Source organism: Schistocerca americana, chromosome 9, assembly GCF_021461395.2.
Source record: "Schistocerca americana isolate TAMUIC-IGC-003095 chromosome 9, iqSchAmer2.1, whole genome shotgun sequence".
In the NCBI taxonomy this organism is placed as follows: Eukaryota; Metazoa; Arthropoda; class Insecta; order Orthoptera; family Acrididae; genus Schistocerca; species Schistocerca americana.
This window is the reverse complement of record NC_060127.1, coordinates 9,506,735-9,628,630: the sequence shown is the minus strand read 5'-3', so window position 1 is coordinate 9,628,630 and position 121,896 is coordinate 9,506,735. Positions and strand designations below refer to the sequence as shown.

Here is a 121,896-nt window from a genome sequence, read left to right as displayed (position 1 = left end):
GGTGCATTGTGCTGCCACCTACTGCTAAGTACTCCATATCAGTGATCTCAGTAGTCATTAGACATCATGAGAGAGCAGAATGGGGCACTCCACAGAACTCGCGGACTTCGAATGTGGTCATGTGATTGGGTGTCACTTGTGTCATACGTCTGTATGCAAAATTTCTACACCCCTAAACATCCCTAGGTCCACTGTTTCTGACATGATAGTGAAGTGGAAATGTGAAGGGACACGTACAGCATAAAAGCGTATAGGCCGACCTCATCTGTAGACTGACAGAGACTGCTGACAGCTGAAGAGGGCCGTACTGTGTAATAGGCAGACATATATCCAGACCATCGTACAGGAATTCCAAACTGCATCAGGATCCACTACAAGTACAATGACAGTTAGGCGGGAGGTGAGAAAACTTGGATTTCATGAGTGAGTGGCCACACATCACGCCGGTAAATGCCAAACGATGCCTCACTTTGTGTAAGGAGTGCAAAGATTGGATGATTGCACAGTGGAAAAATGTTGTGTGGAGTGACGAATCATGGTACACAAAGTGGATCCAATGATAGGGTGTGTGTATGGCGAATGCCCGGTGAACGTCATCTGCCAGCGTATGTAGTGCAAACAGTAAAATTCGGAGGCAGTGGCCTTATGGTGTGGTCGTATTTTTAATGGAGTAGGCTTGCACCCCTTGTTGTTTTGCATGCCACTATCACAGCACAGGCCTACATTAATGTTTTAAGTACCTTCTTGCTTCCCATGGTTGAAGAGCAATTCGGGGATGGCGTTGCACCTTTCGACACAATCGAACACTTGTTCATAGGCCGGCCGGTGTGGCCATGCGGTTCTAGGCGCTTCAGTCTGGAACCGCGTGACCGCTACGGTCGCAGGTTCGAATCTTGTCTCAGGCATGGATGTGTGTGATGTCCTTAGGTTAGTTAGGTTTAATTAGTTCTAAGTTCTAGGCGACTGATGACCTCAGAAGTTAAGTCGCATAGTGCTCAGAGCCAACTTGTTCATAATGCATGGCCTGTGGCGGAATGGTTACATGACAGTAACGTCCCTGTAATGCAATGGCCTGCACAGAGTCCTAACCTGAATCCTATGAGCACCTTTGGGATGTTTTGGAAGGCCGACTTTGTGCCAGCCTCACCTACCGACATCGATACCTCTCCTCAGTGCAGCACTCTGTGAAGAATGAGCTGTCATTCCCCAAGAAACCTTCCAGCACCTGATTGAACGTACACCTGCGAAAGTGGAAGCTGTCATCAAGGCTAAGGATGGGCCGACACCATATTGAATTCCAGCATTATCGATGAAGGGCACCGTGATCTTGTAAGTCACTTTCAGCCAGACGTCCAGGTACTTTTGATCACATAGTGTAGGTACCGGTGTAATGGCTTATTGTTAAATGAAAAATTTATATTCATCGATAATACTGTTCAGTCTCCAGAAATGAAAAAGTATTTTCTATTGACTGTTTCAGTTTTTTATACCAAATTTTAATCCATGTTGCATTTTCATGCTCTGTTTTAAGAAAAACTGGCTTTCCCCACATTTCAGTGTTTATTAAGTCATATCTCCTGAGTTGATTTTATAATTTTGCATTTACATTCAGTGGTATATGTGGATACTGTCAGCAAACTGTTGTAATTATCAATGACAATGTAGTAAGCAATAATCTTATTTCCTATCGTTATTTTCCATTGGTGTGTCAGTGAGAAAAGGTTTCGCAAAGCTTTGAAATTATGTTGTAAGTTACCAAGTGCTCCCATTCTCAAATACTCGATGAATATAATGCAGGTAATTTGTGAACTGTCACTTAATGCTGCCTGAAAGCTATAGGTACAGTTTCTAAATTTAATATGTAACTTACTGTGTTAAACCTGTAATGTAAGTTTGTACCTCTTAATGAGTAGAGTATGACAGTATTTTTAACTTTTAAATTTGGCCAATAATTATATGAAACACTGAAAATCAAATTTTTGTTTCTCCTTGAAGCTGTTAGATAGGCAATCTGCAACTGGCGGTTGCTGACTATTAACACAGGTAATTCCGCCTTATGAGTTACAAGGTTGCAGTTGCAGCTGTCAAATAAGAGGCTATATGCTACTGGTACTTCAGTAGCAGAGTTGGGATGAGTTATCAGTGTACATCCCCATTCCATGAAGATATGAATGAAAGCCCACTTGATTTTAATAGCAGATGGTATCTCATAAGAGTTATCTCACTGTTTATGTAATGTCATAAAGGACAAGTAACAGATAAGGTAATTATGTAGATAATGACTATAAGTAGTGAAGTACTGAGTTATGCTGTGCAGTCTGCAGGCATTACACTAGTATTACTGCTTACTAAACCAGGAACAGCAAGATGACTAACAGGATGGAATACTTAACTTTCTTCAATGGACAGAAGATGCCCATTCTAGGGCTTGGAACAGCACAGGTAACATTTTATTACATGTCTACAGCTGGATTCTTGTAATCTCCCAAGCACTTTGTGTCCTTTTCATTATTTACTGAAAAGTCGGAAACTTCTCGATCTGGAATTAGTGGGAATACAGATGGAGAATCTACCAAGAAATTTTTAAGAGATAAGATATTTGTTTTTGTTTATTCAGCAGTCATTTGCTGTAATAGTATTGATATATATTGCATAATTAATATATATGGTATCTTTACTTGCAGGTCTCATTGTGACTATATAATTTGATTCATTGTTATCAAACACTGGAAAATATAGAATGGAATAATGATAATGTTACGAAACGAATAGATTGCTACTCACCATACAGCAGCGATGCTGAGTCACAGATAGGCACAACAGAAAGATTGTCAAAGGAGTAAGGTTTCGGCCAAAAAGGTCTCCTGTTTGTGTGTGTGTGTGTGTGTGTGTGTGAGAGAGAGAGAGAGAGAGAGAGAGAGAGAGAGAGAGAGAGAGAGAGAAGGCCGAAAGCTTACTTGTTTGACGGTCTTTTTTGTGGTGGAAGTGAAAAGGAGATGATATAGCAGCATAGCTCAGGAAAATCTGGAGCTATTCCAACAGAATTTTATATATACATGACTCATTATTTGTGTAAAAATGCTATGGGTGTAGTATACACCTGCCACCCTTACGGGAGGGTGTGGGAGTGAAAAGCCATGATATGTAAAAATATTTGATAACAACGGATATTACGGATATTGTTATTGAATACGCAGTTTTCAGAGTTGGGGTAGAGATGAGAGGGGGGTGACATGTAAAGGTGTTCAAACTTAATGTGCTGATGTTCCTTTCCTGTTTTTAGTTGGCTTAGAATATGTCAAAAGTGTGAAAAGCAATGGACTTCTTACTTGAGTCGTTCAAAGTGTCAGCCAGGTCATGAGAATCGGTACTGCAGTGAGCCAATAATTTTGTGATTGTATATAGACAAGGGCTAAGCTATGAGCAAAATGATAATTATTTAATGGTAAAGCAGAGATTTAAAAACCAAATTTAAAACTGCAAAACATTTTCATGGGTGACTGTGGAATCTACCTGCAAGGCATAGTTTAATAACTGCAGATTAAAACTAAAAGTATTGCTAAAAGGTAGGTAATTAAGGAGATGGGGCCTGGAAAAATTGGTGAAACCAGAGATTGGAGAGAACTGAGAATTTCCAAGCAAGCATTAAACAATGTTTGACTGAAACAGGGGAAAGGAATAAAATAGAAAATGAATGGACAGTTTTGAGAGATGATATAGTAAAGGCTTCAGATGATCAAATAGACAAAAGGAATGTTTGCTGATGATATTGTAGTGTACTAGAAAGCATTGTCATTGTGTGACTGTAGGGGGATACAGGATGACTTGGACAGAATTTCTATTTGGTGTGATGAACGGAAGCTTGTTTTAAATGTACAAAACGTAAGCTAATGCAGATGAGGAGGAAAAACAATTGTGTAACGTTGGAATATTCTACTGATTGTGTGCTGCTCGATACAGTCACAACCATGAAACGTCTGGGCATAACACTGAAAAATGACATGAAATGGAATGAGCACATAAGTACAGCACTAGGGAAGATTTATGGTGGACTTTGGTTTATTAGGAGAATTTTAGGAAAGTGTAGCTTATTTTTAAATGAATTGTCATATAGAACAATAGTGTGATGCATTTTTGAGTATTGCTTGCGTGTTTGAGCTCCTCATCAAGTCAGATTTAAGGAAGACTTCAAACCACTTTTGAGGCGTGGTACGGTTCACTACTAGCAAGTTCAATCAACATGTGAGTATTATGTATATGCTTTGTGAACTCAAATGGGATCCACTGAAAGGAAAATAGCATTTATTTCACAAAACACTATTGAGGAAATTTATAGAGAACTGGCATTTGCTGCAGACTGCAGAACGATTCTACTGCCACCAATGTGCATCTCGTGTAGGGACCTTGAATATATGATAAGAGAAATTAGAACTTGTACAGAGGCGTATAGGCAGTTGTTTCCCTTTTCTCTCTTTGCGAACGGAATAGGAAAGGAAGTCATTAGTGGTGGTACAAGGTACCCTCTGCCATGTGCTGTATGGTGGTTTTCTAAGTATGTATTTATGTACATGAAGGCCCAGCATAACATACAGCTGCTGTTCCTGGATGTGCTAGTCAAATGGAGACTGACTGGCACACTAGGATGTAACATTTACCATAAACTGATGGATACAGATCTATATTTACATGGCCCCAGCTGTCATGCACCTGACTATGAGAAGGCTGCCTCACTACTCTAGTACTTGGGGCTCTTGAATTCTGTGACCAAGAGAGTTTAGCAGCAGAGTTGGAGCACCTACAGAGAGTTTTCCGGAAGAACGGTTACAACCACTTACAGAGAAAGCAGAGAAACTTGCTCCCGTGGCACTTATTGCTTGCTTATGCCAGTGACATATCAGTAAAATTGGAAGAATATTTTGAAAATATATAGCAGACCGTGTGTTTTGCCCACTGCCCACGACAAAAGCCTTGTTGGGGTATGTTAAAGCCATCTCAGGACTCTGGAAACCGGATGTATGTATGTAGTTCACACCATCTGGACTGTACAAGAAAGGCTGTGAAATACAGGCATCACACAGATATGAAACAACTGACAGTCAGCATTGTATCTCCAAAGGATAAAGCATGAATTATGACAGCACTAAGTTTGTAAAACAGGCCAAAATATTCTGAAATTGTATTTTGAAAGACCCTCTAGAGGCCCAGCTATGTAATGAGCTGATAAATAAAGACTGTAGTTTTCAACTCCACCTCCAATGACCTCACTGTTGATGTATGTTAAATATCAATAGTATTTTATGTTTCTAACTATGTAAGAGTTAGTACCCAGCCTCTATTGTGCTCAAAACACAACAGTCTGTGGGGAGATTCATTTATGGCATGCCAACTGAAGGGCTGAGATCACACCACATGGATGTGCCGCCTCTGTACTGGCAGTGTCCCAATCACCTCGTTGGTAGCACAGAGACCGAGGACCGTGTTTTGTGTCCCAGTAGCACAGCCCCCCCTCCAACTCGCCATTGGAGCCATGACCAGCTGCAGTTTGACTGTGGGAGGGAGGGGTATACAAGATGGTTCCCAGTTGAAGATAACCAGTAATCGGGACCACCTGAGAACCGTAATAATCAGTTTACTGATATATTACACCATTTGAATTGTGTCGCCCAGTTAATACCCAAGTAAACCTCAAAAAAATCAGTTTCGATTCCAAATGTGGGAACTCGTGAGACACTACTAACCCTATGACATATATTACAAGATAGACTAAGTAAAGAGAAAAACTATTTTTACTGCATTTGTAGATGTAGATAAAGTTTTGATAATGTTGACTTGAATATGCTCTCTGAAATTCCAAAGGCAGTAGGGGCAAAATACTGTGAGCAAAGTGTTATTTACAACTTGCACAGAAACCAGTCAGCGGCCATAAGAGTCAAACATGCATGAAAGGGGAGCAGCGGTTAAGATGTAAGACACGGTTGTAGACTGTAACTGATATTATTCAACATGCACATTGAGCATGTGGTAAAGGAAACAAAAGTAAAATTTGGAAAGGGAATTAAATTTCAAGGAAAGATTTGTCAGTTTTGACAGACTAAAAGCTATCATTGCAAATATATGGAAAAGTGGAGTCATAACAGCAGATTGGAAAACTGCTTTGATTCACCCTCTACACAAAAAGGCCAACTAGACCAGTCCCAACAACTATCGAGGCATTTCATTCCTACCAGTCGCTTCCAAAGTGCTCTCACATACTCTTCTCACCAGATTAGAACAACAGACAGAACATATGATCGGTGAATATCGAGCAAGCTTCTGCCCACATCGATCCTGCGCAGAACAGATCTGGAACCTGAAGCTGATACTGTGACACCGTCAGTCGAACCGCACACTAGTCAGCTTCGTAGATTTCAAGAAAGCATACGACTCAATTCATCACACCAGTGCACTTCGTGAATATGGTGTAGATAACAAAACTATTTCATTAATTGAGCAGACTTTAACAGACACAACCTCAAAAGGAAAATTCATGGAAGAAATTTCTGAACCTTTTCAAATTAGGACAGGAGTGAGACAGGGTGATAGGTCGTCCCCACTCCTCTTTAACCTCATACTGGACAAGATTATCAAGACATGGGAGAAAGAAATACCTGGAATAAATATGGGAACAAAGGACAAATGAATCAACATAAAGTGCCTTGCTTTTGCTGATAACCTAACAATAATTACGCGGACTCGTGAGGAAGCCAAACATGCCATCGAGAAACTTCATGAGGTTGCATCAAAACCAGACTCCAAATTTCTTACAAGAAAACACAATTCATGGACTCCAAAAGTTCAAATCTGAAACCACTTTCAACAAAATATGGTGGCATCAAAAAAGTTAAGTACTTCAGTTATTTGGGTGAAATGATTAGCAACACTGGCAACAAAAAAGTAGCTCACAAAACACGAGCAGAAAAATTACATGAAGCTTATACAATGACCTGGAACACATACAATAAGAAATCACTATCCACCCAAGCCAAACTTCACCACTATCATACAGTCACTCTTCCAGAAGCACTTTATGCAACTGAAACATCATCATTAACCATCAGCATCAAGGATATTGAGAAAATGGAAAGGCAAATACTCAGGAAAATATTTGGACTCAAGATTCAAGATGGTATCTGGATGCGCAAAAGCTTTGAAGAACTGTACTCAAGGACTGAATGTTTCATGTCAGTTGCACAGAATAGACAACTGAAATTCTATGGACATTTAGCAAGAATGGATGCTTCTAGAATGACCAAGAAAATCTTTCTTATCATCAATGCAACTCGCCAAACCAGGGCACGCTGGCTAACAGAAACCCAAAATGACACAGAACTCAGTATTGACCCACTAAAAACCACACAGACTGTGTATAGACAGAAAATCAACTCTCATAAGTTCACAACTAAAAACCAGATGGAAAAGAATCTGAAATGGAAAAACACATGGACACAAGAAAGAAGACAGGCCCATAATGAAAGGAAGAGGTGGTTTTGGCAAGAAAAGAAGAACAAGAAAGCTAAGAAGACCAGTGCTAACTAATGGTTGTGCGTGCTCCTTAGAGGGCAAAATGAATAAATAATAATAATAATATTTCAAGGAAAAGGATCAAAAGCTTCAAGGTTTGATGATGACACTGTAACTCTGTCGTAGACAGCAAAGTACTTAGAGAATCAGATGAATAGAATGGGGAATGCCTTGAATATCAACAAAAGTAAAACAGTGGTAGTGGAATGTAGTTCAATTAAATCAAGTGATGCTGAGGGACTTAGGTTAGGGAATGAGGGACTGGCAGTAGTAGAAATTGTTGTAATTTGGAAAGTAGACTAACCGTCCACGGCAGAAATAACAAGGATGTAAATTGCAGACTAAAAACAGAAAGAAAAGTGTAAATGCCCAATATTGGTTTTAGTGTTAGGAAGTCTTTCCTGAAGGTATTTGTCTGGAGTGTAGTCATGTATGGAAGTGAAACACGGGTGACAAGCAGTTCAGATAAGAAGAGAATAGATGCCTTTGAAATGGGGTGCTACAGAAGAATACTGAACGTTGGATGGGTAAATCGTAACTAATGAGGAGGTACTGAATAGAATTGGGGAGGAAAGAAATTTGTGGTATAACTTGTCTAAAAGTTGGGATAGTTGATAGGACTCATTCAGAAACATCAAGGGAGTGCCAGTTTAGTACTAGAGGGAAGTATAGGGGGTAAAAATGTAGAAGGAAACCAATGCTGAAACACAGTAAGCATGTTGAAATGGATGTGTGTTACAGTAGGTATGGAGAGAGGAAAAAGCTTGCAAAGGATAGAGTAGCATGGGGTGCTGTGACAAACCAGTCTTGGGACTGAAAACCACACCAACAACATTAACCTCATGTACAAATTTTTGATCACCCTGAAAAAGTACTACATTTTTACTTCTTCCCTTGACAAAAGATGATGTGTTTCTAAACAATGAGCATTTATGTCCCCATAGAGCCGACTTATTCCAGATAAGTAATGGGTACATAAACTGTACATGGAGTGACCAAAACTTGTGCAACTGGGCAAAGATTAAATATTTAAGGACAATAAATGTCGGCCCAAGAGCAAATTTTTCTGCCCCTGTCAGTTGTCTACACAATTGTGTTTTCTTCTCGATGCCTTTGGCATGAACTTAAGAAAAAGAACTGGGGTTTGTGAATACTTAATTTTTTTAGCAAGGAAGACAGAGAGAGAGAGAGAGAGAGAGAGAGAGAGAGAGAGAGAGAGAGAGAGAGAGAGAGCATTTAATGCCATCAATTTGTTTGAGAAATAAATTCATCCTCTCTGGTTTTTTAATGGAGTTTATTTTTGCCACATTACCTGCCTATTAATTTTAAGAAATGTGATTCAATATTGCACAACTGTAGCAGTAATCTCCCTACTTGACAGAGTTTGCAATATATTCCAGCAGTTGATTACTTATACTTCTAATAATGTTATCATGAAGATGCTGGAGTACCATATAAGAGCTATCAGATTATCTAGACTAAAATACCAAAGATACCTATTGGCTGACTGTTAAGTAGCTGGGTTCATTGTAAACATGCCTCTATTCTTGCAGATGTAGATAATGGTCATTATCTGATAATGATGAGTGTGGTCTTGTACATATTAAGATAAGGATAGAAGATGAAAAGCAGCACTCTAGAATAACTAAAACAGCAGCCTTCCTGTTAGTTTCACTGTATTGCACGTAGTACATGTAAGCAAAGATATTATGTAGCGGTATTATACTAGTTCACTGTGGATACTGTGTATGAAGTGTAAAATTTCTTGGGTTCAGCTAGATAACAAATTAAAAGGAGTCAACATATGGCTGAACTTATTGAGAAGCACAGTTCAGCCTGTTAGAAACACCTCTCATTTTGTTGACCTAAAGGCAAGAATGTTGGCTTAGTTTGCATATTTTTAGTCCTTGTTGTCTTATGGAATTACCCTCTGAGGCACTGCACATAAAGTAAATAAAGTGCCTGTTCAACATTCTTGATATGCATATTGAAAAGTAATGCCTCCAAATTTTTGTGTAAAAAGTCTTAAAGATTTTTAAATAAAACAAACTTTATTAACACTTCTTTATTCTTCATGTATATTTATTTCTCAAAAAAGTCGCACTAGTGACTAACACATTTCACCCAACAAGAGATCAATTTGTTGACACGATCACTGTAGAATGTTTGATTTTGGAGCCACTATCTCTACTTGCACCATTTCATCACTATCAAAATGAAGTCCTCAAAACAGTTTCTTAAGTTTTGGAAACAGACAAAAATGTGATGGGCCCAAGTCAGGACTGTACGGAGGATGACTGATGATTGTGAACGTAAGGTGTTGGATTGGTGCATATGTCACAGTGCTTGCATGTGGTCCGGCATTGTCATGATAAAGGAGAGAGTGCTCCATGTCTCACAAACTCTTAAAATTAATGCTTTCAGTTTCCTGAAATTCTTGCAATTCATGGATATAGTTACACTTCATGCCACCATGTTACGTGCTACAATTTGGAGCCCCCTAGCAGCAAAGTGTTTCAGCTTGTGTCAGCAAAGCAGGAAAGTTGATTGAGTAATATGCCTGACACGTACTGCCTCAACCAATATTGAGCAAAGAATAAGAAATTCAGAGCCATTACTTTTCAGAAAGGTGTAACGAGTGAAAGTTCAGAACATGTTAGATATTCGTGTGTGTGTGTGTGTGTGTGTGTGTGTGTGTGTGTATGTATTAATAGTTTGGGGCTTATGAGTTGGTTCATTGTGAACATAATATGGCAATATTATGAAAATGATAGAGTGCTACTCACTATATAGCGGAGATGTTAAGTCACAGATAGGCACAACAAAAAGACTGTCAGACAACTAAGCTTTTGACCAAAAAGGCCTGCATTCTAGGATGCGCGCACCCCCCCCCCCCCCCCCCCCCCACACACACACACACACAAACACACGATCTCTCTCTCTCTCTCTCTCTCTCTCTCTCTCTCTCTCTCTCTCTCTCTCTCTTTCTCTCTCTCGACCACTGTGTCTGGTGTGTTTTGTCTAGTTCGAAAAAGCTTACTTGTTTGGCAGTCTTTCTGTTGTTGCTATCTGTGATGTAACATTCCCACTATATAGGGAGTACGAATCTATCCTTTTCATAATATTGTCATTATTCCATCCTGAACATACTACAAAATAAAGAAAAATCCCCAAGTTTACAGTGAGATTGGAAAAAGGAAATAAAACTTCTTCCAGCCAAAACAACAAACAACAATTTGCCTTTTACATACTGTCAGAAGTAAATAAATATGATAACAATCAGAAGCAAACAAAAAAAATCAATAGAAAGCCAATGAAAGCATTATGGTCCTTAAAGCAAAAATGTATGAGATTCACTGGAAGTTTTGTCATTGATGTTCTCGTTATTGATGTTCTCATTGTTGATGTTCTCATTACTGATTTTGAAAAGTATTAAAGCATTTTAATTGGCTTCAGTTTAGCCTCCCACATTAAACTGCTTATTTGTTGCGCAATAAAAATGTAGCTCTTGTGATGAAGTGATTCTCAGCTCAATAGGTAAAAATGTTTTCGCAAAAGAGATGTGCCTGAAGGAATTAATATTGGATATGGGAACGGTAGAAAAATAAAGCAGTTAGAAAATAAGAAAAAAATTATATTAGAACATTTAAAGACTGATATATCACCTGTAATTAAAGAATGTTTTCCTATACGAAACTAATTACAAATAATTCACTAAAATAACTTTAGAAAATGTTAACTTGTAGTTTCAGATGTATGTCATATTTATGTTGATATTTTCAGATTACTCTGTCCATCTGTGTGTATTGGAATAAAATAAATGCCAATGCCTGCGACATGATACAATTGGTCTTTATTCAGTTGCACATAAATGGACATAATCCAAAACTAACAAACTTACTTTTATAAAATTAATTTACTTTTTCAGTAAACAGGATTGTTAGCTACAAACAAATTATCATTTTACTGTTTATGTTACAGGCACTGGGAGATGATGTAGAGAAGGCAATAGACAAAGCTCTAGAGATTGGGTACAGACACATAGATACAGCCCAGAGGTATAACAATGAAGCTCAAATTGGGAGGGCATTGAAGAAATGGCTTGATTCTGGAAAAATCAAGAGAGAAGATCTTTTTATTGTGACAAAGGTAACAAGTTTTCACTTTTGCTGTACTATAGACTTGGGAAACATTGTGTCAAGTTGCAAAAAGAAGCTTATTAAACTCAAAATAAGCAAGAAAAAAATAAAAGGCCATGAAAACAGTAAAAATGTGATATGTTTCTTAGAAGCACTGTAAGATCAAAGTGGAATGTTCTAGTTTGCTTTGTTTGATAGATTAATGAACCATAAAACAGCTAATATTAAGCTTAGTGGCAGTAAGTGGACATCAACATCACCGGATTATCAGTAAAAAGTATATGACTCAAGACATTTGTACTACAGATAAAGAATGTAAGCTTCTTAATCACATTACTTGAAATTAAAATTTTGAGCTATTGTCTCACTGACAAGTAAATATGAAAGCTGAGCTCAAGCATGCAATGTGGTTGATGTGTAAAGAAAATAGCTGGAATCAACTAGGTAAGGGGTATCAAGTGCCAGTATCAACAGCACACATTATGAAAAACTAGAAAACGTTAGCTTATCAAAAGCTACAGCTGACTATTTTTTTCATTGTTATGAAAGAGAGTGATAGATGTCTGAATATACAAGATGGATATTGGTTCTTTGCATGCTCACATTAACTCCACAATTGAACATGAACCTAGCACAAACAAAGAAAATCCAGATGTTTCAAACTGTAGTCTTAGATCTACAAGTGAGAAAGCGAAGAACAGTGAGCGAGCACAAGTGAAGGATTCCTGTAGATTGAGATGTCTGGCATTTTTGAAATGCACCGGCATAAACGTAAAGTGAGAGAGGGAAACCATCACTGTGAACTAAGTCTTAAGACAAAGGAACTGAACACAAAATCATCAAACGATTGGGAAAAATTGAAAAGTGAATTTAAAGTAAATTAAATCAGAGAAAATGAACACGAAAAGTAAATGCGGGTCTACAAGAAAAATTATGCTGCATGAATCTTCTAATATTGAAGATGGTGAAGCTCTCTTACAAGACAAATCTAGCTGTGAAAGAAAAACATAAAAATTATGACTGTAAAAGAAGTGTAATTAAATTATTATATGCCTGTGGTGTTTATAGGACAGAACATCAAAGTCCTATATCAGGGGCAAGTCGATGAGACAGAAGAAAAAAACAACAAAATTAAATTCATGTGACCAAGTCTGTTTTTTACACAGATCGAAAAAAAGTTTTGCATTACCCCGGTTCCCAGAACTTCTGAAGATAGACATTGATTGTGGATAATGTATCGCAGACACAGTACCTTTGACTGTTCAGAGATGTCATTAAACCCACCCAAAGATGTAAACAACCATGCATGAGCAGTGCCTCTTAGACGGAGAGGGTCCGACAGCCGATCAGTTCCAGTCATTCCACCAGGAAGGTGGTACACAGCTCATGTTGTCTGTAGTTCGACCATGCCTAGACGGTCAATACCGGGGTTCAACCGCTTCTGCATTGTTACTTTGTGCCAAAAGGGCTCTCAACAAGGGAAGTGTCCAGGTGTCTCGGAGTGAACCAAAGCAATGTTCTTCGGACATGGAGGAGATATAGAGACAGGAACTGTCAATGACATGCCTCACTCAGACCGCCCAAGGGCTACTACTGCAGTGGATGACTGCTACCTGTCGATTATGGCTCAGAGGAACCCTGACAGAAATGACACCATGTTGAATAATGCTTTTCGTGCAGACACAGGACATTGTGTTAAGATTCAAACTGTATGCATCAAGCTGCATGATGCGTAACTTCACTCTTTGCAACCACGACACCATGCAGCACGGTACACATGGGCCCAACAACATGCCAAATGGACTGCTCAGGATTGGCATCACATTCTCTTCACTGATAAGTGTCGCATATGCCTTCAACCAGACAATCGTCAGAGATTTGTTTGGAGGTAGCCTGGTCAGCTGAACGCCTTAGACACACTGTCTAGCGATTGCAGCAAGGTGTAGGTTCCCTGCTGTTTTGGGGTGGCATTATGTGGGGCCGACATCCATTGCTGGTGATCATGGAAGGTGCTGTAATGGCTGCACTATACGTGAATGCCATTATCTGACCGATAGTGCAAACATATCGGCAGCATATTGGCAAGGCATTCATTTCCATGGATGACAATTTGCACCCCCATCATGCACATCATGTGAATGACTTTCTTCAAGGTAACAACATCGCTTGACTAGAGTGACCAGTATGTTCTCCAGACATGAACCCTATCGAACATGCCTGTGATAGATTGAAAAGGGCTGTTTATGGAAGACGTGACCCTCCAACCACTCTGAGGGATCTACGCCGAATCTCCATTGAGGAGTGGGACAATCTGGACCATCAGTGCCTTGATGAGCTTGTGGATAGTATGCCATGAAGAATACAGGCATGCATCAATGCAAGAGAGTGTGTTACTGGGTATTAGAGGTACCAGTGTGTACAGCAATCTGGACCACTACCTCTGAAGGTCTCACTGTATGGTGGTACAACATGCAATGTGTGGTTTTCATGAGCAATAAAAAGGGCGGAAATGATGTTAATGTTGATAGCTATTCCAGTTTTCTGTACAGGTTCCGGAACTCTTGGAACTGAGGTGATGCAAAACCTTTTTTGATGTGTGTATTTTCTATGATTCTGTACAAGTAATTTTGCAACATTTGTATCCACAAATATATTAGAGGCCTATTCATCACAATTGCCTCATTACTGAGCATCATGACCCAATGAACAAAGTGTCTCCATCCTAGACAGTTACCAGCTTCTCTTAGAGCCTGCTGAAAAGCTAGACCACAGATCTTCTTGATTTGATGAATCCACGTGTTTGCTGCTCTTCCTCTTAACCTCTTGCCCTCTATTGTCCACTCAAGGAGTATTTTCTCTAGGTTTCCTCCATCTCTTCTCACATTATGGCCAAAGAACTGGAATTTTTTTTGTTTGATGTGAGAAGAAAGGCATGTGGATATACTGAGTTGCTAAATAATGGACATATTTCTTCTTATTTCAGTCCATTTTATGCACATCATCCTGCGCCAGGACCAAAGCTCAAATGCATTGAGGTGGTGTTTGTCTCTGTCTTTAAAGGTCCATGTCTCATAACCATAAAAGAGGATGGAAAACAAAAGTGTTTCAACAAGCCACACATTTGTGGTGTCTGTTATTGCTCTGTTCTGCCAGATTTTGTTGAGTTACTTCATAGCCACAGTGAGATCCGTCTTCTTATCTCATCTTCACAGCATCCTGTGTCACAGATGGTTGACTCAAGATAGATGAAAAATGCACAACTTCCAGTTAAGGTCCAATCCATGTGATAGATTAATGTCTTTTACTTTTGTTACTAGCTCAGCAGGTTCATCACCACTGCTGGCTAAAAGTACGGTGTCATCAGCAAACAGGGGGTTGTTAGTAGTTTTGCTGCCAATTGAGATCCCTTTAGTCCAACAATCAAGAGCATTCCCAATTACATGTTCTACATAGATATTGCACAGTTGGCAGAATGTAACACAACCCTGTCTGACACCTGATACATTGAAGAAATCAGATGTGCCATGAGGTGATTACTATATAGACTTCTGATCAGTGCTATCAAGTGTGTTGGGGCACCAAACTCTGCAATTACATGCCACAACTTTTCCCGTACAACACAGTCAAAGGTTTTCCTGTAGTGAAGGAAGCACATAAAGACAGGAACACAGAACTCTCACAATTTATTAATTATTTGTTGTGCATTGAGAAGCTGTTCACGAATTCCTTTTCCTTCCACAAAACCTGCTTGTTCTGTGGATATGCGAGGCTGCATGCAGGGCTTCAAATGCTGAGTCAAGACATAGAGAAAAATTTTGCTTGTGTGGGATGCAAGAGCAATGATTCAAGAATTGGAACAGTTCCTGATTGACCTTTTCTTGTGTCTGGGAAGAAGAGAGACTTCAGCCATTCTTGTGGGTGCTCCCCGGTTTTCCGTATTCTTGTACACATTGTATGCAGTGCTTCGATACCATCCTGTCCCATTTCCTTGGCCATCTTACCACATGCATCTACACCTACACATATTCTCTGCAAACCACTGTAAGGTACATGGCAGAGGTTACAGCTTGTTGTACCAGTTATTAGAGTTTGTTCCTGTTCCATTCACATATGGAGCATGGGAAAAATGATTCTTTGAAAGCCTCTGTGCATGCAGTATTATTCTAAGCTTATTCTCACAATTCCTATGTGAGTGATATGTTGTGTTGTTGTTGTGGTCTTCAGTCCTGAGACTGGTTTGATGCAGCTCTCCATGCTACTCTGTCCTGTGCAAGCTTCTTCATCTCCCAGTACTTACTGCAACCTACATCCTTCTGAATCTGCTTAGTGTATTCATCTCTTGCTCTCCCTCTACGATTCTACATATCACTGTAGAAAAAAATCGTGGAGTGATATGCAGAGGATTGTAATGTATACCTAGAATCTCCATTTAAAGCCAGTTCTTGAAACTTCGTTAATACACTTTCTCGGGATAGTTGACATCTGTCTTAAAGAGCCTTCCAGTTCAGCTCCTTCAGTATCTTTATGACATTCTCCCATGGAATAAACAAACCTGTTACCATTCCTGGTGACTTTCTCTGTGTACATTTGATATCCCTGTTAGTCCTATTTGGTATGGGTCACACAGACTTGAGCAGTATTCTAGAACTGGTCACAGGAGTGATTTGTAAGCACTCTCCATTGTAGACAGATTGCACTTCCCCAGTATTCTACCAATAAACCAAAGTCTACCACCTGCTTTACTCGTGACTGAACCCACATGGTCATTCCGTTTCATATTTCTACAGAGTATTATACCCAGGTGTATTTTGGTCAATTCCAACAGGGAATTACTGATATTATAGTCATAGGATACCATGTTTTTTCATTTTGTGAAATGCAAAATTTTACATTTCTGAATATTTGAAACAAGTTGCCAATCTTTGCACAACTTTGAAATCTTATCAGGATCTGACTTAATATTTATGCATCTTCTTTTAGATAGTATTTCATTATTGGTAACTGCATCAGCTACATAAAGTTTCGGGTTACTATTAATACTGTCTGCAAGATCATTAATACACAACATTAACAGCAAGGGTCCCAACACAGTTCCGTGGTGTACACCCGAAGTTACTTCTACATCTGACAATGACTCTCCATCCGAGGTATCGTGTTCTGTTCTCCCTACCAAAAAGTCCTCAATCCAGTCACAAATTTCTCTTCATACCCCATATGATTGAACTTTTGACAATAAGCATGATGTGGTACTGAGTCAAATGGCTTTTGGAAATCAAGAGATACTGCATGTACCTGGCTGCCTTCGACAATAAGCATATGTGTGGTACTGAGTCAAATGTTTTTCAGAAATCAGTAAACACTTCATCCACACAGTTGCCTCGACCCAAAGGTTTCAATATGTCACGTGAGAAAAGTGCGAGTCGGGTTTCACACGATCGATGTTTTTGAAATCGATGCAGGATGGCATTGAGGAGGTCATTCTTTTCAAGATACCTCATTATGTTTGAGCTCAGAACATGTTCTAAGAGTCTGCAATAAATTGATGTCAGGGGTATTGGGCAATAGTTTTGTGGGTCACTTTTACCGTCCTTCTTGCAGACTGCTGCAGTCTGTGCCTTTTTCGAAGAATTGGACACGGTTTTTTGTTCGAGGGATCTATGACAGCTTATAGTGAGAAGAGGGACTAACTCAGCTGCAAATTCAGTGTAGAATCTGACAGGGACTCCTTCAGGGCCTGGAGCTGTGTTCAGTTTTAATGATTTTAGCTGTTTCTCAACGCTAGTGACACTAATACTTATTTCATTAATCTTTTCACTGGTATGAGGATTAAATTGGGGCAATTATGCTTTTTAAAGGAACATTTTAAAATGGAGTTCAGCGTTTTAGCTTTTGCTTTACTACACTCAGTTTCAGTTCCTGTCTCATTCGCTACGGACTGGACACTAACTTTGGTGCCACTAACAGCCTTTACATATGACCAGAATTTCTTTGGGCTCTGTGGGAGGTCATTTGACAATATTCTGCTGCAGCAGTCATTGAAGGCATCACACACTGCTCCCTTGATGGCCAAATGCATTTCATTCAGCATCTCTTTACCTGTAGCCTTATGCTCTGTTTTACACCTACTATGCACTAATCTCTGTTTCTCTAGAAGTTTCCTTGCAGTGACTGTATACCATGTAGTTTCCCTCCCATTGTGGACTGTTCTACTATGTACACATCAATCCAGTGCATGATCAACTATTCTCTTAAACTTGAGCTAGAGTTCTTCTATGTGCTCCTGACCTGTGCTGAAAGTTTCAAGGTCCTCATTCAGAAAATATATTACTGATTTTTTTATCTACACACATCAAAAAAAAGTTTTGCATCACCCCAGTTCCCAGAACTGCTGGATATTGTATCACAGACACAGTCCCTTTGACTGTTCGCAGATGTCACTAAACCTGCCCAACGCTGTAAACAACCATGCACCTAATAGACAAAGGTGGTCCGACAGCCGATCAGTTCCAGTCCTTCCACCAGGAAGGAGGTACATGGCTCATATTGTCTGTAGTTCAACCATGCCTAGACGGTCAATACTGTGGTTTGATCATGTCTGCATTGTTACTTTGTGCCAGGAAGGGCTCTCAACAAGGGAAGTGTTCAGGTGTCTCAGAGTGAACCGAAGTGATGTTGTTTGGACATGGAGGAGATACAGAGAGACAGGAGCTGTCGATGACATGCCTCGCTAAGGCCACCTGAGGGCTACTACTGCAGTTCCATTACCTATTGATTATGGCTCGGAGGAACCTTGACAGCAACGCCACCTTGTCGAATAATGCTTTTCGTGCAGTCACCGTACGTCATGTTATGGCTCAAACTGTGCGCAATAAGCTGCACGTTGCGCAACTTCACTCCCAGTGTCTGTGGCGAGGTCCGTCTTTGCAACCGTGACACCGTGCAGTGCGGTACAGATGGGCCCGACAACATGCCGAACAGACCGCTGAGGATTGGCATCGAGTACTCTTCATTGATGACTGTCGCATATGCCTTCAGCCAGACAATCATTGGAGACGTGTTTGGAGGCAACCTGGTCAGGCTGAACGCCTTAGACACACTGTCCAGTGACTGCAGCAAGGTAGAGGTTCCTGCTGTTTTCGGGTGGCATTATGTGGGGCCAACATACGTTGCTGGTGGTCATGGAAGGCACCGTAATGGCTGTACGATATGTGAATGCTGTCCTCCGACTGATAGTGCAACTGTATCAGCAGGATATTAGCAAGGCATTCGTCTTCGTGGATGACAATTCACATCCCCATTGTGCACACCTTGGGAATTACTTCCCTCAGGATAACAACATTGCTCAATTATAGTGGCCAGCATGTTCTCCAGACATGAGCCCTATCGAACATGCCTGGGATAGATTAAAAAGGGCTGTTTATGGATGACGTGAGCCACCAACCACTCTGAGGGATCTACGCCGAATCGCCATTGAGGAGTGGGACAATCTGGTCCAATAGTTCCTTGATGACCTTGGGAATAGTATGCCATGATGAATACAGGCAAGCATCAATGCAAGACAATATGCTGCTGGGTGTTAGAGGTACAAGTTTGTACAGCAATCTGGACCACCACCCTTGAAGGTCTCGCTGTATGGTGGTAAACATGCAATATGTGATTTTCATGAGCAATGAAAAGGGTGGAAATAATGTTTATGTTGAGCTCTATTCCAATTTGCTGTACAGGTTCTAGAACTCGTGGAACTGTGGTGATTTAAATTTTTTATTGTATGTGTTCAGTTTACTGAAAATTTATATCTTTCTGCTTGTTTTAGTCACCTTTGTACTTTGGTATCCATTGTTGCCACAACTGCATCATGGCCACTGATACCAGTTTCGATGTGGACATCCTCAAAGAGGTCAGATCTATTTGTTGGAATTAGATCCAGTATGTTTCCTAGCTATCTGTTCTAGATATCTTTCAGAAAAGCCATTTAGTACTGTACCACATTATCTTGTATCATTTCCACCTCTAAAAAACTGTAATTTTCCCAATTAATGGTTGGAGGATTAAAGTCTCCACCAATGATTACAGTATGATTGGGAAACTTAACTTACATGTGAACTGAGGTTTTTTCTAAAGTTTCCAGTAACATCAGGAGACAAGTATGGTGGGTGATAAAAGGATCTAATTATCATTTTATGTCCTCACCTGACACTGAGTCTTGCCCAAACAACCTCACATGCAGCTTCAATTTCTATCTCAGTGGATTTGAGTTTCTTGTCTACTACAACAAATATACCACCTGCAGTTCCCATTTGTGTATCGTTTCAATATACACTTAAATTTTCCCCAAAAAGTTCACTGCTATCAATTTCAGGTTTCAACCAGCTTTCTGTACCTAGTATTATGTGAGCTTCACTGCTTTTCATGAGTAGTTCAAACTCTGGCACTTGCAAATGCTTCGGCAGTTTACCATTAGGATTTTAGTACTCTTACCTGTGGGAGGCACTTCTTTGAATCCCTCACTGATACTTCTGGATTTCCTGCAGATGTTGTTATCTGGATGGGATGGAAAGTTGCCTAATCTAAAAGGCTCTTGTGTGCTCCCCACACACAGTCAGCTACCTGAGTAGCAGCCTCTGATGTGTAGTGCACGCCTGATCCATTTAGGGGTACCGTACAGTTCTCAAGTCCAGCAAGTCACAGCCCAACTTGTCACATAACCTTTAAAACCTCTGATCCAATCCTGATACTCGACTCGGAATCAAAGGGACATGATGAGTTCTGGGGACAGTGGTTCAGATTGTGAGCTTTGTTGAAACTCCATGTCTTCTTAACCTTCTCTGCCAAGTCCTGGAATGACCCAAGTATGACCCTGGGGCCCAGATGGCAGGCATCATTTGTTACAACATATGCTCCAATCTGCAGTTGGTTGCACCCAGTTTTTCCCTGTTGCTTGCTGCCATTTCCCTAAGAGGTACCATCATTCGCCATATTTTTGAACTGCCAATGATTAATAGACTCCCAGCCTTTTGGTGTTTGCCTTCTCTTCACATACTTTCCCCAAATCAGGTGAAGTGAGTACATTTTGTTGTGATACATTGTGAAGGGTAATAGAGGTGATCTACAAAGCTAGCATCCAGTATCCTTGAAATCAGTTTGTCATAGAATCTTAGTACATATTCTGACCTCAAACACAATGAGGCATCTCGAAGAGAATGACCTCCTCCATGGCAACCAGCATGGATTACAAAAACATTGATCATGTGAAACATAACTTGCACTTTTATCACATGATGCACTGAAAGCTTTGGCTGAAGGCAATCTGGCAGATGCAGTACCTTTTGTTTTCTGAAAAGCATTTGACTCAATATCACATCTACACGTACTATGGAAAGTACAATCATATGGGGTATGAACTGAAGTTTGGGACTGGATTGAGGACTTTTTGGTAGGGAGGGTGCAGCATGTTATCTTGCATTGTCATTGTCAAACGTAGAAGTAGCCTCCAGCATGCCTCAGGGAAGTGTCTTGGGACGCTTGCTGTTCATATTGTATGTTAATGACCTTGCAACAATATTAATAGTAACATCAGGCTTTTTGCAGATGATGCAGTTGTCTGTAATGAAGTACTATCTGAAAGAAGCTGAATAAATATTTGGTCAGATCTTGATACGATTTTAAAGTGGTTTAAAGTGTGACAACTTGCTTTAAATGTTCAGAAATGTAAAACTGCACACTTCACAAGATGAAAAAACACAGTGTCTTACAGGGACTGTATTATCAAAGAGTCACTGCTGGAATCAGCCAACTCAAACAAATACCAGGGGTAATACTTTGTAGGGACATGAAATGGAAAGATAACATAGGCTCAGTCATGCATAAAGCATGTGGTAGACTTTGGTTCAATGGTAGAATACCGGGGAAGTGTAATCAGTCTATAAAGGAGATTGCTTACAAATCACTCATGTGACTGGTTCTGGAATATTGCGTAAGTCTGTGGGACCTGTATCAAATATGACTAATGGGGAATACTGAACGTATACAGAGAAGGGCAGCATGAATGGTCACAGGCTTGTTTAATCTGTGGCAGAGTGTCACAGAGATACTTATTTAACTGAAATGACAGACTCTTGAAGACAGACGTAAATTGTCTCAAGAAAGTCTATTAACAAAGTTTCAAGAACTGGCTTTAAATGATTACTCTAGGGATATACTACAACCCCCTATCTATCACTCACACAGGGATTGTGGGGATAATATAGGAATAATTACTTCACATACAGAGGCACTCACACAACCATTCTTCCCGTGCTTCCTATGTGAATGGAATGGGTTGAAACCCTAATAACTGGTACAATGAGACATATGGTCTGCCATGCACCTCACCATGGTTTGCAGAGTATACTTGTAGATGCAGTAATACAGCAAGGATAATACTTTTACAGTTTCATGTGGTCATTGTATAGCCATTATACGTATAACAGAGAATGCAAAAAAATATGTATTTAAGGAGTGGGAGAGTAGCAAGTCGGCAGCTATTCCTACCTTGTTGCACTTCGGCTGCTGTCCAGAAAATACTTCCAGATGGTGTGATGGAGTACCTGTAAGCAAAACAAGATGTCTTTGTGAGCATTCCTACTTTAGCAACCATAGAAACTTCTTTCATTTTCCAGAACTACTTATAAAAGAACTTTCTTCTCTCTCAGCTGCCATCGACAGGAAACCGTGCAGAATGTGTGGAGAAGCACCTGAAGCAGTCACTGCATGACCTGCAGCTGGACTATGTCGACTTGTACCTTGTGCACCAACCAACTGGTTACCAGGACGTGGACCCAAAGGATAACGGAGGCAAAATGTTGCTCGATGTGAACACAGACCATGTCAGCCTATGGAAGGTTAGTGTGTAAGCTGGTGTAAAAGGCGTCAAACGTTTTCACGGATATTCTGTAGACAGATGATTAACAGGAATGTTTGTTTTATTTTGGCTGTAACAATATGACTTCCTTAAAATACCTGATTATATAACTACAGACACCTAACAGTCTCATGGGTGGTAATTTAGCTCCTAAAACAGGTATCATATGTTGATTGAGAGTTGCTTAAAATGTCTATATGTAACAAGAGAATCATAACCAAATAGTCTGGTAATCTGATCTTTGATAACTCTCAGTTTACTTAGGAATCATGCAGAATAACACATATGTTGCCCTGTTTCTGTGACTGCTGTAATTTGTTGTGCTTCAGATGCTCCTTTTTTATAGACCATATTACAAATCTGTATAAACTTCACTATTTGCGTTCATCAGATATGATATTTAAGCATATGGTTTACTAGCCACCTCTCAAATTGCTAGTTGCAGCGATAGGCATTGTGAAATGATGATAATGATGATGACAACAATTCCAAAAAAAACTGTCTTGTAAAGCTATCCATTGTTTAATCCTCTTTCTGAGCTTATCATCTCTCATAATAGAGGGCTGGTGACTCAGTTTTTCAGGCTAGCGGATGGGAAATTGCAGTACAGAGAGTGGAAACCAACATTGTCGCTCGTTGCTATGGTCCTAGCTGATAGTTTGCATAGTGTTACCAACTCTGTGTATATATAGTGTGTGTAGTGACTGGGAGTGAGATTTGAGTGAACAGTGTACTGCCAGACTTTTACGCAGCTAAATAACTTCTCTGCAAAACAGCATCATACACTAGGGAGAAACCAAACATGGTGCAACTATTTTCAGTGGGCGCTGATGACCACGCTGTTTAGCGCCCGAAAACCTCAAACCACACACACACACACACACACACACACAACTATTTTCAGCAGACCATCCTTGTATTCGAGAGGGTGAAGGCCCAAATCTCATCCAGCTATCCTGATTTAGGTTTTCTACAGTTTACCTAGATAACGTCAGGCAAATGCCATGATGGTTCCTACTATAAGGCTGTGGCCAAATTCCTGTTCCACCTGTGTGAAACTAGGCACCTGTAACTATGTAAATGCCTGTATGTATGAATTTTGTTATTTTCATTGTTCTTAGACTAATGTTAGTTCAATCAAGATCTTGTCCCATAGTTATGAACAAATGTGTTTGTGGAGTAATTATCAGAGTTAATACAGATGTGTACAACTGGTTGGTAAATGTACTCATATGGTTTGGTTAAAATCTCCAATGCTTTAAACTGATCTTTACAATGAGCTCAATTGCTGTTTTTGGTTATTGTTCTTATGGTCCTGTTCTGTAGTTTGAAAATTGTGTTCATACTTCATGTATTTGACCCTCATAAAAGAATTACATTGCTAATAATTGAGTGCATGCATATGAATAGTATGTAATTAAAAGACACTGTCTGTTACACACTAATGGCAGGACTCCAAGGGCATAACATGCTGATGACATTTGGCTGAAAGCATCATTAAGTGTCCACAACACTTGAACTGGTAACAACAATGTAAGGAAAAGATAGATTGGTACTTACCGTAAAGATGATACAGTAAGCTGCAAACAGGCACTCAACAAAGCACACCTCACGCAAACGTGACCGTCATCTCCAGGAGCTCAGACCAGACTGCAGTGTATGCAGATGCCATAAACATTTAATTTAGTCTCATAATTTTCACTCTTGAAACTCAAATAATGGCATTTGTTTTCTTAATGTTCGGTTTAACTCTATTGCCGGTAGGCGATGGAGGCGCAGGTAGATGCGGGTCGGGCCCGATCTATCGGACTGTCCAACTTCAACGCGAGGCAGGTAAAGCGCGTGTGGCAGTCGGCACGCATCAGGCCAGCCAACCTGCAGGTGGAACTGCACGTCTACTTCCAGCAGGCCGAGCTGCGTGCGTTCTGCCGGGCCCTTGACGTCACCGTCTGTGCCTACATCCCACTGGGGGGGCCACACCGACAGCCTCCCAGCCACAATGCAAATGCTGCAGATGCTAACAAGTATGTACCTATTTCTTTTTTTTTAACATATTTTATGACAATATCACATGATCCTTTTGTAACACCTTAACCAGTTTCAACAACTGTCTTCTTTAGGATGTGGAGACATTAAAAGAGCAGGCAAAGACCATTATATGCAGGGACAGTTTGAGAACATTTTTCTACATGAGTGACTCGTCTGCAATCCTTTGTGACCATTATCATTGAAGGTAAACTCTTCCAGGTTTTTAGGCTACATCACAATTCTTCTGTACTACCGATGTTTTGGCCTCTCTGCTGGGATCTTTTTCAGGACCTTGTCTTTGAGGTCAGCTGGCTGTGAACATCACAAGATTCCAGTAGAGAGCTAATCGTGTAATGCGGCCTAACAACCTGGAAGATTTAAACTTCAAGTGACATATTATTTGATGCCCCCTTTCCCCTCCCCCTTACATGAGACATAGGTTGCCTTCCCTTGGGCTTTTGGTAAGACTTTAAGCTAAATCTCGATAATGGAAATAGTTTGTTTTCCGCTTAAAGTATATTCTACATAGACAATCTTTTGTAACATAAATAAGTTTCTTAATCTTATTCCAGTGCTGTATATTAAAAGAAGAAACAATTTCCATTTGAGGCAACATATGAGATTTTTAAAAGTTTTTAGTGGAAGCAAAAGAAAGTAGATCTATTGCATTGTTTAACAGAATAAAAATGTGCTACATCTTAAACAGAGTGGAAACAATAAAAATATAAAATTTATGTTTTTGTCTGTTTAACAGTGGAACTTTACAAATTCTGCACTTTACAAATTGTTTCACTTTCTGTTGGAAAAAGTGGCAAAGAAGTACAAAAATTATCACACAAAGGAATTACAGATATTGGCAACAGACACCATATTGATCCAGCAGCCGCTGTGAATTAAGACACAAAGGAATTGCAGACATAAGCTGTGAGTTCGCATTGACTGAAATCAATGGGAAAAGTTGAAAACTTGTGCCGGACCAGGATTCGATCTGGGTCTCCTGTTACTCTAGCTCGTCTCCTGTCAGACAAGTCCAAAAGAGCAGACACACACTATATATACACACACTAAAGAGGCAAAGAAACTGGTACATCTGCCTAATATCATGTAAGACCCTCGCGAGCACACAGAAGTGCCACAATACGATGTGGCATGGACTCGACTAATGTCTGAAGTAGTACTGGAACTGACACCATGACTCCTGCAGGGCTGTCCATAAATCTGTAAGAGTATGAGCGGGTGGAGATCTCTTCTGAACAGCATGTGCCAAGTCATCCGAGATATGCTCAATAATGTTCATTTCTGGGGAGTGGCCAGTGGAAGTGTTTAAACATAGGAGGGTGTTCCTGGAGTCATTCTGTAGCAATTCTTGACATGTGGAGTGTCACATTGTCCTGCTGGAATTGCCCAATTGTCAGAATGCACAATGGACATGAACAGATGCAGGTGATCAGACAGGATGCTGACTGTAACTCCAACTGACATGCCCAACACTATCACAGAGACTCCACCAGCTTGAACAGTCCCCTGCTGACATGCAGAGACCACGGATTCATGACATTGTCTCTATACCCGTACACGTCCATCTGCTCGATGCAATTTGAAATGAGACTTGTTTGACCAGTCATCAACAGTCCAGTGTTGGTATCGAGGAGTCCAGGCGAGTCGTAAAGCTTTGTGTTGTGCAGTCATCAAGGGTATGCGAGTGGGCCTTCGGCTCCAAAAGTCCATATTGATACTGTTCATTGAGTAGTTCACATGCTGACAATTGTTGATGGCCCAGCATTGAAATCTGCAGCAATCTGCAGAAGGGTTGCACTTCTGTCACGTCGGACAATTATTTTCAGTCATCGTTGGTCCCGTTCTCGCAGGATCTTTTTCTGGCAGCAGTGATGTGAGAGATTTGATGTTTTGCCAGATTCCTAATTTTCAATGTAGACTCGTGAAATGGTTATACATGAAAATCCCCACATAATCGCTACCTCGGAGATGCTGTGTCCCATCGCTCGTGCGCTGACTGTAACACCACGTTCAAACTCACTTAAATCTTGATAATCTGCAGTCACAGCAGCAGTAACTGATCTAACAACAGCGCCAGACATTCGTTGTCTTACATATGCTTTGCCGATCACAGTGCCGTATTCTGCCTGTTTACGTATCTCTGTATTTGAATATGCGTGCCTGTACCAGTTTATTTAGCGCTTCAGCGTATAAAAAAAGGTGGAACAGCCACTGATCTCTTCAGTGCAGAAGCACACCAGGTCAAACTCTTATGTGAATGGAAAATGGCGCAAGTAATGAGAACAATGGGCAAGGGGCACCTACAGTCGTTGTTGTTGTTGTTGTTGTTGTTGTGGTCTTCAGTCCTGAGACTGGTTTGATGCAGCTCTCCATGCTACTCTATCCTGTGCAAGCTTTTTCATCTCCCAGTACCTACTGCAACCTACATCCTTCTGAATCTGCTTAGTGTATTCATCTCTTGGTCTCCCCCTACGATTTTTACCCTCCACGCTGCCGTCCAATACTAAATTGGTGATCCCTTGATGCCTCAGAACATGTCCTACCAACCGATCCCTTCTTCTGGTCAAGTTGTGCCACAAACTTCTCTTCTCCCCAATCTTATTCAATACTTCCTCATTAGTTATGTGATCTACCCATCTAATCTTCAGCATTCTTCTGTAGCACCACATTTCGAAAGCTTCTATTCTCTTCTTGTCCAAACTATTTATCGTCCATGTTTCACTTCCATACATGGCTACACTCCATACGAATACTTTCAGAAATGACTTCCTGACACTTAAATCAATACTGGATGTTAACAAATTTCTCTTCTTCAGAAACGCTTTCCTTGCCATTGCCAGCCTACATTTAATATCCTCTCTACTTCGACCATCATCAGTTATTTTGCTCCCCAAACAGGAAAACTCCTTTACTACTTTAAGTGCCTCATTTCCTAATCTAATTCCCTCAGCATCACCCGACTTAATTAGACTACATTCCATTATCCTTGTTTTGCTTTTGTTGATGTTCATCTTATATCCTCCTTTCAAGACACTGTCCATTCCGTAAAACTGCTCTTCCAAGTCCTTTGCTGTCTCTGACAGAATTACAATGTCATCGGCGAACCTCAAAGTTTTTATTTCTTCTCCATGAATTTTAATACCTACTCTGAATTTTTCTTTTGTTTCCTTTACTGCTCGCTCAATATACAGATTGAATAACATCGGGGAGAGGCTACAACCCTGTCTTACTCCCTTCCCAACCACTGCTTCCCTTTCATGTCCCTCGACTCTTGGTAACTGCCATCTGGTTTCTGTACAAATTGTAAATAGCCTTTCGCTCCCTGTATTTTACCCCTTCCACCTTTAGAATTTGAAAGAGAGTATTCCAGTCAACATTGTCAAAAGCTTTCTCTAAGTCTACAAATGCTAGAAACGTAGGTTTGCCTTTCCTTAATCTTTCTTCTAAGATAAGTCGTAAGGTCAGTACTGCCTCGCGTGTTCCAGTGTTTCTACGGAATCCAAACTGATCTTCCCCGAGGTTGGCTTCTACTAGTTTTTCCATTCGTCTGTAAAGAATTCGTGTTAGTATTTTGCAGCTGTGACTTATTAAGCTGATAGTTCGGTAATTTTCACATCTGTCAACACCTGCTTTCTTTGGGATTGGAATTATTATATTCTTCTTGAAGTCTGAGGGTATTTCGCCTGTTTCATACATCTTGCTCACCAGATGGTAGAGTTTTGTCAGGACTGGCTCTCCCACAGTCGTAGTGCACTGATAAGTTGAGAATTTGGGTCTGACGGGAGGTGTGCTAGGGTAGTCTGTGCAGTTGCAATGGCCACTGTGTCTGGATGGCTCAGTGGTCAGAACATCTGCTAGTAAGCAGGAGACCCAGGTTAGAATTATGGTCCACCACAAATTTTCAACTTTCCCCATTGATTCCAATCAATGCCCACTCTCATCCGTCTGTAACTCCTTTGTGTGTTAATTTGTAGTGGCTGCTGGATCAGTGCGGTGTCTATTCTTGCAGATGTGTCCGAAAGACAGACACCACACATACACAAAAATTATCATCTAATTTTGTAATGACATGTTAAGCAGCAGACACTTTTTTACTGTGTAAGTTCTGTGTTACATGTGAAGAAACACACCAGTAAGATGTTAACTTGACAAAATCTGCAGTGAAAGTAGTTGAAAATTGTTAAATGTGACCAAAAGTGCTATGTGTGCAAGTGAAAAGGAAAACACGAATTTGCGTGTGACACAGAAGAGAAATAACCTCTTAATGAATTCTATGTGGACGACATATGGAATGTGTCCTTTAATATGTATTTGTGTACAGTAAATTGCATAACATGCTGAGGTAGTATAGCATTACTTGTTAAGGTACGCCACAGGTGAAATTTGAACCCAGTTACATGGGGACTTGATCAAAAAGTTTACATTTCATGTGCTTTTCTATCGACTACGTCACGATTTTGCACTGAAGTCATGAAAAATAAAATAACACACTTGATTGATCACATAGTCTCCAACAACAGTAGGCCTGTATATTTTTTCCTAACTCTGTACTAGGATTAGGTGACATAAAAAATAGAATTTAACATTATAGAGAGTTGCAACAACTCCTGAAACCCTCAGAAGAAAATCTGTATAACATATGGGGAAGGACTGGTGATATACAGTAGGTACATAAAGAAACCAATAGCAAATAATAAGAATGGAGGACCAAGGGAGAAGCTCTTCTAAGGAGTGTAGTCTTTCTCCTCTACAGTTCCATATACAATTGTATAACTGTTAGTTTACTCATCTTGAGTTGTAAGGATTAATCTGTAATAATTACTTGAGAGAAGGTGAACTTCTTAGCCAAAATTGAATGTAAATAACATTTATTGTCGAATGCTGGTTTCGGTAAGCAAGGTTACCATATACATGTCTGTGAATACATTCATACATTGTGAAATTATACAGAGATAAAATTAAGTACACAAAGCAGATGCATTGTAATAGCAAAACCATATTACAACATATCTCAGTAAAAGGTTATTACAAGACTTAAATACCAGCTGTACAAGTACTCTTTCTGAAACGTTGCCAGGTATGTGAGGGATGAGATGAATGAGCATCGTCAAGTTGAGGTTAAAGTAACAGTGTACAGAGTAATACATCCCATACCACACCCTACTGTGTGCTTCACTGCAGACAGTGCACCACTAGACTGGTAGCTGGATTCCTGATACATGTCAATAACAGACTCCTGAACACCTTTTTTAAAATTATTGTAAAATAGTTTTTAAAACAGAAGCTAAAAATTACTCCTATTACATTTACTTGCATAAGTGCACCTATATAGAAGCTGCTTTACAACTAGGTGCAATTTCCACAAACTGATATACAATAAATTGCTATATGACAGTATTCTGTAATTTATAAAAATCTGCAGACATAATTGTAAAATTATTAAAGTTACAGGCAGGCTTCCACTGTGTTATTTTAATACCAGTCTATGCTGCAGATGAAAACCCAAGTAATTAACACATATGCAAATAGTAAAATAATTACAGTGATAGTGTATAACACAGTTAATTCACACAGTAACAACAGTTAGATGATGTTACCATGCATAGCAGAGTCACAGTCTGTGGCAACATTGTGTTCCAGAGATCTACTACTTAAAATGTATGGACTCATGACAATGATATTAATGGAAAGGCTAAAGTCAATGAGTTAATGTCACATTACACCAATATAAAAACATAAAAGACTTGAGGCAATGATAAGATTACATTCATGTGTGAGATGCATAATGCCCCACTAAATGGTTGTTTACTATATTATGTTAAGAGTATATTCCAATGCGCTGTATTTATCTTTATTGCCTGAAATTCCTATCATCATTCATTGTTCAGAGGAGAATGCAATGTCTGAATGATTTTGAGTGTGGAAGGATATGTGGCCTGATGTTTTCATACGTAAGGGTACCACTGTACCTTATTAGAGCAAGTTATCTTCGTAGGCCAACAAATGACCTGAAATCAGTAGCAGTGGAAACACGTCACTAAACTGCAAAGGTCACAGCCTGTAGAGATCAGCTGGACAGAAGCTACCACTGGGGGTTAAACAGCTCTCTGTGCAAAATTGACAATGAATGAAAGCATTCGCACATCTGAAGATGGTAACCATGTGTACTGAAACTGGTAATCAACAGTCAGGTTGTCTACAAGTGATCTTGGCTAAGAAGTTCACCTTTTCTCAAGTAATTACATTGTCACTTAGTACGGCTTGTACAGATTATCTTGTAATATCTATGCACAAATGGACAATAACTTACTAGTGTGTGTGTGTGTGTGTGTGTGTGTGTGTGTGTGTGTGTGTGTGTGTGTGTGTGTGATGTCTTTTTATATCTTTTTCACTTTCAAGATAGTTTTTTCCTTTGTGTATCAATTTGCCTAATTATAATTACTAAAGGAATCTATTCTGCATGTTGTGTTTAAAGTGCCTTCTTTTTCATTTGAATAATGAACTTTATTCACTGGAATTGTGATAACTTGATTACAATCTGCCTAAAAGGGTATAGGCCCAGTTAAAAGTGTTCATTAACTGGTGTAATTTTTTTTCTTTATATAGATTCAAGTCTCTGATGAGAGTTCAGTCAAAGTGGGCTTTTCACTTGACTAGTGGAATTGTAAAAGAATGTTCAAACAAAGTTTTTCAGTTTCCAGAAATTTGATCGAGGAAATCTTCAGTTTTCAAAACATCAAGTGGAGATTACCTTATACGCTGAGGCCTTGCTTGATGTTGTTTGCAGAAGTAGAGTAAAACCAGTTAAAGGTGTAGACACACAGAGCATGAGGGATGACCTTCATGCAAAAGCAATGCTTTCCATCTTGTCTGGTATGGAATTTGACAGCTGCAAACTATTGTGTCATGAGCTATAGCAAATAGTACTAGGCGCATTTGAAAAGTCCGTGCAAAGTCTGAGAGATGGCACCACCGGCATATATTGAGGTCATGTTTATTTAGTGGCATCTTTGGAAAGAATGCACACCAAATTCCAGCCATATTGGTCTATCTCTTTGTGTTTGGCATTTGTGTGAGTCAAGGAAGTCAAGTGATTGTCAGAAAACGGACAAAAAAAAAATTTCATGTGGTGATTAAACATTACTTTATGAAAGGCAAAATGCCTCAGGAGACTGAAGAGAAACTTGATAAACATTACAGCGACTCTGCACCTTCGATTAGAACACTTTATAAATGGTTTCAAAATTTTCGGAATGGCCAGATGGGCACAAGTGATGCTGAACGTTCTGAATGCCCTGTAGAGGTTATGACTCCAGAAATCATTGATAAAATCCATGATATGGTGATGGTTGACAGAAGAGTTAAGGTGTGTGAGATTGATAGTGCTGTGAGTGTATTGAATGAATGGGTACATAATATTTTGCATAAACATTTGGACTTGAGAAAGCTATCCGCAAGATGGGTTTTGCGATTGCTTATGCTTGACCAAAAACGGAATCGTGTGAAGTGTTGCAAGGATGGTTTGCAGCTGTTCAGGAAGAATACACAGGATTTGAAGTGTCGTTTCATCACTGTGGATGAAACATGGATACATTACTATACTCCTGAGACCAAACAACAATCTAAACAATGGGTTACCAAGGGATAATCTGCACCAAAAAAGGCGAAGACCATTCCTTCGGCCAGAAAGGTTATGGCGACTGTCTTTTGGGATTTGCAAGGGATAATCCTCATTGACTATCTGAAAAGGGTAAAACTATTACAGGTGAATAATATTCATCGTTATTGGACCATTTGAAAACCAAGCTGCAAGAAAAACGCCGGCGATTGGACCCCAAAAAAGTCCTTCTCCATCACGACAATGCACCAGCACACACCTCAGCAGTTGTGGTCGCAAAATTAATGGAAATAGGATTCCAACCCATTTCACATCCCCCCCTATTCTCCAGACTTGGCTCCCTTGGATTTCTATTTGTTCCCCAATTTGAAGAAATGGCTGGCGGGACAAAGGTTTTATTCAAACGAGGAGTTGATTGCAGCAACTTATAGCACTAATTTGCAGACTTGAACAATTCCTGTTATTCAGAAGGTATCAACAGATTAGAACAGCATTGGATGAAGTATAGGAGTTTAAAAGGGGAGTATGTCAAAAAATAAAAAAGATTTACCCCAAACATGTAAGTAGTTTTTATTTTTGCACGGACTTTTCAAACTCCCCTCATATATGGAACTGTCTTAGGGTAATTCAAAGATAGCAATCTGAAATAAATAATGTTACATTGAAACAACAGTAATTCAATTATAAAACATTGTACTGTGATACTGTTGCACAATACATAAGTGGAGTTGAAGCATTAGCACAGTCTGTTGTAGCACAGTCTGTTGCAGACTAGACTGCCAGAGTCTTACGTGGAGTGCTAGCAAAATGTGGTTCATTTGTTACTGCTTGGGACTCCTGTGAGCAAAGTAAGCACACTTGAGATAATTTAACAGCAAGATTACAGAGAGAAGTGTGACATCTGTCACATGTTAAAGAAACAGCAAATGTTTTTGCTGCTGTTAAAGTTAATCACAAAAAGGATAAAAGTCAGTGTTTGCAAAGCAATTTAAGCAAAAACACTGTAAATGAGAAGATTGCTAAGTGCTTTTATTGTTATAAGAAAGATCATTTTAAGTCTGACTGCAAAAAAAGACTGTTTAAGTCAATAAACTAAACCTCAAGCTCTCAGTGCAGAAATTAGTAAGATTTTGGCAACCTCTACTAATTGTGATAATATTCGGTGTGCTAATAGTAAACTACACTCTGCCTGAACAGGCCATGAAGGCCCAATGGAGTGCTGCATCAAAATACATGACTTCCTAGAAGGAATGTGTTTCAACATTTAAAACAATAGGGAAGTTTGAAATTCACACCCAGACAGGAGATAATTCAGTGGCCTGTGCTGAAGGTATTGGATCAGTTAAGTTAAATGCAGTAGTAGTCTGTGTATGGGAACTCTGTACAATAGAGGATGCATTATATGTACCTAGTTTGAAGAAAAATCATTTTTCGGTGGAAACAGCAGATAGTAAAAGTTTAAAAATCATAGTTAATGACAAAATTGGGGTATGTAGTGAGAGATGCAGCAATTGGTATAAAGGCTGAAAATCAGCATTACAGAATCTTGTTTTCAATAGAAAGTGCTGAAAAGGCAAATTGTAAACTGTCTAAATTAGCTCTGTTACAGCATAAGAGGTTGGGACATGTAAACTTTCAATCATCTGAAGAAAATGGCTAACTATGGTTTGAGTCCAAATCTAAAATAATCGCCGGAAGTAAATTCTTTTGTGAAACCTGTCAGTATGGTAAACTGCATAGGAGGGGATTCAAATCAAATTTGCTAATGAATGCTTGTAGTCCAGAAGAATTTTTTCGTGCTGATATATGTGAAAAGATTCCAGATGTTGCTTCAGAGGTCTTAGTGTTTCAATAGCTGGTGGAGAGGGAAGACTGTGAAACTAAAGAATTGTTCATCTGCCAGGAGGGCTGTATTAGTCACCTCATAGAAAAGTTCAACACGAGCAACAGTAAGCCTGATGCAAAGCCTGCTGATCACAGTTTTCAGTTGCTCTTGGGACAGTGCCCAGCTGGTGAAGACAAGAAATCCATGGAAAATGTTCCATTTTGCGAGGCTGTAAGTGGTTTCATGTTTGCTGCCACAGTGATAACACGTGCTATAAATTTTTCTATCAGTCAGGTAAGTCAGGTTTTCAACAACTCTGTATCAGAGCATTGGACTGTTGTTAAACACCTACAAATAGAACTTCATCTACATCTACATCTACATCTACATGACTACTCTGCAATTCACATTTAAGTGCTTGGCAGAGGGTTCATCGAACCACAATCATACTATCTCTCTACCGTTCCACTCCTGAACAGCGCACGGGAAAAACGAACACCTAAACCTTTCTGTTTGAGCTCTGATTTCTCTTATTTTATTTTGATGATCATTCCTACCTATGTAGGTTGAGCTCAACAAAATATTTTCGCATTCGGAAGAGAAAGTTGGCGACTGAAATTTCGTAAATAGATCTCATCGCGACGAAAAACGTCTTTGCTTTAATGACTTCCATCCCAACTCGCGTATCATATCTGCCACACTCTCTCCCCTATTAAGTGATAATACAAAATGAGCTGCCCTTTTTTGCACCCTTTCGATGTCCTCCGTCAGTCCCACCAGGTAAGGATCCCACACCGCGTAGCAATATTCTAACAGAGGACGAATGAGTGTAGTGTAGGGCTGTCTCTCTAGTGGACTTGTTGCATCTTCTAAGTGTCCTGCCAATGAAATGCAACCTTTGGCTCACCTTCCCCACAATATAATCTATGTGGTCTTTCCAACTGAAGTTGTTCGTAATTTTAACACCCAGGTACTTAGTTGAATTGACAGCCTTGAGAATTGTACTATTTATCGAGTAATCGAATTCTAATGGATTTCTTTTGGAACTCATGTGGATCACCTCACACTTTTCATTATTTAGCGTCAATTGCCACCTGCCACACCATACAGCAATCTTTTCTAAATCGCTTTGCAACTGATACTGGTCTTCAGATGACCTTACTAGACGGTAAATTACAGCATCATCTGCGAACAACCTAAGAGAACTGCTCAGATTGTCACCCAGGTAATTTATATAGATCAGGAACAGCAGAGGTCCTAGGACGCTTCCCTGGGGAACACCTGATATAACTTCAGTTTTACTTGATGATTTGCCGTCTGTTACTACGAACTGCGACCTTCCTGACAGGAAATCACGAATCCAGTCGCACAACTGAGACGATACCCCATAGGCCTGCAGCTTGATTAGAAGTCGCTTGTGAGGAACGGTGTCAAAAGCTTTCCGGAAATCTAGAAATACGGAATCAACCTGAGATCCCCTGTCGATAGTGGCCATTACTTCGTGCGAATAAAGAGCTAGCTGCGTTGCACAAGAATGATGTTTTCTGAAACCATGCTGATTACTTATCAATAGATTGTTCCCTTCGAGGTGATTAATAATGTTTGAATACAGTATATGCTCCAAAACCCTACTGCAAACCGACGTCAATGATATAGGTCTGTAGTTCGATGGTGGTACATGAAGGTACATGAGACAAAGGTATTAAATACAGTGGGAGTAGTCTTAAACCTAATGTACACTCAGATCCTGATATTAGTACTCGTCATTCAACAACAGGTTGTGTCAGTATATTAATCAGTAGACCAGTTACCTGGACATTGGCAGACAAAAATGTGTTGCCAGATTAACAATGGAATTGGAGTATGTTGCAGCATCTGATGGAGCTGTTGTAATAATTTGGCTTTGCACATTCTTGCAGCAGCTCAGTGTCAACATGAAACAACCAGCATAACTCTTTGTGGTCAACCAGGGTGCATTGCAATTGTTAAAAAATAATGAATGTCACAAAAGGACTAAACACATAGATAAAGGCTCATTATGCCTGTGAAGAGATAAATGATGGTTCTATTCTTGTATCCTATGTCAAGTCAGAATATAAGGTGGAGCATTATTGTGATGCAATTTGCACAAGTGGTTTTGCCACAACTCTAGACATTTTCTTTGGAATGTTACACACAGGTGGCGCAAAACTTCCAGATAGTATTCCTTATTGACTGTACGGGCATACGACAGGAACTCATGATGCACTATCCCACTGTAATCGAAGGAAACAGTGAGGAGAACCTTCACATGTGATCAGACTTGTCAAATTTTTCTTTTGGTCTTGGCTTTTCAGGCAGTTTTTGGGACGATTGGGCCTCGGTTTCGATATCATACCCAAACACCCTCTTTCGTCACCTGTGAGCACCTTCTTTAGAAGTTCTAGATTGTTGTCAGCTTCATTTATCAACGCTTGAACAATGTTTATATGATGTTGTTTTTGATCACAATTCAACAATTTTGGAACACACTTTGCTGTTACATATTTCTTGTCCCAAACATCTGAAAAAATTGTTTGAGCCAAAGGATACACTGACATCATCAACAACCTCTCTGATGATGATTCAGCAATTTTTCAGAACTATTTTCATTACTTCTTCCACATTGTCATCAGTAATTGATATGCTAGGGCATCCAGGGCAGTCATCATCCTCAATGTCTACTCAGTCCTCTTTGAAATGTTTATGCCACTTGTAAACTCTTACTTTACTCATAGTAGCAATACGAGAGAAGGAAAGTTGCTACTCACCATATAGCGGAGATGCTGAGCCGCGATAGGCACAATAAAAAGATTCACACAATCATAGCTTTCGGCCATTAAGGCCTTTGTCAGCAGTACACACATACACACACCCACTCACCCACTCACAACTTGCACACACATCTGGAGTCCCAGAGAGCTGAAACTACACTGCGAGCAGCAGCACCAGTGCATGATGGGAGTGGCAACTGGGTGGGGGTAAGAAGGAGGCTGGGGTGGGGAGGGGGAGGGATAGTATGGTGGGAGTGGCAGACAGTGAAGTGTTTCAATTTAGACAGAGGGTAGGAGAGAAGGTGCGGAGGGGGGAGGGGGTAAGTAGCGGAAAGGAGAGGGGGGAAAAAAATTAAAAGACTAGGTGTGGCGGTGAAATGATGGCTGTGTAGTGCTGGAATGGGAACAGGCAGGGGGATGGATGGGTGAGGACAGTGACTAACGAAGGTTGAGGCCAGGAGGGTTACGGGAACGGAGGCTGTATTTCAGGGAAAGTCCCCACCTGCGCAATTCAGAATAGCTGGTGTTGGTGGGAAGGATCCATATGGCACAGGCTGTGAAGTAGTCATTGAAATGAGGGGTACCATGTTTGGCAGTGTGTTCAGCTACAGGGTGGTCCACTTGTTTTTTGGCCACAGTTTGTCGGTGGCCGTTCATGCGGACAGACAGCTTGTTGGTTGGCATGCCTACATAGAATGCAGCACAGTGGTTGCAGCTTAGCTTGTAGATCACACGACTGGTTTCACAGGGAGCCCTGTCTTTCATGTGATAGGTAATGTTAGTGATCGGACTGGAGTAGGTTGTGCCTATCCGCTATATGGTGAGTAGCAACTTTCCTTCTCTCGTATTGTTACATTCCATCCTGGATTTTCCATTGTTTGATTTACTCATAGTAGATTCACCAAAAGCCACAATCAACATTTTGAATGCAGTGTTGCACTTCATTTCTTTCTTCAAGCAAAATTTAATGCAAATTCTTTGCTGCTCAATCTTTTATGAAAGTAAAAATTCGCCAAGCACTCGAAAACACGTCTAATCTTTTTTTTTTTTTTTTTTTTTTTTTTTTTTTTTTTTTTTTTTTTTTTTTTTTTTTTAATCGGTTGTATGAAACCTGTGAAAATAAAAAGTTCCCAGTTCCCATTATTTTTGATCACACCTTGTATAGTTCAGGAGATTTTATGTTTTATACACAGGAGTTTGATTCTTTAAAGAATTGATGGTGCGGGTTTATTGGTGCACCCTAATTGATCTTAGCTTATTCTTGTCCCCTGTTTGACATATACAATATAACTACCACACCACCTCCACTGAATATCAGTTCTCCAAATTTACCTAGCAGAGTTTCGTGAGAACCACATCACCTTTCCTCCAGAGATTTCCATTTAAGATACCTGAGCAGCTTTGTATAGGCTATATCCATCTGCTATGATTCTGGCTGCACATCTCTGATTTCTTCTGATGTCTGTTGCCATACCTATTTGATAAGGATACATAATACTGGAACAGCAGTCTAGAATTGGTCATACTAATATCTTGTATGAATTTTTCCTGTGTAATTACTCCACACTCCCATAACCCTTCCACCAATACTGGTTCTCCCTTTTGCCATCCCCACTAAAACTTTTCTGTCAGTCCAATTTCATATAACTTTTTGTATTACTCCTGAATGTTTAAATGATGTTTCGTGCTCCAGACACGTATCACTCATCTTGTAATTCAGTGGTGTCGGGTTCATTCTTTTTGTCATGGTCACTTTCTGCTTTTCCTCCACATTTACAGAGAGCAACATTTCTTACTTACTCATTTACAGTTGGAGACAAAAGCTTGACTAGCATTAAGCAGTACAGTTATGATTTATTGTTAATGCAGCATACAGACAAAGTTTCTACGATGTCTTTGTCTCATGTTGACTAATTCCACATCACTGAAGGTTCACCTTTGTGATATGATCTACAGAACACAATGGATGGATGAATGAATGAATGAATGGGTCAATTAATCAAGCAACCAAATAAAATTTTGTCTAAGTTTATCAGTGTTTCCGTTGGTGTGTTCAGCTCACATCAGTCTAGAAATGTGTCCATTATTCAGGAACACACATTTTCAGTAACTTCCCAGAAAAATTGAAATTTTAGTTACCAACAAAGTACTAAGAGCTGCCTGAAGAATTTTTTGATGATAGTCTTGTTCTCCATTGATGAATTTGTTAGCAGAGCCGACTGGTTGCATTATTATTAACCACTGATAAGCGGAAACATTATTCCAAAAATAGAAAACAGTCGCTGTTGCAAGTGTTTTATTAATAATGACACATTTTGTGTGGTTAGCTCATTCCCAGATTATCTGTAATTAGATCAACAATCCTGTTACAGAACAATTTATTCATGATCAGTGGAATAGCTTAGCTAAAAGTGAGATGTAAAGTGATTCACTAGCCTTGAACAGCAGGGACAGCATTAGTCATATTTAAAAGCCATTGGTATGATTGAGTTAAAGCAAAGGCCACAATCATCAAATATGAATCACTAGCAGTTTACTGAAATAGTTATTTTCTGTGTCACTAGTAGTTAATCTATTTGCAATTTTTAAGAATATTATATTCAGTTCCATCTTTTTGATTGGCTCTGAGCAGCATTTACTTTATTTCAGTCCCTTTTTCCTATCAGCGCTGCCACTCTGCACTTTCACTAAATTTTGTCCTCGAGCCAGCCTACTGCGCCTACTGTGCAGGCCACTCACTTCAGCATTCACTTTGTCTAGAGCAGTGTCGCTAGCCTATTTGCTTACTGCATGTTACTGTGGTTTGGTGAGTTTCATTTTGATTCCTTATGCTGCATTCATGCATTTTACGCTTTTAGCCTGGAGGTTTTCACTTGCCATTTCAGGCTTTCCTTCATGTATATTTCATGACTGTGGCCTTCACTTTAATGCTACCACATCAGTGGCTTCCGAATACGACTAATTCGATCTCTGCTGTTTGAGGCAAAAGAAATACTTCACTTCTCACCTTTAATTTAGCTATCTCATTGATCGATTCTCGATAGGTTCGTGAGTAAAGTGTTATTAACAAGATTGGTATTACTAATGATAGATAATCTGAAGATGCACTAACTGGGCAAAATGCATCATTATTAATACTGCACTTGCAACAGGGACTGTTTTCTATTTTTGGATAATTGAATCACTCTTGCTGCATCAGGCCAAAATGGAGTGGAGTAATGTGTTAAACATCATTAACACTGACCACTGCAAGACTGAATGCTGTCAGGTGGTGTTGCAGGCAAGTGAGGTGGCACAGTGAGCAGAGACGATTGGGGAATCATTTTTGCCATGATACGGGCCGCAAATGGGGAGACCCGCTGACATAAGTGACTCTGACAGAGAGCAGGTTGTCGTGGCCTGCAACTGTGAACAAGCTTCTCAGAAATGGTATAGCCAGTCTTCTATTTGTATGCTGCTTTCATGAGCATCTAGGAAAGTGCTTCAGGATGGCGAAACGGTGATGAGGTGATGAGGTGCTGGACATTGAAGCTTCATCGCAGAATGTGGAGGTCCGAGGCTTGCCTCTCTGTACAGCAGGACAGGTGGCAATCTGATGACGGAGTACAATGCTGGTGCTTCAGAGCACCAAGCACTGAGTGGGCATAATTGAGCTGGTTCTTCACAGAAGACGACACACACGTGATCCCGTGTTGACTTGACGATATTGTCAGTTAGAATTGAACTGTGCACGGTGTGATCGAGACTAGACTGTGTACTGATGCAAACTGCATCAGTCCTCAACTGTCAAACATTTCTGCATTTAGTAAAAGTTGCAAGACCCCCAACTGATATTCCCTAGTTATTCATTAATTTGCAACTCTCTGAATTGGTAGTCCAACAACTTGAAGATAAACGTACAATTTATTCTTCTCTTAATGTGCGGTGGCTCTGATCTGGACCATGTGTAACATTTTACTGATAAAATAAGGCCATTACAAACATCATCACTTTAGTTGACATTATTATTCATTAGACATTCAGGATGTAAATATGTTTGGAGCCATGTACGGTGCACAAGTCTCTTTGCTGTGCTTGAGATTTCAGCCACAATTATACCACTCCAGTCACTGCACAGAGCCCTAAAGGAACACCTCAGACAGACAAACAGAACAGCAACAAAATGTGATCAAAAGTAATATTGTTATCAAATAAAGATAACTTTAATTTTTGAGATGATGATTTTACCTAACTTCCGACCAAATCCCCACTAATGCTGAATTTATCGTGCTTGTTATTTATAGACAGTTACAGTATGGGGGTTGAGAGTTAACCGACTACCTTTAACCACAATTATTACAGGTAAAACCACTGAAAATCTAATACCCTCTCATCTGCTGCCTCTTATACAATAAGGTGACAAAAGTCATGGGATAGTGATTTGCATATACACGGATGGCAGTAGTATCGTGTACACAAGGTATGAAACAGCAGTGCATTGGTGGAGCTGTCATTTGTAATCAGGTGATTCATGTGAAAAGCTTTCTGACACTATAATGGCCACATGACAGAAATTGACGGATTTTGGATGCAGAATGGTAGTGGAGCTAGATGCATGGGACATTCCATTTCAGAAATCATTAAGGAATTCAATATTCAGCATGAAGAGAGTGCCAAGAATACCAAATTTCAGGCATTACACAGTGCTTGATGGTCTTCAATTAATGACCAAGGGCAATGGCATTTTGTAGGGTTGTCAGTGCATGAAATAACTGCAGAAATCAATATGAGATGTACGATGAACGCATCTGTCAAAACAGTGCAGTGAAATTTGGTGTTAATGGGCTATGGCAGCAGTGCCTTTGCTAACAGCACAACATCAGCTGCACCACCTCTCCTGGGCTCGTGACCATATTGGTTAGACTTTAGATCACTGGGAAATGATGGCCTGGTCAGATGAGTCCCAATTTTGGTTGGTAAGAGCTGATGATAGGGTTTGAGTGTGGTGCAAACCCCACGAAGCTGTGGATCCAGGTTGTCAACAAGCTGGTGGCAGCTCCATAATGGTGTGAGCTGCATTTACATGGAATGGACAGTGTCCTCTGGTCCAAATGAACTGATCATTGATGAGAAATGGTTATGTTCGGCCACTTGGAGATCATTTGCATCCATTCTTGGACTTCATGTTCCCAAATGATAATGGAATCTTTATGGATGACAAAGTGTTACTGGTCCACAGTTGTTTTATGGGTGACTGCACCACAGTTGTTCACAATTAATTTGTGGAACATTCTGGATAATTCAAGTGAATGATTTGGCCACCCAGATTGCCCACCATGAATCTCATCACACATTTATGGGACATAATCGAGAGGTCAGTTCGTGCACATAATCCTGCTCTGACAACACTTCCCCAATTATGGATGGCTGCAGAGGCAGCATTGCTCTATATTTCTGTAGGGGACTTATTATGACTTGTCAAGTCTATGACGTGTCGAGTTGCTGCACTACATCAGGCAAAAGGAGATCCGACACAATATTAGGAGGTTTCTCTCGACTTTCATTGCCTCATTGTAAACAGACATGGATCAGAATCACTTGCACAAGTATGATAAATAGTGTAAAACTAACTTTGATCCTCCACTTAACAACTATTAGACTACTATCAAATGGGCGTATACATGCTTCGTTTACATCATCAACTTTTTACATATATTTTCATTCTTTGCTTATATTAGATTATCGAGATACGCATGGTTACACAATATTAATTATGTAATAATTTGGTTCAGGTTAAGTTACATGTTACTCTGGTTCATGTAAAGCTAGATTCATATTAACAACAAATAATTAAAGTAGACAGTAGGTCAAATTCTTTTCCAATGACCTCTCAGCACTAAAATTGTCCCTTTTTTCCCACCTTCAAACAGAATTACTATGAAAATTCTTGATTGTCTGGTAAGAGTTAGTTCAGGTATATCACACATCTGAATATCTCAGATAAACAGTCTACACTATAATAACCTATCAGTTCATATTTAATTTCTGTGGCTAATTCAATTTGTCAAACAATGGAAACTCCAGGTTGGAATGTCAACACTATTTGGAAAAGGATAGATTGTTACTCACCATGAAAGTGACACCTTGAGCTGCAGGTAGGCACAACAAAAAGACTCCGAGCTGCCGGAGATGGTGTCTGTGTATGTGTGAAATGTGCTTTCTTGTGTGAATGTGTTTTCTTTGCTGAAGAAGGCTTTGGCAAAAAGCTAAATGTGTAACAGTCTTTTTGCTGCGCCTGTCTGCAACTCAACATGTCATCTTTATATTGAGTGCAATCTATCCTTTACCTAATATGTCAATTACATTTTTTATATGCAGAAATTCATCTTAGCAAAAGTCAGTTAAAGTGATCATCTCCAGTGGTAGGAATCAGGAGACAAAGAATTCTAAATTTATTCAACAAATTGCATCAGATCTGCATGCTATTTGATAAGACAATTGTATGTCTTATCTGCAATGATGGTTAAAGCACCTCATGCTAATCCTATATAGGTAAGCAGGGGAAGATAGAAATCTCCCTGGATGTGTTTATCAAGTGAAACTTGCCATATAAAACTCAACATAATAACGTACAAACCCTAAAATAAAATTACACACAAATTTTGTTCTATTAGTATGTAATCCTAAAAATATTCTTTTGTTAGACCTTTACTAGTTTCAGAACAGTACTTAATGCCTAAACATTGTTTGGGCTGGATGTTGCTGCATTGTAACATAGCATTCAAAATGGAGAGACTCAGGAATGGTTGGGGCTCCATTTAGTGATATTGCTGACAACATTAATAATAATTCTGATAGACTATACTATCAGGGCCAATGACTACAAAACAGGTGTTCTTCACATTAAGGGATATCTTTGAGATTCCTTACCTTATCTTACAGTGCTAGCAACTACATACATTATTTCTCCATTGTGATTAAGAACATGTCACCATTTGTACCTGAATTCTGCATAATGCTAGTTAAGTACTATTTTTAATTTTTTTAAATTTTTTAAATTTAAATTTTTTAATTAGAATAGGGCGAAATGTGACCCACTCCCAAGTGCCCAATACTTTGGTAGAGCTTATATGGTATACATCTTATACCATAAATTTTGAAGAATGTGATTCTGGTTTTATGTTTCACTTTAATCTGTTAAGAATGATTGATGACTCTCCTACTTTGATGTCCTCTGTTATTATTCCTATTCCTGTATCTAAGTCCTGATCTGTCATGTTCTTGACCTTTGCTTTCTCTGTTTCTTGTATTTGTATTGTCTTCTTTCTTTCCACATGGTCCACTATTGTGGTGACTATGTGAGACATTGTGTTGGTTACAGTTATTGCTGTCACTAATTGTGTGTGACCTTTCTTATTGTCTGTCAATGGTGTGTATCTGTTACAAATGTTGTAATAAGCTGTTAACTTCACCCCAGTCTTTTCCAAAGAGTTTGTCTGTTACCTTTCATGGTAAGTGGCTGATAATTACTTCTCACAAATGTTCCTTCCGTATGAGATCTTCTAAGTATTTTGCTTTATTAATATATCCTTCAAAGAAATCTCTGTAACCCTTCCGAGAATAATTCTGGTATGGTTTGGAATAGACATAGTCTCTTTTGCACATTATCATTGCAGTTTTTGGTCTAAAAGTGATTTCAGAATCTTGATAAGTTTTTAAAATCTTCTGATTGTAATATCTCCCACTGCACCATGTCTCCAATCATACGGCTTATTAAAAATCTTATTTTGTCATAATCTGTCCATGTTTCTGATGACATACCTTTAAAAGATGTCAGAAATGAAACTGGGTGCTTATCCCCTATTGGTATACATTTTGGAAACTTTTTTTTTTGTCGTTTACTTAGTATAGCAGTACAGTCACTGCACTTACTATCTTACTTTTTGCCCATAAATCTTCAATATCTCCCCTTATTTCTTGTTTTGTATCCTCTGGATTTTAGTTATGTGATACCTTGTTTGTAATATTTATGTAATTGTCATTGTTATTAGTTATTGATCCTCTATCACCTTTGAGTGTGGTAACTGATGATGTGGATTTATTGTCAAAAGGGCCCTTAGGTTTTCATCTACTTTCTTATTTCATACTTCACATTATAACTTGGGCTTCTCCAGTCTAGATTCTATTTCATTAATAAATGGAGATAGCTCTTTGTCAGTCTTATTCATAAACTTTTGTAATATGTGTTAAGTTGCTAGTAATTCTCTCTCTAAAATTTCAATTCTTTGCATTAAATCATCTTGTTCAGACTTGATCTTATGTACTTAAATGTTTTATTTCACAGTCCAGCTTTTCTTCTATGATTCCTAGTCATTCATCTACTCCTGCAATGTGACTGAATCCTAGATTGACTTGTTTGTCTAAACTGTCCATTGTGCCAGTAAATTGTTAAGTGAAGTCATGTAGTTTGCTGTCCATGCCATATAATCTGTTCTCAACCTTTGTAAAATTATTGTTCATTTGCATGAATCTCTTATTCATTTGAGAAAATTGGCCTAATACCAATTGCATAAACCATTCTATGGTCATATTACCTTCTGTGCGAGCCATGTTACATAATCTATATGTAAATAAATCTGAAATCTAGAAGGGAGTACGGGTGTTACTGGGTACATATTGTTTGTGGGATCAAGTTTCACCTACATGGGGGATGCACATTGAAAAAGTCTGTAAGAAATTAAGCACTATGTGCTTTTTAATGAGAATATTAGAGGGATGCTGCAACGAAGATTCTCTGAAAACTGCGCATTATGCCTATATATACTCACAACTGAAATATGGAATTATTTTCTGGGGAAACTCTTTTCTTAGCCAAAAGCTCTTTAGCCTACAAAAAAGAATTATAAGAATAATGGAAGGTGTAAAATGGAACAAAACCTGTAGACTACTCTTTAAGAAGATAGAAATCCTCCCACATCCATGTATGTATATGTATGAGATAACCGTGTTTGTGAAAAAATGTTCAATGGAAAATCCCACTCTCTCCCAGAAAAATGAAAATATCCACTCCTGTAACACCACACAAAAAGGAGACACCACCATGAATAAGAAAGGAACCCTGTAGTATGAGAAAGTTATTTATTATAAACTTCCCCCACAAATTAAATCAATAAATGACCTGGTTCGAATCCTGCCTCGGGCATGGATGTGTGTGATGTTCTTATGTTAGTTAGGTTTAAGTAGTTCTAAGTTCTAGAGGACTGATGACCACAGATGTTAAGTCCCATAGTTCTCAGAGCCAATAAATGACCTGGCAAATTTCAAGTCAACTGCTAAGGCATATTTGACTCATCACTGCTTCTATAGCCTCCACGAGCTCCTTCAGAAAGTTCACTAACGATTTGTGTCTTTGCCTTAGTGACATATCATATAAATGTTACTAGAACTTTAATGATTTACCATGTAAATGTTGCTGTAATGCAAATGCTAATCTGCCAGTACAGTACGTGCTCTTTTTGCTTTAAAATATCTATTCTTTATTTTTGTACAATATTTTTTCTGTATATTGTAGCTGAGTGATCATTTAATGTAGAAATAACGAAATTAATGCAAATTTAATATATAGTTTGTTCCAAATTGAATTGTCCTACGTCAGAATGTACTATTTGTGTATATATGATTACCAGGACCAATAAAACTGTACTCTACTCTACTCTACTCTTGCTTTCAAATTAATTGTGGCTGAAATTTCTGTACCGACTTTCTGTAATTCCTTGTATGTATCACAAATGCCATACTGGTCAGAAATCACTGTACTTCACACTGTAGACTCTAAATAAAAGTGCACCCACTGAATTTAAGTTGCAGCAGGTGTGTACGTGTCACATCATGTTGTTGACTGCCACTGCCATTATGTAGTGCAGCTGGGGCAGTCTGTTGCTAGAGCTGCCGTCTCGTAGTAATGTGCCGATTACCGAACCCCACTGAGGTGCTCGAGTTGCTGGATGTGATCATTGAGCTTGCTTTCTCATTGATTCATTAATTCTGAAATGTGATTATGCATACAGTTATTGCTGTGTCATCCAAGCAAGGTACACACAGGGCAAAACCACCACAAGCGCAAAGATGCGAGCTGGTGCCAGTGCCGTAGAGACTTGCCACTCGCGCGAGTTCCACCAGAGCAACGGGCGGCGCTGAGGACAAAGATAATGACTGTGCCTCATCCAATTGCCAGCCGAGTACAATCCACAAATGACCGGACAACAATGGACAGAAACCTACTCGGAAGACAGGAGAGCAGCTCTCGTCCACTCGGTTACAGATCATCATCCAGGGCTGACTTAGGCAGGGAACGTCATTAGTGGACTCTTATCAGTGAACAGACAGTCGTTGTAAATTGCATTTACTATGTACTGTGAAGTTTACCTACTGTTATTTGCATTTAGGCATTGAGGGCCTTTTTTGTGTTATATTATAAGCAGTGTTGTACACCTCAATATCCAACAAGTCACAAAAATAAGTAAACCCTTTTAACTCGTATGTGTGCTTTGTTACTAATTTGTTGGAGTGTTGTAGGACCTTCATTCTCCTATCCTTTTACCTGACCCTGGGGCATAGCTGTGTGACAGTGGCAGGGAGAAATTGTCATAGTGGTGTACTGCACCAGAAGCCGTTTCACGAACTTGTAAACTCGGCCTACCGTAACAACTGTGGCAACTCGGCCTCCACAGCAGGAACGACAAGACCTTTACAAAACTGGTGACGAGGGTTACAAAAGTTACGAGTGTAGCTCAGTACTTTCCAAATCTTGATTGATTGAATCAATTCCAATTTATTCTCATACCACACAAAATATCAACTGTGTTGTTGATCAAACTGTAGAACCTCTTGTACTCCTCTAAAACCTATTGCCCGGAAAGACATATCACATTTTTCTGTACACAGGATTGATGGTTGTGTCCGATTATGCCATAACCTGGGTGAACAGCTGTTCGATATGTTGTATGCTCTGTGCCTTTTGTGGAGACCAGTGAGGGCAGTGTTACGTTACGGTGGACCTGTGGGGCCTGTGGTGGTAGTCCGAGGCACCAGGTCAGCTGTGGACTACGTGAACTTTGCTGAGGACCACCCCTTCATGCTCGACGTCTTCCTCGACAGTGATCAGATCTTCTTCCTGTCAGAATGCAAATATCTTGTTACATTGGTTTGAGGAGCACAATAGTGAACTCTGATTAATATCTCGGCTATGAAATTTGCCTGTTCTGAATCAAATGGAACACACACGCGACACTTTTGGGCATCGGCTCCATCTCTACAAAACACTGGCCCATAATTTAGAGGAATTGCATGACCTATGATAGACATTTTGTGCCACACACCACCACAAACCTACCAAAGATTTGTCAAATCCAAGAAATGCAAAATTGCTGGGGTATTGAATTCAAAAGCTGCACTAATTCACTAAGAAGCAGGCAGTCGTAATGCTACGGCTCATTATTGTAGGCTGTGTTGCATAAAATGAGTGTTTTGTAATACCTGACTTTAGTGCACTGCTGTAAACATTTTTTTAAATTTTTGTTTTAATGAGGCTTGGCCATAATAGCCTAAGGATTATCCTATAGCCTTTAGTATGTATACATTCTGATATTTGTGGTAAGTTTTTTAAAGTGTAAATGATAAAACTGTAAAAAATTGTGTCTCTTTCCACATTTTTGAGGACTACCTCACATATGTTCTATGGAAGGAACCTTAGCATATTAATTTCTTTTGTGATTGTGTGTAATAGAGGGAAACATTCCACATGGGAAAAATATATCTAAAAACAAAGATGATGTGACTTACCAAACGAAAGCGCTGGCAGGTCGATAGGCACACAAACAAAAACAAACATACACACAAAATTCTAGCTTTCACAACCAACGGTTGCTTCGTCAGGAAAGAGGGAAGGAGAGGGAAAGACGAAAGGATGTGGGTTTTAAGGGAGAGGGTAAGGAGTCATTCCAACCCCAGAAGCGGAAAGACTTACCTTAGGGGGAAATAAGGATGGGTATACACTCGCACACACACACACACACACACACACACACACACACACACACACACACACACATATCCATCCACACATATACAGACACAAGCAGACATATTCAAAGACAAAGAGTTTGGCCAGAGATTTCAGACAAGGCAGAAGTGCAGAGGCAAAGATGTTGTTGAATGACAGGTGAGGTATGAGTCCCGGGATTGGAATGACTCCTTACCCTCTCCCTTAAAACCCACATCCTTTCGTCTTTCTCTCTCCTTCCCTCTTTCCTGACGAAGCAACCGTTGGTTGTGAAAGCTAGAATTTTGTGTGTTTGTTTGTGTTTGTTTGTGTGCCTATCGACCTGCCAGCACTTTCATTTGGTAAGTCACATCATCTTTGTTTTTAGATATGTATATATATATTCTCTTACATGCTCCATGCCCTAGAGAATCTCTGCATTCCAGATCTCTGGAACTATCAGTATATATTGCCTGCTGTAATGTAAATCTAATCAAAGTGTGGTCCAATATCCACTGCAGAGAACCTTGATGAGCACACATCTATTTGTAGGATACTTAAATATGGATGGCCAGGCATATGGTGTTCTATGTACTGAGAGTGCAACTTCTTCACATACTATAAAATATATATATTTTTTTCAAATTTCAGATTGTCGAACCATATTCAACTAACTAACCCAGTAGTTTCACAAATCGCACAGAAGCACAGCAAGACAAATGCCCAAATACTGCTGCGGTACCTCATTCAACTCGGCGTGGCAGTAATACCAAAGAGCACCAACCCGGACCGTCTACAGCAGAACTTTGATGTAAGTGTGTGCAGGCTCTCCCTATTGGATATAAATTCAACAGTTTGTGCATAAACTAAACAACTGTCATTTTGTACGTCACCTAACTCTTACCAGTTCGGAGACCAGCCACCTGGAAGAATGTTGGGCCTAGAAAACTGATCTTTTCCCATTATTTAAAGCACTGCTGGCAGGTATCAAATTGGTGTATTTTCAAGATTGATACATTAAAAAAAGACCACCTTCATGATTTATTTTTTATGTCTACTTGAAGGTAAATTACAAATTTTAAAATAATTATAACAGAAAGTATAATTATCCTTCCAAGAAAAAGTGAGACGTGAGCTATTGAGCAATTTCTTCCACTTGAGCTCACAAAATTTCTTATTCATTCAACAGGCACGATGTATCTGTAGCAGATTTACAGCAAACTGTAAAACCTAATGAGCACACACATGAATTTAGGTCAATACAATCATAAAGATGACCTCGGTTTGAGGAAGGCCGGCGTGTACCAGATTCCGTGTCAATGTGGCAAGTCGTATATTGGTCAGACGATGCGTACCATCGAGGATCGATGCCATGAGCACCAGAGGCACACTCGACTGATGTATCCAAGCAAGTCGGCGGTCGCTGAACATTGTTTGTCGGAAAATCACGCCATGGAGTATGACCGCACGAGGATTCTGGTACAGACGTCGAGATACTGGGACAGCGTTGTTAGAGAGGCCATCGAAATTCGCACCAATGACGACCTCACAAAACGTGACTGTGGCTATAATCTTAGCAAGGCTTGGGAACCAGCGATTGGGTTTATCAAGAGTAAATCGAGCAAACGTATAGTTGTGACGACCATGGCGGACAGAGCCATCACACCGACGTCATCTCAGACGCCGTCGCAATCTGTTCCACCGCGCGACAGTGGCGCGGGGCGCAGACGGCGGAGGGAGCGTGCCGCGGGCGGAGGGTATTTAAATCGGCCGTCGCCGCGACCGAACCCAGTTCCCTCTGAGCAGCCATAGCGTACGGATCTCCGTGCCGGCACGTTCACAGGAGCTCAGTCCGTCAGTTCACCTGATGATGGCGACATGTTTGATCGCCGAAATATTGTGCCCGTTGGACACTATAGACCGGCAGCACACCCGTGGATATTTGACAATCATATTAGTTCAGCCATTCACGACAGCAGCTGTTGCATTTGCTGTTTTGTTTGCCCCCCCCCCCCCCCCCCCCCACTTAATAATTGTAGAAACTGACAATAGAAGGCAGCACCAGCCAGGAGACAGGTGGCAAGACATCTGTACATTGTTCTCATATACAATGAGTTTAGTTTCCGAGTGACAGATGGCTTTCATGGCGAGAAAATTGTGCCCTAACCTATACTCAGACCTGTCTTTCTAATGCCAAGTTGTGGCCTGGGCTATGCTTGGCCTTGGTATACAGTGTGTTAAGTGGGCATTGTGGAGACATTCGTCTATTGCCTACTTATAATTAGTGCTTTTGATGCATCGACATCTACATTCGTAGTCTGGAAACAATTGTCTAGTGCATTGTGGGGGGTTCTTCTGTTGTACCAGTTATTACAGTTTCTTCCTTTCCGCCATGTAATTAGCTGAAACTTGTCTTGAAGACCTCAATGTCAGGGATAGAGATAGGGCAGAAGAACATCTTCTGATGATCTATGAGGGTGGAGGGGGGGGGGGGGGAGGGGGAGATTAGATAGTGAAATTATGAATATCTCTTTTGCCTCGCGCCCCTCCCCACTGCTTTCCTGCCTGCTCCCAGTCTTCAGCACTTCTGAAGCTATTAAAGCCCTTGGCTCACGTTAGAACAGCAGAGGCCCAACATTAAATCTTCTTACAATTGTGATGGCTTATTAGGGTGATGGCCCTACAGTAATGTTTCGATTGTGTTGAGTTAAAGTTCTTTCCTGCATATGAACTCTAAAAGTTTTTTAATCACTCAGAAATACTAGTGTTTTGAAAGAATAAATAGCTTTCTCATCTTGTAATTATTTTCCCACATTCAGATAATATTGTTCAGCACATTAATCCTTAATTCAGTAATTACAGTACAATACTGTCACTGAAACATTGACAAACTACAAATCATAGCAAAAAATGACCATTACGCGTGTTGTATATTTACTTCAAGTAAATATTATTTGCAACAACCCTTACATTCCCTCATCGTCTTTGGAATGTTTTAATGCAAGTCAAATTCAGTGGTAAACAGAACAAAACCTTGGCCTGCTGCAATATAAATGGATCATGCTAACCAATAAAGAATATAAATGCAAGATTGACTGTACACAATTTAATTTCATATATCTGATTCAGCAGCAGTGGTGTCGCGATGCTCTACGGCTGCCATTGTGTTGTTGCCCAGTCATATTTTCTCATGCAGTTTATGCTAGGTACTTTTTTCTCCCCCTGCACTTTTTGATCCTGTGTGGCATCATTACAAAATTTCTTTATAGAACATATTCTTACATACATTAGCACATGACACAGCCCCTACTTGTAGATCACCAGGTGTCTCAGCAATATTCTTTAATTCATTCTCCTATCCTTAGTTATTTATACAAGGAGAAAATTATCTACAAACGTGCATCATAGGTGAACCTTTAAAGTCTCTTTAAAACTGACTCTAATGACTTGGTAAGCAGGCTCTGCACACTAGTGGGTGTCTAACCTCAACAGTCTATCAAGTCAGGTTTTTGGTTTTTCAGCACTTCTATCAGTCAAACAAACCCATAGGAATTGTACGGCTCTTCTTTATACATACTGAATATCCCCTTTTAGACAATTTGTTATGGATTCCACAAACTTAAGTAAGATTCTAAGACAGGAAGGGAGAGTGTTTTGTAAGCAGTCTCCTTTGTTGGTTTTTTCCAGTATCCTACCAATGAATTGATGAGTGCCACATGCTTTGCCCGTGACAGAGACTACGACATCACTCAATTTCATATCCCCACAAACTGTTAACTGTGGGTATGTGTGTGAGTTGGCACATTCCAATTGTGACTCACTGATGGTGTACTCAGAGGACGTAACTTGTCTGGCTTTTGTGAAGAGCATCGTTTTACATTTCTGTGCATTTAAAGCAAGTCACCAATATTTGCATTAGTTTGAGACCCTACCAAGGTCTGTGTGGATATTTGTGATGCTTTTTTCAGGCAGAGCTTTGTTACAGCTGACTGCAACAACTGTAGAAAGTCTGAGGTTACTTTTAATATTGCCCACCTGGCAACTGAACTCTAAGGGTCTCAACACACATTCCGGTTGCACAAGTCAAGTTACTTCTACTTCAGTGAAGGTGAACCTTCCAGGTTGCTGGGCTTCATCAGGTTCCTCTCCAATTTCTTCATACACAGTTGACATTTCAACCCAACACAGCTGGTTGTCAAACCGGAAATATCAGAAGATGCTAGAGAAGATCCCAGCAGAGGTGTCAAAATGTCAATCCCGCATGAACAAATTGAAGACAAGCAAGATGTGACCCAGCAACATAAATGATTTTACCTTTGATGGTGTAGAAATACACCAGACATGAATTATTTGAGGGAAACCATTTTGTTTATTCACATGGTACAAGAAACAAAGAAAAACTTACGCTTCCCACCCACCACCTCAAACTGTATGTCCAGGGACCAAAGTAGGTGGGAATGAAAATTTTGCAATAAATTAAAAGGAAACAAGCTAACGTAGATGAATTTAGGTCCCCTTAAAAGAAAACTGTATGAGGTACTGACACTGAAATGTTATTACTCAGTGGATGAATTGTGTAGGACGAACTGGAAATTTAAGCTGAATGCCATGTGTTATATATCCCAAAAAATATCATTATAGTGTCATTATTTATTTTAGTACTATTATTTAGTAGTGTAAAAATCATTGCAAGTGTATTATAAATTCTGTCTGCTATACTCAAACCAGATGGATTGCACATGTATGTCATGAGATGAATAAACCACAGTTCCACAATTAGACTTCACTTGTACAACAGGAAAGTATGTTGGGAGCCTTACTGCTTATGTTGTCTGTCAATAACTTGACAGACAATATGTACGATAGGAGAGAGAATTGTGCTTTGGAACACTTTTCAGACTTAACCTGAAGCCAGCCCTGTAAGAGAAGTTTGCTGCTTCGGCAGCTGGAGGCAGTGGTCATGTTTGTATGTGTTGTTGTTGTGGTCTTCAGTCCTGAGACTGTTTCGATGCAGCTCTCCATGCTACTCTATCCTGTGCAAGCTTCTTCATCTCCCAGTACCTACTGCAACCTACATCCTTCTGAATATGGTTAGTGTATTCATCTCTTGGTCTCCCTCTACGATTTTTACCCTCCACACTGCCCTCCAATACTAAATTCGTGATCCCTTGATGCCTCAGAACATGTCCTACCAACTGATCCCTTCTTCTAGTCAAGTTGTGCCACAAACTTCTCTTCTCCCCAATCCTATTCAATACCTCCTCATTAGTTATATGATCTACCCATCTAATCTTCAGCATTCTACTGTAGCACCACATTTCAAAAGCTTCTATTCTCTTCTTGTCCAAACTAGTTATCGTCCATGCTTCAATTCCATACATGGCTACACTCCATACAAATACTTTCAGAAACGACTTCCTGACACTTAAATCTATACTCGATGTTAACAAATTTCTCTCCTTCAGAAACACTTTCCTTGCCATTGCCAGTCTACATTTTATATCCTCTCTACTTCGACCATCATCAGTTATTTTGCTCCCCAAATAGCAAAATTCCTTTACTACTTTAAGTGTCTCATTTCCTAATCTAATTCCCTCAGCATCACCCGACTTAATTTGACTACATTCCATTATCCTCGTTTTGCTTTTGTTGATGTTCATCTTATACCCTCCTTTCATGACACTGTCCATTCTGTTCAACTGCTCTTCCAAGTCCTTTGCTGTCTCTGACAGAATTACAATGTCATCGGCGAACCTCAAAGTTTTTATTTCTTCTCCATGGATTTTAATACGTACTCCAAATTTCTCTTTTGTTTCCTTCACTGCTTGCTCAATATACAGATTGAATAACATCAGGGATAGGCTACAACCCTGTCTCACTCCCTTCCCAACCACTGCTTCCCTTTCATGCCCCTCAACTCTTATAACTGCCATCTGCTTTCTGTAAAAATTGTAAATAGCCTTTCGTTCCCTGTATTTTACCCCTGCCACCTTTAGAATTCGAAAGAGAGTATTCCAGTCAACATTGTCAAAAGCTTTCTTTAAGTCTACAAATGCCAGAAACGTAAGTTTGCCTTTCCTTAATGTAGCTTCTAAGATAAGTCGTAGGGTCGGTATTGCCTCCCGTGTCCCAATATTTCTGCGGAATCCAAACTGATCTTCCCCGAGATCGGCTTCTACCAGTTTTTCCATTCGTCTGTAAAAAATTCGCATTAGTATTTTGCATCTGTGACTTATTAAACTGATTGTTCGGTAATTTTCACATCTGTCAGCATCTGCTTTCTTTGGGATTGGATTTATTATATTCTTCTTGAAGTCTGAGGGTATTTCGCCTGTCTCATACATCTTGCTCACCAGATGGTAGAGTTTTGTCAGGACTGGCTCTCCCAAGGCCATCAGTAGTTCTAATGGAATGTTGTATACTCCTGGGGCCTTGTTTCGACTCAGGTCTTTCAGTGCTCTGTCAAACTCTTCACGCAGTATCGTATCTCCCATTTCATCTTCATCTACATCCTCTTCCATTTCCATAATATTGTCCTCGAGTACATTGCTCTTGTATAGACCCTCTATATACTCCTTCCACTTTTCTGCTTTCCCTTCTTTGCTTAGTACTGGGTTTCCATCTGAGCTCTTGATATTCATACAAGTGGTTCTCTTTTCTCGAAGGGTCTCTTTAATTTTCCTGTAGGCAGTATCTATCTTACCCCTAGTGAGATAAGCCTCTACATCCTTGCATTTGTCCTCTAGCCATCCCTGCTTAGCCATTTTGCACTTCCTGTCGATCTCATTTTTGAGATGTTTGTATTCCTTTTTGCCTGCTTCATTTACTGCATTTTTATATTTTCTCCTTTCATCAATTAAATTCAATATTTCTTGTGTTACCCAAGGATTTCTACTAGCCCTAGGCTTTTGTATGTGTATGTTGTCTTAATTCAGAGGAGGCTTTTTTGCTGAAAGCTTACTTGTTTAACAGTCTTTTAGTGTTGATGCACTTTAATCCCCGTACCACTGAAAAGACGAGCGAAATAAGAATTAGTGTCAGTGGTGTTGAGAAACAGCTGAAATTGATAAAAATGAACAAAGCTCTAGGGCCCAATGGAATTCCTATCAGATTCTATACTGAATCTGCAGCTGCGTTAGCCCCTCTTGTAACTATATTCTGTCATAGATCCCTCGAACAAAAAAGTGTGCCCAGTTCTTGGAAAAAAGCACAGGTTATATCCATCTAAAAGATTGGTAGTAGAAGTGATCCACAAAATTATCTTCCAATATCCTCACCATTGATTTGCTGTCGAATATTAGAACATATTTTGAGCCCAAAATAAAGAGATATCTTGAACAGAATGACCTCCTCCATGCCAGACAGCATGGAGTCAGAAAACATCAACCATGTGAAACCCGAGCCGCACTTTTCTCATGACGTACTGAAAGTTTTGGATCAAGGCAGTTAGGTAGATGCTGTATTTTTTGATTTCCGAAAAGCATTTGATGCAGTACCATGCTTATGTTTACTGTTAAAAGTACAATCATATGGGGTATCAACTGAAATTTGTGACTAGACTGAGGACTTTTTGGTATGAGGAGACAGCAAGTTATCTTGGATGGAGAATCATCATCAGATACAGAAGTAACTTTGGGTGTTCCCCAGGGAAATGTGTTGCGATCCTTGCTGTTTATGTTGCATGTTTATGACCTTGCAGACAATATTGATAGCAAAAGCAGGCTTTTCACATATGATGCAGTTATTTATAATGGAGCGCTGTCTGTAAGGAGCTGCATAAATATTCAGTCAGATCCTGATAAAATTTCAAAGTGGTGCACAGATTTGCAACTTGGTTTAAATGTTCAAAAATGTAAAATTGTGCACTTCACAAAATGAAAAAAAATGTAGTATCCTATGACCATAAAATCTGTGAATTACTGTTGGATTTGGCCAATTTATATAAATACCTGGGTGTAACACTTTGTACGGATATGAAATAGAATGACCAAATAGGCTAAGTTGTTGGTAAAGCAAATGGTAGAGTTTGGTTTACTGATAGCATACTGGGAAGTGCAGTCAGTCTACAAATGAGATTGTTTACAATTTACTTGTGCAATTCATTCTAGAATATTTCTCAAATGTGTGGGGTCCATAACAGATAGGACTAACAGGAGATACTGAATGTATAAAGAGAAGGGCAGCACAAATCTTTATAGTTTGTTTGATCTGTGGGAGAGTGTCACAGAGATACTGAAGAATCTGAACTGGCAGATCCTTGAAGATATATGTAAACAATTGTGAGAAAATCTGCTTAGAAAGTTCCAATAGCCAGCTTTGAATGTTTACATTTGGAATACACTACAACCCCCTACATATTGCTCACATAGAGATAACGAGGGTAAGATTAGAATAATTACAGCATGCACAGAGCTATTCAAACAGTGATTCTTCCCACGGTCCATAGGTGAATGGAACAGAAAGAAACCCTAATAACTGGTAGAGTGGGAAGTACCCTCTGGTGTGCGCTTCACAGTGGTTTACAGAGTATCGATGTAGATGTACGTGTACATGTAGATGTCTGCAACTCAACGTCTCCATTATATGGTGAGCAGTAGTCTATCCTTTTCATAATGCTGTCATTCTGTCCTGGATTTTCCATTGTTAGAAGTTTAATATACTTTGTTATTCTATTTAGTAATGATAGTATTCACTATATGTGTGGTACAGTATTTTCTTAAACTGCAAAAAGTACTCTGTAAAACCAAGATTTTTCCAAATGTGAAAAACAATCCAAGGTACAACATGATCATGTACCTAGGAACAAATATTTTGTTGTAATTCAAAAGTGTTGCAATTGAGAAAGTCTTGTCTACAAGGTATTTAATAGTCTCTATGTTATGTTATTGCTCCAATACACACCAATAAGCAGTAAGTGAGGTCAAATTAAGAAGTAGTATTATCAAAAAGCAGTTACACATTGAAAATATTTTGAAATGGAAGCCATTGGCAGCTAATACAAATTTATATTTTCAAGACAGAGAAACTCAGTTCAGTTGCTAATTTTGTATGTCCCATGGTAGAAGATGTTCTTCTGTTTCAAGATGCAAGATGCAGCATGGCTTATGAAGTATAGCTTAACCGTCCACACATTATGTATCTAGTATTAAAAATATACATAACTGTACTCATCTTGAAACTCTGTAACTGAGGAATTAACAGTACCCTTCAGATAGCTTTAATACATTAAGTGACACTTCAATATGTAGAACTCATCATATTTACAAATGCTGCATAGAACAGAACCTCATGTCTCACAATAAAAAAAACAGTAGAAAATGCTGGAAGCTGCTAATGGCAGTCTGTAGTCCTTCATGTGATGCTAAGATAAGTCTCTACACTGAAACACCAACTGTAAAATATCATGTGTTCCAGGTTACAGTATCATCAAGACACCTACGGTACGGCTATCTGTATTGCTGGAGCACACAAGCCTCCCCCCGCCAACGGCAATGTCCATGGTTCATGGGTGGGAGGATGGGGGGGGGGGGGGTTAAATGGGGGGGGGGGGGGATGTCACAACTTGATTAAAAGAAGTGAAGGATTGATATGATATCTCATTGGCCAACAAGAAAAAGTCAATTTGGTTATGGAACGAACTGTTGGAGGGGTAAAAAATGTAGAGGCAGACAAAGTTTGACTACATTAAGCAGTGTCAAACGGACTTAGGTTGTAATAGTTAAGCTGACATAGGCAAGCTTTCACAGGGTAGAGTAGCATGCAGGGTGCATCAAACCAGTTTTCAGACAGAACATAAAAACAACAGCAGCACCTTTATTCCATATTTCTTAGGCTAGTTTTTGTTCTTTCCCATCAACACTCACATGCTTTTTTATGGACCGACAAATAATACTAATATAATATATTATGTATAGATTATCTTTTTGTCAACTATGATTTGCAGACAGGCACAACAAAAAGACACTTACTCATTAGCTTTTGGCGAAAGCCTTCTTCAGTAAAGGAAATACACATACATTTATTAACACAGGCGAGCACACCTCATGCACACGTGACTGCCATCTCTGGCAACTTGGACCGGAATCCAACTGTCACATAAAAAGGAAGCAGTAATCTGGAGGGGGTGGGGAAAGGGGATGGGAATAGCAGAAGGGAGGGGGGGGGGGGTGAGGAATGCTGTCTGGCAGAGTGAGCAGGGACTTGACTGATAAGAGGTGCAGTGTGTTGGGAGGCTGTGGGGCAGAGAGGTGGGGAGGGCAGGAAAGATTGGTGGGTGCGATGGCAGAGGTTGGTATGTGAAAGAGGGTGAGGGGATGGGAATATGGAGGGGGGGGAGGCTGTTGGGTGAAGGCTTTGGACACAGTAGGTTGCCGTAGGTTGAGGCCAGGATAATTTCGGGAGTGGAGAATGTGTTGTGAGGACAACTCCCGTTTGCACAGTTCAGAAAAGCTGGTGGTGGAATGGAAATCGAGCATGTTATGTTCCGCTACAGGTTGCGCCACTTTGGCAATGTCTGTGCATCCTGGTGGACAGTGGGTCGGTAGTGGTACCGTCATAAAAGGCTGTACAGTGTCTGCAGCAGAGCTGGTATGTGACGAAGCTGCTTTCACGGGTGGCCTCACCTCTGATGTGATTGGATACACCTGTGACAGGACTGGAGTAGGAGGTGCTGTGTGGGTGGATTGGCAAGTCTCGCACCGGGGTCTTCCACAGGGATATGATCCTTGTGTTAAGCAGTTGGGAGTGGGAGTGCCATATGTATAGACTAGGATGCTGGTGAGGTTGGGTGGCCAATGGAATACCATTTAAGGAGTGGTGGGAAGGATCTCGGGTAGAACGTCCCTCATATTAGGGCACAATGGCAAGTAATGTCCTGGTGTACACCTTCACCAGCACACCGGTCCACACTAGGAAACACTGTGTGGCAGGCGCTGGACTAGGCGTGCCTATGATGAGAGAAGACCAATAAGTAAATGCAACCGGGCTACATGCTGGTAACGCATGTGCTTATATTAAAGTGCACCAATCACAAATAACATTGGCTTGATCATTCTACTGTTGTTTTACAATTGCGAGCCCATACCTATTTCTTCATCATTGTTTCAGCTAATGTAGTGATAAGTTCTGTTCTCATAATTAGAAGTGAGCAGCATTAATGAAAGTGATCCAGATTCTGAAGTATCAGCATAATCCCACAATGAGGCAGTTATCTATGAGGTAGTTAGTAATCAAATAAGCAATTGGCAGGGACCTGATGAAACTACACTATTTAATGCTTTGAATGGGTCATTAGTATGGGATGACACTCGTATGTGGCAACAGAGTGAAGTGAAAGTGTATTTTATTATTGTTTAGTTGAAATAAGTTTAAACTGTGAATTTTGCTCATACGTGTTTACCTGGGTCACATAAAGACAGCTATTCTTTACAAGTGTACAGAGTACATCATGCACCCACTTGTGTTACAAAAACCAGTCCATCTGTTTCTTGCAAAGGTATTTGTCTCAAGTACAGTAGCTTTATACGAAGTGGAACATTGTGATAAGCAGTTAAGCAATAAGAAAACAAAAGCTTTTGAAATGGGGCAATACAGTAGAAGGCTGAAGATTAGATGGGTGCATCAAACATCTAATGAGGACATACTGAATGAAATTGGGCATAAAGATATTTGTGTCACAACTTGACTACAAGAAGGGATCAGTTGATAGGATGAATCCTGAGGAGTCAAGAAACTGTCAGTCTTAAGACGAAAGTGCGGTAAGTAAAAATTGTAGAGGGAGACCGAGGACTCACTACAGTAAACAGGCTCAAGTGGATATAGGCTGCAGTCATTACGCAAAGATGGAGGGGCTAGACTAGGATGGACAGCTGCGTCAAACCAGGGTCCAGTTTGAAGAGTACAGCAGTGACACCCAAGTGAGGTGCTCAGTTGTCATTGTGCACCGTAGAGCAAGCATCTCAAAAACGGTGAAGCTTGTTGGCTGTTCATGTGCTACTGTCGTGAGCATCTGTGGAAAGCGGTTGAAGAATGCTGAAACCACACGTAGGCGACAAGAAGTTTCACGTCTGTACCTCGTCACAGAACGTAGGGATTGGAGACCTGCCCGCTCTCTAAAGCAGGACAGGTGGCAATCTGCTGCAGACCTAATGACAGAGTACAGTGCTGGCAGAGGCACAAGTGTTTCGGAGTACACTGTTCAGTGCACAGTGTTGAACATGGTATTGGGCAGCAGAGAGCCCATAAGTGTTCCCACGTTGACCCAACGACATCATCAGTTACGATTACAGAGGGCACGACATCATTGAGACTGGACTGTGGATCAGTGGAATTGAGTCGCTCGGTCAGTTGAATCCTGTTTTTTGTTAAAGCAGATTGATGGTCGTGTCCAGTCAAAGAGCTGCTTGAAACGTGCAGTTCACCACGGACACAGGCCAATGGGAGCACTATTGTGTTATGGGGGACATTCACCTGGACTTCTGTGGGAACCCAGGACCTGCATTAGTAATCGAAATCACTGTGACAGCTGTAGACTACGTGAACATTGTTAGGGACCAATTGAAACCCCTTATGCCTGATGTCTCGCTCAACAGTGATGGCATCTTCCAGCGGGATATCTGTCCGTGTCACACGGCCAGAATTGTGCTTCAATGGTTTTAGGAGCATGATAGTGAACTCGAGATGATGTCTTGGCCATCAAATTTGGCTTTTCTGAATCCGATGGGGATGCTATTGGGTGCCAGCCCCACGCCCACAAACCAACTGCCCTGTGCCCTGTGCACAGACATCTGTTGTCACAAACCTTTAGAAAGTACTTGTTGAATCCGCGACATGCAGAATCACTGCTGAGTTGCCTTCCAGAAGTGGACCAATGGGCTTTTAAATAGCTGATCATAATGTTTTAACTCAGTGTATGAGAATTGAACTGTCATCCACGTAGGAGCTCTGGGTTCTGAGAGTACCTGAGCACAGTATTCCCTTAAAACTGCATAGCTGTTATGCTGAATAGTACTAAGTGAGTTGGATGAACATGTTCTGTAACTTGCAGGTGTTTGACTTTGAGCTGTCTCCAGAAGACATGGACATGCTGGAGCGCCTGGATAAGGGACCTGCAGGGCGACAAGTTCGGAGCCACATTCCGGAGTAAGTACTAAGTTCAGTTTATTTCAAATCACACCATTTTCAGAAACTTAAAATTTTAATTTCTTAAACTTTACCAATGATTCATTGTCATCTTGTAGAACTGGGTGTAATGCTGGTGGCTTGCATCTTCCCAACATGATATTTTGATGTCATATCGTGGTGTCGTCATCAGGTGTTTCCTGAGACTGATCAATTTTGTGGCTGGGTCGCATATTTATGCCCGGGCACTGCTCGGTGTTTACTGTGCCGTCCACACTCACTGTGGCTGTTTCTTTCAGTGGTATCCATCTCGAGGCATTCCATATTCTGACTGCACCTGTTGCGGTTGTCTTCCATAGTGGCAGCCATTCCGTGGCATCTGTATTAGGTCCAAACCCAGCAGGCACATTTCTAGTACTACCCTGGAGCTGTAGACATTTCTTGTGCTGTTATGACCACAGCAGCTTTCTCTCATGGCCATATCACCCTCTTGGTGTTCTGGATTCAGAACACACTTGCGAGATGTGCTTCCTGCATCATCAGGCTGCATGTTATGTCTGCACATACTGCAGTAATTTCATGCGGTGGTAGCCGCTGTCAAGTGTTCCATATTACATGTGATCCCAAGTTGTGCAATGTGTGAGGTTTCAGGTCATTTAAGTTGTTTCCTATCTTTTCAGTGACCTCTATGGCTGTCCCCCAAGGATGTAATTGCCACCTGGTGCTCTGTATGAGGTATGATACTGCTAATTATGCCACCAGTCATCTGAGGCTCATTACTGGACCAGGTAACTTTTCCCAGTGTTTCTGCAGTAATTCCAAAGATGGATTCTGTGCTGTACTGAGCTGGTATCTTGTTTCCCAGTTTGACCAGGTTCTCTACCATCTTTATTTCAATAGATTCACTGATGACATTATCCCATAATCTGAGGGTTTGAGCCAGGTTCTTGGTTTTGTAATACCTCATGGTGCATTAAAGTTCCAGGCATTGTTCTGCTATTGCTGATTTAGTGGCCTGTCTGGTACATCTACATCTACATCTACATGATTACTCTGCAATTCACATTTAAGTGCTTGGCAGAGGGTTCATCGAACCACAATCATACTATCTTCCTACCATTCCACTCCCGAACAGCGTGCGGAAGAAACAAACACCTAAACCTTTCTGTTTGAGCTCTGATTTCTCTTATTTTATTTTGATGAGCATTCCTACCTATGTAGGCTGGGCTCAACAAAATATTTTCGCATTCGGAAGAGAAAGTTAGTGACTGAAATTTCGTAAATAGATCTCGCCGTGACGAAAAATGTCTTTACTTTAATGACTTCCATCCCAACTCGCGTACCATATCTGCCACTCTCTCTCCCCTGTTACATGATAACACAAAACGAGCTGCCCTTTTTTGCACCCTTTTGATGTCCTCCATCAATCCCACTTGGTAAGGATCCCACACCGCGCAGCAATATTCTAACAGAGGATGAAAGAGTGTAGTGTAAGCTGTCTCTTTAGTGGACTTGTTGCATCTTCTAAGTGTCCTGCCAATGAAACACAACCATTGGCTCGCCTTCCCCACAATATTATCTATGTGGTCTTTCCAACTGAAGTTGTTTGTAATTTTTACACCCAGGTACTTAGTTGAATTGACAGCCTTGAGAATTGTACTCTTTATTGAGTAATCAAATTCCAACGGATTTCTTTTGGAACTCATGTGGATCACCTCACACTTTTCATTATTTAGCGTCAACTGCCACCTGCCACACCATACAACAATCTTTTCTAAATCGCTTTGCAACTGATACTGGTCTTCGGATGACCTTACTAGACGGTAAGTTACAGCATCATCTGCGAACAACCTAAGAGAACTACTCAGATTGTCACCCAGGTCATTTATATAGATCAGGAACAGCAGAGGTCCCAGGACGCTTCCCTGGGGAACACCCGATATCACTTCAGTTTTATTCGATGATTTGCCATCTATTACTATGAACTGCAACCTTTCTGACAGGAAATCACGAATCCAGTCGCACAACTGAGACGATACCCCATAGGCCCACAGCTTGATTAGAAGTTGCTTGTGAGGAACGGTGTCAAAAGCTTTCCGGAAATTTAAAAATATGGAATCAACTTGAGATCCCCAGTCGATAGTGGCCATTACTTCGTGCGAATAAAGAGCTAGCTGCGTTGCACAAGAATGATGTTTTCTGAAACCATGCTGATTGCGTATCAATAGATCGTTTCCTTCAAGGTGATTAATAATGTTTGAATACAGTATATGCTCCAAAACCCTACTGCAAACCGACGTCAATGATATAGGTCTGTAGTTCGATGTATTACTCCTACTACCCTTCTTAAACACTGGTGCGACCTGCGCAATTTTCCAATCTGTAGGTACAGATCTATCGGTGAGCGAGCGGTTGTACATGATTGCTAAGTAGGGAGCTATTGTATTAGCGTAATCTGAAAGGAACCTAATCGGTATACAATCTGGACCTGAAGAGTTTCCCGTATCAAGCGATTTGAGTTGCTTCGCAACCCCTAAGGTATCTACTTCTAAGAAACTCATGCTAGCAGCTGTTCGTGTTTCAAATTCTGGAATATTCCATTCGTCTTCCCTGGTGAAGGTATTTTGGAAAACTGCGTTCAATAACTCCGCTTTAGCGGCACAGTCGTCGGTAACAGTACCATTGGCACTGCACAGCGAAGGTATTGACTGCGTCTTGCCACTTGTGTACTTTACATACGACCAGAATTTCTTCGGATTTTCTACCAAATTTCGAGACAATGTTTCATTGTGGAACCTATTAAAGCCATCTCGCTTTGAAGTGCGTGCCAAATTTTGCACGTCTGTAAATTTTAGCCAATCTTCGGGATTTCGCGTTCTTCTGAACTTCGCATGCTTTTTCCGTTGCCTGTGCAACAGCGTTCGGACCTGTTTTGTGTACCATGGGGGATCAGTTCCATCTCTTACCAATTTATGAGGTATGAACCTCTCAATTGCTGTTGCTACCATTTCTTTGAATTTGAGCCACATCTCGTCTACATTTGCATAGTCAGTTCGGAAGGAATGGAGATTGTCTCTTAGGAAGGCTTCTAGTGACACTTTATCTGCTTTTTTAAATAAAATTATTTTGTGTTTGTTTCTGGTGGATTTGGAAGAAACGGTATTGAGCCTAGCTACAATGACCTTGTGATCACTAATCCCTGTATCAGTAATGGTGCTCTCTATTAGCTCTGGATTGTTTGTGGCTAAGAGGTCAAGTGTGTTTTTGCAACCATTTACTATTCGCGTGGGTTCGTGGACTAACTGCTCGAAATAATTTTCGGAGAAAGCATTTAGGACAATCTCGGAAGACGTTTTCTGCCTACCACCAGTTTTGAACAAATATTTTTGCCAACATATCGAGGGAAGGTTGAAGTCTCCACCAACTATAACCATAAGAGTGGGGTATTTATTTGTTACGAGACTCAAATTTTCTCTGAACTGTTCAGCAACTATATCATCGAAGTCTGGAGGTTGGTAGAAGGAGCCAATTATTAACTTAGTTCGGCTGTTAAGTATAACCTCCACCCATACCAATTTCCACAGAGTATCTACTTTGACTTCACTACAAGATAAACCACTACTGACAGACACAAACACTCCACCACCAATTCAGCCTATCCATCTTTCCTGAACACCGTCTGAGACTTCATAAAAATTTCTGCAGAACTTACCTCTGGTGTTCCTTACACCTTATGTCCATTATTGTGATGCTTTCACCAATTTAAGACATATTGCATTCACATTCGCAGCATCATCGCAGACAGAATGGGGAATGCCTCGAGATGGATACCATGACAAGAAGCAGTGACAGTGGGCTGGTAAACAAAGTGACCAGTCTCAGGAAACACGTGATGAAGACACCGAGATACAACATCAAAATTTTGGTTATTAGTTAAATCTTGAACAGGTTACTCTTTCTTCTTGAAGTATACAAGCAGTTTGGCATATTGGAAATAGTATCACAGTACATATACTCCACTGTGAAGTTTTTGTCAACAGGAAATCACAAGAAGAGCATAGCAGAAACATTCTCAAATATGATACTAGATGGAGAAATGACTCACCTTATCTGATATTCCCTCTCTGGAGACATTATCTTGTAGAAGCATTGTCTGTGCATGCAGAGACACTTGCATGTTTGCAAGAAGCTGAAGTTTAATACTTGTAGTAACACAGCTACTGCCAGTGTTTCCTGGATGATCCTCAGCAGATGAACTGGTTGAGAGAGTCCCAAAACAGCCCCCCCCCCTTTCTCCACAATCTCCCCCATGTCCACTCCCACAGCATTCCCCAATTCCCTTGATAGAAAACCCAAGGTGTGATTCAATGCATATTTAGAGTATGTGGCATGTGGGAAGATGTATCATTAATGGAACCTCAGAGATGCTAGGTGACTTCCCTGTGTAATTAGGCTTGCAGCGTGTGGGATTCTGTGGCGTCGAACAAATAAATCCCCAATTCTCATAGGACCATAATGGATAACATGAAACAAAACACAATCAAAGATGAGGCCTCAAACATACAGACACTGGGGCTGAAACCTATGATGGAAGCTGTTTCGGCAAATGGATCAGGTGACAGACCAGTCGAAGAAGTGGAAGTGGTCACTGAGAATTTGGACCAGTTCTGGATCAGATCCTTGTCTGGGTCGCAGAGGAGGAATTTCTCAAAGAACAAACAGAAAAGAAAGGTAATGAATGGCTTCCTAAACGTAAATAGAGGGAATTAAAAGGTCTTGAAACTAGGAGCTCCAAAAAAAGACTTCCTCAGAGTGAAGGAGGTAATCAGACCCCTTCTGCCTCTATGATGGAGAACAAGTGAACAGGGGAGGAGTCTAATACTCCCATTTCTCAGAGAAATATGGAAACACTCCTATACTACTGCAGTCTCTGTTTTCAGAAGGGTGGTTATCCAACAGGGACATTCACTGGTCAGCATTACCTGACAGGAGATGGAGCTTTTTCAAGTGGATGTCTCCGGGACAGTTGGTGGGGCCACAAGTCCAGGATCCAAATTCAGGCCAATCTGTTTGGACAAAGGTGCCTGTATCTTGGTTGGCGAGAGGATGGAAACAGTGGATCTGCTTAAGGAGATGGTGCCTACGATATCTCTGTGGCAGGAGGCACATGTTGCTGGTCAAGACAGCAGCTGAGCTCTTCAGGACTCTGCTTGACAAAAGTGGTGTAGAACCAAAAGGTCTCGACAAGGACCACAGGGTAATCGTGTGAAAGGTTATATCGGATGGCCAATGCTTGTGGTGGAAGTCAGCTAATAATCCCTGGTGACAATGTGAGAACAGGACCTGAAATTGTACCTAGGGCTCTCACAGGTTGCTGTCAGGATAATCAGAGACATCGGAAGCAACTGTGGTGGCAAGTTTGACACTGCTGATGTTGCAGATAAACGTGCAACATAGTAAAGGGGCAGCTGCCACTTGGTGTTGTCATCTGGAAAGACAAAAGGTGGACATGGCTCTAATCAAGAAACCCATTCTATATAAAGGTGACATTTCAGGCCTTGGGAAACTAGAGATAAGTTGATTTATGCTAGAAATCTTAAGAAACCCTAGAACATGCATTTATGTCAAAAATGGAATTTAACTCATATCAGTGGAAGGCTTTGCTCCAGGGATTTGGTGACCACCAGGATGAAACAATGTGAGGAAGAAAGTATGAGGGAAATCATATTGGCCTCAGTTTACCTTCCTTACGAGGACAGAACTCCTTTCCAGGAAGTGAGGAGACTGGTAGACAGCTGCTCAAGCAGAATGAACGACTGTTGTTTGGTTCTGATGTCAGTGGCCACAACCTGGTGTGGGTAAACAGCGATGCCAACAGCTGAGCACCTACTTGAGTTTCTACTAGAGAATAATTTGGAAATCTTCAGGAACAGAAGAATGGAAGAAACAATGGACATAACTTTTGGGTCTACTCTAATGGGTAGTTACGTCAAACAGCGGTGTGTGTCAATGTAGACAGCCTCATCTGGCCACAGTAGCATTGCTACCCACCTAGTGTTGAGCAGCATTGCCCTGTAATTTAAAGTACTGTCCAGGATCCTGGGTAAAGGGTCTCGTGACACACTTTTATCCTACCTTGTATGGATTTTGCGAATCATGCCAATGAAGAGAAAAAAATCCCTATAGATGATTCAAAATACACATTTGCATGTAAAATTAGGGGTTATCGGGTAGTTAAGTTGCCACCACATTTTCCATCCAGTGTGAACATTTTAGGATTAGGAAGGATTGGTATTTGAAAAAGATATTTCATCCTTTCTCTAATAATGAAGACAGTTCATCAACTTCATCTGTTCTGCAGCAGAAAGTTAAAAAACATATGGCTTTGAACAAAAATGGTTAGAAAACAGATTTTTCCATGTCGTTGATGAAAGCAAATGACTTCACAATAAAGTGTTTCATTTGCCCCTCCATGTTTTAGATAAAATTTGAAGGAAGATAAGATAGTCATCAGAAAACACAGAACTCAAGCTGGCACAACAGAAGAATCATAAAAATACAACAGTCACAACTTTCTTTGGAAGAAACATATGTGTGAAGAAGATGGTGTAACACATTCTGAAGTTGCACCTGGTTACCACAGTGTAAAGTGTGACCTTACGTACAAGTCTCATTGCTGTGTCAAATGAAATTGTATCATTTCTTGTTTCCAGACAGTAATATTCCACCTGAAGTTTTGTGTGGAAGAACTTAGGCAATGGCTATCTCAGAAAATGTACCTGTCCCACACATTCAAGATGTAGTCATAGGCGATCTTCATAAAGCCTATTTTTCTGTGTCTTCAAATACTTCAGACTGAGGAAATACTAAAGCTTTTCCATGCACAGTTCAGTAGTTTGATGTTAACAACAAGATACATCAGAGATTGCTAAATTTTTATAGAGATGCCAAAGAAATGTGCAGATATTTTCCATGCAATTCTGAACATTACAATATATAATGGCTTTCATCTGAGTAAGTAAGTGCATACAGTGCTGACATTGCATCAGAAAACTACGGCAAAACCAGTTCGGTTTTTGTCTTACTGAAAAATGGAAATCCATCCATTTTGATGGTTAATTGCAACTGCTGGGTCATAAATACTACTATAAAACATGATCTTAACACACATCATTATGATGTATAGGCTTTAGTTCTCAAAATCTACAATGAGTTGGCTCTTCTGCATCAAATGTTCAGTCACTGAGAGAATTTCCAGAGTTTGTGGAAGTGGAATTTAAGTAAATATTACAAAATGTCCATACAAGCTGGCTGTTGCTACTTCCTACAATTGACAGATCTGTATACTTCTGCTATTCCATCAAGTAATATGCAAGAAGGATTCTTGAAGATCGATTTGGCAGTTTGTGACATCAAATGGGGAGCATGATGCTGAAGAAACTGAAAATCCAATTCCTGAATTACATTTTGCTTTCTGCAGCACACGTTGCCCTTGTTTGAAACTGGTGTTAGAAAACTGTAAAACAACTCAGTTACTTTCATTGTGTTGGACAGAATAAGGGAACTTTTTGCTTTCTGCAATATACTTACAAGCTAGAGAGCAGGAAACAAAATAAATTCTTAGAAAAGAAAGTCCATGAAAGCCTAGAGAAAATACCTTTGAAAATGATGCATAATCTTTCTTGTCACATTACATTGATCATTTGTGTTAAAACTATGACTTTTCTGAGAACACTGTGTTTAGTCTGCTTGTAAGTTTTTTGTTTAAAGAACAAGAAGTGTTTCATCTGCAATGACAGCATGTTTTGAAGGTTACAACAAATTGAATCTCAACCTGGATGAAAATCAGATATACAACAAGTTCTGTGTTTTGCAGAATACTTATGCTAGACGTGCTGAAGGTAAACCAGAAGACCATTTCATTTCATGTTAAATGTCAAATCTATACATTACAAATAAGCTTTTCTTTCTTATTTTTGTATTAACACAATATTACAACAAATTGGCTCCATTTCTAACAATATTTGTAGTAAACTATTAGCATTTACATGTCTCTGTATGTTCAAGATGTTGTCCAGTTCAATGTTTCTCGAAAGGTGAATCCTTAGATCACATGTAAATTAAGTTTGAAGTTGAAATGGGTGTTAAACAGACCATAGTCTATAGGAATCCTAGGAAAATGCAACAGTATTGTCCCTTCAAGTTAGTTCCCTTTGGCAGCTATACACTAGTGCAATCATTGCCACGCTCGGTAGCAGTGCCGGAAGGCTTTAGCTCTTGGCGTTTAACATGTCAGTGACATTCTTTTGGATGTCCTTCAGAGTCCCACAGTGATACCATTTTAAGATATTTTTCAGTTTCGGGAAAAGAAAAACACCATAAGTACTCAGATAAGATGAATAGAGGGGCTGTGGAAAAACAGGAATGCCGTTTGAGGTAAAAAAATTCTGTGACAGAAGTGGCCCTGTGACATGGGGCATTATCATAATACAGCATCCACTTGTCTGCAGTGTCCAGTCTCATTTGAGTCACTCTTTTCCTGAGCCCCTTGAGGACATCTTTGTGAAACACTTGGTTGACTGCCTGGAGGCATGCTCTCACAAGAGCACATGCCCGTTTGACATTTTTGTTGATTTTTTAAGTTGAAGGTCTCCGTGAGTGAGGTTCATCATCAACGTGAGCTAGCGTTCCAAAAATGGCTTGCGCCAGTGAAAAACTTTTAATTTTGATAAAGAATGTTTCTCGTAGGCCTGTTTCAACTATTCAAATGTCGCACATGTGGATTCCCTAAGTTTAACACAAAGTTGATGGCATAACTGTGCTCTAAATTCTATTGTTCCATTTTTGTAAGACACAACAAAAACGCAAGTTCTCTGATGTTGCTCTCAAAAGTCACGTGGCGGCTGTATGTAGGTGAAACTCAGACTGTGCGTCTGGAAGGGATGAACCCACCGGTCTACACAAGTAGAACTATACAGCCTTGCCGAGATTTATGTGACGACACTTGCCGAGTAGAGATGTACACTTATTACTCGGGATGCCCTACCTTCTCCCAGTCAATAAAACATTTCATCTAGTCTGTTGTGTTTTATGTTCTTTGATCTTGAATTACAGAATGGCAAACCATCCAGAATATCCTTACAATGAGCGCTACTGGTTCAGAGAGAAGAGCATGACAGACGAACGTGTACGGACGTCTCTCTTCTGAAGATTGTAGAGCCATCTGGGGAGAAGCATGCAGGAAGGAAAATGGCTCTGGAAAACTAATTGTAAAAAGAAATGAAAAAGGACTGCCACTGTTTTTGTATCAATAAAGAAAGAGTAGTGATAAGACCTAGTCCTATTCCTGAATTTCCTAAGTACCTAACCTTTTCAACTTCAGTTTCAAGCAGCAGTTTAACCTAGGAACATGTCTATGAAAACACAAATACATGCCAAGACAAAATCGCTACTATTTATCATCATAAAACAAGTAACACACTGTAAATTATGACAAAGTATTAAAATGACAGCTGAGAACAACATATTACAGGGTGTTAAGCATTCTATTTTACTAGACTGTATTTTGTCCATGAATGCAGTTACAATGTTGAGGCATATTTTTACTTCTTTGATCATTTATAAAGTGATCAAGAAGGATATCCTTTTAATGTTTTTCATTTATTCATGTCAGGCAAACTGCACCTTGTTACATCCACTACTCACCACAACAACGTAAAAATTGCCCTATTACTACTGATATGACCATGGTCACAGTTACATATACATCTTGACAATGCACTCAATTTTAGGAATTGTTGCAATGTATGTTATAGATAAATTACAATTAAAGAAGATGAAAACAAATAATTTCACATGTGACATCAAAGTCACTAGAAAACAAAAACATATTTAAATAAACTGTAACAATATGAGAAAAGAAAGTTGCTACTCACCATATAGTGGAGATGCTGAGCCGCGATAGGCACAACAAAAAGATTCACGCAATCATAGCTTTCGGCCATTAAGGCCTTTGTCAGCAGTACACACACACACACACACACACACACACACACACACACAAGCGCAACTTACACATAGTCTGCAGTCTCAGAGAGCTGAAACTACAGTATAGAAACTAGAGTATAGAGTGGGTTTTCACACTGCTGAAACTTGGACAAGAAGGAAGTATAGAGATTTAAGTCGTCTGAGATGTGGATTTGAAGACTGATGGAAAACATAATAGTCAATGAGAGTCAAGGAGACGAAGTGTCAAGAAATAAGAACATTTTTGTGCTATCTCGAATGAATTTGACGGGCAACTTTATTAGCATCACTAAACACCGGTGTTAATAGCAACAATGATTTAAGGAACGCTTTTCTCTTCACATAGAGTGCTACTGGAACAGACCATGTTGTACTTCGTTCGACTCACCCCGTTCAGTGTGACTGTCGGTACACTTGTCAGCGGAGGACTCAAGTCTTTCGTGGTGTTCCCATATGCCCTCATCAGTTCGCTACCAGCTATACTGTTTGCGCACTCGGAAATGGTTGGGAACGGCAGGCCCAACTCGCCAGCACACTGCAAGAAGAAAAAAAAAGTATGTCAGTAAAAATATTATAATGAGAAAGTGAAGTGGGTGTGCAAGTACCCAGCTACTCGGCAACCACTGCAAGACGACTGTGCGTTATTAGATTACTTAAAAAAAAAAAAAAGCGTAAACTAAACTTCAGTACATACAACGCAGGAGTAAATACATCAGTCAGCAGAACTGAAAATTACTGTGGACTCTTCAGAGGGAACTGTAGGGGCTCACTGTATTTACGCACACGACGTTCTGGGAACCGCTTGGATCTGCGTAACTCCGTCAGCAGAAGGTAGATGAAACTGTAGCACATAATGTAGTCTTTAGAAAGCTGATCAGGTCGCAAGGCAGTAAGTCATTAACTGAACACAAAATGACTTCATTGATCCAAAATGAAGCGTTTTGGCGTGTGCCATGATCGGATAATTTGTCAAAAATAGAGCGTTACATATAAAACTACACATGAAATAAAATAAGATAAAATCAGTTACAAAACCAGTACGTGAAGTGACTCTAAACATAAGGCATACACTCTGGCAACGAACGTAAGAGAGTGCGTCATGGTCTTTCTTTCTTTCTTTCTTTTTTTTGTTTGGAAATTTGTTGTAAGTTACTATGGGACCAAATTGCTGAGGTCATCGCTCCCTAGGCTTACACACTGCTTAAACTAACTTACGCTAAGGACAACACACACAACCATGCCCTAGGGAGGACTCGCTGCGGACGGGAGGGGTGGCGCGGGGGGGGGGAGGGGGGGGGAGACGCGCGAACCGTGGCAAGGCGCTCTTAGACCCTGCCCGGCGTCATGGAATAGGATATGGGGCGATCATCACTAAAACAAAGGCGTTTTTCGTTTCGGCACGATCTTCCCACGAAACTTCGATCACCAACTTTCTCCTCTGAATGTGAAAATATTTTCTTGACGCTGGCCTGCCTGGGAAGAAACGATCTTCTTAACGAAGTGAGGGAAATCAGAGCCCGCACGGGAAGAGACAGGTGTTCGTGTCTTCCGCGCGCTGTTCGAGAGTGGAATAAGAGAGAATTGTTGTGAAGATGGTTCGATGAACCCTCTGCCGGACACTTAAGTGTGACGAGTTTCTCTGAGTGGCCATCCTCTGCAGCAAACACAGAAATATTTGTTTCATAAATAAAAACGCCTTCTCTTGCCGCACTGTGTTTTATTTTCCAGGCGCGTTTCGCCTTTTTTTGACTAAGGCATCATCAGTGGGATTTATAATGATACAGTTAAACAGTGAACTCAAAGCAGTTATGTCTATATTAGTTTTATGTCTACAATAGTGACATAAGAGTGATAACGCGTCAAAACAAGTGCAAACAAAATGAAAGTGGGGAGGAAAATGTTCGAAACACAAAAGACATGTTTATGTTTTGTAAGTAGCGCTTGCGACCTTCATGTGACCAGATGAGAGGAAACACCGATGCCAACTGAAACAGGAAGAACCGTAAATAATCACATATTTACATAAAAAGCTAGCAGTGAACTGTTTTGTGATTTAGGAATAGATACATGTCAAAACAAAAGTGTATCATAACTGTATCATTACAGATACCACTGATGATGCCTTAAAGTGAAAAAAGCCGAAACTCGTCTGAGAAAATAAAACACAGTCCAGCAAGAGAAGGCGTTTTTATTTACAAAACAAATACTTGAGTGTGATTTGCGGAGTATCCATGTAGATGTAGATTTGACGGATTTTATACGGGGGAACCAAAAAGTAAGTTACACATAATAATGGCAGGGCAAATAACGTTTTTGACTGCTGCTCTGCATTTCGAAGTGATGCCGATATACGGCACCGTCACGAAGTGTGTGTAAGAAGACGAGCGGAACGCTCTACCATTCGTACAGTTCCTCCACGACAGAAACCCGATACTGTGGCGCACCAGGAACATGCACTCTCCTGTGACAGAGCGCCCCTATTACTGAGCAATGATCTTCGCGCGGAATCTCACGTGCAACTAATTTTCTGAAGTCAATACTTGATAAAGTTCTGTAAACATTTTTAAATCACGAGGAGATGGGAAATGTGAATCTGAAAGTTAATTTTGCACAAAGATGATGCAAGTTCATATTTATTAACAGTCAGAGTTCACAGACAAAGTTAATTAAGAGAACTTCTGTAAGACAGTTGAAGGTTTTGTTTGGAGTCCGGCATTCCTCACTTACACAGTTCACGGCAGAGATTTTGTGTGTAAGGGAAGTTCAATAGTTTTCAACCGGAGAACGGTCATAACTGTTAGGTAATGAATTTTTTGTTTAGAATATCGAGGAAATACGGAAGTGAAGACAAGTGATTAACGTTTGCAGGAGTTTACATTGGAGTAACGCTGCAAGCCAGACGAATTGAGCAGACATTGTTTGACATAAACGGTAAGTAATTTTACTTGGCTGTTATATTTCATGAGCAGACGCTATTTCATTTGATATCATATTTTTCATGCCGTTAAAAACGCGTCGTGTGTGCATCTGTAACCGGCTAGGATGCTCGGAATTATTTTAAATGATTTAAATAAATAGACGAGATTGGTAGGCGCCATTTTGTATTTCGTGTTGCTAACATCGCAAATCAACTGCAAAGATATCACATCCCAGCTGCATGTCAATGAAAACATCTGTCTTCTATCATCCCTTGGTGTTCTGTGCTTGCTGCCAAATGTTAACGGCTATAGATGAGGCTGGCTGACTGATCACGCTCCGTTTACCGACAGATGCTGTTTCGACAGAATATTTAATGCCTCGCAGAAAACAGTAAAAGTTGTTCGCTGTTTAAAGGTTCGACACTGTGAGTTTCGTGAGGGATACTTAACAAACTAAACTTCAATACTTCTCGCTGTAGGTTATGTATCCTGCAGTCGTATGTTGACATTAAATTTTTAAAAATTGGAAAATGTGTTCCTCGTAAGCATTTACCGACAGCTCAATTCAACAAATGTAAATAGACAGTTCTCGAGATTTTAGCGATAAACTTTTAATTCAGTCATATATAATTGGTAATTTCCAAGAATTATCGAAGTCGTGTGTTCCAAACTATATATATCGAACGTGCGATCCTACATCGATCATGCGTTATGATAAATTATTGGTGATCCTCATTTTTATCTGTTTTCCGTCGTTCCCTTAGTTGCTCTAAGTTACATACCTTCGCGATTTAATGGCAAAAATGGAATCGTTCCCGTAGTGTACTCATCACAAGGCCTTTCACATGACGACAACACCGACGAGTAAGGTAAGTCCCCTGCCTTGTAATTATAAGTAGTTTTGTAGCGGTCTTCATTTGTCACTGCTGCGGTGATCACCGTAAACCTCATAACGCCCGCCACCACAGTCGCGTGAACGATGTAGGATCACACGTTCGATGTGTATCGTTTGGAACACGCGACTTCCATACGCAATCATTCTTTGAAATTACCTAAAAGTGATGTAAATAAATATGAAACAGACGATTCCTTGTAATTTCAACAGTAAACTTCTATAGCAGTGAACTTACATCGAATGGTTCAAATGGCTCTAAGCACTATGGGACTAACATCTGAGGTCATCAGTCCCCTAGACTTAGAACTACGTAAACCTAACTAACCTAAGGACATCACGCACATCCATGACCGAGGCAGGATTTGAACCTGCAACCGTAGCAGCCGCGTGGTTCCGGACTGAAGCGTCTAGAACCGCTCGACCACAGCGGCCGGCGCTTACATCGGATTTAGAATTCAAATAAGTGCCCCAAATCGATTAAAAATTTGAACTACTGTATAGAGTAGTACCGAAAGTCTGCAATAACAATTTAAAGAGACTTTATATAAATTCGGGCAAGTTTACTAATGCACACGAGTATTGCCTAAAGTTTTTGTTGTTCTAATTTAACTGACAATTACAAACACATTTTAGTTGGCAAGCTCATTTTCGCCTATTCGGTGTGGGTCTGCGTTTGCTAACATGCCTTTTGTTTGGTTTGACGCAAGCTGGCGGCGTTCGTTGCGCTGTCATAAGCTTTTAAAGTTCTACGTCAGTGCTTTGTACATTTACTTTGAGTCATTGACTGTCAGTGGAGTCAGCATGAGGAAGTATATTATACCGTGTTGTGACTAAGCTCTTCTGTCGTACATATTCATATAAAACGACCATTCATAATACAAGGCTGAGTCAAATGAAAACCTTAAATATTTTCTGCATATTATTTATTGTGCAGAAGCGGTACAAAGCTCTATCACTTTTCAACATAATCTCCGCCATGCTCAATGGAAGTCCTCCAGTGCTTACAAAGTGCGTAAATTCCTTTAGAAAAAAATTCCTTTGGTAGTCTGCACAACCACTCATGCACTGCGTGGCGTACCTCTTCATCAGAACGGAACTTCTTTCCTCCTATTGCGTCTTTGAGTGGTACAAACATATGGAAATCACTTGGGGCAAGGTCTGGTGAGTATGGTGGATGAGGAAGACACTCGAACTGCAGGTCTGTCATTGTTGCAACTGTTGTACGGGCAGTGTGGGGCCTTACATTGTCATGTTGCAAAAGGACACCTGCTGACTTCAATCCACGTCGCTTTGATTTGATTGCAGGCCACAGATCATTTTTTAGGAGATCTGTGTATGATGCACTGGTGACGGTAGTCCCTCTAGGCTGAAACTTCATTCGTCGATGAATTTCAAAAGGTTTCACACCTTCACTACGCAAAAACCGAATAACGGAACGCTGTTCTTCCCTGGTGCAAGTCGCAAGTGGGGCGGCCATCTTTATACTGATACTGCGACGGTATGTGTGCATCTGCACTATGCTGCCACCTACAGGCCATTCTGCACGCTGTTTATAGCACGCTTACCAACTTACAGGATAACGGCGCGAAATTTCGATTTGTTGTTACAAATTTAAGGTTTTCATTTGATTCACCCTCGTAGTTAAGTAGTAGTGTAAAGCGACTTGCTCAGCAGAGAGTAATGAACATTGGAACTGTACTGTTACATATGGTTCTCTTTTCGGCACATCCACAACTGTTGATATTTATCATCAGTGATAAGATCCGCCACAGTCGTAAAATTGTTTATTTCTTGAAAGGAAAGCACAACCCGGTTTCAGTACCTGTGCGTGTGTATAAAATGTGAGTCCATGAAGGTGAAAATTAGGCTAAAATATTGCATCCCTGGTACACGGCACAAACAATTTCTAGGCCTGCCGGAAGGACTGTCACAGAACAGGACAAAGATCTGGGCTTAAGGGCGTGCCAAACATGGATCCGTATAAAGTTAGAGAGGCGGCGTTCCAAACACAGTGGAGCACGCACCCGTCAGGTGCGTGCCAGGCACACATCAAAGTTAAAATGAATTTGAGAGGCTCTCCTGTTTTATTTCATGTACCAGGGATGCACTATTTTAGCCTGATTTAACCGCTGCTATTCGACTTTTATGGAGCTGCACATTATATGCACCTGAAGATGGAAACCAGCTTGTGCTTTCCTTTAAGGAACTAAAAAATTTTACATCTGTAGGGGAAGTTGTCGTAGATGATGTTCTGTTATAAACGCTCCTTGCCATACTTATTCTTTGCCTTTAGTATATGGTTAACTCTCGATATATGGGTATCAAGTTGGTCACGTTCTTGACGGAGTTGAGTTTGAGTTGTGTTCTGGCTGAAGAGATATTGATTCCTGTACATTAAAGTGTGGAGAAGTATTCTAAGAAGGCGACTGAAGAAATAAGCCAGTGTCATCTGTGGAGTTATTTGGGTGCAAGAACTGAAAGGCCAATAAATGTTTTCGTTGCTCCATTCCTGACGAGTCTAAATTTCAGTTCTACGGCTATTCATTTCGCTAATTAGTCATAAAGGTTCCAAATCGACGGCACAGACACGCCATTTTAGCGGACGAGCCTGAAGTAAACGGTCAATTGTATTTCTCTACGCCGTTACGACGACGACGACGACCTCCGTCCGTATCAGGACACACTTTGCACGAGTTGTAGTCCACCGGCAGTAACTAAATTTTTTAAATTCAGGAACGTCATGAAAAGGATCACTCATTTATTTAGAGATTTGTAATTGGCTTCATGATAATAAGAGTGGTGTGGGTAGAATATTTTAGCAGAAAAGGGAAAGAAAGTGACGAGATATAGAAATAGGTGCCAAATAAATCAGGAGCCATAACCTTTTGAAAGAGGACATAGAAAGTTGCCCTGAATACCTATCATTCATATATAATAGCTCTATTTGAAACCCACCAGGTTAGCCGAGAGTGCTAATGCACTGCTTCCTGGACTCGGGTATGTGTGCCGGCCCTAGATCGAATCTGCCCGGTGGAACGACGAGTGCTGGTGTGCCAGCCAGCTTGGATGTGGTTTTTAGGCAGTTTTCCACATCCCTCTAGGTGAATAGTGGGCTGGTCCCCACGTTCAGCCTCAGTTGCACGACTTACAGACATTTGAAAATGTTCGCACTATTTCATGGCTTACACTAGATGCAGAGAGCTAGAGTACACTATTTCCGTCCCGGGGGGCATGGGGTGGTAACAGGAAGGGCATGTGGCCACCCTCTGACACTAACAATGTCAAGTAACAAGACCGACCCCGCGTTGTAGTGGGACAAAGGCCCAAAGGAAATGATGATTACAGCTCTATTTGAACTTTCCTCCTGCGACACATGGTACCATGGTATCTCCATCCTTATATATTTTTTATAGAACGTGTGAACACAAAGGAGTAGAACTCTGGACATTGCTGTTCGCAGTTACGAAGCGAAGTTACTCACAAGTGTACTTATTCCTGCAGGTTCTGTATGTGTGTAAACAATGACTTCAGTATCACAGACACACACACTGTAGCGCTGTAAGGAGACATCAGATTAACTAGTCATGTACCTTTGAAATCTATCGAAGCGTGTTTGGTAAAATTAAAAATATTTACAGCATCCAGAAACGTCGTAATCAGGGTAGTGTTTGTAACACCGAATGGGGACGTAAAGCCACGAAAAGAATCGCATATTTTTGCTATAATAGGAATTGGAATGTCTCTAAAAAGTACGATTTTGACGTGACGAAGGAAATGGCTGCAGAAGCGCGATCAGAGGCGCACGATCGGAAGCACGTGTTCAGATTCCGCCGTTCAAAACTTCCGATACTACGACTGACAGTCGCCGCTGTAGACGCAGTGATGGATGAAGCCTAGTTGCTGTCGAGCTTCATTGAGGGAGAGGAGCAAGAAAAGTTACTAACTTTCTAACACAAAGTTAAATTGCACACATTAAAAAGTTTTACATCGCCCCGGTTCCCGGAACTCCTGAAGATAGACGTCGAGTGTGGATATTGTATCACAGACACAGTCCCTTTGACTGTTCAGAGATGTCACTAAACCCGCCCAAAGATGTAAATAACCATGCATGAGGAGCGCTTATTAGACGGAGGGCGTCCGACAGCCGATCAGTTCCAGTCATTCCACCAGGAAGGAGGTACACGGGTCGTGTTGTCTGTAGCTCAACCGTGCCTAGAGGTCAATACCGCGGCTCGATCGCGTCCGCATTATTACTTTATGCCTGGAAGGGCTCTCAACAAGGGAAGTGTCCAGGCATCTCGGAGTGAACCAAAGCGATGTTGTTCGGACATGGAGGAGATACAGAGAGACAGGAACTGTCGATGACATGCCTCTCTCAGGCCACCCAAGGCCTGCAGTGGATGGCCGCTACCTACGGATTATGGCTCAGAGGAACCCTGACACCAACGCCACCGTGTTGAATGCAGCCACAGGACCTCGTGTTATGACTCAAACTGTGTGCAACAGGCTGCATGATGCGCAACTTCTTCCCGGCGTCCATGGCGAGGTCAATCTATGCAACCACGACACCATACAGTGCGCTACAGATGGGCCCAACTACATGCTGAATGGACTGCTCAGGAATGGCCTCACGATCTCTTCACAGATGAGTGTTTTGGGGTGGCGTTATGTGGGGCCGCCGTACGCCGCTGATGGTCATGGAACGGCTGTACGATACGTGAATGCCATTTTCCGACCGACAATGCAAACATATCGACAGGATACTGGCGAGTCTTTCGTCTTCATGGACGACAGTTCGCGCCCCCATTGTGCACATCTTGTGAATGACTTCCTTGAGGATAACGACATCGCTCGACTAGAGTGGTCAGCATGTTCTCCAGACATGAACCCTATGGAACGTGCCTCGGGTAGATTGAAAATGGCCGTTTGTGGACGACGTGACCCACCAACCACCTTTCTACGCTGAATCGCCATTGAGGAGTGGGACAATCTGGGCCAGTAGTGCCTTGATGAACTTGTGGATAATACGCCACGGCGAATATAGGCATGCATCAATGCAAGAGGAGATGCTACTGGGCATTAGAGGTACCAGTGTGTACAGAAATGTGGAACACCACCTCTGAAGGTCTCGCTGTATGGTAGTAAACATGCAATATGTTATTTTCATGAGCAATAAAAAGGACTGAAATGATGTTTATGTTGATCTCTATTCCAATTTTCTGTATAGGTTCCGGAACTCTCGGAACTGAGGTGATGTAAAACTTTTTTTGATGTGTGTATTTGATGCTCACTCCATATAATTGTGAGGTACTTGAAATGATTTCAAAAGATCCCTATAAAGGGACATATTCTAAGGGTAATTGAGTTTAAGTTCAGAAAAGTGATTTTCAGTTCCATTATTAAAAATTAATTTTCCTCTGTGGTCGTACTTGTTTTTGTAAATGCAAAGTGTAAATATATGATGTCAGATACTGCTTCGTTTGTAGAAGAAGAACGACAGTGTACCATCAAAGTACACTATGTGGTCTACATTGGATTTGGGGGGAGGGGACCAAACAGCGAGGTCATCAGTCTCATTAGGTTAGGAAAGGATGGGGAAGGAAGTCGGCCGTGTCCTTTCAAAGGAACCCACGTCTGATTCAGGTGTTTTGTCATTTCCATATCGCTTCAGGCAAATTCTGGGATGGTTCCTTTGAAAGGGCACGGCCGACTTCCTTCCCCATCCTTCCCTAATACCATGGAACTGATGACCTCACTGTTTGGTCCCTTCCCCCAAATCAACCATCCGACCAACACCTGTTAGTGGGGTGTGTCCACGATTCACCTTTATCACGGCTGCTGCCGACACTTTCAGTGAGGTGTCTGAATGTCTGTGGAGGAGTAGCAGTCTATCCTTCCTCAAGAGCTGAAAGCTGATAAGGTAGTGGCGCTGGGTCTGCAGTGAAGTCGACCTTTTGACTCATCCAAAAGGTGTCCCATTAGGACCAGGTCGGTACTCTAGGTAGGCCAGTCCATTTCAGGAATGTTACTGGCCACAACCATTACCGCACAGATGCTGCTCATGACAGGTTGCATTACCGTATCTATACAGTCATCATCTCCGATCTGTTCCTCTGCTGTCCACAGTACACAATGTGTTCCTGTCCTTCCCCATTTAGTGCTTTCTTAAGCGCAATAAGAGGACCTCACCCTAACCACGAATGAGAACCCTGTATCAGAACAACATTATCTCCTCTGTACTTACTGTTGGCATTACACATAATGGCAGGTAACATTCTCGAGGCATTCATCAAACCTAGAACTCTACGTCTGATTGCCACAGGATATGTCGTGAATCATCAGGCCAGATGACACGTTTCCAATCATCCATCATCCAGCATCATCGCTGTATGCACCACCCGGGCGTCGCTTAGCACCGACAACAGAGTTCTTCTTAACTCCCTGCCCACAGTCACTGAGCAAGTTGGACTGCTGGTAGCACTTTACAACTCACGAGCGATTCCTCGCGTTGATACCGTGCGATTTTTTACACCTACCCTTGGCAATACTGGACGGCCTCAGACTGTCAGTACGTGAGGTCTGCCAAATCTTGGTTCAGCTCTTGTCGTTACTTCACGTTTCTACTTCACAATCACATCACCCACAGTCGACTGGGGGAGTTTTAGAAGGGTTGAAATTTCAGGTGACGTCCGATGAGCAGATCACGTTCGAAGTCACTGAAATTCTCCTGACTGACCCATTCTTCTGTTACTGCTTCTCTGCTCACAACACAGTACTCCCCACGTCCTTCTACACTGCCGCGTCTGTCTTTTGTGATACCCAGTGGTCAATTCTGCAGTACATAGCGGTGTTCAGATACTTTTGATCAGATGGTGTGTGATGATAGTGATATACATGTAGAACGACTTCCATTCACCTAACTTAAAGGAGTACTACACTCCTGGAAATTGAAATAAGAACACCGTGAATTCATTGTCCCAGGAAGGGGAAACTTTATTGACACATTCCTGGGGTCAGATACATCACATGATCACACTGACAGAACCACAGGCACATAGACACAGGCAACAGAGCATGCACAATGTCGGCACTAGTACAGTGTATATCCACCTTTCGCAGCAATGCAGGCTGCTATTCTCCCATGGAGACGATCGTAGAGATGCTGGATGTAGTCCTGTGGAACTGCTTGCCATGCCATTTCCACCTGGCGCCTCAGTTGGACCAGCGTTCGTGCTGGACGTGCAGATCGCGTGAGACGACGCTTCATCCAGTCCCAAACATGCTCAATGGGGGACAGATCCGGAGATCTTGCTGGCCAGGGTAGTTGACTTACACCTTCTAGAGCACGTTGGGTGGCACGGGATACATGCGGACGTGCATTGTCCTGTTGGAACAGCAAGTTCCCTTGCCGGTCTAGGAATGGTAGAAAGATGGGTTCGATGACGGTTTGGATGTACCGTGCACTATTCAGTGTCCCCTCGACGATCACCAGTGGTGTACGGCCAGTGTAGGAGATCGCTCCCCACACCATGATGCCGGGTGTTGGCCCTGTGTGCCTCGGTCGTATGCAGTCCTGATTGTGGCGCTCACCTGCACGGCGCCAAACACGCATACGACCATCATTGGCACCAAGGCAGAAGCGACTCTCATCGCTGAAGACGACACGTCTCCATTCGTCCCTCCATTCACGCCTGTCGCGACACCACTGGAGGCGGGCTGCACGATGTTGGGGCGTGAGCGGAAGACGGCCTAACGGTGTGCGGGACCGTAGCCCAGCTTCATGGAGACGGTTGCGAATGGTCCTCGCCGATACCCCAGGAGCAACAGTGTCCCTAATTTGCTGGGAAGTGGCGGTGCGGTCCCCTACGGCACTGCGTAGGATCCTACGGTCTTGGCGTGCATCCGTGTGTCGCTGCGGTCCGGTCCCAGGTCGACGGGCACGTGCACCTTCCGCCGACCACTGGCGACAACATCGATGTACTGTGGAGACCTCACGCCCCACGTGTTGAGCAATTCGGCGGTACGTCCACCCGGCCTCCCGCATGCCCACTATACGCCCTCGCTCAAAGTCCGTCAACTGCACATACGGTTCACGTCCACGCTGTCGCGGCATGCTACCAGTGTTAAAGACTGCGATGGAGCTCCGTATGCCACGGCAAACTGGCTGACACTGACGGCAGCGGTGCACAAATGCTGCGCAGCTAGCGCCATTCGACGGCCAACACCGCGGTTCCTGGTGTTTCCGCTGTGCCGTGCGTGTGATCATTGCTTGTACAGCCCTCTCGCAGTGTCCGGAGCAAGTATGGTGGGTCTGACACACCGGTGTCAATGTGTTCTTTTTTCCATTTCCAGGAGTGTATTTGAAACCAGATGGGTAGAGTTGCACAACGAGTCTCTCTTCAACTGTGGTGCTGATGGTACCCTTTTTACTTACTGGTACAGAGAGTCACACTCGTTGAGATAATTCAAGCTGGTAGTTGATTTAGAAAGTACATCTGTGTGTGTGTGTGAACTCCTGAAGGACCAAACTGCTGAGGATGAGAGATTGCAGGGCACTCTCAGTTCTGATTTGGTGTTAAGACGCTTCATGTTCTTACGGAAAATGATCTTTACTGCAATCTGACTTCATACATTATGATCAATTGGTGGGCAGTAGTTAATGGTCTTGTTTGTGTGCTCTAGGGAAGGAATGACAGTAAGCTTTACCTGCGTTCAAAGGAATAGGGTGCCGATTTAAACGACTGCAGTATAAGCTGCGGCGATGGTGCACCCAGCAAAGCGCGTTATTTCTGCGGGACAAGTGGAGACATTTCCGGACGTCCGAGTTCCGCCATCTCATTGTGAAGACAGATTTAGTTGGCGCCGGACGGGAGGCAGGCGCGTCCAGGTATACAGACTAGCGCCCGGATGTCGCCACTGCACTGGCCAGCGCATTGTAGACCGGCAGTAAAGCAGAGGATGGGAGGAAGCCGACAAAAGAACTGTGAATGTTCTGCGACAGGGCGAATGGCGCCCAGACGTCCAGACTCAGTTTCAAAACATATTTGTGAAAGCACGAGGCTTTTAGCGAGCTTATGGCCGCTCTTTGAAAACTTTGAAATGGATGCAACAGGGGAGATAACAAGCTGTTTATGGAGCGCTGTGCTTCCATCCTGAGCATTTTGTTAGCAAAAGACATGGAAAATGTGCGGGAAAGAGGCTGCGAAGCTGAACCTTTTTTCCTTTTTCTTGCAATTAACTTTAAAGTCCCCGATTGGTCAAATCGGTGTTTGCAGAGCAAAGGCCGCTCTCCCAACTAAGAATGTTGGGCTCCAGCTCATGATTGGCTTAAGCAAAAGTGAGGGGAGTCTAAAATGTTAAGGTGCTTTTGGTACCGAGCTGAGAGTCACACACTTGTACTGGCGCTTCGCTAGTAAAGAACTGCAGGTCTCTACCTAAATGGTGTGACTTGTGTCCTTTGCTAGTGTGTCCCTTGGAGCCTGTGCCAGTCACTTTCTGAACCATGAGAGGCACTGCTTATATCATCACACTCACAACGAGTGAAGTGTGGGTGTACTTATTTGTCTTGAATCAGCCGTGTAAACATTTGACATATTCCATCACGCACAGTCGTGACACGGAGGCAAATTGGTTTGGCAGACCAGCAAACGGGTCCACCTGCACACTGGACTCCACTGGGGTTTCAGAGGCTCATAGGAAAGTACCTGCATTCTGGATTAACCGAACGCGAGGCCGCCTACTTACATTTTTTGGGAACGTGCCATTTATAACAGATTGCCACCGTCCACGACTTCAGTCGCTGAACGCAGCGTGGTGTGCCGCCTTGACCAGCAGGAGGGTAAAGTATTCGCTGTTGTGACGTAGGGCTATAATATACGTTTCTCAGCACCCTATTCTTTCAAACCATATTTTTCCTTTTTTTGAACAGAGAGTATAGATGCTTGCTGGTGGGGTAGTTTTGTGCCATAACCCGAATTAACGTGTATGAAGTCAGATAAAGCGGTTAGTGTTCTGTTTAGTGTCGTGTGTCGATCCCCAGGTGATCACTTTGTACACCATAGACCCCATGTTAGTGAAAGCGTTTGTTAAATAAAAAAAATGTTTGTGTAATGTTTCTTTCGTCATTTTTGTTGTCTTGAAATGTTAAGAATGAATAAATCGTGTCTCTGCCTCGTGATGACTGGGTGTTGTGTGATGTCCTTAGGTTAGTTAGGTTTAAGTAGTTCTAAGTTCTAGGGGACTGATGACCGTAGATGTTAAGTCCCATAGTGCTCAGAGCCATTTGAGCCAATAAATCGTGTCATTTAGATCACAACTTCTCCCTGACTTCTGATTAACAGTTCCTTCCCATTTCATTATTACAGTCTAGATTAGAAACATAAGTAGAAGCTTTTCATTTGGCATCCCCTGCCAGGATCTCTTACTTTATCAACCATAATTTTTCATTTGGCGTACCGCTGCCAGGATCTTGGTCCTTGGCACTTCTGTGACGCTGTCAATTTGCGTTCTTGCCGAACAGGTGCGCATTATTAAGAAAAATATGGTTCATTAGTATTCTGTAGATATTTAATGTTCTGATTGTGTCATTTATGTGTTTATTTGTTTTATTTATAGTGCATTTGTGTCAGCGACTTCTGTGTCATTTGTCGACCGGTTTCCCGTCGTTACTAACGGCATTGTCGTATTATTTTTGCGGTGTTTACTATTGTATTTGCTTTGTATATGGTTGTTTTTGATTTTGAATCTCGTGTACTACGGTCATTGCATTATACTGCGTGTATCTTGTGAGTTAGGTAATAGGTTGCCCACGTGTTGCACCCATAATTAAAGTTGTTGTCGACAGAGAATTTGAATGATAACGAGAAGTACGGCTAGACAAGTAGACTGGGAGCGGGAAAGTAAAGCGTACGCCATGGAGGAAGAGCGCAATGAAACAATGAAACGGTTGAGGCACCGTTTGGACGTAGGGAAGCGTTGCTATTGAACAGTGTTAGCAACAACGAGGTCGCACAACAAGGGAATCAGGGAGACGAAAGCGAGATGGCTTTTCTTGAGGGGACAGGCAGTGTCATATCGCGTGTGATAGAGGATGTGAGCGTACCACAACAATCGAGGCAGATGTGCTTATTAGAAATCCGGACAGAGAAGACAGGGCGATATCAGAACGCAATGATGCGGAAACTACAACGCAGAATTCATGTATGAGTTCGGTCGATCACGATACTGGAGAAAACGTAGAGGATTTCAATCTACTGGCATTTTTAATGGGAATGGACAAGAAACTTGATGGACTAAGAGGTATGGAGGAAAAGATCAATAGTCTAAAAGGTCTGGAGGAAAAGGTTAATAGACTGAAAGGATTGGAGGAAAAGATTAATGAGTCAGTACGAGATAAAAACGAGACGACTACGGACATCAAAAATATCGGAGCTCATGTAAATCAGATGCGAGAGGAACACAAGTCATGGGCAAATAAATTCCAGGAAAACCTACGGATAGTAAACACCAAAGTAATGAAAGGTTTAAAGATTGCACATAATGCTAAGAAGACGGCAGAGAGCGCCAAGATGGTAGCAAGTGTCGCCAGACGAATAGCAGCTGAAGCATCGAAAATGAGTAAACGCATAGGTTTGAAAGGACGAGAGGCGGTGATCAATTTGAGCAAGAAGGTCGAATGCATGGAAAAGTGGCAAAATGACGACTCAGCGGCCATGGACAAATTAGGAGCGAGACTGAAGAGATACGGACTCTCCTTTCGTTCAAAACGCAACAGGAAGCGATCAACACGCGCATGGAGAACAAATTGGAGGCGCTAAGGAAACAAATTCAAATGCGGACAAGCGCGAGCGCAACAGAACCAGAAACAAATTCAGTTGGGACGGATAACTGTATACCGTTAGCGGCAAGCAGAGGATATGGTGAGATGAACGTCGCATTTTCTCGAAGCCGAGGAGGGAGCACAAATGAGGGGACGTCCAACGAGGACCTCCAAAGGTCAGATATTTTCCAAAGGACGGAAGTTGTCGATGAAACGCCATTTGATTTTCAACACATCTTACAAGTCCGAAAATTCGAAATTTTCCGAGATGAGGGTAATTTTACTCACCCACGCACTTGAATATCACAATTTGACCATTCTTTACTTCCAAATTGGCCTTTAAAATACAAGCTGGACTTTATTTGCAGACACTTGCAAGCGTCAGTTGCGGAGAAAATGCGCGGAATATCAAATGGTTCAAATGGCTCTGAGCACTATGGGACTCAACTGCTGTGGTCATTAGTCCCCTAGAACTTAGAACTACTTAAACCTAACTAACCTAAGGACATCACACACACCCATGCCCGAGGCAGGATTCGAACCTGCGACCGTAGCAGCAGCGCAGCTCCGGACTGGAGCGCCTAGAACCGCACGGCCACCGCGGCCGGCACGCGGAATATCAGCAACGTGTAGAAGTTACCAGGAGTTCAAGGACGGCTTCCTAAATATCTACTGGTCCGAGGAGACGAAAGAGCGTATTAAATACGAGATGATTGTTGAGGCAGTGGCCGACCAAGACAGACGCAGCAACAGGGAAGTAACCGGTTTTGTGACATTTACGAGTTCCTAACCAGAAACTTTAATAGTTTAGTTTTTTGAGTTTCTGCGTTTAAATTTAATATCTAATAGCCACAATTGTCGCGTTTTCATTTGCGTCGGAAAGTAAACCGATTCTACATCTACATCCATACTCCGCAAGCCACCTGACGGTGTGTGGCGGAGGGTACTTTAAGTACCTCTATCGGTTCTCCCTTCTATTCCAGTCTCGTATTGTTCGTGGAAAGAAAGATTGTCGGTGTGCCTCTGTGTGGGCTCTAATCTCTCTGATTTTATCCTCATGGTCTCTTCGATAGATATACATAGGAGGGAGCAATATACTGCTTGACTCCTCGGTGAAGGTATGTTCTCGAAACTTCACCAAAAGCTCTTACCGAGCTACTGAGCGTCTCTCCTGCAGAGTCTTCCACTGCAGTTTATCTATCATCTCCGTAACGCTTTCGCGATTAGTAAATGATCCTGTAACGAAGCGCGCTGCTCTCCGTTAGATCTTCTCTATCTCTTCTATCAGCCCTATCTGGTACGGATCCCACATTGGTGAGCAATATTCAAGCAGTGGGCGAACAAGTGTACTGTAACCTAATTCCTTTGTTTTTGCACTGCGTTTCCTTAGGATTCTTCCAATGAATACCAGTCTGGCATCTGCTTTACCGACGATCAACTTTATATGATCATTCCATTTTAAATCATTCCTAATGCCTACTCCCATATAATTTATGGAATTAAGTGCTTCCAGTTGCTGACCTGCTATATTGTAGCTAAATGATAAAGGATCTTTCTTTCTATGTATTTGCAGCACATACTCTTGCCTACATTGAGATTGAATTGCCATTCCCTGCACCATGCTTCAATTCGTTGCAGATCCTCCTGGATTTCAGAACAATTTTCCATCGTTGCAACCTCTCGATATACCACAGCATCATCCGCAAAAAGCCTCAGTGAACTTCCAATGTTATCCACAAGGTCATTTACGTATATTGTGAACAGCAATGGTCCCACGACACTCCCCTGCGGCACACCTGAAATCACTCTTACTTCGGAAGACCTCTCTCAATTGAGAATGACATGCTGCGTTCTGTTATCTAGGAACTCCTCAATCCAATCTCACAATTGGTCTGATAGTCCATATGCTCTTACGTTGTTCGTTAAACGACTATGGGGAACTGTATCGAACGCCTTGCAGAAGTCAAGAAACACAGCATCTACCTGGGAACCCGTGTCTATGGCACTCTGAGTCTCGTGGTGGCCAACCCAGTAACTGCTCGCACTGGGCTGACCCCTGTGGTCGAGTGGGAGGTCGCCCCGGGGCGAAGCAGGCAGCAAAAGACTTCCAAGGCGGCCGCACGTAAGGCCTCCCCGGTTTGTCTGACAAACAGGTTCCAGGTGCTGTCTGTGGCTGACACTGTCGCTGAGCCAGCTGTCATCTGTCCTGTTTCTGAGGAAACCACTCAGCCTGCAAGATCCAGGCAATCACACAGGGGGGGATTATTGGTAGTTGGGAGCTCCAACGTTAGGCGCGTTTGGAGCCCCTTAGGGACTTGGCTGACAAGAAGGGTAAGAAAACCAATGTGCACTCCGTGTGCATATCGGGTGGAGTCATTGTAGATATGGAAAGGGTGCTCCCGGATGCCATGAAGAGTACAGGATGCAGTCAACTACAGATGGGTGCACACGTCGGTACCAATTATGTGTGTCACTTTGGATCAGAAGAGATTCTCTCTGGTTTCGAGCGTCTAACAGAAGTGGTAAAGGCTGCCAGTCTTGCTTGCAAGATGAAAGCAGAGCTGACCGTTTGCAGCATAGTCGACAGGGCCGATTGCGGACCTCTGGTACAGAGCCGAGTGGAGGGTCTGAATCAGAGGCTCAGACGGTTCTGCGACCGTGTAGGCTGCAGATTCCTCGACTTGCGGCAAAGGGTGGTTGGGTTCCGGGCTCCACTGGTCAGGTGTCCACTACACACAGGAGGCGGCTACACGGGTAGCAGGGGCTATGTGGCGTGGACTGGGCGGTTTTTTAGATTAGAGGGTCTCGGGAAAACACAAGAAGGGCTTCAGTCACAAAGGGCGCAGGCTGAACACAGGAAGAACGTAGATACAGGAACCATCGGTATAACTGTTGTAAATTGTCGTAGCTGTGTTGGGAAAGTACCAGAGCTCCAACCGCTAATAGAAAGCACTGATCCTCAAATCGTTATACGCACTGAAAGCTGGCTAAAGCCGGATATAAGCTCAGCCAAAATTTTTGCGAAGAACCTAACGGTGTTCCGAAAGGATAGGCTAAACACGGTTGGCGGTGGCGTGTTTGTTGCGGTCAGAAGTAGTTTAACTTGTCGCGAAATTGAAGTACATACTTCCTGTGGGTTAGAATGGGCAGAGATCATTGTTATCAACCGGAATAAAATAATGATTGGATCCTTTTACCGACCTCCCAGTTCAGATGATGCAGATGCCGAAAGGTTCAAAGAGACTTTACTTTGAGTTCAAACACGTACCCGACTCATACGATAATACTTGGTGTTGACCTTAATTTACCATCGATATGTTGACAAAAATACATGTTCAATTACGGAGGTACGCATAATCATCCGAAATTGTGCTAAAAGCTTTCTCTGAAAATTATTTCGAGCAGTTAGTTCATGAGCCCACGCGAATTGTGGTTCAAATGGCTCTGGGCACTATGGGACTCAACTGCTGAGGTCATAAGTCCCCTAGAACTTAGAACTACTTAAACCTAAGGACATCACACACATCCATGCCCGAGGCAGGATTCGAACCTGCGACCGTAGCGGTCGCGCAGTTCCAGACTGTAGCGCCTAGAACGGCTCGTCCACTCAGGCCGGCCACGCGAATTGTAAATGGTTGTGAAAACACACTTGACCTCTTAGCAACAAATAATCCCGAATTAATAACGAGCATCAAAACCGATTCAGGGATTAGTGAACACAGGGTTGTCGTAGCGAGAATGAATAATGTAATCCCCAAATCCTCGAAAAATAAGCGAAAAATATACCTATTCAAAAGAGCAGAATAAAAATTCACTTGACGCCATCCTGAGAGACAATCTCCACTAATTCCAAATTAATAATATGAGAGTAGACCAGATGTGGCTTAAATTCAAAGAAATAGTATCGGCAGCAATTGAGAGATTTATACCAAATAAAGTAACGAACGACGGAGCTGATCCTCCCTGGTACACAAAACGGGTTAGAACACTGTTGCAGAAACAACGAAAGAAACATGCCAAATTTAAACAGACACAAAATCCCCGAGATTGGCGATCTTTTACAATAGATAGAAATTTATCGCGGACTTCAATGCGAGATGCCTATAACAGTTTCCACAACGAAACTTTGTCTCGAAACCTGGCACAAAATCCAAAGAGATTCTAATCGCATGTGAAGTATGTTAGCGGCAAGAAACAATCAATGCATTCTCTGCGCAATAGTAATGGAGATACTATCGAAGACAGTGCTGCCAAATCAGAGTTACTAAACACAGGCTTTCGAAATGCCTTCACAAAAGAAGACGAAGTAAATGTTCCAGAATTCGAATCGAGAACAGCTGCCAACATGAGTAACATAGAAGTAAATATCGTCGGAGCAGTGAAGCAACTTAAATCACTTAATAAAAGCGAGTCTTCTGGTCCAGACTGTGTATCAGTTAGGTTCCTTTTGGAGTATGCTGATGCATTAGCTCCATACTTAACAACCATACACATCCGTTCACTCGACGAAAGATCCGTACCCAAAAACTAGAAAGTTGCACAGGTCACATCAATATCCAACAAAGGTAGTAGGAGTAATCCACTAAATTACAGGCCCATATCGTTAACGTCGATATGCAGCTGGATTTTTTTAGAACATATATTGTGTTTGAACATTATGAATTACCCTGAAGAAAACGGTCTATTGACACACAGTCAACATGGGTTTAGAAAACATCGTTCCTGTGAAACACAATAGCTCTTTATTCACATGAAGTACTGAGTACTATTGTAAAGGGATTTAAGATCGAGTCCGCATTTCTGGGTTTCCGGAAAGCTTTTGACACTGTACCACACAAGCGGCTTGTACTGAAATTGCGTGCTTATGGAATATCGTCTCAGTATGTGACTGGATTTGTGATTTCCTGTCAGAGAGGTCACAGATCGTAGTAATTGACGGAAAGTCATCGAGTAAAAGAGAAGTGATTTCTGGCGTTCCCCAAGTTAGTGTTATAGGCCCTTTCCTGTATAAACGATTTGGGAGATAATCTGAGCAGCCGTCTTCGGTCGTTTGCAGATGACGCTGTCGTTTATCGACTAATAAAGTCATCAGAAGAGAAAAAAAAAACCTGCAAAACGATTTAGGAGAAATATGTGAATGGTGCGAAAAGTGGCAGTTGACCTTAAATAACAAAAAGTGAGGTCGTCCACATGAGTGCTAAAGGAACTCGTTCAGCTTCGGTTACACGGAAATCACTCTAATCTGAAAGCCGTAAATTCAATTAAATACCTAGGTATTACAATTACGAACAACATAAATTGGAAGGAACACGTAGAAAATTTTGTGGGGAAGGCTAACCAAAGACTGCGTTTTATTGGCAGGACACTTAGAAAATGTAACAGACCTACTAAGGAGGCTGCCTACACTACGCTTGTCCGTCCTCTTTTAGAATACTGCTGCACGGTGTGGGATCCTTACAAGGTAGGACTGAGGTTGGCGAGATGTTTGGTGTTTTAAGGATTGGGGTTAGGATTTGGGGATTTTTGGGATTTTCTCTTCGACTTAGTCGTCGAAATGGTCATCGTCCGTGGGGAATCCCATGGGTAGGTGCAGTGCCCTCCTGAGGGCGCGGTTCTGCAGCCTCTGGAGTTTGTCCAGGTGCTGCTTTGCCGCGTATCCCCAGACAGGGCATGCATACTCCATTACTGGCCGTATGAGGGCCTGATAGACGCTTAGTCCTACAGGGCAGGGAAGGGGGCTGGTTGTGTTGAGGACTGGGTATAGGATGGACATTCTGACGCAGACCTTCCTGTGGATCTCGTCTATATGGGGTTTCCATGTTAGTCTCGAGTTCAAGGTTACGCCAAGATACTTAGCGGATCTGCCCCAGGGGAGTTGGGAACCATGTAGGTGCAGGTGAAGGGGAGGGCCTTGAGGGGGTCCGCGTCTCCCGAGTCTCCGCGTGATCAAGATAGCCTGTGTTTTTTCAGGATTGATGGTGATGCGCCAGGGATGGGTCCAGGTTTCTGTGTTATCTAATACGCTTTGTAGTCTACATATGACCAGGTCCGTATTCGCATTATGAGTGTAAAGGGCGGTATCATCAGCGTACTGTGCGGTGTGTACCAGGGCGGCCGTTGGAGTGTCCGCAGTGTAGAGACTGTACAAAACGGCCCCCAGGACCGATCCCTGTGGCACCCCAGCACGAATACGCCTCTTGGTGGAGGTGGCTGTTTCTACCTTGACAGAGACGGTTCTATTCGTGAGATAGTTTCAAATTAACCTGACTATGCTCCCAGGGAACCCTTGTGTATATAACTTGTATAGTAGCCCTTTATGCCATACTGAGTCGAAGGCTTTGGCTACATCAAGTAGCACTATCCTGCAGTAGCCTCTGTGGTTGAAGCCTTCTGTGGCTGCTTCCACTAGTCTCATGAACTGTTGTGGGGCGGGATGCTTCTGTCGGAATCCGAATTGGAAATCCAGCAAAAGTCGCTCGTTGGTGATGTGGTCTCATATGGGAATAAGCAGGAGGCGCTCATATATGTGTGTTCTTCAAAGTGCTCCATGTACAAGTTGGCAATACCTGGGGCCAGGCAACACCATCTGTTTGTTCATAGAATTTCCTAAGGAATCATCCAGTGGCACCCGGGGGAAAAGAGAAGTGACATCAAAGCTCACTACTAGATCCTTCTCGTTCAGGCGTAACCCTTGGAGTACCTTGTTGTTGTTGTTGTTGTTGTCTTCAGTCCTGAGACTGGTTTGATGCAGCTCTCCATGCTACTCTATCCTGTGCAAGCTTCTTCATCTCCCCGTACTTACTGCAACCTACATCCTTCTGAATCTGCTTAGTGTATCCATCTCTTGGTCTTCCTCTACGATTTTTACCCTCCACGCTGCCCTCCAATGCTAAATGTATGATCCCTTGATGCCTCAGAACATGTCCTACCAACCGGTCCCTTCTTCTTGTCAAGTTGTGCCACAAACTCCTCTTCTCCCCAATTCTATTCAATACCTCCTCATTAGTTATGTGATCTACCCATCTAATCTTCAGTATTCTTCTGTAGCACCACATTTCGAAAGCTTCTATTCTCTTCTTGTCCAAACTATTTATCGTCCATGTTTCACTTCCATACATGGCTACACTCCATACAAATATTTTCAGAAACGACTTCCTGACACTTAAATCTATACTCGATGTTAGCAAATTTCTCTTCTTCAGAAACGCTTTTCTTGCCATTGCCACTCTACATTTTATGTCCTCTCTACTTCGACCATCATCAGTTATTTTGCTCCCCAAATAGCAAAACTCATTCACTACTTTAAGTGTCCCATTTCCTAATCTAATTCCCTCAGCATCGCCCGACTTAATTCAACTACATTCCATTATCCTCGTTTTGTTTTTGTTGATGTACATCTTATACCCTCCTTTCAAGGTACTGTACATTCCGTTCAACTGCTCTTCCAAGTCCTTTGCTGTCTCTGGCAGAATTACAATGTCATCGGCGAACCTCAAAGTTTTTATTTCTTCTCCATGGATTTTAATACGTACTCCGAATTTTTCTTTAGTTTCCTTTACTGCTTGCTCAATATACAGATTGAATAGCATCGGGGAGAGGCTACAACCCTGTCTCACTCCCTTCCCAACCACTGCTTCCCTTTCATGTCCCTCGACTCTTATAACTGCCATCTGGTTTCTGTACAAATTATAAATAGCCTTTCGCTCCCTGTATTTTACCCCTGCCACCTTTAGAATTTGAAAGAGAGTATTCCAGTCAACATTGTCAAATGTTTTCTCTAAGTCCACAAATGCTAGAAATGTAGGTTTGCCTTTCCTTAATCTATTTTCTAAGATAAGTCGTAGGGTCAATATTGCCTCACGTGTTCCAACATTTCTGGGGAATCCAAACTGATCTTCGCCAAGGTCGGCTTCTACCAGTTTTTCCAATCGTCTGTAAAGAATTCGCGTGAGTATTTTGCAGCTGTGACGTATTAAACTGATAGTTCTGTAATTTTCACATCTGTCAACACCTGCTTTCTTTGGGATTATTATATTCTTCTTGAAGCCTGAGGGTATTTCGCCTGTCTCATACATCTTGCTCATTAGATGGTAGAGTTTTGTCAGGACTGGCTCTCCCATCAGTAGTTCCAATGGAATGTTGTGTACTCTGAGGGCCTTGTTTCGACTCAGGTCGTTCAGTGCTCTGTCAAACCCTTCACGCAGTATCGTATCTCCCATTTCATCTTCATCTACATCCTCTTCCATTTCCATAATATTGTCCTCAATTACATCGCCCTTGTATAGACCCTCTATATACTCCTTCCACCTTTCTGCTTCCCCTTCTTTGCTTAGAACTGGATTTCCATCTGAGCTCTTGATATTCATACAAGTGGTTCTCTTCCCTCCAAAGGTCTCCTTAATTTTCCTGTAGGCAGTATCTATCTTACCCCTAGTGAGACAAGCCTCTACATCCTTACATTTGTCCTCTAGCCATCCCTGCTTAGCCATTTTGCACTTCCTGTCGATCTCATTTTTGAGACGCTTGTATTCCTTTTTGCCTGCTTCATTTACTGCATTTTTATATTTTCTCGTTTCATCAATTAAATTCAATATTTCTTCTGTTACCCAAGGATTTCTATTAGCCCTCGTCTTTTTACCTACTCGATCGTCTGCTGCCTTCACTACTTCATCCCTCAGAGCTACCCATTCTTCTTCTACTGTATTTCTTTCCCCCATTCCTGTCAATTGTTTCCTTATGCTCTCCCTGAAACTCTCTACAACCTCTGGTTCTTTCAGTTTATCCAGGTCCCATCTCCTTAAATTCCCACCTTTTTGCAGTTTCTTCAGTTTTAATCTACAGTTCATAACCAATAGATTGTGGTCGGAGTCCACATATGCCCCTGGAAATGTCTTACAATTTAAAACCTGGTTCCTAAATCTCTGTCTTACCATTATATAATCTATCTGATACGTTCTAGTATCTCCAGGATTCTTCCATGTATACAACCTTCTTTTATGATTCTTGAACCAAGTGTTAGCTATGATTAAGTTATGCTCTGTGCAAAATTCTACCAGACGGCTTCCTCTTTCATTTCTCTCCCCCAATCCATATTCACCCACTAAGTTTCCTTCTCTCTCTTTTCCGACTCTCGAATTCTAGTCACCCATGACTATTAAATTTTCGTCTCCCTTCACTACCTGAATAATTTATTTTATCTCATCATACATTTCTTCAATTTCTTCATCATCTGCAGAGCTAGTTGGCATATAAACTTGTACTACTGTAGTAGGCATGAGCTTCGTGTCTATCTTGGCCACAATAATGCGTTCACTATGGTGTTGGTAGTAGCTTACCTGCACTCCTATTTTTTTATTCATTATTAAACCTACTCCTGCATTACCCCTATTTGATTTTGTATTTGTAACCCTGTATTCACCTGAAAAAACTCTTGTTCCTCCTGCCACCGAACTTCACTAATTCCCACTATATCTAACTTCAACCTATCCATTTCCCTTTTTAAATTTTCTAACCTACCTGCCCGATTAAGGGATCTGACATTCCACGCTCCGATCCGTAGAACGCCAGTTTTCTTTCTCCTGATAACAACGTCCTCTTGAGTAGTCCCCGCCCGGAGATCCGAATGGGGGACTATTTTACCTCCGGAATATTTTACCCAAGAGGACGCCATCATCATTTAATCATACAGTAAAGCTGCATGTCCTCGGGAAAAATTATGGCTGTAGTGTCTCCTTGCTTTCAGCCGTTCGCAGTACCAGCACAGCAAGGCCGTTTTGGTTAATGTTACAAGGCCAGACCAGTCAATCATCCAGACTGTTGCCCCTACAACTACTGAAAAGGCTGCTACCCCTCTTCAGGAACCACACGTTTGTCTGGCCTCTCAACAGATACCCCTCCATTGTGGTTGCACCTATGGTACGGCCATCTGTATCGCTGAGGCACGCAAGCCTCCCCACCAACGGCAAGGTCCGTGGTTCATGGGGGTAGGTGGAGTACCTTAACAAAAAAAATTGTTCAAATGGCTCTGAGCACTATGGGACTTAACGTCTGATGTCACCAGTCCCCTAGAACTTAGAACTACTTAAACCTAACTAACCTAAGGACATCACACACATCCATGCCCGAGGCAGGATTCGAACCTGCGACCTTAGCGATCTCGCGGTTCCAGACTGTAGCGTCTAGAACCGCTCGGCCACACCAGCCGGCTTAACTTAACAAATTCGGCCGAGTTCCTGACATGGTGAGGGCAAAACTTTCATTGCCGCTGCCACGACCAGGTCCCGAGGGACCTGCCCTTGAATGGAAGTCCGAGGCCCGCGCCAGCGGGGCGCACTTGGGGTTCGCTGAATCGAGGTATTACTTGTTTGGAGACACGGTCGACAGCGATGGGGGGAGGTGAATCACCTCAAACCTGTGTCCACGTGCTGCACGGTTCCTCCCATGAACGCCTTCGACAGCGGCAACACATTGGCGACCACCACGTCGTCCAAGAGGGTCAGTAAACCAGACGCCGATGATTGCTGCCAGAGACAAGGTCCTGCCACACCGCGGGGCTGCCTGTATTCTACATGCCAAGAAAAAGTTGTAATCCACCTAGGCAAACTCATCCCACATGGCTGCCACATCCAACCAGTTACCTGACATGTGTAGTGCGGTGTTTTCGTGTGGCAATTGTAAATTTAAAAAGGGAATTGGGCTCCCTAAACACGTTTTAGAGGGGAGCTGTAGGAAGCTTTGTTCTGATTATTGCTTATGTATGTTATTCTTTTTTTTTACATGTCTGATATGTGCCTTGCTGTGTTCATCTTAGACAATTACTTGTACTCTCTATGTTTTATTATCAAGTTTTATTTTTCTTATTGGTCTCATGTGTTATTTTGGTGTTTAGTGTAAAGATTCACTTGTTTTATGACAATCATATGTTGTTTTGATGTGTTGACACTTATATCTTTTCATTTAAGGGACAGACTTACAAATTTTTAGAGATATTAGTTACACAGAAGAATTGCAAAATTTAACCTAGTAATAGTTTCTTTTTGGATGAAAGTGAGAGCGTGTGTAATCAATGATCTGTCAAGGAATGAATGCTGCCTTGTATATAATTGAGCAGGGTTAGTGATTTTCCATGGGGCAGAGAATCCTCAAGACCGCAATATTACATTCAGGATAGGGAATAACCTTCTCTTACCCCAATTTCACGATGAATGAGTAGATAAATGTCTGCATGGCCCTGTAACCGTTTAGTAATTGTTATTTAAATCTTGATCTTCAAGTATATGACCCGATGTTACGCCCATCAAATTTTTTTCTCATTTAATCTTGTAGTCATGCAGTAGATGGTTCAAATGGCTCTGAGCACTATGAGACTTAACTTCTGAGGTCATCAGTCCCCCAGAACTTAGAACTACATAAACCTAACTAACCTAAGGACATCACACACATCCATGCCCGAGGCAGGATTCGAACCTGCGACCGTAGCGGTCGCGCGGTTCCAGACTGTAGCGCCTAGAACCGCTCGGCCACTTCGACCGGCGCATGCAGTAGAGAGGGTATGGATGACCACTGGTTGAATGTATCGTTTTTCATTCGGGCACAGGAGGTCAGCTATGTGCAGATTCAATCCATCCCCTACAGATGCGAATTTTGCAAACTTTCGAATGGCGCGTGCAAAGGCGAGGAGAATAATTCGGGAGAGTAAGCAGAGTTCTTGGAAAGAGTTCCTGAACTCCATCAATAAGTCCACATCCGCAAGTAAAGTATGGGAATCCACCAGGAGGAGCTCAACGCACAACTATCGACCGCCAATAGCAGCTGTACAAACACAGGGGTCTCTTGTAACATCGATGAGGGACATAGCTCAGACAATGGCTGACTCATATAAATCTATTATGACTCGTTCCAGCCAGGATCACACCTTCCGTCGATATCGGGAGGCCCAGGGGAAGGTTGATCTCGGTTTTCGTTCCACCAACATGGAAAAATACAACCAGCCTTTCTCTCTGTGGGAGCTGGATTCTGCATTGTCAGTTACTTGTGATATGACCCCTGGAAACTACCGGATATCCTACAGCATGTAGCAACAGTTGGACCGACGGTCGAAGGAAGTCCTCCTTCAGCTCTTCAATAAAATTTGGATAACTTGCGACTTTCCCAACTCGTGGAAAGAACTATATTAATCCCAATTTTAAAATCAGGAAAGGATCGGACGGACCCAGTATTTATCGTAGTATTACCCTGATAAGCTGCGTAGGTAAGACACTGGAGCATATGGTCAATCGGCGCCTAGTGTGGGTTCTGGAAACAAGGTCCCTACTCAGTCCATCCCAGTGTGGGCTCATGAGGTATCGCTCCACTCTCAATAACCTGACCCTACTCGAAGTTGCAATTCAACAAGCTTTCCTTCGTAAGCAACGCCTTATCGGTGATCTCTTCGATTTGGAAAATACCTACGATACTACCTGGAGGCATAATATTTCGTAGCAGCTCCATCAGTGGGGATTCCGTGGATATCGACTGACCTTCATATGGTCCTTTCTCTCGGACAGATATTTTAGATACAGGGTTGGGAATGCCCTGTCTGATCGTTTTAAGCAGGAGAATGGTGTCCCTCAAGGGAGTGTTTCAGTGTCACGGCTTTCGCCATAGCAATCAATAGTATTGCAACCACAGTGCAACGTCGACTACTACGTTCCTTGTTTGTGGACGACTTCGCCATCTTCTGTGCATCTTACAGCCTCGCCACTGCCACATGGCAATTGCAGCTGACGATCAGGTGGTTGGAGGAATGGTCTTGAACCAAAGATTATAAATTCTCATTAGAGAAAACAATGTGTTGATTTTAATTGTTCCCACTGTCTGTTTAATTTGCCCATTTTAAAACTGGGGGACACCATTCTCACTTTTAAGGAAAAGGTGAGGTACCTGGGTCTTATCTTTGATGAGAAGTTAACATGGTTGCTACACCTTAAAGAACTGAAACTCAGATGTCTCAAATCCTTAAACATCCGGAAATGTGTCAGTCATAGCTCTTGAGGAGCTGACAGGGAACCTCTGCTCCAACGTTATAAAGCCTTTGTACAACCCTGGCTTGAATATAGATAACATATTTTTGGGTCAGCAAGGCCTTCATAACTTAAAGTGCTGGATGCAGTTCACCACGAGGGTATTAGGCTGCCTACAGGGTCCTATCGCACGAGCCCGGTTGATAGTTTGTGTGCAGAGGCTGGTGAGCCTCTGCTGTCTATTCGACCTCTTCTCCTCGTGGTACGCCAAGCATATAGAGCACTGTCCGTTCCCACGTCGCCAGCATCCAGTTACGTTGTTCAGCCGCCACTGGAACGGCTGTTCGATCATCGGCCACAAGCAACACGGTCATTTGGGATCCGTGCAAGGGAGAGCCTTGAATTATTACAGGTTGGTGGCATTGGGGTCTAAAGCCAGGGTTGGAGTAGGGCCTCCACCTGGCTACTGCCTAAGCCCAGATTGCTTGTAGAACTGACTGCTTACAAGAAGCATTGTACCCCAGACCATGTTTTTAAAATTAAACTTAATGAAATTTTATGTAGCCATCCAGATTTTATTACCATCTACACGGATGGTTCTAAGCAAGGAGATGTTTTCAGTTGTTCTGTCGTGTTCCCTGACATTGTCCTCAGGATAGAGCTCCCAGAGCAGTTTTCAGTTTATTACGCGGAATTGTTTGCTATCCTGAGGGCAATGGAGCAGATGAGAAGGCGGCGTGACAAAAAACTTATCTGCTCTGATCCTCAAAGTGCCCTTCTCGCTGTTGGGTAGATGTACCCAGCAGATCAGATGGCGCGACAGGTACAGGACGCTCTTTCTCTTGCACAGGCAAAACAAGGAAATAATTTTTTGTTGGGTTCCAGGGCACGTAGGCATCCAGGGAAATGAACTCGCTGATGCTGCAGCTAAGGAGGCTTGCTCCCTTCCTCATCCCGCCCGCTGTTCAGTCCCTCTGCGGGCTGTCACTTTACTTGTGACCAGGAAGGCCATATGTTGGTGGGAGTCCCAGTGGCAGGAAGTGAGGAACAATAAACTACGTTCCATCAAGACTTCAGTGCGACCACGGATCACCTCCTTCCGCTCGCGACAGTTTGTAGAACTAGCCCTTACTCGGCTTAGTGGGACGTTGTCCGTTGACACGTGGCTTCCTCTTACGTCGGGAGGAGCCCCCAGCATGTCAGAGATGAGGGACACAGCTGTCAGTTCGACATCTTTTAACTGAGTGTGTTTTATATGTCGACCTGAAGGTTGAACTGGGTTTTACACAGGATCTTCCCTCCATTTTAACTGATACCGAGGAGAGTGTTGTTCGTGTCTTAAAATTTTGTGTGGTGTCCGGAATTCTTCCCAAAATACTGGGTGAGATATTAATGTGTCACAGAGTTGCTGAGTAACGTATCATTTCTAAGTCGTCATCCAGCCACGGTTATTTGTCCCCTTTTTAACAGCATCCTTACAGGTATTTTATCCGTGATTTTATTTAACTACCCGCTGTGTCCCGCTGGGGTTATATTATGAGCTTTTATGAACGTCACCTTCTTGGGGTTGCTTTATGTTTCCTGTGGTGGTATCAAACGTAGTTTTCCGATTAATTGATCTTGTTCCATAGATTGTGAAAATCTTCGGTATAACATTAATGCAAGGGCGCTGATGACCTAGCTGTTTAGCGCCCTCCACCATAAATAATCACCATCAGCAACGGATGCGTCCCAGTATGAGGTGGTTCGGGCCGATCATGTATATCGTTCCGAGCAACCTATCGCTTTAGAGTCTAAAACGCTCGATCCACATCACCAGCACTATTTGCAGGTCGAAAGAAGCCCTGGCGATCGTTTATGCCGTCAGAAAATTTCATGTATTATTATATGGTTCGAAATTTCACTCGCAGATCACAAACCTTTAGTTTCCATGTTTCACCCTACGGCTACCTTTCCTGACGCAGCTGCTCATCGCCTTTAGTGTTGAACGCTATTTTTCCTCGAGATATAATTCATAGATCCATTTCAGTCGTACATCGCAGCACCCAAATGCAGAGACACTGTCTCCGCTGCTCGTACAGTCCAATCCGTTGTTTGATCAGGAAGAAGTCTTCTCTTGTCAACTTGACACGAAAGCTAGTTGTTTCCCCATTACCATCTCCAGCATTGCACCAGCAGTAGCTGCAGACCTGGCTATACACGCAGCATGACACAACTGGACTGACCGTGTGCCAGGATCTGGATCAGGATCTGACGAGTTTTGGAACTTCCACACTTTATCTTCCGCTGTTGCTGTCACTTTGTCTTCTGCATGTGTTGAGAGTCCAGAACTGCTGCCCAACTGGGACCTCACCCTGTTACATCAAAGTCGTTGGGAGCCTCCCACACAAATATTGACATTCCAGTGCACGTTCTGGCCTGGTACTGACAGCGATGTGCAGCGCCTGGTTGCAGCCTGTCGTCAGTGTTCCGATCAACAGGCAGCATAGTGTACTGTTCTTTTTTTTCTTTTTTTTTTTTTTTCTCTCTTGCCCAGCGCCCATACTACCTTAGGAACGAGTCCATACAAATTTTGCTGGATCTTTTTTGGAAGTATTTGGCTGTTGGTTCTTGCCTTTCCTGAGTTTCTTATACTGTTCGCTGTCCATCTTCCATGGGAGGTGTCACGGTGGAGGCACTGTCAGCGATTTTTTCGTACGGAAGCCCTACCTTGTACGGTGGTTCTGGACAATGGTCCCAATTAGTGGCTCAATCCTGTAAAGGTATCTGCTCCCGCAATGGCGTCTGCCACCATCGCAGTGCCTGCTCTGCGTCTGTAATTCAATGGTGAGGCAGAACACCTCTCGCAGCCCTCCAAAATGCAATGCACAAATGTCACGGAATTGCTGGGGGAAGAGGCTCGTACATTCTTTCTGAGTTCTTCCAGAATAAGTCCAGTCGGGCAGAAGAGCCTGGCCAAACACTTACACAGCCTGCAGCTTCAGATGTTGCTCCACGACCAGCTCCCGCACAGGCGTCCTGCAACAGCGCTGACATCATCGCGACTTGCGACGGTAAATCGGGTCTGCGACTGAGCGTTTGGCTGACACATCATCTGCAGCCACTGTGGGAGCCTTGTGTTCGTAGTGTGCGTCAGCGAGTGCCTTGTGGTGCAGCACAACAATGAGATGCGCCCTCAGGTGGGCCCTCACCACTCGAGGTGGCCCGCCACACCGGCACCACTCCCACTGGCGTCGCCTTCCGTCGAGGGCACCGTGCTGCCGAGGCTGTACCCTCCCAACCTCCCAGCATCGCCTCCGGCTGTTCCACTGGTGAGCTGGCACCTCTATGCCTCTGCGATGCCTTCTTCTACGGAGGGCGACGCCGGCGCTTCATCGGCTCGCCCACGGGGGCCTCACGTGGGCACCTCCCAGGCTAGGCACCGCCTGCACTGACACCTGCAGGTGCCGTTGCCCTCTGCCCCCCCCCCCCCTCCCCATGCTGGCGCCACCTAATCCCCTGACACTGCAGCTTCTCAGCTTACAGCACCTCACACCGCATTCAACGCCGGCACGAGCCCTGCCTACAGGCTGCCAGGGTCATGAGCTGGTTTTACTGCACGGGGGAGGAAGATGCGTGTGTCCACATTTGAACTACTGCCATCCCTGCTCATAAGTTTGAATGGACCTGGAACTGTTTGCTTACTGGACACCTGCTTCCGACACTACGGATGTGTCGACCGTAAGAGCACAGTGGACGAGCCATCATGTAAGCGCTCCTCCCCCCCCCCCTCCCCCCTTCCTACCCGCGCAAACTCCTCCCAAAGGAAGAAACAGTATAGTGATCTGCATGTTTCTACACGTCCACCATCACTGTCGTGGATGTGTCCCATGAATGGTGCTCCGTTAAGGGGGGTAGGACGTCAAACGGGCCGATTTGGAGCAAGAGAGGCACCACAGGACATTTTAATTTCCCTGTCTATACTTTTACAAGTAAATTCATAAAACTTTGTCAGCATGACCAGGAAGGATTCAGGATTCACACTCGTAGCAGCGGAAGCTCAAAAACATAACAAAATAATTTTTTTACATGTGAAATTCCCATCATTTTTTTCGCTTACTATTGGCTGCATTTGTTGCTAGAGGTACACTTTTCTTCGTAAGTAAGAGAGACTGTTCGATGAATTTTGCACATCATACAAACCATACTTACAGGTGTATGAAACTCTAGAATCTATTTAATTTATGAAAAAATGAATGAGCTGTTACGTTTTAAACTTTATGTTTAGAAAAAAATCAAAATTTGTAGTTAATTATCTCAATTTTTACCACAGTTTTTAATAGATTTGGAAAATTCTAGAATTTCACACACCTGTAAGTATGGTTTGTATGCTGTGCAAAATTCATCAAAGAATCTCTCTTACTTGTGAAGAAAAATGTACCTATAGCAACAAATGCAGCGAACAGTAAGTGAAAAAAAGATGAAATTTCATATCTAAAAAACATTATTTTGTTATGTTTTTGCACTTCCACTGCCATGAGTGTGAATCCTGAATTCTTCCTGGTCATGCTGACAAAGTTTTATGAATTTATTTGTAAAAGTATGGACAGTAGAAAATAAAATGTCCTGTGGTGCCTCTCCTGCTCCAAGTCGGCCCGTTTGAAGTCCTACCCCCCTTAAGTAGCTCCAGGCATCCCACCAGAGCTACTGACTATGGACAGCGCCTCACTCGCCTGCAGCAGAAAGCTAGTGGACCTTAGTGCGCAAACGCCCTTTGTTGTGCGCTGGCTCCAGCTGGTTCCTTGTGTTCTGTCCTTAAACTTGAAGGAACTGTGTACACAACCAAATAAATAATTATTTGTTACTCATAACCATGAATCTTAATGTGTTTGGAGGTATAATCCTTCGTGTTATCCTGTTTGAAAGCGATGTCAGGCAGCAACTCTTAGGGACTCATGAAAATGGTTGAGAAATATTAAATGCATCGACGCAGAGATGTCTACCAAAGCAGAGGTAATCTCTTATATAGTCCAGGGGTATTTCTCAATCAGGAAACACAGACGTTCAAATACCACAGATGTTCGCCTGATGTGGAACACTTCTGTAATTGTTTAGTGTGATATATAAGTCGTGAAATATTTACTTTATGTGCCAGTCTTCTGCAGATGGTCGCAGGACTAACAGATGCGAGGAAGTAATGCCTTCTTGAAAAGTGCGTACTGACAAACACAGTCACAAACATCAGTTGTTATGGTCTGCAGTTTAAGTTATAAATAAGAAAATAAAGTTAAACAAGATTTTCAAAATCATTTGAAGATAATCGTAATATTGTTTGATGTATTTTTTGAAGATGGATATGCACAGGATTTAATTGAAACGGTACAAGAAATAGATCTGATCCTAGCTATGGCATCGAAGAGAAAGATGGTCCAAATGGCTCTGAACACTATGGGACTTAACATATGAGGTCATCAGTCCCCTAGAACTTAGAACTACTTAAACCTAACTAACCTATCGACATCACACACATCCATGCCCGAGGCAGTATTCGAAGCTGCGACCGTAGCGGTCGCGCGGTTCCAGACTGAAGCGCCTAGAACCGGCGAAAATAAAGAGCGAATTCGTTTCCACTTCAGTCGGTGGTGGTACTGACATAACTATATTTATTGTATGTTACATCTTCAACAGTTATCAGAATCTTTCTACAGTTGATAACTGGATTGGAATAGTGTTTTCAAAAATACATGAACATGTTTGGAGTCCTTCTGAATGGGTTAATTGTGCAATCATAACATTCTTCTACCGCAATCTGGGTGTATATTTCCAGGTAAGTGTCATTTCCCTTACTCGTTTTTTTATAGTTTTGCATGACAAATTGACTGCAATAAAATCCTCAAAAAAGGCTACTTTTTCCATGTTGGCATGTTGCTGAATATGTGATTATATTACTATGTAAGAAAGTTTATAGGAAAAGAACAAATTTGCTTTGTGTTTACTTTTTAAGCCTTGGGACAGATAAACTGCTCTTAATGAGACCTTAATTCTGTTACAGTGTCTGGTGTGATGGTTTGGTGTACAGTATCAAGTACTAACTAATAATAGCTATCATAATGTCTGGTTGTAGATTCTTCTGCCTGTTGGTATTCAGCTCGGGTAGTTTCCGTCACATTGGTTGTGAAATTTCATAAACGCTTTCCACTTGGCTGTCAGCTGCTGATTTGGTCCATAGTTCTATGGATGGCATAACTGGAGTACATCAATACTGTATTTCCCCTACATATTTCAGCTTTCATCGTCATAAAATTTTGCAGAATGAAAAAAGTTCCCTAAACACACGATTAAAATATTTTAATTTCATAGTAGGAATTTTGACTACACACAGGTGATGTTTGCATTTAATTTTCACAAAGCTGGCTCCACTGATGGCTTGTTAAAGTAGCTACGCTTATTGTAGGTTCTCAAATACAACCACTGAAGGAAAACTGTGGTCAGAACACATTCCTGTAATAAGGGGTTTAAAATAACCATTAGTGGAACCGTATATGGGTGCAAATGGTAGTGCTGTGGCTAGCGGTGGAACAGAAACTTCACCAGTGGGTGTTTAAGGAAAGTACAAAGTATGAGTTGCTACTGCACATGAATATAAATCATTGGTTGAGAGTATATAGCTGCAGTACTTGCAGGTTGCTGATCACATATAGCACAAATCTGACGCGTATATTCAAACTGATTGCTCAGCACATCCTCTCGTACTGATAAAGTCTTTTTATGTTTTTAGTTAACAATTATCTGCCATACTACAATGTATTCTACCTATGTGAGAGTTATGTAGAGATATTGCTACTTCCTATACTCAGTTTGCATTTGGAGCCTACCTGTTTGGCATAACTGAAGCTTATTTAATGACAGTGCAGTCTCAAGTGCAAGGATAACTTCCACACATCCCACTTGTAATAGCGTGCGATTAGTGGGAATAGCGGTAGTTGGAGTAGTTGCGGCTATCTGTGGGGGTGGCGGTGATGGGGTGGCTGCCTGAGGTCGATGTAGTGGTGGTCAGGGCAGGGCAGGGGTGTTGGGACAAGTGGGGGTTGCACTTAGTGTAATTGCTGCCAATACCTGAATACACTATTTGCAATAATGTTACTGTGAAATTACACTAAATCCCATTAACCTTAAGGAAATGGGGCATCACAGGATGTGATGAGCAGAATCTTGAAGCTGTGCAAAACTGGATGATCTTGTGATGATGAAGGATATGGCCTTGGATTGCACTAGGAAATATGATTGTTATTGCATATTGCAGGGGTATTCGGCAATACTTAGGTATCACCTTGGACTGTGTTATGACAATTGCCTGAAAGTGAATGTACATCATGATAATTAGTGACGTTGGACTGGACTCATTCGCTCCTTTTCCAGTACATACAAGTAAGTCAGAAAATAATACTCCCGAGACGGATACAGTGTTAGGTAATAATGACAACAAAGAATGGCAAGCTGTAACTCGCTGCTCCATGTTGTCGTCAAATAATTCTAGGCGCTTCAGTCTGGAACCGCGTGACCGCTACGGTCGCAGGTTCGAATCCTGCCTCGGGCATGGATGTGTGTGATGTCCTTAGGTTAGTTAGGTTTAAGTAGTTCTAAGTTCTGGGCGACTGATGACCACAGATGTTAAGTCCCATAGTGCTCAGAGCCATTTGAACCATTTTGAACTAACATTGTTCAAAGTGGTCCATTTTTAAAATTTTCAAATCTCTCTTAATACGGTCATGTTACCGACTGCAGTGCCTCACGTTAAGACCCACTGCCTTTGCAATTGGTTTTCGCTGTAAAGCCGCCGGCGCACGGACCGTGCTGTCGAATGTCAACGTTCAGTGTGCCGAGTTCAACGTGCTGCTGAACGCTCAGCGAAGATGCGACTTGTGCACACGGTACGTGGTGCACGACGTGGTATACAGCGGCAGTTGACGGTCATATCTGGCTCGTAAATCACACTGTTTACGATATGGAATTCCTATATCAGCTCTATTAAAACGTGTATTGTCTCCCCTGTCCAGTTGTTTGTCATGTTGTTCTCTGTAGTGTGTATAAATAATAATTCCAGTACCCATGAACATGATTTAAGGGAGAATGGAAAGTAACATGTCCAGTCAATAAGAACAACGGCTTATGAAAGTTCTATTACAGATAGTGCGATACAAATTTACAATAGTTCTCCACATCGGATAAAAATTATTTCCTCATTCTCACTTTTTAGATTATTCTTACTTGATCACTGTCTCTACTTATTGGCAGAATCTCTACAAAATTTGAATTACAAAACTTGAAAGAAAGAAAGAAAGAAAGGGCAGATAGTGCAAGATGTCCTCAGATAAAGCTGATAAAAAAACTCACTCCTGAAAAGGAGTGCACTTATACTTACATAATATCGAATATTATAGTGTAGACTTATATTAAACTAATAAAAAAAGTATGAGAACCCATTAAAAACGCTAAGGTTAGAAAAAACTTTCGGACGTAGAGGTACGCGAACTACAAACACACAACGTCTGTTCATTACCAATCCGTTACGGTATTCATTGCGCTGAAGTGATCAGTCACTAACCTGTTAGCATCACTTGCTAAAGCGTTAGCATACCTACGTTATTACTTTGTCCTATAAGCTTCAATCGTAGCTATATTACTAATTGATTTTTAACTGTAACAAACTGCACCAAGAACAGTACGTTTTTAATGGATCCTCAACATGCTGTTGTCCTCAAATGGATACTCTCGCAATACGCAAGTTGCAATAATTCTTTTACTACGAATATGACGTTTCTCGTCATTTCAGTACTGCGAATCATGCAATTAACGGCTATTTTCGAGAGCTCCTCAATTTGCTGATGGTCAGGAACGGCGTATATACACTGCTGGCCATTAAAATTGCTACACCACGAAGATGACGTGCTACAGACGCGAAATTTAACCGACAGGAAGATGATGCTGTGTTATGCAAATGATTAGCTTTTCAGAGCATTCACACAAGGTTGGCACCGGTGGCAACACGTACAACATGAGGAAAGTTGCCAACCGATTTCTCATACACAAACAGCAGTTGACCGGCGTTGCCTGGTGAAACGTTGTTGTGATGCCTCGTGTAAGGAGGAGAAATGCGTTTCCGACTTTAATAAGCGTCGAATTGTAGCCTATCGCGATTGCTGCTCGCGTTGGTCGAGATCCAATGACTGTTAGCAGAATATAGAATCGGTGGGTTCAGGAGGGTAATACGGAACGCCGTGCTGGATCCCAACGGCCTCGTATCACTAGCAATCGAGATGACAGGCATCTTATCCGCATGGCTGTAAAGGATCGTGCAGCCACGTCTCGATCCCTGAGTCAACAGATGGGGACGTTTGCAAGACAACAACCATCTGTACGAACAGTTCGACGACGTTTGCAGCAGCATGGACTATCAGCTCGGAGACCATGGCTGCGGTTACCCCTGACGCTGCATCACAGACAGGAGCGCCTGCGATGGTGTACTCCACGACGAACCTGGGTGCACGAATGGCAAAACGTCATTTTTTTCGGATGAATCCAGGTTCTGTTTACAGCATCATGATAGTCGCATCCGTGTTTGGCGATATCGCGGTGAACGCACATTGGAAGTATGAAACGTCCCCTTTGAACAATTCTTACACGACTGTCCTTAAACTGACACACAATATTTTGTTAGCGCAACGCAATCTGACTTTCAAAATTCCCTGCAAAAGAATGGCCCTGACTAACATTAAACTATACCTTTCACAAATCACTTACCTCACAAAAATCTTCGCTGCTCAAGCTACTGCAATACAGCGAGCGCCACTACTGCCAGCTAAATAAAAGATTCAAACTATGGAAGGCACTAACTACTGATAGGGATAGTTAGCAAATGAAAGACATTAATAGAGAACAAACAATGTATTTACCTTGATATCATCATATATAAATATAGCAGTTCATGACAAATTTCAAAACTCCGCCATCTCTCTCCCCACATCCACCACTGCTGGCGGCTCACCTCCAACTGCGCAACGCTACGCGCTGTTCACAGCCAGCTGCCGCTGCCCAACACTACAATGGCAGACAACAATGTAAACTAGCCACAGACTGCACACAGCACAGCCAGTGATTTTCATATTGAGCGCTACGTAACGTTGCCAATAAGAAAACATAAACAGCCTACTTACATAGAGAAAACATAAACAGCCTACTTACATAGCCCCCATGCTCCCCACAAAAAATTTTACAAATTGGTTTGGGCAGTGCCCAATACAGATTTGAAAAAATTTTTCATAATTACAATAACAAAGATATCAAATGCACACACTTATTGATACAACGTTGGTCAAAAGCTCAAATTTTCTAACAGTCCATAAAGACAGTCCTGATCATTCATTACGGTAAAATATAGTGTTTTTCTCAAAGTCTGAGCAGTAGAAGAAAATGCACATGGAAGTAGTTGATTTCCATGCAGTCTTGAAGAAGTAGTGTTGTCCTTCCAATGGAAAGACAGTGCTGACTCTCGACATGCAGACAAGTATTGGGTCACAACAGAGCAAACCCACTGCAGAGTCAGTCGAAGTTTTGATGAATATTGGTAGGTCATCACAGAGCAGACCCACTGTAGTCCTGGTAGAGATTACGATATTGGTGGGCCACCAGAGGCGCAGACCCACTGCAGTCCTTGTAGAAATAATGGTACTGATGGATCATCAAAGATGTAGACCCACTGTAGTCCTTGTAGAGATAATGGTATTGGTGGGCCACCAGAGGTGCAGACCCACTGTAGTCCTTGTAGAGATGACCAGCAGCCATCTGTTGCGATTGTGCAGGTGCACATTCACCATCGAAGAGTCTTGCGGAGAATATAGCAAGTCCATAAACCACCACTTGTGCACTCACAAAGTTTTTGGAATTGTCCTTAGAACCAGCAATGCTGTTATCCAGTCCCTAGCTGAATTATTAACACACGTGCAAACACTAAGAGTCCCTACTTCTCACATATTGTCCATATACTATGACCAACAGAAACGTGTGCAGTGAAATGGAACTTACAAGTTAATAATATGATGAACTGGTGTCAATTACAATTTTATAACATAAGAATACAATTACAAAGGTACAAAATACATCATTAAAGAACATAACAATTCAGATAACATTTGTAGTAACAAACTTTACAAAAGAATCGAAATAACATATACATCAGTGTTACAGGAATTATGACATAAGTGAATATATAAAATAATGAGAATAGTTTTCGAAACATTAATTTCACACATGAGCATTAAATCAGAATAAATAATGTCTAACATCTTTACAAAGTAAATAACATATTATTAATGCCAATTATATTTGAGGATAACAGTATTCCTCATCATAGTGAATGTAGCTTAATATTAAAAGAAGAAAAAATTCTATGAAACTACACAGAGACAGGAAGAAAACAACTACACAAGGGTACACAAACACATAGTGGGATAACACAAAAAGAAAGGACAGGGTTTGTTTCCAGTGTAATATTTGGTACTGCAGTATTTTGTGAACAAAACCTTTGTTGTTCTTGGAGATCTCCCTTCGTTCATCATTATTCCCAAAAAGTCCAGTCTGTACCTCTTTTCTGTATTCTAACCATATTTCTTTCAAAATAAATATGGCTCATTGTACAATACTCATTTAGGCCCAAATCGTTTTCATATAACTTTCAAAGCATTCTTTCCCTATTCTCCGTAGTCAGTTTCTTATATAGTCTACCCCCTCTTAAGCTAACTTAAATCTACTGAGCTCAGATGCTAAACTAAGGGACGAGGCAATGCAGCAGCACAAAATAAGTAACACAAACAGCAATGACCAAAAAATTGGAAAATTGCAAAGCAAGCTACAGTAAATCTAAATTACCAAGCAATGCAACATTACAACTAATATGAGCCAATGTACAGTAGCAAGAAAAATAAGTCAGTAGTAAAATTAGCTTAACAGAGTAATACAAAGTTAAATTTAGCAGCACTATGCCTAGCAAACAGCAGCAGAAAATGATATACCTAAACATGACAAAGCTCAAGCAGAAAAAATATTACACTAAAAATGGCCATGTCTAATACCTATGTCACATCTTAACACTAAGGTGATGCATCACGATAACTTACTCTATGAAATAAATTACCAAATATTGTAAAGAAAATTATGTATGCAGTTCCTGTGAAGGGAAATATCTTTTTGTGCTCCCTCATTTTTTTGAAATATATCACAAAACTATTATTTACTGGATCTGTAGACAGAAAATATTTATATTAGTACATCTATAAAATTTTATTTTAACCAATGCTGCAGTGCAGCTAGAAACTAGATATCAAATGAAATAAGCAACTATGTAAAGCAAAGCATAAAAATATCATTCAGTAGTCATGTGACATTTCATAAGTTAGTAGAAACTCTCTCAACTCTCGTAGAAAGACGCTTGTCATAATCAGGTGTGCAGATGTAAAAATATTTCTCGTCATTTCATTAGGCATTTCAGTAAATATCGTAAATTAAGAGCTAGTGTAATCATATGTTTTCAAGTTCGACCGTGTCGTTTTTGCGATGCTTTCTACAAAGGAATGTCAGAAGCGAGGTTAATGGCGTCCCCTTTTTTTTCTACCTGTGCCGCTGAAAAGGGCTCGCAATAATGGCTTTTCCTCCAGGCAACTGGCACACCTGGCCGCTCGCAACGCATTACGTCACGGTCACTTACCTTTCTTACCGACATATTTACGACAGCAGTTTCCGCTACAGTGACAGTCTCATATAAACATTTCACAGGTCGAAAATTTGCGTTACAAATGTGTAGAAACAAAATCTTGTAAATATAACAGCGTCCAAAAAAAAAATTCGTCAGCATTGTGATACAGTCACACATTTACACACATTTCATAACTCTTAAAGTACGATTCTTGGTTTCCAACATACTTCTTATTCCTCATATACGGTAACATCATCTTATTGATCATAAACATATCTCAACAGCATAATACACATTGTCGTCGTAATAATAACATCATAACACCTCAGTCAACTCTGAAAATCGTCGTAGCTTCCTCCAATAATTTCAAAACCTAAAAAAATTCTCTGCTCATTTCAATAGTGTCATCTACCTCAAACGTACTTTAAAATCATGCTCCCTTACCAAATATATCATTCAAAGCTCTCATAGTATCACAATGGTTCCGAAAAAATATGAACAGATCACACAGTACAGACAAAATACAATTTCGTAAGTGTGAAGTAATCCAACTCTGTAATTGCGTAAACATATGTCACTGATGTAATAAAAAAAGTTTATCTCTCAGTTAAATGATCAGATAGCTGTGTAATTTGTGTGTTAGAGAAATATGGTAGCGATGTGTAAAGTTGTATAAGGAAATACCATATTAACTAGGATTCCTTGTGGTTGCCACACACATGGTACACAAAGTAAGCGTGTACTCCCCTGAGGATTAATGTAATTATACCCTCAGGTGTTACAGATTACACCAATGGAATGAAATATATCACGGAAAAATTTCTTTGTAATTCAAAAATCTTTAAAAATAAATGTTTTAAGTACAACATTAATCACTGAAATGCGTGTCCTGTAGCGCTAAATGTGCGTCTTGTTGTAAGATAATCTCTGTGGAAGTGTCGTAGTTATCGTCCTCCGAAAGCTAAGTTCTGCAGAAGTCAATGTACTTACCTCATGATAAACAAAAGTGAAATGCTTTGCGTATAGATATCTTAGTTATTACGCTTATTGCCGTGATGAGGAAGGTACTGTACTGTAACGTATTGTTGTGCTACGAAAAAGGCTGTCTCATTGTTGCTATACCACAAAAGTTACTACTAAAACATGTTTTTCTTTCCAGAATAAAACAGAAAACTGTGCAGATATAAAACAGATACACCGCAAAAGCCACATTGTAAATTGTCACTCATTAGTAGCGTCGTGATATAGTCGTGTAGCTGTCAAATAAACTAACCACTGTGTCACCTGGTATCTCTCAGAAAGCACCTTGAATCCATAATGTATTTGCAAGTAAACCAAAATGTTACATTAAAATCTCATTAGCAGTACCAGTATGTGTCCTAAGTATGTAAGCCTGATAGTCGTTACGTAATCGTGCAACTAACAAGCAAGAATGTACAAATGCAACGCTGTGTAGTCTGTTCACTATAACAATGCATTCGTAATTTCTATTGAAATAAGTTCTCTTGGTTCTAGACTGGATATTTAACTTCAAACATTATTGCATGTTAACAGATTCTAAATCTGACAAAGCATACTAGAAATGTGAAGTGAAAAGTTTTATGGCAAAGACAAAGTTAAAAAGCAGATTATCTCTCAATAAACGGTTTTACATGTGAAGTGTGGTGCAATCCTTTACTCTTCCTAGTACACAGACTTTCAACTTCAAAGCAATTATCATGTTGTTTACATCGGTAAAGAATGCTAAATCTTTTCTCAAGGCTAGCGTCTTTGTTATTTTTCCCTGAGCCAGCAGCCGCACGCAGCTGCCTGCTGTGCGAGTCATTGTCTGTCTCTTTGTTGGCGCGCGTCGTTATTGGGATTAGGAGACCTAACTTCTACAAATTCACTCTGACGAGAAGGCCCTGCTCTGTTCGAATCCCGCCAGTTCTGATGCAATTCAGATCTGTCGTTACGATCATATCGTCTGTCGTCATGTCGGTAGTTCCTGTAGTTTCTTTCTTGTCGGTCATGTGGTGGAGAATTTCTCCCGGAATCGTAACTGCGCGCTGAACTGTTGCGTCTGAAGTTATTTTGTCTCCCTTGATAATAATTGTTTTGGTTTCCATATTGTCTGTTTCTATGGTTATCTCTGTCATATTCATAATTACGGAAGTGCGATCTTTCTCTGTAACTATTACTCTGCCAGTGGTTGTCATACGGGTGGTGTCTGTTTTGGTCACGATTTACGTTGTAAGAATAGCCTTTTCGTGTCCAGTTATTGTTTCTGTCATCACGGAATTGTGACGTATGTGACCTGAAGTGATTGTTTTCCTGTTTTCGCATCCGGCGACTGTCTGTGTCAATTTCTAATTCTTGTAAAAGTCCCTGAAATGCTTCAATGTCGTCTTTGCAACGTCCTGCTAAAATAATATGTCGTAAATGTTCAGGTAATTTGAGTAAGCAAATGCGGATGAGTTCTGAGGGGCTGTATGGGTTTGAAAGATACTGATTCTTATGCAACATGTCTTCAAAATATTTGACAAGACTGGAAAATTCAGATTGTTCGAAATGTTTCATCATTATTATACCATGTTTTACTCGGTCTTGTGTGGCCTGAGACCAATATGCTGAGAGGAAGGCATGGTAAAACTCTCCTTCACTGTGGCAATCGTGAATTACCGATCGCATTCTTACAGCTGGTTCTTTCTCCAAGTAGCCACACATAAATTCTAATCTGTGTTCTAACGACCAGTTGGGAGGAAAACAATGAGAGAATTGATGGAGCCATGCTTGTGGATGAATGTCGTTGCCTGAATTCTTAAATGTTTTGAATTTACGTGTAGTAATGAACAGCTTATAGTCAAAATCATCATGTCGGCGAGTCGCATATCGGTCATTGTTACTTCGTTTCGGCGGTTCCATCTCAAAATCCAATGCGCCTTGCCAATTTTTTTCATAATTTCCGAAGTGTCCTGTGTTATTATTTTGTGGCTGTTCCGTATTTCTATGTCCCTCTTCCCGTATTGGAGCGCGAGTGTCCTCTGAAATACGTAACTCTTGAATTACCTGTGTCAGCTGATCTTGTACTTCCCGGATTTCTCTTTGGTGTTGCGTATTAATCTGATTCTGATTTTGTTTGAATTTCCTAATTTGTTCGCACTCTTCAGTGTCAGTGAAGGCTACAGGTCTTGTGTCATTCAGATCATCATCTACCTTTGTAGATAAGTTAGTGACCTGATCCGAAAGTTCGGCTACTTTCTCCGATAGTGAACACATTTCCTCAGTGTGTTTTTCTGAACCAAGTTTCAGAGTGTCCATTTGTGTTGAAATCGAATCTACTGTGTCCTTTAAGTTTTCCTGAGTTATTGCAAGTTGCGTAACTGAATCGGTAGATGCAACTGAGTCAATTTTAGCCCACAAGGTCTCATGATTTTCATGAACAATGGCTTGCAGTTCTTTTATGGCTGCTTCGTGATTCTGTAATGCATTTTCATGCCGCAAAAAATAGGTTGAAAATGCTCACAAATTTGTGTTTTTACGTCATTACAGACTTTTTGACATTTCGATTCAATGTTATGTAACTCAGTAGTTAAATCTTCACGTGTTTGTTCAAGCGTGGTGTGAAGATTTTGTTCCATTGCGTCTAACTGTTGCTGTGTTTGTCTCTGGTGTTGTTCCATTGTGTCTAACTGTTGCTGTGTTTGTCTCTGGTGTTGTTCCATTGTGTCTAACTTTTTAAGATTTTGTTCTATTTGTCTATGATTTTTTTCCATTTGTTGCATTAATTGCAATAATAATGTATTAGTGTCTGGAATCTGTTTCTCTACGCTTTTCGGCAGTGCATTTGCACCGGCAACATTCACATTTTGACAAGCAGAAAATGTGTCTTGACTTATTTGAGAAAACGGTGATGACCCAAAACCTGAATCTACAGTATTTGCGAAATTGTGTCCTGTCATTTCGGATTCCTGAGGCGAGCTGTTGCCGACCGATCGATCGATAATGCTTCCCTGTTCACTACCTGTTTCACTGTCTACACCATTGTTTGCAGCCCGCTTCATTTCCATATCCACAATTACCAAATTACTACTTTGAACATCAGTTAATTCATTACTCGGTGGCGCTAACACACTGCTTTCATTTTCACTGTCATTTCTCAGTTTACTTTGGAGCCTAGTATTACGTTTTTCACACGCCATAATTGTCACAATATTTCACACGATAACACAGAAAAGCACAATTTGAAGAGCAAAATAAAATAACATAGCAATGGAAATAATGTCTACTTAATTGCCAGCGCAGCTGCGAAATACTTGGTGCAAATCTACATGCATGCCACAACTGTTTTACTGTACAACAATGAAAGGCTACAACTACAAAGGAGATTCTCTCTACAATTACGCGCTAGCAATAAACAAAAGCCACACTAAATACACAAACTACAAGAAAAATCAGAAGATTCCAGTGAGGTATCCTAGGCTAAGGGTCGCCATATGAAACGTCCCCTTTGAACAATTCTTACACGACTGTCCTTAAACTGACATACAATATTTTGTTAGCGCAACGCAATCTGACTTTCAAAATTCCCTGCAAAAGAATGGCCCTGACTAACATTAAACTATACCTTTCACAAATCACTTACCTCACAAAAATCTTCGCTGCTCAAGCTACTGCAATACAGCGAGCGCCACTACTGCCAGCTAAATAAAAGATTCAAACTATGGAAGGCACTAACTACTGATAGGGATAGTTAGCAAATGAAAGACATTAATAGAGAACAAACAATGTATTTACCTTGATATCATCATATATAAATATAGCAGTTCATGACAAATTTCAAAACTCCGCCATCTCTCTCCCCACATCCACCACTGCTGGCGGCTCACCTCCAACTGCGCAACGCTACGCGCTGTTCACAGCCAGCTGCCGCTGCCCAACACTACAATGGCAGACAACAATGTAAACTAGCCACAGACTGCACACAGCACAGCCAGTGATTTTCATATTGAGCGCTACGTAACGTTGCCAATAAGAAAACATAAACAGCCTACTTACATAGAGAAAACATAAACAGCCTACTTACAGAAGCATGTATTCGTCATCGCCATACTGGCGTATCACCCGGCGTGATGGTATGGGGTGCCATTGGTTACACACCTCGGTCACCTCTTGTTCGCATTGACGGCACTTTGAACAGCGGACGTTACATTTCAGATGTGTTACGACCCGTGGCTCTACCCTTCATTCGATCCCTGCGAAACCCTACGTTTCAGCAGGATAACGCACGACCGCATGTTGCAGGTCCTGTACGGGCCTTTCTGGATACAGAAAATGTTAGACTGCTACCTTGACCAGCACATTCTGCAGATCTTTCAGCAACTGAAAACGTCTGGCCAATGGTGGTCGAGCAACTGGCTCGTCACAATACGCCAGTCACGACTCTTGATGAACTATGGTATCGTGTTTAAGCTGCATGGGTAGCTGTACCTGTACACACCATCCAAGCTCTGTTTGACTTAGTGCCCAGGCGTATCAAGCCGTTATTACGGGCAGAGGTGGTTGTTCTGGGTACTGATTTCTCAGGATCTATGCACCGAAATTGCGTGAAAATGTAATGACATGTCAGTTCTAGTATAATGTATTTGTTCAATGAATACCCGTTTATCATCTGCATTTCTTCTTGGTGTAGCAATTTTAATGGCCAGTAGTGTATTAACTGCACTGATTTATCAACTCGTTATGCCTTCCCTACTTTTGGGAGATTTTAACGCCCATAAGCCCCTGTGGGATGGCACCGTGCTTACTGGCCGAGGCAGAGATGTCGAAACTTTACTCTCTCAGTTCGATCTCTGCCTCCTAAATACTTGGGCCGCTACACATTTCGGCGTGGCTTATGGTAGCTACGCGGCGATTGATTTATCAATTTGAAGCCCAGGACTTCTCCCATCTATCCACCGGAGAGCACATGACGACCTGTATGGTAGTCACCACTTCCACATATTCCTGTCTCTGCCCGGCATCAGGCACAGGGCCGCCTGTCCAGATGGGCTTTAAACAAGGCGGACTGGGAAACTTTCACCTCTGCTGTCACCGTCTCCCCGACACGGTAACATTGATGTGATTGTTGAGCAGGTGACTACAACAATCGTTTCTGTGGCAGAAAACTGGATCCCTCTCTCTTTAGGATACCCCCGGCCAAATGCAGTCCCTTGGTGATCGCCGGAAGTCGCTGAAGCAATGAAGGTGCGTCGGCGGGCTCTACAGCGGTATAAGCGGCACCCTTCCCTCTGCACCTCATAGAATTTAAACGGCTCCGTGTCCCCGCTCGCCAACTTATCAAACGGCAGAAGCAGGAGCGTTGGGAGAGAAATGTCTCGATCATTGGGTGTCATATGCAAAGATCAAATGTGTTTTCAGGTACCGGACCCCAACAGATGTTCCCGGTCTTAACATAAATGGTGTATTATTTACTGACGCAAACGCGGTTGCCGAGCACTTTGCTGAACACTATGCTCGAGCCTCTGCGTCGGAGAATTACCCCACCCCCAGCCTTTCGCACTCTCAAACGTCGGCTGGAAGGGTAAGTCCTCTCGTTTATTACACGCCACAGTGAATCCTATAACGCCCCATTTACAGAGTGGGAGCTCATAAGTGCCTTGAACATTACCCTGACGCAGCTCCTGGGCCAAATTGGATCCACAGTCAGATGATTAAGCATCTCTCACATGACTCCAAGCGACATCTCCTCGTCATCTTCAACCAGATCTGGTGCGATGGCGTCTTTCCATCGCTGTGTCGGGAGAGCACCATCATTCCTGTGCTCAAACCGGCAAAAACACGCTTGATGTGGATAGCTATCGGCCCATCGGCCTCACCAGCGTTCTTTGTAAACTGCTGGAACGTATGGTGTGTCGGCGGTTGTGTTGGGTTCTGGAGTCACGTGGCCCACTGGCTCCATGTCAGGGCAGCTTCACCCAGGGTCGCTCTACCACTGATGATCTTGTGTCTCTCGAGTCTGCCATCCAAACAGCCTTTTCCAGACGCCAACATCTGGTTGCCATCTGTTTTGATTCACGAAAAGCATATGACACCATCAGGCGACATCATATCCTCGCCACATTATATGAGTGGGGTCTCCGAGGCCCACTCTCGATTTTTATCCACAATTTCCTGTCGCTTCGTACTTTCGGTTTCAAAGTTGGTGCCTCCCGTAGTCCCCATCCCCCCCCCCCCCCCCCTCCCATATCCAGGCCAATGGGGTCCCACAGGGCTCCATACTGAGTGTATCTCCTATTTCTAATGGCCATCAATGGTCTAACAGCAGCTGTAGGGCCGTCCTCACCTTCTCTGCATGCAGACTACTTCTTCATTTCGTACTGCTCCACCAGTACTGGTGTTGCTGAGCGGCACCTACAGGGAGCCATCAACAAGGCGCAGTCATGGGCTCTAGCCCACGGTTTACAGTTTTCGGCCGCAAAGTCGTCCGTCATACACTTCTGTCGGTGTCGTACCATTCATCCGGAATCAGAACTTTACCTTACTGATGATCCACTCACTGTAGTGGAGACATATCGGTTCTTAGGACTGGTTTTCGACGCCCGGTTGACTTGCCTTCCTCATCTTCGTCAGCTTAAGCGGAAGTGCTGGCAGCACCTCAATGCCCTCCACTGCTTGAGCAACACCAGCTGGGGTGCAGATCGCTCTACGCTCCTACAGCTCTGCAGAGCCCTTGCTCAATCTCGCCTTTGAGAGTCTGGTTTATGGTTCGGCGGTGCCCTCGGCGTTGCATTTACTCGACCCAGAGCACCACTGTGGCGTTCACCTAGCGAGAGGAGCTTTTAGGACGGGTCCGGTGACCAGCGTCCTTGTGGAGGCCGGAGTCCCACCATTGCAGGTTAGGCGTGCACAACTGCTGGCCAGTTATGTTGCACACGTTTGTAGTTCTCGTGCGCATCCAAATCACCATCTCCTTTTCCCACCCACGGTGGTTCATCTCCCACATCGGCGGCCCAGGTCAGGGCTTCCAGTTGCTGTTCGTGTCCGATCCCTTCTTTCAGAACTGGAGTCCTTCCCTTTACCATCTATACTTGAGGTCCATTCACGTACACCTCTATGATGTAAACCTCGGCCGCGGCCTCGCCTGGACCTTTCACAAGGCCTTAAGGGCTTAGTTAACCCCGCAGCTTTCCACTGCCACTTCCTCTCGATTCTTGACATGTACCGAGGCTACGAAGTGGTTTATACCGAACGGCCCGATGGATGATGCTCACGTCGGCTTTGCATACGTCCATGGAAGACATATCGAACAGCATTCCTTGCCCCATTGTTGCAGTGTTTTCACGGCCGATCTGGTGGCTATATCTTGTGCTCTTGAGCAAATCCGTTCTTGCCCTGGGGAGTCGTTTCTTCTGTGTAATGACTACTTGAGCAGTCTGTGTTCAGTAATACATCGCAAGGTTTTCCGACTTTGGGAGACGAAATGGCATAACTTCAATATGCACAACAAACTGC

At 41.7% G+C, this 121,896-nt stretch overlaps 1 protein-coding gene across 1 annotated transcript; it reads left to right on the top strand.

Moving 5' to 3' along the window:
* Window positions 1-2,318: 2,318 nt before the first annotated feature.
* On the top strand, window positions 2,319-71,349 carry LOC124551213 (1,5-anhydro-D-fructose reductase-like). The gene is made up of 7 exons (XM_047126203.1): window positions 2,319-2,442; window positions 11,542-11,709; window positions 22,391-22,579; window positions 24,364-24,623; window positions 49,551-49,710; window positions 61,945-62,039; window positions 71,133-71,349. The coding sequence occupies exons 1-7, from the start codon at window positions 2,368-2,370 to the stop codon at window positions 71,224-71,226; spliced, it is 1,041 nt and encodes a 346-aa protein (XP_046982159.1). The 5' UTR covers window positions 2,319-2,367; the 3' UTR covers window positions 71,227-71,349.
* The last annotated feature ends 50,547 nt before the right edge of the window (window positions 71,350-121,896 follow it).

What these genes read in the sequence shown, in the direction of transcription:
- LOC124551213 (XM_047126203.1), top strand. Translation starts at nt 2,368, where the DNA reads ATGACTAACAGGATGGAATACTTAACTTTCTTCAATGGACAGAAGATG. An exon ending in ATCTTTTTATTGTGACAAAG is followed by an intron (nt 11,710 to 22,390) that starts GTAACAAGTTTT and finishes CTTCTCTCTCAG; the next exon opens with CTGCCATCGACAGGAAACCG. An exon ending in ACCATGTCAGCCTATGGAAG is followed by an intron (nt 22,580 to 24,363) that starts GTTAGTGTGTAA and finishes TATTGCCGGTAG; the next exon opens with GCGATGGAGGCGCAGGTAGA.